The 144,179-nt window shown below is 38.7% G+C and overlaps 1 protein-coding gene, 1 long non-coding RNA gene and 1 other non-coding gene across 4 annotated transcripts; 1 reads left to right on the forward strand and 2 right to left on the reverse strand.

Annotated features, from left to right (window-relative positions):
- Nucleotides 1–23,942: 23,942 nt before the first annotated feature.
- TMEM170B (transmembrane protein 170B) lies at nt 23,943–66,574 on the reverse strand. 2 transcript variants are annotated; one of them, XM_058555262.1, is made up of 3 exons: nt 66,440–66,574; nt 43,009–43,179; nt 23,943–27,811 (listed from the first exon to the last, which is right to left on the reverse strand). In XM_058555262.1, the coding sequence occupies exons 1-3, from the start codon at nt 66,534–66,536 to the stop codon at nt 27,663–27,665; spliced, it is 417 nt and encodes a 138-aa protein (XP_058411245.1). In that variant the 5' UTR covers nt 66,537–66,574; the 3' UTR covers nt 23,943–27,662. The 2 variants fall into 2 exon arrangements, with proteins under 2 accessions (XP_058411245.1, XP_058411246.1); XM_058555263.1 differs by having other exon boundaries at nt 23,943–27,923.
- A 33,067-nt stretch (nt 66,575–99,641) lies between these two features.
- LOC131414143 (uncharacterized) lies at nt 99,642–115,106 on the reverse strand. Its single transcript, XR_009222134.1, has 3 exons — nt 114,999–115,106; nt 112,671–112,823; nt 99,642–103,242 (listed from the first exon to the last, which is right to left on the reverse strand). It is a non-coding gene; the product is annotated as an uncharacterized LOC131414143 (long non-coding RNA).
- Nucleotides 112,663–112,826, forward strand: LOC131414279 (U1 spliceosomal RNA). The gene has a single exon (XR_009222170.1). It is a non-coding gene; the product is annotated as a U1 spliceosomal RNA (small nuclear RNA).
- Nucleotides 115,107–144,179: the final 29,073 nt, after the last annotated feature.

Below are 144,179 nucleotides of genomic sequence, written 5' to 3' on the forward strand. Positions count from 1 at the left end.
CTCCATTGAGGTTATGGATATGGACTGTTTTGTGTTACAGTGATGCAAAGGAGGGCCTCCTTTGACATTGTTGGGTGAGGTGGAACATGCTATATATTTCATGTCTTTAAGATAGTAATCTTGTTAAGAATGAGGACCACTCTTAATTGAATCATAAATCACTATCCTTGCCAACTGCAACAAAAGTCAATACAAATATATTCATAGGCAGAGACAGCTTGGAATTAAATTTGGAATTGAATTTGAGGAGGAGGGTTATTTCTGGCTTTCCAAGGCCAACTCTGAATGAGGCAACCCCACTTCCTGTTGGGGGCACTTTCCACCTTGAAAATGAACATTAAGCAGAGGCGGGGAAATGACAGGTGTTTAAATTTCAACCTTTTTTGCCCAGGGTAGGCACCGATCCTGGCATTCACCCCTGGCACGCTGATGATGAGGTACTGGGCTTGAATCTCTAGCTGAGGGCTTTTGTTTGGAAAAGTCAGCAGACAAGCCCAAAGACCCTCCTAATAGGCGTGATGGCTTAATTATTACTTTAATCAGAAGGTCGAGGTTTCTTGAAGGGCAGCTTCTTTTCCTTAATTTTTTTTCACCCAACTCGCTGTACCCACAGCTGACTGTGCATAGCACAGTTCAGTAGGCTGTCTCTGTTATGAGAGGGCAAGTGGCCAACTGGATCTTAAACCAGCTTGTGGCCTGCAAACAAGATGTACTCTAATTAAAGGAGGCTAGATGGAAGCGCCAGCGAGGAGGAGGAAGCTGAACACGGGTACAGAGTTGGTTGACTCAAAGGTTAACTACCCATTGAAATGGATTCTAAAACCAGAAATGACCTTTCTTCAGCCTGCTTTTCATTAGCTGCTTGAGCTACAAAGGAATAGAGATACTGCTCAAGATAAGGGCTAGTGACAGCCTTGCCTCGGTTCACTGGATTCTAGCAAGCTTGCCAAAAGACTGAAGGGGGTGGGGGAGAGCATCTGCTTTTAAAAAAGAGTCTTAAATGCAAAATTAACCTACCGTATCTTGTTTTAGAAACATGCACTCTGCAGCAGCTCCACTGCCGTCTTTGTGTTTGAATGGTCAGCGTGGCTCATTTCAAAGCCCTACCCCAATCTGCCACCAACCCCAGCTACACTGCGTTAAATGGGGGCAGCTTCTAAATCAGTCCTTTGCCCAAGGCGAGGGTGCCTTGCTCAGAGCAAAAGCTTGAAGGCAGTGGCTCCTCTCCCCTCCGTCTAATGGCCTTACTCTACGTGGATTTTCAGGTTTCGCTTGTACCCAACTCCACCCAGGGCTTGTTTTCCTGGAAGGTTCAGGATTTCTTTGCAGATTGTTCCCCTGGAGGACTCAACTGTTTCCCCCATCCTGATAGCTCTATATTCTATTTTCAGCCTCTGCGCACCATAACCCTTTTGTTCTTTTCGGAGCCCTCATGCTGACACGGCGTCCTCCTCCTCTATAATCTGTCTGTCTTTCTGTATATTTATCTCTGCAGGAATGGAGCTCCGAAGAAAGAAAAGTCAGCTACAGGTTGATTGCCTACAGACTAGTTGGCTCTTTATGTCTACACAGAGCATTCACCCCAGAAAAGAATGTGTACAGCTCCAGGCATCCCAGAAAACAAACTATCCCAACATCAGGTAGCCCAGTCAGGCACACAGGGAACTCTCAACAGATCTATTTTTCCCTTTGTATGAGAACATACGGTACCCGTATGTGCCCAGACTCGAGTCAGGGAAAAGGAGGGTATTAGGAGAAACAAAACAAGTGGTGTTGCAATCTGGTTTTTTTCCTTTCCCAGGGCTCCTGCACCCCGCCCTCAGCACAGCCAGGCCAAGAACAGGAGTTGATTCTTGACTGGAAAGTTCCACATGAGACCACTGAAGGTTCTGCTTCCGGGTTCCTGGGAGGCGAGAGGGGGTTGTGTGTATCTTCCCTATTGATCACGGAGTTCTATCTGTGGCTTCTGATGAGTCCTTTGTAGTTGTGTTACCCATTCCAAGTTCCTAAAATAAAGGTGATTAACAGATTATTCAAAAAGGAAGCTTCTGGAAGCTGATAAAAATTGACTGCTTTGGGCTCAGAGGCAGAATGGGTTTTTATGCTATTCTTTCACAGAGCCTTTTAAATAGAAGTGATGAAATTTTAAAAGGCAAGGCAAGGCAAGGTGTAGGGAGTGTAATAGTGAAAGACGCTGGGGCTCTCCTGCTTTGAACCGTTCTCTAACCACAACAAAAATCAAATGAAGCCCCAAAGCACAGACTCTGAGCCATCCATCCTCTCCCTTCTTACATCTCCTTTCCCTCTATTTTCGACTTTCCCAGCTAACTTAAGTCATCCTGATGTTTCCTTGCTTTTAACCCCTTGCTTTTCCCAGGGGTTAAATTTCTCACTGCAAATAAAAGTTTTCTATCTTGTGGCTACCCTGTGAGAAAGTACCCATCTCAACCATATGACCAGTCCCCTACTACCTGGGTGACGTCCTGAAGCTGAGCCATCAATTATCTTGTACACACAGCATCCCCATGTTTACGTAGACAATCTGCCCAACCCCAGATGAGTGTCCTATGCATTCCGTTCTACCATGATACCTTACAGGTCATTTGTCTGGCCATGCCTCCATTTAAATGGCAAATTCTTGATTATTCTGTTACTTTTCTCTGTCACTTCATGCTCCGCAATCTTGATTAGCTGATATGTGCTCTGGCCCAGCTCTCAGGGTAAAATCCTGGAGTGTCCCTTATCTATATGTCTCTTAGATACCTCCCTGCCTGGATGGGGCAGCCCAAGAGCTAGGGAAATCAAGCCCTGGCCACTAACAACCCACATGTTACTGTGAGTGAGCAGTCATGTGCCGGAACCTTGAGGCTTTGAATTCCAACCGGGATGCTTGGGCCTCAGCCTGAGTGAGGTCTTTAAGATGAGGGTTGATGACAATGATCCCAGAAGAGAAACCAGATTTCCTCATCACCATCGTCTTTCCTGACATAAGAGCTCCTCCCCCACCCCCACACCCCAAGCTCCCTCTGCAGAAAGGTTCAGTCCCGCAATGATTTGGTGGCAGAGAGACCCCAAGAAACAGCCCTCGGTGTCATCTCTAAACCACAGTCCAGATTCAGGGTCCCATTCAGCCTCTTCTGGCACTGGAAAAGACATCATTAGGGCTGTTGCTGCTGGAACTCACACAGGCATCCGTGGAGTAGCGCAGCACTGCACATGTGTTCAAATGAGTGCAGCGATGAACTCCCCCACGCCTCCCATAGCAACAGTCCTGATGCAGTTGGATTTGGTAACACTTCTCTTATGCCTGTTACATACCAGAGAGTTTGACCATCACTAATGGGAGTGAAAAACCAACAGTTGCAGTGATGAAGATAGATATACATGAACACCTATAGTAAAGGGCAGTGTTTATTAATAATACTGTGTAATTACAGACCCAAATAAAGTGCTGTGGGAGCACAAAGAGGAAGAAGTGACTTCTATGCGGAGGGGGAAGTAGCAAGAGGGTGGGGAGCAAGGCTTCTTATACCTGGGCCTTGAGGGCAGGGTCTTGAAGGGATTCTTACCGCACGAGCCAAAGGAAGTCCTTCAGGGTAGCTGTTTCCCCTGGCTCACGGCTGCTGCCCCAGAACCTCTCCTCTCTTGTACGATTGTGAGCTTGAGGTGTCCAGGAGAAAGGACTCCCAGGCAGGACTGATATGCTAAAGGTAAATAACCAGTAAGGCACAGGCAATAACCAATGGGAATGGACATACTGTAAACAACCGGGCTGGTGCACATCCACTAACATCGTCCCCACTTCCAGGGTGCAGCTGGTGGGGATGAGAGCAAGAGGTCAAAGTCTGGGAGTAGGAAAAGTTTTGGGGGAGGGGACCGTGGTAATGTTACAACCACACTAGTGCCTGGTTGTTTTCTCTCTCTCTCTTTTTTTAAAGGGATCCTCTGAATTTGATCTAATAGGTATGTCTTGTTTTTATCCTTAAGTAATAAAGATATGAAAATTATCTACTAATTTTAAAAATAAAAACGTTTCAAAAGGAGACTATGGAACTACCTCACACTCGTTAGGATAGCTAGTATTAAAAAAAGAAAAAGAAAGAAAATAACAAGTGTTGGCAAGGATGTGGAGAAATTGAAACCCTTGTGCACTGTTCTTGGGAATGTAAAACGGTATAGTTACTGTGGAAAACAATATGGCAGTTGTTCCAAAAATTAAAAATAGAATTACCATATGATCTAGCAATTCCACTTCTGGATAATATACCCAAAAGAATTTAAAGCAGGGACTGCAATAGATATTTGTATACCCATGTTCATAGCTGCATTATTCACAATAGCCAAAAGGTGGAAACAACCCAAGTGTCCATCAAGGGATGAATGGGTCAACAAAATGTGGTACACACATAGAATGGAATATTATTCAGCCTTAAAAAGGAAGGACATTCTGACACATGCTACAACATGAATGAACCTTAAGGCTATTATGCTAAGTGAAATAAGCCAGTCACAAAATGACAAATACTGTATGATTACACTTATATGAAATATTTAGAGTAGACAACTTTATAGAGACGGAAAGTAGAAGGGTGGTTGCCAGGGACTGGGGAGGGACGAATGGGGAGTTCCAATTGTGGAAGATGAAAAGAGTTCTGTTTATGGATGATGGCGATGATTGCACAATAATGTAAATGTACTCACTGCCACTGAACTGTACATTTTAAAATAGTTGAGAGAGTAAGTTTTATGTTATATGTATTTTGCCACAATATTCTTTTTAAAAGAACATGGAAGAGAAGGGTATCCCAGAAGAGGGGATTGTTTGTACAAATCCTGGAGGAGGAGGAGCAGAGTGTATGCCTGATCCCATCACAGCAGCCGCGTGGCATTGCCCGAACCACACATCGGAAATGAATCGTTTCATCAAAAACGAACTATTTGGTTGAGTCAAATGGTAGAGGTGCATGACGTCAGAGTTAGATATGTTATTTTATAATGATTTGATAGTTTTTGAGGAAGAGAGTGATATGATTCAAAATGTATTTCAGGGAAATATCTGTAAGCAGAAGTATGTGGGTCCATTGAATGAGGAAGAGACTGGGGCTCTCAGCTAAGAAAGAAAGGCTAGCAGAACAGGGACTTTTTAATGAGAATGGCAGAGGAGAAGGATGCGACAGACGTTGCAAAGGTGGAACCAATGCGAGGGGCGAGAAAATGGGAGGAGTTGGATATGACGTGGAAACCCTGGGAAAAGATGCTGATATGACTTTTCCCGAAATGGCAGCATGGAAGGAGTGGGAAGAGATAATGAATTCAGTTTGAAGGCTGTGCACTTTGAAGTGTCTGTCACTAGGGGATCCCTAGTGAGGTGGAGATCTGATTACAAGGACGAATGAGAGGTGAGGAGACGGCAGAAATGCCCCAGGCTCCATTGCCTGGGTCCTCCAGATCTGCCCAGAACACATTCCCCATCCTTCAGTTCTCTCACCCCTCCTTCTCCTTCTCCTCAGACGTCCTCCTAAATGTCACTTCCTTAGGGAAAGCCTTTCCTCCTCTTCCGCATCCCCATTCTGATTTAGGTGTCCCTGCTAGGTGCTCCCATGACACCCTGTGCCTCCCATATCACAGCACTTTCCATGCTGTATTGTAATTGTTATCTTCATTTTATCGTACGGTAGCTGGCCCACAGAAGATGCTCAATAAATACCTAACGAAGAGATGAGAGGAAGGAGGGTGGAGGAAGAAGGAAGAAACAGGAAGGAAGGGAGGGAGGGAGAGAAGGAAAATCTGAAGTTCAGAAAAGAGGTAAGGCCTAAAAGTGCCAATTCAGATGTCATTCACAGATAAAGTCAGAAGAAAAAAAAACACAAAAGAGTATATATAGAGAAAATGGAATATAGGCCAAGACAGAAACTGCACATTTGGAAAGTGGGGGGGTGGGGGGAGAAGGGAGAAAAGGACAGAGTAAAGAAAAAAGAATAATTTCAATGGTAGGAGAAAAATCAAGACAGAGAAGTGCCACCGACATGAGGAAACAGGAAGTTTCGAGAAGCAGATCTTACAGTGGAGCAGGGAGGATGAGGATAGTGATGGAGAGTGTTTGGACTCGGCATCCAGGAAGCCTGTGATGGTGGAAGTCAGAATGAGGATGAGACCTCTACGCAAGTGTGAGCTGTGAGTGGAGGAGACTCCACTTCTAGGAAGTGTGGCACTGGAAGGACAGAGGAAGATGAGATGGCAGCTCAAAGGAAGAATGGGCCTTCGATATTTTTTTTCCCTCAAGGATACTAAAGAGATGTGAGACCATTCAAAAACCTATGAGAAGAGAGTCGCAATACGAGAAACAGAAGACACAAGAGCTGGAACGAGGTCAATGGAGTTTGGAGGAGGAGTCAAAGTCAAGGTCAGAGACAAAGGGCATTAGCCTGCAAGAGGAAGAGGAATACATGGTTCCTTAAAAGAGAAGGAAGAAGGAAAGGCCAGGGAAAGATAGCAAGCAGGTGAGAGAAGTTGAGGGGTCCCCTTAGATGAGCCGGGGTCATTTGCTGAGTGAGGGGGTCAGGTAGGAAGGGTAGTAAAGGTGGGACTGGGTCTTGGCAGGAGTGAAAAAGGTTTGGAAGTCCTTCTCTGGTTAAATAGGAAAGCATGCTAATATATGCAGGAGGTCTGGACTCCACAGAACCCTTAAAATAACAGCACGAGGGCCCTGGAGTCTCGCTCCTTTCTAACAGCCCAACCTTGAGCGTCCAGGGGAGAGTGAGTTCAATAAGACTTTCTGAGAAAAGGAAAAGACTTTGTATCCATTGCAAGTATTGTTCCAAGCAGCAAGGTCGAGCTAATAGAATAGCCAGGACAGCTAGAGTGCTGCCTGCAGGGATGGCCAGCCGGCTCTCCCACCTCTGCTTTGTGACCGGTCTAGCTTTCAACCCTGCAGCCTGCTACAAGCTGCAGGAGTTGAGCTCTCTCCCATAGGAGAGCTATGAGTCTCTTGGGAGTCATGACCCTGGTCATGGCTGGAGCCAGCCTAACTGCAAGGGAGAGCAGACAATTCCCTACATGATGGGTACAATTAGAGGTGTGCGGGACATCCGTTACTCCTTTGGAACTGCTGCCTATTTTACTATTAGAGATGTACCTTTGAAATCAAATTGAGACGGGAAGCACAGTAAAGAGGGAGGCCATTCATCGTGGTCACGTGTGGATTGGCTTAGCCCTATGCTCATTCCTAAAAATTAGCCGATATCCGTTATCCCAGGAAATGAGAGTGGTGGAAGGTCACTGGGACAGGCCATTTGGGAAAACAAGGAAGAGGGTGGAACTGGACAGACTGCTGCAGTAAGGACTCCTAGACAACAAGACTCCTGGGTACTTGAGATTTTAGGGGTGCGGGGGGGAGTGGAGATGAGAAGCCAACAGAAAGAGGAGGTAGAGAGGAACAAAAAACAAAAACAAAATACCAAAACAAAATTCCGTATGCTCCATAATTTTACTTGGAATTGACTTTATTTAAGGGGCAGTGGAGTGTTTTGAAAAAGAACCTACTATCAGAGAATTTCGCAGAACACAGAGTGGGATTAGCTCAGAGTTTATTCTGTCAAAGCCATCCACCCAGGTACAACAGAATAAAGTCAGGGAGTGTTGGCACGAACACAGAAAGGATGAAAAGCAAATGAGGTCTGGATTGGGCGTCCTCACCGGTGGCTTATCCTGCGCACGTGTCTCCTTGGGCAGACAGTCAGCAGGATTCTCCTGAGCTCCCCTCTTTCTCCTGAGAATTCAGGTTATTGAGCACCTTTTCTGTGTTCTCTCGTTTGCTCATCCCAACCACTCATATAGTGAGTAGCAGAGTCCAGCTCAGATTCAGGCCAACGTGACTCTGAACTCTGTGCTTTTACCCAGAAGCCTCACCACCTCCCTGGCGCTGTTGTTTCCTGGATGCAGTGAGGAAAATGAGAAGGAAGAGTGGAGGGACAGAGGAAGGGAGGGCAGGAGCTGTATGGGAAAATTTTGAGAATTGAGAAATGGTTCTGCAGACACATTCCAACAGGCAAGAGATGCAGTTATATCAGATGCAAGAGTGAAGTTCTGGTACCATCCAGTTCAGAGAGGTGAGCTGCAGGGACCCAGGCCCTGAAATGTATACCGTGAGCTTAGATATTTTGACTCCTGGCTTATCCTTCCTCCTGCCTCTCTTCCAAGTATTAGTAACATAACATTCTTTTGATAATTTTTCCTTTTAAAGGAGATACTACTCTTACTAAAAGGTCAACCATCTAAAAATATTTTGCTTGTATTTTCCATGCACTTTTCTGCATGACTTCTTTGCTTCAAGTCCTGCCTTGCCTAGGAGAAACGGCTGAGACATTTCCACCCACAGGGAGTCGTTTTCCAGGCGCGGATGCCAACGTTTCCCTTCTCCTTCCTCCCCTGCTTCACCCCCTTTGGTCTTAGTAACTTTCAGAAGAACCCAAAGAAAGATCTTCTTTTGTAAAAAAAGAAACATTTCTTTGACATTTAAAGCCAAAAAGGATCGAAGTTCCTCTAGTAAATCCCGTTACGACAGCAAAGGCAAGGCACTGTCACATGCAAGTTACTGAAATGAGAGTTTTCCTTGGGGCAGGGCCTCCAGGTGCCGTGGGCCACCTGATTGCCATGGGTAGGCACAGTGAAGTGATTTGAGGGGTACCCTGAAACAGGACCTGGATTCCTACTAGCAGAATCAGGTGTTTGGGCCAAAATATGGAAGATCCCTATTCCAAATTATCTTCTTGGAATGCTCTTTCCTCTATTTCTCTACCTGGCAAAATTCTACTCATTCTTTAATACATGCCTCAAAGTTTACCTGCTCAGGTCGGTTGTTCTGTCTCCTAGATTCTCATAGCCACTGACTCCTACAACTGTTACAGTACTTGTCACTTATTTGTTTGCATGTGTGTCTTTCCATAGCACACTCCCTCTCTCAAGCACTTCCAGGCCAGGACCAGTCTTATTATCTCCATAAAACTAAAGCCTGGGACCCAATGGGTAGTGTCAAGGAAAAAATTATTCTGACCCTTGTTAAAGTGTTAAGGAAAACTTTATTCAAGATTATGGCAATAGGGGAGAGAGACTGAGTTCAACTCTGAATACAAAGGACAAGTGGGCATTTATAGCCAAGCAGTGGGGTGAGGGGAGGTCAGTGGATGGAATATTACTCATAAGAGACATCAAGAATAGGAAGATTCTTGCTAAACTGACTTGGCAGGATTCTTTGCTAAGATTGGGCTCTGCAGGTCAAAAGATAGGATGAGGGCCAATTTTAAGGCCTAGTAGAAAAGAGGGCTCAGAGGGGCCTGACTATAGTTTGGTCGAGGAGAGAATCTTTGTCGGTATCAAAGAGTTTATAGAATGAAAGTTTCTAATTGTAAGAAGTAACTCATTCTTTTCATTCAACCCTATTCACATTATTCTCCTTATAAACAATTACTGGCCATTTGACAAATATTCTCTCTTTGACCAAATTTTAGTCAGGTTCCTCTGAACTCTCTTCTCAACTAGGCCTTGACTTTTGGGCTTCCATGTTCCTCTCTGCATTGTCCAACTTTAGCAAGATCCTGCTAAGTCATTTTAGCCAGCCTTCCCCATCTTCCACATCTGATCACCCCCAATATCTGATTGGGTTCTTCATCCTCCGCCATCCCCCCCGGGTGGTGCCTGATCACCCTGGCCTGCCTTCAGCAAGGATCCTATTAGGTTGGTTTAGCCAGATCCCCCTCACCCCTGCTATTTCCCGTTAGTAATTTTCCATCCACCAACCCCCGACCCTGCTCCTTGGCTATAAATTCCCTCTTGTCCTTATATATTATATAGAGCTGAGCCCTATCTCTCTCCCCTACTGCAAAACCCCATTGCAGTGGTCCCTATACACATCCTGATAGGTCCCCCTCAGCCTTACTGTTCTTTAACCAGCATCATGAACATTCTTTCACCAACCTGGTTAGAGAGCTGGCTGTATCCCAGGGCATTGACAGGGGACTGGGGGAGGGGGATGGACCTGGATGGGGGTGCTCTGGCCAGGCAGCCTGAGGCCATGGGCCCCTGTGGATCAGGGCACTGAGAGGAGATAGGTGCGGTGCTCCTAAAGATCATCTCACCTATGTCTCAATTGTGCCTGCAGCTAACTCTTGCCCTCAAGATGTCAAATTCTTCTCATATCCAACTAAACTTTCTGCCTGTTACAACTTCCTAGTCAAAGAGGCCTTTTTTTTTTTTTTGCCATGTAAAAAATTTCGATTTAAATATGAAAAGCAGCCTGCCTTTTTTGTTTCAAGGTCTTTGATGTTTTGAGACTATCTTTCAGCCCCAAGGCAGTCCTCCTGGGAATTTCTTTTAAGACTAGGAAACTTGAGAGACCAGGAGGGAGTGGTGGAAAGTGGAGGTGCCCCCGGGAGGGTGAAAGTAAAAGATGAGTCCTGTTTGTTTTTAGTCTATTTCCCTCGGGATCATCTCTTCCCCTAAGGAGCTTCCTGTTGCCCCATACTCTCTTCAGAGTTGTTAGAACTGGGCAAAGATCATCTAACCTATCTCTGACAGGTCAAAGCTTTACAAGAAAAAAGGCCACCACTGAGGCTGAGATAGAGGTGAAGGTATTTGCTGAAGGTCCCAACCCTTTGGAGGAACAGGATCCAGACAAGAATCTCCAGGGCTTACTCTCTACCCTCCGCAGAGCAGAGCTCGGCCTTAACAGGAGCTATTAACTTGTCAAGGACTTTTACATCAGTTCACTCATTTGAATCCCAAGGATCTGAAGACTGGTTTACACAGGAATTCTTCTGTAGAAATAATCTAGTGGCTGTCTTGGGCACTTTGCAAACAAGCTACTTAGCTTGCATTTTGTAGCGCCTGGAGAAGGAGCCCTGGCTTGTTCTCTCTCCATGGTAATTAGGTGGCTCAGTGAGCAACAGAAACCAAGCTTCAGCTCACAATGGAAAATCAGGGAGTCGCTCTCACAGTTCCTGCATTTATTGGCAGGCCTAGTATGGAGGCAGTCCCCCAGTACAGACTGCAGATTGCAAGTTCACCCTAAACTAGAACGCCTGACTCACTCAGCCTTTTTAATCACACTATCAGCTGGAGCTGTCTCAATCTAAAGGTTAAAATCAAAACATGTTGTATTATATATATATAATATATGCATATATTATGTATATGTATATATTATGTGGATATCATACATATATAATATATATAACATATTATATATGTGCTTATAAATAATATACACATACAATATATGGCCATAGTATATATGTATATTTATAATATACATACAAATATATTTTTAATGTTTCATTTAAAATAATTTCCAAGTTACAGAAAAGTTCATAAAATGATACAAAGAACTCTCATATATTCTTTGCCCCCAAAATCAAATTTTAACACTGGTCTACATGTGCTTTATCATTCTTTCTCTCTCTCTATCTCTCACTGTCTCTCTTCATATATATATGTATATATTTCCCCCTAAACTATTGGAGAGTAAGCTACATACTTTATTCCCTTTTACCTCTGAATACATCAGTGTTTGCCTGAGAACAGATTCCCTCTAATAACCACAGTATAGTTATCAAATTCAGGAAATCTACCATTGATATGATACTATAATCTACAGTTGACAAAATATAGCCTATAATTTATCCCAAAAATCTTAGTGCAACTTTAAGCTATTTAAAGTTTTTAATAAAACAAAGAATATGTTTTACTCACTGCAGAGATAATTCAAGAGAACCTTCTCACCAATTTATACTAGGAGCAAATTATTTGCTCCATAAATTACTTATTGACTTAGATATTTTTAGTTTGCTTAATGCCTAGCACTGAAAGCCTCTAACTACCTATTTGTAAATCCAGGAAGATATTCTGGCAGTTCTGCTGGTATCAGGTTGATTTGAAAGATCTGATATTTCATTATAAATGCAATTAATCAATAGGGAAGTTGAAGAGGTAAAATACAGCTTTTAAAATATTAGCAGTATTTGGGCTTCTGGGGCATACAAGAATTAAAATGTGGACAAGAAATGTTCTTTATGAAAATTACCCGTCCCCGTAAGACCAGGAAATGCACAATCAACAGTCACACCAGGAGCCAACAGCAAGAGTCACTAAACCAAGCGCAGAACCATCATGGCTCCAAAGCTCTTCCTTCTGAAAGGGAAGAGGGGAGAGCTTTCTCTACTGGGAGTGTGTGTGGTAATTTCATAATAATGTAATACAGATATTGCATCAGTACCACCTACTTTCCCTCAGCCACACTCTATCGTACCTCCGTTTCTTTCCTATCATTGGAAGAGATGTCCTATCAGGTCAAGACTTCCCCTCGCCCACCATGTGGGATGCTCTTGAGGCTGTTTCCTCTCCTCTCTTCTCCTCTCCTTTGAGACTTTGCCCCAAACAATCTCTTTCTCAATCAATCTCTCTCTCTCACTTTTCCCTCCCTCTCCATTGGCTTTTTCCTTCCTACTCAAGTCTTTCCCCAGGAACCAAGTCCAGGTCCAGCCTCACCTGGAGTAGGCTGCAAGGGTGGGTGTCATGCCTGAGGGGAGGTGGAATGTGCAGGAGCAGGGGCAGAGACAAGGGACCAAATGGACACGTGGAGGAGCTACCACAGGAGGAGAAAGTGAGAAGAGGACTTCAGTCCAGAAAGAGTTTGAGCTGAGGGAAGGAGGTTAAAATTAGATTTATAAAATCTCAACATATAGAGATAAGGATAGAAACAATAAATCAAAAGACATAAATAAATTTTTGGCTAGTAATAACTATCTGCTAAGTGTCTTATAGTTTAAAATAAACTCTCACATGTAGGAGTTTACTTTTACTTATTTGCCACACCTTGGGCCCCAAATAGAGTCCAGATAAGAGACATTACAGAGAATTCCCATCAGGCATTCCCTCCCCTAATTAACTAACTTTAAAAAGATGAAGGGAAAAGATACAAAGGGAATTTTAGTTCTCCAGCTCTAGGCAAAACTTCCGATTTGGGGTCAATTGGTATCACCTCCCTCTGACAGTCTTCTTTGTGGGAGTAATTGGGCAGATTGGGTTTCAAGAAGCCATACTCCCAGAGCCAGCCCAGGTGGCTGCTTCTGACTGTTGACAACAGCTGACGCTAATGCTAATGAAGAAAATAAAGAGATAACGGGCTCAATCATAACCAAAATAACGCAGCAACTCCAGTGAAGGAGAAATACATCAGCCTCATGATTCTCTCCGTTGTGGGCAATGAGGGCCATGTGGGCTCAGGGACCCTGAGAGGGGCAGGCAGATGACCAGACAGCATGCCTATCAATGTCACTGGAAAATGGAGCTGCTCATATTGCAGATCAGAATGATTCCCCCCATACACAGCTTTATTAAGTATGTCTGTAGCCATGTTTTATTCCAACTGCATGTCACTTTCTGAGTGTTGTATGGTTTAAGCCTTATAACAACCTGGTGAGGTAGATTTGAAATTAATACATGAGGAAACAGGTTCTAAGAGATTAAACAGCTTCCTTAAGGTCGTAGGATGACTGGCAATACTAAGTGGCAAAGGTGGGATTAGATCGAGGATTCTGACTGAAAAGCTCTTGTTCTATCCCACTAATACCTAGGAAGCAGACACTAAGGTGATGTGAAAGCAGGCAACAGCACCCTATCACTCGCCTTGTCTCTAATTTCAGATGGAGGTTTACTTTTCTTTCTCAAAAAGTTGCAATGGTTTTCCTCTGCCTATAAGATAAAATTCAAGTGCACATGCCCGGTTCAGGACTCTTACATCTGGTGTCTGTTGACCTTTCAGTCCTCCCTTCCGCCATGTCCCACCTCAGCCTCACCCTCACCCTCTGCAACTTACTCATGTATCCTGTCCCTGACCTGGGTTCTTTTGTTCTCCCCCTTGAAGTATCCATGTCATCCTTTTCCTCTTCAATATAGGCCACCACTGCTGCCTTTAGCAACATCCTTCAAGGCCTGTCCTATTGCCAAGTCATCTGTGAAGCTGTCCCTGGCCTTCCTAGGGGCCTCTCGCTTCACGGAAATGCTGTGACATGTAGTCTGCATCTCCCATTTGACATCTGCCAGATGCAACCTTGAATGTTATATGAGGGTCCCATTGAATATGACGCTCTTGAGCCTGGGCCATGGATAGCAAATGCCAGGCAGAGAGCTTGGGCCTGGGAAGCCGCAGAAGGACATGGAAGTTAGGAAGCACCTGGCATGGATATGCTACACACGACATCACAGGGCTGGGAATGTACCAGAGGCCAGGGGTCAGCCAGAGGATGTGAAACCAGAGGGTCAGCATACACTGGAGGCCAGGGAGGAGCAATGCTGGGCAGTGGGGATTAAAAATTTAAAGCTTGGATATCAAAACCCTGCTTCATATTTAGTGTGATTGAACCAGAGATCTTTGGGATGGGGACACCGGGTAGAACTTTAAAAATAAGCTTGGAAATGCTTTCCAGAGGACCACAGAATCAGCTAGCAAGATTTCTGTCATTGCTATAGATAATTTTCAGAGAATTCATGGCAATTAAAGCCAAATAGGGTTCTTAACTCAAACCTCCTCAAAAGTTTGCTTGTGTGAATTTGCTATGCTTGTGTGAATTGTGAATCTCTAAGACAGGAATATAGAAGGCGAGTTTTATCCAACTTATTTGTCTGGGGAATTCTTTTTCTCAAAAGCCTCTCCCAATTAGTGCTCTTTGGAATACACTTAATAAACGCTATTTACATTTAGTCTGATCCATGTTTCATGATGGCTTAAAAAGTGGTAAGACCGGGAAATTTTAGAGAGATTGGGTCTTTTTTTGCTGAATTTATCACTGTATTAAAAGCTAGAGTTATTGGTAGCTTTGGACAAAAGAATGAGACCAGACTGGATTAGATAACAGTCAAGATAACCACAGAATTCTTTGAGGGGTACATCATAAAACTGGACCCCTACCAAATGATTTGATACATTTCTCAGGTTGACATCTGATATTTTCCAATATTAAAGATACTGAATAGATATTTAAAATAAACACAATTTTTAGTCCTTTTTGGCTCGATTGTCCTCATTTTAGCTTATGGAAAAAGCCCTGCTTTAGTGACAGAACCTATTCCAAGGGATTATTTTGTTAACTTCGGGACTGTTCTTTTGAAAAAAATCTTATCTACTTGATCCATCTTAATTCTCTATCTATTTTGCATGTAAAGAAATCCTTTGATGCTTAACCACCTCTATCCCCCTCCAGAGATGGTGAGTGAAGACAAAGTTTATATACCTTTGAGAAAGAAATGCTTTAACATATAAAGCGATAGTTGTAAAGTACACATTTCAATGTCAGGCAACAATTCCTTTGGGGTTATTCGCCAATTTATTATCTCTGCCTCTTTTCTCTTCCATCGTGGAGGGGTTGACATAATGTTGAACTGGTCTTTACAAGCTCTATTGTAATATAAATTTCAGTTCAAGCTTTTAGTAGTTTCCCCAATACAGTTTCAAATACCACAAGCGGATTCCTGATGTCCTGGGTGGATGTGTTTTTACTTGATCACAATTCTGAGGTTAATCAGCATGCTGTTCATTTTTTCCATCATCGCCAGCAAACCTGCTGCTGACATACTGCAGGCTCTAGTCTACAGCTGTCCAAAAACACTGCTTCCCATTTCTACAATACTAAAATTACACTTTTTTCTTTTGTCCGTTTTGGAATCAAAATGTTCAGGAAGACTTAAATGTTTTGCTTTGACTTGGCAACTTTTCCTGTCCAGATAATTGGTGATGTGCATCGAACCAGTTAGTGTGAAACAAGAGTCTTTGAAAACCATGCTGTTTTATTTATGAAATAAATAATCTGCTTAGTTAAGCTAAATCTTGGAAAATCTTAAATATGGTGGCACTTGTAGTGATCTGAGCATTCTACTGACACTGGCATGTAATTCTCATGACTGAAGATGTCCATCTCAAGTTAGATATTCCTGACAGCAGCAAACAGGTTAAGTCCCAATAAGATCTCAGGTGAACACAATTGGGCCTTTCTGTATCCTTTCTTAAAAGTCTTAAGCCAAAGCATTGTGGCAGGAGAAGGAGCTAGTCATGGGTCCTAGGAAGTGATCAGTTTCCAAGGGGGGGGACCTCTTTAGGCCTCTGAGGATTACCTGAGTCCAGGCAACTAGGCCGCTGTGGTCATTTCAGGTCTGCTGTTATTATTTACATTTGTCCAAACAGCTGCCCAGGTCTCTTAAAAGACCTGTGTTTAACCAGGTAAATGGCTTTGATTAAAAAAACAATGCGGGGCCGACCCTGTGGCCTAGCGGTTAAGTGCGCGCGCTCCGCTACTGGCCGCCCGGGTTAGGATCCTGGGCACGCACCGACGCATCGCTTCTCCGGCCATGCTGAGGCCGCATCCCACATACAGCAACTAGAAGGATGTGCAACTATGACATACAACTATCTACTGGGGCTTTGGGGAAAAAAAAAGGAGGAGGATTGGCAATAGATTTTAGCTCAGAGCCAGTCTTCCTCAGCAAAAAAAGAGGAGGATTAGCACAGATGTTAGCTCAGGGCTGATCTTCCTCACAAAAAAATAAATACATAAATAAAAATGCATTTTACCTTTCCCTCAAATAAGAACAAATTGTGAAGATAAAATGAGATTATAGATGTGAAAATAGTTTGAGAGTAAAAATGGAATACCAACATTATTACAAGGATTACCTTAACAATAATATAGGCTTTACATATTTCCTTCAGATACTTGGAAAAAAACCCAGAAATTAAACTTTGGATTTGAAATTTTCACCCCTTCTCATTCACCTTGCAAAAAATCTCCAAGTTACACAAGCTTCAAATAAGAAATCTAAAGACGGACTAAAGCTTAGAACTGTAATGGATATGGCGAATGTCAAGTTCATGATGCCAAACTGGTCCAGGCCTAGGAAAATCCAAGAATAACAGACTTATACTGATGTTGTCCCACTGAAAGTTCCAACCTGCATTTAAGAGAAAACAAAAGAAGCTAATCTATTTCCATGTTTATTGCAGAAGAAATTGGCATAGAGAGATTAAGCCTAATATGAGGTGTTATGTACACGAGGGGTCAGAACCAGGGAGGAGACCCAGGTCTGACACCTTCCCACTCAAGTCAACATGAACAAGGCTTTCAAAAGTCCTAAGTCTCAAACTTGTTGTTCCCTCAGCCCTATAATGCCTCCCATCCATCTCTGCACCTTCTCCAATTTTCCACATCAAAGACAACACAAGTGTCTTGTATCACATCTTGGAGTCATCCACTGACACCAATTCCCACAAAAAACAAGCAAAAGGGACAGGAGAGCTGTTGTTTTATGAAAATCTGTTTGGTCCTTTCTCTGGTCTCTTAAGTTCAGTCCTAATTTCTTTAAGACCCTGAATGCACTAGCACGTTTATCCACGGCTGCTACAAACCGCGGTGTTTAATGAGACTTGTGCTTCTAAGGTCAGAAACTCGGGAGCTGAAAAGACCGACAGTTCTCTGAGTGTGAGTTGAGACTGTTTCTGCAGAGCAACAAACAAAGCCAAGCAGATCACTTGCAACAGGATCTGAGGTGGTTGATGACTATGTGCACAGCTGACAGGCGAGTCACGACCATCTTTCAGGGGATTTACGTTGGAGACTTTGGCTTCCTCCTCTTGTACATATTTGGTTTAAAGAATGCAAGGAATTTGCTAGCTGAGCAAGTTTATCCATTCTGTTTTCTAACCAGGATCTTTTCCACTGAGGTATGTTTCTGAAAAATTCTCGCAGCAGATTCTGCTGCCAAAGCAGCACACAGTTCAATGGGACAGTTTAAACCTGAGATAAATCCTAAAAATGCACTGTGTGCTGTACAGAAACAGAATCCGGCTCTGACTTTGAAATAGAGGTATCTGAACTTACTACCAAAAGTTATGCCAAAGTCTAGAACTACCTCATCCTTCTATGTGCACACATGAAGAAAGAAGCCAATGGGATAGACAATAGTCTAGCTGAGCAATCACTACATGCAACATGAGATTTTATCCCCATTTACTTATGAGAAAACTGAAGATCACAGAAGTAAAATAACATGGCCAAGTTCAAATACTAAATGGCACAGCAGGAATTTAAAACCAAGTCTCATGATACAAGTCCGACTATGTTATGTGGGTGTGTTCCCTTTTATCCCAACAAGTTGACCAATTACGTAACTAAATGGCATTGAAGTAGAGACTGTTAAATAACTTAAAAACCATTATGCATTAAGAGTTGGAATGACAAATTTAATGAAAATACATAAATTAAGTTCCAGATGAATGACTTACCAAAATCACACAATTAATGTGATTTTCTGATTTGCAAATAACCCCTGAACACTGTATCCTAACATTCTTTGGAAAGTTAAATTCATCAATGACAACATATAGAAACTCTTGATTTTTTTCGTATTTCTTCACATGTATTTTTATCAGAAAAAATTAACATTAGATGTATCTTATGAAAACGAGTCCAAAAGTACAGACTGAGTTAATCAGGGTTCATAGATAAGAATGGCCAAGACCACAAACGCAGGGGAAATAACAGAACCACTGCACCATCTAGTGACAAGACTCTTGCTTTGCAAGAAAACCACCTGATGCAATTCCATTTTGCAAATCAGTCCCCAGAACTTAGTCTGAAGAATATTCATAAAATTGGCCAAAAGAAAAATGTCTCTTGACAGGGAATAATAGAAAATTAAGGGCATATAAACAGGAACAGTGGAAAGAGATAGATTTTTCCCTTAAGATTCCATTAGAAGCTGGAGGTGAACCCAAATACTCCTCCACAAAGATCTGCCATAGGTCTGTTTTTCTCTCTGTATCCTAAAACTTTGGGTACTATTTTATCAATTTACAAGGGTTCAACTTCAAAACACAGAGGACATAAGTACCTATTCAGTGAGTCTGAGATATTCTTCCTCCACAAGCCTGACTAGGACTAATTCTCCATCATAAAGGTCAGTGTAAGGCCTGAGCATCTTTCTTCTAGATTACTTTTCCCTTTGGCCTTGTACTACATAAGCGGCAATAAACCTGAAATTCAATGCTTTCTTTCAATGCTCAGTAAATATCAAAATGCCCAGATAGTGTACCTATTACAAAGACATTATAAAAATACTACTTTAAAAGCCAAAGATAATAGAATCAAAACAGAAAATTTTTTTAATCTCAAGATTTATATTTTCTTCAAGAACATTTTAAGACTCATGATCAGGAAGGAAATATATTTAATAAATTTATAATTCTTATGATTGAATGAAATTATCTAGAAAAAAGAAAATACATTTCAATTTAGTAATTACACAAAATAATGTCAGCATATGTGAAAAAATGTTTACTTACATTTTTCTTGCACAATTTTTAAAGTTAAGCTAGTTTTTATTCCAGCAGAGTTTGTAAATATTACAGTGACTAGCTCTGTCAGGCCCAATCTCTTCTCAAGCAGAAGAGTTGAGCCTGTTGGGTATCTAGTACCACCCCTTAGAAATCCCTAACAAAAATTCAAAATATGCATAAATTTGACAATACAAATCCTGAGTTGATAATTTTTCAAATCCCCATGATGCCATCTGGTCTTTGTCAATAAGGCGTTATCTCATTACAGGTAAGAGCTTCCAGAATACTCTGTAGAAACATAGCATAGTGGGGGAAAAAACACAGGTAATAGAGTAAGAAAACCCCCACTCAGCATTATTAGCTGTGTGACTTGGAGAAGTTTCCCACCTTTGCTGAACCTCAAATGCTTCATCTATAAAGTGAAGGATTCCTTTAGTAATCCTTAGTAATCCACTTAACTTGAAGGATTTACCATAAATGTTAAAGATTACATATGAAATGTCTAACAGATCATAAGCACTCAGTAAATGGTAGTCATCTATTAATAAAAGTGGTAGTATGCTTTTTAAAACAATAACTCGTAGAAGTAGATGCTTATGTGGCCTAGAATTGGCCTTATGTAAACCATAAACTAGGCCAAGTTTGTTCTTTAGACTTCTTGCTTACTTTTTCAGCACTACCTCCAAAATCCACATGTAAAACTGGCCCAAGAAAACTGACAAAAGGGTGAGAGAAAATATTTGAGCCATGGTGAATAAGTTGAAAAGATATGTCATCAAGAGTCAAAACACCCCATAAAGCTTTTAAAGACAGGTTTATTTATATATAAGTGCATGAAACTGAATACAGAAACTTTATTAAAATACTGTATATTACAAATTTTTAATCCAATAAATTCTGTGTAATGATGTTTAAGTGCTGGATTTACTTTTAACAGCTGTTTTGTGTGTATCAGTAAAGAGTTCACCCTGTATATTACAAAGAGGAGAGACACATACGGACCTCAGAAACGGTCCTGTGATTAGACAGTGGATGATATTAATTGTGCATCTTTTCTTGAAAGCAATGAATTGGAACCTAGATCTTGTCTTTGCAGACCAACTTTCTATAACCAAAAATAACTTGCATATGTTTATTGCTGCCCTTTGAAGAAAATGAGTGGTGAAAAATAATTTAAAATAAAGATCAACATCTCTAAGGCTAACCTGATGCTTATCACAATTAAAATAATTAAAATTCACTGCAAAATTTGTGTTCTCCAGGAAATTATGCTATATACACAATGAGATTTGTACATGAATTGGGAAATAAAAAAATTGCTTATATAAAATTAAAAATCAATAGTATACAATATTTACAGCTTGTTAGGTATTATACATAAACATAGTTTTTTAAATAATCCTTCAAAATTAAACTGTATTATGTAAACATGCAGTACACATACCCATACAGTGTAGTTTATAGTCTTAACAGAAGGGGTGAGTTGTGTTTACATAGCTCAGGGTACTTCATCACAGACGCCTTTGTTGTGCGCTGTCACTCCATGTTTATTCTTCCTGTCTTTAAACTTCACAGTACATTAAGTATTTCTATAGTAAAAATAAATCCCTGATGGTAAACATATTCCTAAAGGTTACATAAAGTGTCTGCCCTTGGACTACAATATAAAACTAACACTGTTTACACCACAATCTTTAGTTTACAACAAAACTAAATTTTAAAATCCCACATTTACTTATCTTGACTACATTTTTCCCCATTTCAAACTTACTTCGAAAAAGAAAAAAACAGAGACAAATACCACATCATGAAAATGCAATGCAAGTAGTTATCATCTGTCATAGTTAATGACGAAATAACTGATATTTATTATTAAACCATAAGGAGTTAATTCAATTACACCGATCCTAATTCTGAATCCCAGTAACAGGTGAACCAATCCTGCATCTCAGTAAACTCACTTTGCAAAAGTATCTTAACTTCCAAGGCACTAAGGCATCATTTAGCTTTCGAAAACTGTACTGTGGTTCACTAAATGATTCATCAGTTGTCTAAGAGTTGACACAGCTTGAAAGTGAGTTTTAATACCTATCAGGTAAACTATATTTTTGCTATTTAAATAAAGACATTGTAGTTGGTTAACTTTAAGATAAAGTTGATCCTCTCATCCTAGAATGACTAGTCAGGGGTCAATACTTTATGGTAGAATCATATGAATTTTACCAAGTCATATGACTAAAATGAAAAATACTGTGTGATTTTATATTGTTCATCTAAATCGATAGGGCTCGTGTGTGTGTGTTTGTGTGTTTATGTTGGGGAGAGGGCCAGAATTTTCAAAAATTCCTCCATTGTAAATGCATCCTATATCACAAATACTAAAAAAGTGTCAACAGACTATCAACGCACCCAGTATTGAAAGTAAATCATTTTTACTTTTCAAACAAGTGCCTCCATTTTGGTTTCTATGGAGAAAACTTTAAAATGTTCCTTCCCAAAGATAGTGATGATGTACAAACACTTTAACTTAAAAACAAAGGAAACATTTCATCATCAGTAGTACTATCGAGTTAACGTTCATTTATACAGGGCTCTAAGGAAAGTGATGGTTTTTAGAAATTAGCAATACATAATAGAGTTAGGAGAAAAAGTGTTGCAATTATGCTGATTATGCATTATAGTTCCTCTTTCTATAACTTTATGTTACACTGCTTTCCAGTTTCAGTTACATACCTAAATACAGCCCCCAAAAGGGGGCAGTCACATTACCATTGAGGGGAGATATACATTATACGGGTGCAGTATATAATCTAAAAAAAATATGCAAGTGGTTCATACTCTCTTGACTTGCCTATAGTATTTATTTTTCAATAAGATTATAGCTGCATAACCATAAGGTGTTAAGAACATTCTCTTCTAAACCAGCACTTCTGATTTCTATCAACTGCACATATGTTTAAACTATAACATATGACATCTGTGCGGAAGGGGAGGGAGATTAAGAAATTTATACAATGTTATAAACCAATGTTACCACAATAAACAAAAAATAAAAAAAAAAGAAACTGCTAAATTAGTTCTCAAAATCAAGAAAGGGTTATTATGGAAGTTCAACACATGTGCAAAGAATATGAAAATGAGTCCCCTAAACCCAGGGGAGGAGACAGTTATAGTTCATAGCTCAGTTCACTCAGAAATTTGGGTATTTCCACTAATTTAATAAAGTAGTAACTGGTACATCTCCACATTTACTGAAAACATCACTTCTCTCAAACAAATTCACAACTACATTTTTAGATAACTACTTCAGCAGCCTCCTCAAAAACATGGTATTGCCTACACTGAATAGAGATCCTTAAGTTAGCAGGGCAAACCTACCACCACACACGCACAAATGTAATATCATTTCAAAATGCTCCATGTAAGTTAAGTCTCACACATAAAGAAACACAGCATTTTGTAAACACGCAGTCCACATCCTCATACAGTGCAGTCTACAGTCCTAACAGAACGGGGAAGTTGTGTTCACATAACACGGGGTACTTCATCACGTAAGCCTTTGTTTTTGTGCATTAGCCCCCGGTGTTTATTCTTCTTGTCTTTAAATTTCCCTCTGCTACAAAATGCTACCAAACGTTTGAAAAATTTTATCATCATTAATCAAATAATGTCCTTTTTATCCCGGAGAATCTACCTCTAAAATGTTATAAAAAGGACTGGAATTTCAGGGAAATTATGAGACCGTTCAATTACTAGCCAACTTTAACCATTGAGATTCTCACCCTTGATTATTACAAGAAACAGCAGTTCACACAATCCCCAGCAAGTGTTGCCAAACTTCTCTGCAATCTGGGTCTACTAGAATTTCTTCAGTAACTTTCCACATTCTTCACATCTTACAAACAAGTAACGACTCTTTGAAGAGATTATGATTAAGATTTTCTGGGAGAAACATTCGTAACAGCAAGAGTGAAGTAGTTTGAGACTATTTCAGAAAGTACTCAGCATCTTGTTACTTCTTGAGTTATAAAATGGACATAAATTAAAATCAACAGTATTTCCTTCTAAGTTAACAAACAAACAAGTAAAACTAGGGCTCAAGCACCTTTGGTCCATGGAAGGAAGGACTTCGTAGACACTGAAGCCCAGTTCTGTTTCCCTACAGAATTGGCAGTACACTGCACAACCAAGTTCCCAGGGCGGAGGAAGAAAGGTGGACGTATAGAGGAGACACTCTTCCATCCCTAAAACAAGGACAGTAAGTTGCACGTAGCAGAGATTCAATGAATGTTGGCTGAATGAATCCAAGGCAAGTAGCAGGATCAGGTAAAGGGTTAATGCTGGCTACCTATACCCTTTCCTATTTTAGTTAGTGGTAAACACACTCGTAATTTAATCCTGCTTGCCCAGGCCATTTCCACCAACTCCCAAAAGTGCTCTTAGATAAATATCTGCTATCTTAAAAATAAAGAGGTGGAGGTAAAGAAAATAAGATTATAAGAGAAATTTTTTAGTTTCCTTCTTAAAATATATGAAGGGAAAATGTGGAAATGGAAGAAAACGATATGTTCAATTTGTATTGCAAAATGTGATTAAAAATTCTAATGACTATCTATTGATTATTTACTGTCAAATATATGTACTGCTTTGCCATTCATAAACAAAAAGTCGACAAGTGACAGGGCCTGGATTCAAATCTATGTCACTGGCTTAGATTCTCTTCAGTATTCTCTTCAGTATGTCACAGCAATGACATCTGTTACTGATATTCCATTGGGTGGATAAATTGGGAAAATCAGAATTTGGGGGAAAAAAACCAGGACTTAAACTCTCAACTAGAATCAGCAAGCAAAATGTTGTCCCAACCTTTTTTAGGATTTAAATCATCTGGCTAGCTCCTGGTGGACTCAAGGGCAGGAATCCCATCATGGTCAACCTTGTCCTTACTATAGAAAAGACTCAGTACAGGACTTTGTATATAGTAGATCCACCAAAAATGTTTCCAAAACTGCACTAGTTGGTGTGTAAGTGTCAGCTTGGGCATAATAAGAATGGCAGCCCCACTCTCCTCATCTTAATTAGAGATTCTCTAAAGACTTTGTCCAACGACATTCTTTGATTTTAAATTATCCCTGTTCCTTACATCACAAATACACGATAGACAGGGCAGCTTACTTCTTTATTTCTCACTTAAAGCACAAATAAAACCCTTACACTTTTTTGGGCAGTGGAAATATATGCTGTAAATACTAAGACAGTACACTGGGTAACCAACTTTAACACTGCTCAGTAAACATTGAGATCTACGGGAGGATAATTACGCTGCAAATCCTGATACAGCCACCATCTAGGACTTCCCTTACTCTAGGCAACTAACAGACTTGTCTCTGGGGGCTGTTTGCTTGCATCTCCTTCATTTACAGGTTTTAAGCATTATCTGCAGCTTACATGAGGCCCCCTGACTAACTCTGACCTATGGACATTTCTAACCAGTATGTTAAATAACCATTAGTTAGGGCATATAGGAGTCTCTTCTTTGGGGAATTGATGTCACTGTCAGCAATATTTCATTAAACATTTTTTTAAATAAAGGAGTGTAAACTGCAGAGGATTTCCTCCTTCTTTCCTGCATTTATCATGAAGAAAATCTACTGCTGACTCACACACACATTTTAAGAAGCTGTAACCCAAATACCTCAATAAGGGCTCTTGTCATATCACAAACAAGGGTCTCCAGCACTATTAAACCAAGACAAATTTCCCAAAATTCAAAAATCTCAAACATCCTCAAACCTACTTAAAAGGTCATTCAACTGAACAAATATATCAAATTATCCACTAGAACTTGAAAGTGTTCATTGAACAAAAGATTTCCAATTAGACTATTCACATATAGCAGCTTTATATATATGTATATAATGATATATATGTGTCTGTGTCTGTAGATATATATCATTAACCATTTCTTGTCTCTATAGGAAAACCATCAACTTTTTAAAAACCTCAGCATAGAAATAGCTATTAAGACAATTTCATCAATTCACACTATTCAACTGCATTTCAAAACATCAGAAGAGTGACAGTTGCACAAAATCCCAATGGAAATAACTAGAAACAAACCAAAAATTCCCCCACAATTTAAAAGCACACACACACATACACATATACACATACACACAATTCGTAACGTAAAGCAACTTGATAATGAGATAATTGTAGGACACTCTACAAACTAGCTATTAACCATCCAATTATACTTCCATTCTAGAGTAAAAACAGGAGTTGAAATCTCTTTGGTCCACACATTGATACATATAATGGGTCTAAGTTATTTTTTGGTTAATTTTGGATTCTGAACCATGTGCTCCATATTACCTTACCATGACAACTTCCTTAAATCATAAAATAACAATATGTTAAAATCAATATCATTTTGTGGATCTGATACAATTTCAACATGTTATTGGTAATCCCTCTCAAAGAGTATGAACACTTTAAACTATTGATAGAATAGCCAAAGTAAAGAAAGAACACAATTCAAGTCTAACAGAAAAGGAGAAATCAAACTGACTTGGAAAACTGATGCCTAAATTTAATTTGAGAAAACATTAGGAATATAGAGAACTCATGAAAATAATTTCAGGCTTGTACATAATAAAAGGAATCAATTTTAAGGTTTACTTCAAAGATCTCTAAGAATGCATAGCTACTTATTGGTTTTTTTTTTTAAAACAAATTTCCAAGCCACAGTGTTAGCAAACTCCCAAAATTGGCTTCCTACTGGTAAAAGTATCCCCCCAACTCCTCATTGTTAAGTTGTTGATATATTTGCTTTCTGGCAGAGAAAAATGGTGTGGGTAACGAAGGTCTTAAATTTGAATGGGACCTAATAAAACCTACTTTTTACCAAATCAGGATATAAAACAGCGAGGCTAGAGTGTGCCGATTATTTTTTGAGTTGTCCTTAGCTTCACACTCTCTGCAGGGGCTCTTCCTTTGAGTTATTGGCACATTTATAATTGTACCTGGTGTTAAAAAATCTCAGTAGAAGACAAATTCAACCAGGTTCTGTTTCCCTTACTTCCCGTACTCTTAAAAACAATTATATATTGCCAAAACCTCTTAAAATGTTTTACACTACAGACTTTTTCATTTCTAATAAATGTCATCACTGATTCTAGTAAACTTAAATAAAAACATAAATCAAGAACTGAACAACGGAAATGAACCACTCAAATATATGTTCAGTACTGTATTGATATGCTGAGATGAACTGACAAATTTTAAAATTATTTACTAAATTCCCCCATTTTTACTTAGTGAAATTACATTACCAGATATCCTAAGTAAGACTGTTTATTACTCTTCCTATAGAACTTACTTGTTACTTATCTACAAACGAGGCTTTTTGTTTTCACAGCCTAATTTAGGCCACTCTTTAAATATAGTTAATACTCCATAATGAAAGACTGTTTACATTTTGTCAAAAATCAAGACATATGTAACAAGTAATATAATCCCACTGAGATACTCTTTATAAAGATGTTTTCTCCATGAAATACATAGCCAGAACTTTCTTTAGAAGGATCAAAGAATGCAACATGCATTTCAGACTTCTCACAAAATTTATAGTAAAATTTTCAAATTATATTTTTGACACACAAACTACAACCAATACGTGTGACTCACAAAGTTGTTGAATTCTTATCAACAGAACATTGATGTATAAGGGAAACTATTAAAAGACCGTTAATTAAGGGACTGAAAAGGATGCACCCTATAGATCTACTTGGAGTCCTTAAAAGAGTTTAGCTAGTTTTCCATTAAGTATTATTTTCCACATAAATTAAACAACAATAATGCCTAAACACATTAAAGCCCTAAATCCCAGAAACATTCAACATTAAAAATCAAATAATTTATCTCATATTAAATGTATTCAGCACTCATACGGGATTTAGTGTTACAAATCTCTCTACATTACCTGAATTCATGTCAAATATGTTCACAGCACTCATCTACATCTATACTTGCAAGTTGTCACATGATCAATGTTAAAAAAAGAAAAGTTTGGCACATATATCAATTCCTCAAAACGTCCCTGTAACTTAACACTGTTAAGAACGATGATTCCACACCAATGTTAACCTGATTGGCAGCTAAACAAGGTGCTTTTTCTTGTAGCTTCACATAGTGTAATGCGCCTTGCCTGGGACGGAGGCACGTAAGGTGCAGTGCGGTAGTGCAATCTCTTGAACACCAGAGGGCAATCTTTCCACACAGCTCAACGCCTTATGTTTGACCTGCTCCTTCCACGTTCTTGTACAGCTTCATTCCCACTTGTTAACAACGCCATTTTCAGAGAATCTGTACATCTGTTTCCTTTTGTGAAGTAAGACGTTCCCACAGAAACGTCAAAGTGTAGCGAGGATCCTTGAAAAGGAGATGATTAATGTCAGTACAGTCTGTCCGACGCCCCATACCAGCGCTTCCAAAGGGGCCATGTTCTTCCCTGCCACCCTGTAAATACCCGCCACCGCTGCACCTGGATGAGAAACGAGGGAGAAACAAAACATCACGTTCCTTCATTTCATAACACACTGCGTGACTGTAACTTAAGATCTCTTCCCATTTTATCAAAACAGAATAAGTCATCTATCATTCTTATTTCATAAATTGTTAATAAAAGTGTTTCCATGTGATTGGTAAAAGTTACAGTGACCCATACCACACTTACCCACTTAATTGAAAAACAGACTTTCCTATTCAACTGCAAAATACATATTTATAGCACATGTTGCTTACTTGACACCAAATATGTTCATAAAAATTAATAATTTATTATTGTAATCTCTCACGTGGGCATTGGTCAGACGTCGTCAGCATTTTTATAAATTTACAACACAATATATTGATAGTTATAAATGATAATACAGAAAACTACTCAATTTAATGTAATTTCTAAATTATTCAAGAAAATTTTAATATTAAAGGAACATTTTTCTTTCAGTAAAACGAATTAATTCTTAAATGTCATATAAAATATCAGAATATTTGACTAATTCATTTCACAACCTACCATATAAAATAGTTCATTAAGCTTTTTAATAAAGCATACAACTGCAAAGTTATTTGGAGACTAGTGTCTTGACATCTAATAAAAACGAAAGATGAACTTGACATCTGTTTTAGGAAATTTTTTTTTTCTTGCTGAGGAAGATTAGCCCTGAGCTAACATCTGTTGTCAATCTTCCTCTTTTTCTGCTTGAGGAAGATCAGCCCTGAGCTAACATCTGTGCCACTCTTCCTCTGTTTTATATGTGGGTCACTGCCACAGCATGGCTGATGAGTGGTGTAGGTCTGCGCCTGGGACCTGAACCTGCAAACCCAGGCCCCTAAAGCAGAGCAAGCCAAACTTCACCACTAGGCCACGGGGCTGGCCCCAGGAAAAATTTTTTAGATAATGCACACTTACAAGAATGAGAGCATCTCAGAGTTACAAGGAGCCTCAGAGCCTACCTGATTCAACAATTCATCCTATTAATAATTGTATATATAATGACGTGGTATCTAAGTGGCTGATTTTAAAAGAACGTTCAGAAATATTAAAGGAGAAAATATTTAAATTGTAGTATGCCATCTCACAGACTGAGATGGTCTTAAAACCATTTTTTTGGAAAAAACTGTCTACATATCCTAGAATGGTCAAACAAAAAGAAATAACAGAAATAAATTATTTGAAAACACTGAATTGACAATTATTTGAGACAGAAATCTATTCATAAAAATTAGTTAAGAATTAACTCACTTATTTAAGTAGTTCACTTAAAATCTCCCAAATAAAAATTACTGTATTCCTCTATAAGAGATATATGTGGGAAAAGTAAATTATTAACCTAAGCCAAGGGCTTTCATACACATATTTTTTTAAGAAGGAAATTAAAATGTATAGTATATTTACTGCATACTATGTATCTTGCTAGGAATTTTACAAATATTATCTTATTTAAATATCATACCACTCCTAAGTATAAATACCTAATTTAAAGAGGAAAAAACAGAGGTTCAATTACTAGCCCAAGGAAAAACAGTAAGTACAAGAGCTGGAATTTCATTCCAGGTTAGTCTAGCTATAAATCACAAAATCATTCTATCATTGCATATTTATACTAAGTGACTAAGAGAACGAGGAATCCAGAAAATAATAAAGTAACTGGTAACTATCTCAATATTAAATAAAACCCCTAGTGGCACCAACATTTACTTTACTAAGTAATAAAATTCACTCAGTATAATTGGTCATATCCTCAAATGGATGACATTCTTAAAAAATTTTAAAGATTCTATGCCATCTTTGTTATCAGAATTGTATTAAAATAAATCTGAGGAAATACTCTGTTTTTATTTGCATTTACCCTAAATTTCCATGATTACATTCAATTTTAAAAACCACAAGTTGGGCTCCATCTCTCCAGGGCTAAGTTTGCAAAAATGATCCCAGAAGTGGAAAATCTAAGCAATTATTAGCTCAGGCTGCCTGGGAAATGGCAACCAAATCTGTCAATTCAAACATCTCATGCTTATATATGGTTAAGAGCATGGGTTCTGGAGTTAGACTTGTGGATTAAAATCCCAGCTCCACTACTTAGCAGCTGTGTTACACTGAGCAATCACTTAATCTCTCCGTGACTTATTCCTCAACTGTAAAATGAGTGGGTGTGAATATTAAAAGATAATACTTGGAAAGTGCTTAGAATACTGTCTGGTCCTAGTATGTACTGTAAATTTTGGTTAGTAGTGGTCATAGTAGTAAAAGATACAGGTATTTTCAATCAGTGATTCGCCATTCAATAAGTGGGGCTGGAACAACTGCTAGCCATTTGGAAGAAATAAATTTAGGTCCCTACTTCACACCATTCCCCCAAATAAATTTCAAATGGATTAAAGAACTAAATGTTAAAAAAAAATCTATAAATGTAAACATTAAAATATTAGAAAATATGTCTATAATCTTAGGAAAAGAGATTTGCTTAAGACCACACAAAAAAAAGAACAAAACCCATAAAGGCTTGACTAAAAATATTTGCTCTATGTCTAACAAACTGATGATTAGCATCCAGAATACAAACACATATATACATGCACAAAAATACATATAATAACCAATGTGGCATTTTTTGCAATAGCAAAAAACCCAATGTCCATCAGCAGGGAATGGCTAAACTATAGCAAGTCCATAACACGGAACCTGTACAATTTCAAAAGAAAAATACAGATCTACACGAGCTGATGAAGCAAGAACCTAAGACATATCATTTACGCAACAAAGAAAAAGAAAATAAAACATAAAAGAATACATACTCTCTACTAGTATATACATCCATATGTATGTGTGTAAGTGTGTAAGCATGTATATGTGTACGTATGAATGAATGTAATGCACAAACAAAAATCTGGGGGATACATACCAAATAGAAATAGGGATTACCTTTGAGAAGGGCACTAGTTTGGGAGTGCTAGTCAAAAGAGATTTTGTCTTATTCATAATGTTTTTTGCTTGTTTTTATTGAAGTATAATTGATGTACAATATCCTATTAGTTCCAGGTGTACATCATAGTGATTCTGTATTTATATACACTACAAAATGATTACCACAGTAAGTCTAGTTACCATGTCACCATACAAAGTTATTATGATATTATTGACTATTTCCCTATGCTGTGCATTACATCCCCATGACATTTATTTTATAGTTTGTACCCCTTAATCCTCTCGCCTATTTCACCTGTGCCCACAACCCCTCCCCACCCCAGTAACCACCAGTTTCCTGTATCTATGATGCTGTTTCCGTTTGGTTCTGTTCATTTGTTTTGTTTTTAGATTCCACATATAAGTGAAATCATATGGCATTTACCTTTATCTATCTGACTTATTTTATTTAGCCTAATACCCACTAGTTCCCTCCATGTTGTTACAAATGGCAAGATTTCATTCTTTTTTATGGTTGAGGAAATAGTCCATTGTACATATATTCCACATCTTCTTTATCCATTCATCTATATCTTGGCCATTGTAAACAATTCTGCAGTGAACATAGGGGTGGATATATCTCGTTGAATTAGTGTTTTCATTTTCTTTGAATAAATACCCGGAAGTGGAATTGCTGGATCATATAGTAGGTTCTATTGTTAACTTTTTGAGGAACCTCCATACTGTTTTCCATAGTGGCTGCACCAATTTTCATTCCCACCAGCAGTGCACAAGGGTTCCCTTTTCTCCACATCCTTGCCAACAGTTGTTATTTTTTGTTTTTCTGATAGCCATTCTGACAGGTGTGAGGTAATATCTCATTGTGGTTTTGATTTGCATTTCTCTAATGATTAGTGATGTTGAGCACCTTTTCATGTACCTGTTGGCCATCTCTACGTCTTCTTTGGAAAAATGTCTATTCAGATCTTCTGTCCATTTTTTAACTGGGTTGGTTGTTTTTTTGATATTAAGTTGTGTAAGTTCTTTGTATTTTTTGGATATTAACCCCTTATAGAATGTATGATTTACAAATATCTTCTCCCATTCAGTAAGTTGCCTTTTTGTTTTGTTGATGGTTTCCTTCACTGTTCAGAGGCTTTTTAATCTGATGTAATCCCTTTTGTTTATTTTTGCTTTTGTTGCCCTTGCTTGAGGAAACCGGTCCAAAGAAATATTGCTGAGACCAATATCAAAGAGCTGACTGCCTATGTTTTCTCCTAGGAGTTTTATGGTTCCAGGTCTTACATTCAAGTTTTTAATCCATTTTGAATTTATTTTTGTATATGGTGTAAGATAATGGTCCAGTTTCATTCTTTTGCATGTAGCTGTCCAGTTTTCCCAACACCATTCATTGAAGAGACTGTCTTTTCTCCATTGTATATTCTTGCCTCTTTTGTTATATATTAATTGACCATATACATGTAGGTTTATTTCTGGACTCTCTATTCTATTCCATTGATCTATGTGTCTATTTTCATGCCAGTACCATACTGTTTTGATTACTATAGATTTGTAGTATAGTTTGTAATCAGGGAGCATGATGTCGCTAGTTTTGTTCTTCTTTCTCAAGACTGCTCTGGCTATTCGAGGTCTTTTGTGGTTCCACACAAATTTTAGGAGCCAGCCCTGGTGATCTAGTGGTTAGGATTCGGCTCTCTCACCGCTGTGGCCTGTATTCATTTGCCCGTCAGAGAATCAACTATCTGTCACTTGTTATATTGTGGCAGCTGCATGTTGCTGTGATGCTGAAAGGTATGACACCAGTATTTCAAATACTAGCAGGGTCACTCATGGCGGACAGGTTTCAGCAGAGCTTCCAGACTACGACAGACTACGAAGAAAGACTTGGCCACCCACTTCTGAAAAAGTCAGCCATGACCTGGAGCGTATTATGTTAAGTGAAATAAGCCAGAAAGAGAAAGACAAACACTGTATGATCTCACTCATATGTGGAATATAAACCAACACATGGACAGAGAAAACTGTACTGTGGTTACCAGGGGCAGTGGGGGTGGGGGGTGAGCACAAGGGGTGAAGGGAGTCATATATATGGTGATGGACAAACAAAAATGTACAACCCAAAATTCCACAATGTTAAAGTCCATGAAAACATCAAAAAACAAAAAGTCAGCCATGAAAACCCTATGAATAGCAGCAGAGCACTGTCTGATATAGCACCAGAAGGTGACAGAATGGTGCAAAAGGATCAGGTGGGGTTCTGCTCTGCTGTACGCAGGGTGCAAGGAGTCGGAACTGACTTGATGCACTAACAACAAATTTTAGGATTCTTTGTTCTAGTTTGATGAAAAATGCCATTGGTATTTTGATGGGGATTGTATTGAATATATATAATGTGTTAAGTTTAACATGGGGAATATATACAATCATATATTACTTATGTTAATTAAAATTAACTTTAAAAATCTAACAATTTCCACACACACTTGCCTAAACTTTCCTACAATTCCAAGAAATTTCATTTTAAAGGCCAGAATATCTTTCCATCCTATTCTCCAAACAAAAATATTTTATGTAATGACAAAGTTCACTAAACTCTTGATTTAAAATAGCAGGGAATAAATATACTTTAAGCCAGCTAGCAAATGTTTGTGGAAAAAGAAAAACTGTGTACATGTTAAATGTCAAATGTCTTCTATGTGACTAAAAGACAAGGTGGTATATTTATTATTTTTGTTCCTTTGAAGTTTCAGGGTTGAGAGGCTTAAATACTTTTGGTTCAAGGTAGAGAACCCAGGGAATCAGTGTTTGGGACATCTCCCATGTGGGTTAGAGTTTAACTGGAGGTCAGGAGCCATGGGAAAGCACCCGAAGAGACAAAGTGAGAAGGGAATAAAAGAAGAGTTTTAAGGAACAGAAGAGTGAGCACTGAAAACGTTCCTACTTCACTGTCATCTTCTTTCCCAAACAAGCTGACTTCTTTATTTAGTATTTAGCTGCTCTGATGAGGATAAAATGGATTTCACTTTGGAAGGCCCCACGTTTGAGGAAAAACAAATAAACAAAACTACTAAATAACCCACTTTTCTTTATAATCTTTCAAGGAACAGAGGACAAGACCTTCAACTGTAGCCTATAATGATGAGGAGAGAAAAACTAATAAAAAGAAAAAGAAAACACTGTAGGACTCCAGAGTTTCCACAATCAAGGGAGACGCTTAACAGTGTTACACAGAAAATAAAACCAATTGTCATTTTCCTCCCAGTCTGTTAGGATTCAATTTGTAATTTACAACTTCCTTCCAAAAGAAGTAGATTTATAAAAGTTCCCACTGCACTGTATCATTTCACAATCCAGAAGCACTAGTCAGAAAAGACTGTTCCAGTGTAACTTAATCTAAAAGATCTGAAAGAAAAAAATTTTGTGTGTCTATTAAATGATTTTGGAAACACTGCTATTAAATATTAAAAGAGTATTTATAAAAATATATGCAGATTATAAAAATAACAAATTCCCAAGTACTCATCATCCAAATGAAGAAAAGAACATTATTATTTCCTTGGAAGTTCCCACGGACTCTCTTCAATTGCGTCCCATTCCCTCACTGAATCTGGTTTCTATCATTCCTTTGCTTTTCTTCAGCTTTATCACCTGCTTATACTCCTAAAAATATATATTACTTAGTTTTTTAAATAAACTTTATATAAATTGATACTGTAAGTATTCTAGAATTTTTGGCTCAATATTATGTCTGAAAGTTATTCATCTTGCTGTATGTAGTTACAATTCATGCATTTTCCCTGCTGTACAGAGTTCCAAGCATGAATAACCACAACTTATTTTTCCATTCTGCGGATGACATTTGCTTCCAATCCCTAACAATGACAAACACTGCTTCTGTGAACAGTGTTGTGCATGATCCCTGGCGCACACAGGCAGTCAAGTATCTCTACAATACATGGGTAAAAGTAAAATTGCTCAGCCCTATGTTATGGGCATTTTCAACTCTACTAGGTAATGGCAAGTTGTTTTCCAAAGCAGTTGTACCAATTTATAGTCCACTTACTCCATATCCCCAGAAGCAGTTGATATCTTCTGTTTTTCAAAATTTTTGTCAATCTGGGGGGTGAGAAATTTTATCTCTGTGATTAATATGCATTTCCCTGAGAATTAATGTGACTGAGCTTTTCCTCATATACTAACGGCCCTTAGGGTTTCTACTTCTACGAAATGTTTATCGAGTCTTTTGTCCATTTTTATATTGGACTGTCTTTTTCTTATTTGATACACAGGGTTTCTTTTTAATATAGTATGGATACAGGGATACCTCAGAGATATTGTGAGTTTGGTTCCACATTATCACAACAAAGCAAGTCACATGAATTTTTTGGTTTCCCAGTGCATATAAAAGTTATGTTAACACTATACTGTAGTCTATTAACTGTGCAATAGCATTATGTCTAAAAAAACAATGTATATACATTAAAGTAAAAAACATATTATTGTTAAAAAATGCTAACCATCATCTTCAGTGACTCGTAATCTTTTGCTTGAGGTCTTGCCTCAATGTTGAACACTGCTGCCTGATCAGAGTGGTGGTTGCTGAAGGTTGGGGTGGCTGTGGCAATTTCTTACAATAAGACTATAATGAAGTGTGCCTCACTGGCTGACTCTTCCTTTCATGATCAATTTCTCTGTAGCATGCAATGCTATTTGATAGTATTTTACTCATAGTAGAAGTTCTTTCAAAATTGGAGTCAATCCTCTCAAACCCTGCTGCTGCTGTATCAACTAAGTTTATGTAATATTCCCAATGCTTTGTTGTCATTTCAACAATCTTCACAGCATCTTCACCAAGAGTAGATTCTATCTCAAGAAACTACTTTCTTTGCTCATCCATAAGAAGCAACTCCTCATCTGTTAAAGTTTTACCACGAGATTGCAGCAATTCAGTCACATCTTCAGGCTTCACTTCTAATTCTAGTTCTCTAGTTGCTTCCACCACATTTGCAGTTACTTTCTCCACTGAAGTCTTGAACCAAAGTCATCCACGAGGGTTGGAATCAACTTCTTCAAAACTCCTGTTAATGCTGATATTTTGACCTCTTCCCATGAATCAAGGTGTTCTTAACGGCATCTAGAATGGCGAATCCTTTCCAGAGGGTTTTCAATTTACTTTGCCCAGATCCATCAGAGGAATCACTATAGCCTTATATAAGGCTACATAGCTATAGCCTTATTAAATGTATTTCTTAAATAATAAGACTTGAAAGTCAAAATGACTCCTTGATCCATGAGCTGCAGAATGGATGTGGTGTTAGCAGGAATGAAAACAACATTGATCTTGTGGTACATCTCCGCCAGAGCTCTTGGGTGACCAGATGCTTTGTCAATGAGCAGTAATATTTTGAAAGGAATCTTTTTTTCTGAGCAATAGCTCTCAACAGTGGGTTTAAAATATTCAGTCAACTATATTGTAAACAGATGATGCGTTGTCATCCAGGCTTTGTTGTTCCATTTATAGAGCACAGGCAGAGTATATTTAGCATAATTCTTAAGGGCCCTAGGATTTTCAAAATGGTAAGTGAGCATTGGCTTCAACTTAAAGTCACCAGCTGCATTAGCCCCTAACAAGAGAGTCAGCCTGTCCTTTGAAGCTTTGAAGCCGGGCATTGACTTCTCTAGCTGTGAAAGTCCTAGATGGCATCTTCTTCCAATATAAGGCTGTTTTGTTTTCATTGAAAATCTGTTGTTTAGTGTAGCCACCTTCATTAACTACCTTAGCTAGATCTTCCGGATAACTCGCTGCTCCTTCTGCATCGGCACTGGCTTCACTTTGCACTTTTATGTTATAGAGAAGGCTTCTTTCCTCAAACCTCATAAATCAATGTCTGGAAGCCTCAAACTTTTCTTCTGCAGCTTCCTCACCTCTCTCAGCTTTCACAGAATTGAAGAGAGTTAGGGCCTTGCTCTGGATAAGGCTTTGACTTAGGGAATGTTGTGGCTGGTCTGATCTTCCATCCAGACCACGAAAACTTTCTCCATATCAGCAATAATGCCGTTTTGCTTTCTTACCATTCATGTGTTCACTGGAGTAGCACTTTAATTTCCTTCAAGAATTTTTCCTTTGCAATTACAACTTGGCTAACTGTCTGGCACAAGAGGCCTAGCTTTTGGCCTATCTTGGCTTTCCACATGCCTTTCTCACTAAGTTTTATTATTACAAGCTTTTAATTTAAAGTGAGAGATGTGCAACTCTTCCTTTCACTTGAACATTTACAGGCCATTGTAGGGTTATTAAATTGCCCTAATTTCAATATTGTGTCTCAAGGAATAGGGAGGCCTGAGGAGAGGGAGAGAGACAGGGGACTGGCTGGTCAGCAGAGCAGTCAGAACATACACAACATTTATTGATTAAGTTTACCGTCTTATACAGGCATGGTTTGCAGTGCCCCAAAACAATTACAATAGTAGCATCAAAGATCACTGATCACAGATCATCATAACAAATATAATAATAATGATAATGTTTGAAATATTGTGAGACTCACCAAAATGTGACACAGAGAGATGAAGTAAGCAAATGCTGTTGGAAAAATGATGCCAAAAGACTTGCTCAATGCAAACCTTCAATTTTTTTTTTTTTTGTGAGGAAGACCGGCTCTGAGCTAACATCTGCCCATCCTCTTCTTTTTGCTGAGGAAGACTGGCCCTGGGCTAACAACCATGCCCATCTTCCTTCACTTTATATGGGACGCCACCACAGCATGGCCTTACAAAGGGTGCGTTGGTGCACGCCCAGGATCCGAACTGGCGAACCCCAGACCACCGCAGCGGAGTGCAAACACTTAACCGCTTGTGCCACCGGGCCGGCCCCCAAACCTTCAATTTTAAAAAAAAACACAATATCTTCAAAGCACAACAAAGTGAAGTGCAATAAAATGAGGTATGCCTGTATTAATCTTTTTTATATTTATATATGTTAAAAAATATCTTTCCCCAATTTGTGCTTTAGTTTTCACTCTCTTTAAGGTCTCTTAAAGGTGTCTTTTACTGAAAAATAGCCAGTTGAAAGAGTACAAACATTATGGGATTTATTTCCTTGGTGAAATATGAGGCTAAGATATGCAAGAATGAAAAGGACAGAAGTAGAATAGGGTGCTTGAAATCAATGATACATGTTTGGAACTGCCCCTATGAACAATGGCAGAAGAATCAATCAGAAATAAGGAAAGATCTCAAAAATATTGAGAGGCTAGAGAAGACTGGCATAGTGAAGATCAAGTGAAAAAGCAATACTGCTGAGTTGATCTGAAGGTGAGTAAAAGATATCAACCTACGAGGACAAGGGGGACTAGGCGAAGAGTCGCCAGCAGACAGAAGACGTCAGTACACAGCAACATAAGGTAACTGCAGAGGGTGCACCAATGAACAGAGATTTGATTAGCTCTCCATATTTCCTGAGAAAAAGCAAATATAAAGGTAAAGGCAGACTGAGCTTCAATAGTGTATTGATTCTATTAGTTTGTGTGGTTAGATTGGGGTCGCCAAACCACAATCCACAGGTCAAATGTGGCACCATCTGTTTTGGTACAACTTGCAAGCTAAGAATGATTGTTACATTTTTAAATGGTTGAAAAAAAAAATCAAAAGAAGAATATTTCATAACACATGAAAATTATATGAAATTCAAATTTTAGTGTCTATAAATAATGTTTTACTGGCATACAGCCATACTCATATCTGATATTGAACTATCTTTGCATTCCCAGGATAACATTCATAAAGTAAACGAGCCTATACTTTTCCATTCTTGTGTAGTCTTTATCGTGTTTGGCAACAAGATTATTTTGGCCTCAGTAAATAAGCCATGCACAGTTTTCACTCTTTCCATTTTCTGCAATAATTTGGATAAAATAGGAACTAACCGTTTCTTGAAAATTTGGTACAAGTCGTCCCTAGACCCGATTTGGGCCTGAAGTTCTTTTGGGAGAAGGGGGTCTTTAACATTTCAATTGTTTAAAAATCTTACTGTTCTATTCATATTTTCTATTTCTTCTTATGCCAATTTTGACATTTTATATTTAGGAATATATAGCTATTCAAAAAACCATCATTTTTATAATTCTTTATTCTATCTTTATTATTGGGCCTATAGTTATTTCTTCTATTTTGTTCTACATTTTATTTTTCTGCCTTAACTCTTTTTTTAAATTAGTTTGCTAGCAATCTATTATTCTTATTATCTTTCCAAAGAGCAAGTTTTTTGCTTTGTTAATATTTCATAAACTCGACTTACAAAACTTAACATCATTTCTCTATACCAATAAAACTAAACAACGTGATAAAGAAGACACCATGCATGACAACTATAACATAATAAGAGTTTAAGAATTAACCAAAAATATATAACATGCCTCTTGAGAAAACATTTTTAAACTCTAACAAGACATAGAAGATGATCTGGATAAATGGAGATATATTACATGTTCTTGAGTGGGATAATTTAACATGCCAAGTCTTCCCAAATTAACCTCTACATTTAATTAAATCCCAATAAAAATCATAGTCACACTTTTTGAGGCACTCAGTAGACATATTCTAAAATTTATATGAAAGAATAAAGGTCCATGAATAGCTGTTAACTTTGAGAAAGAAAAGAAACAAGAGGGAGCTAGCCCTACCAGATATTAAGAAATACTGTAAAACCACAGGGATAAAAAGATGTGGCCTTGCTGCAAGAATAGATAAAAAGACTAATGAATTAGAACAGAGTTCAGAGACAGATCCGTGTACCTTGAGAACATAAACAAAATAGGTAGCACTACAAATCAGTAAGGAAATGATGCATTTTTTAGTGGATGGTGTGAGAAAAATTGACTTGCTATATAAGAGGAAGAAAAAATACACCTAGAATCCTGCCTAATACCAAATACAAAGATAAACTCTAGACCAGGGGGCAGATTATGACCTGAATACCAGACACCCGTTTTTGTAAATAAAGTTTTATTGGGAAAAGCCATGCCTATTCATTTACATACGCCCATGGCTGCTTTTATGCTCCAACGGCAGCGTTGAATAGTTGTGATAGAGACCATCCGCCCTGCAAAGTTTAAAATATTTACTATCTGTCCCTTTAAGAAAATGTTTGCTGACTCCTGCTCTAGATGAATTAAAGACCTTAATATAAAAGGTAAAACTACAAAATTAACAGAAGAAAATATATCAGAATCTCTTTTGACCTTGGTATGAGGGAGAACTTCTTAAATAAAACTCTAAATTATAAACCATAAGGCAAAAAAACTCTTTAAGCTTATTACATAGAAATTAAGGATTTCTGCTAAATAAATAATATCATGGATGAAGGTAACTGACAAAAGACTGAGAAGTTATTTGCAAAGTCCAAAACCAAAAAGAGACCAATATCTCTAATATATAAGAATCACCTATAATTTAATAAGGAAACAAGAAGCTCAAAAGAAAACTAAGCACAGAATTTAAAGAAGCAATTTGCACGGAAAAAAATCTAAATATATAAACATAGGAAGAGATGCTCAAACTCATTAGTAATCAGAGAAATGCAGATTAAACTAACATAGAGATGTCACTTTATACCTTCAGACTTGCTAAAATTAGACAGCTATATAATGCCATTCCTTGATATCATATAGAAAGCTAGTTTCTCCCAATCCTGGTATTAATTATCAATACTAACTAAAATGAAAAATCACTCCTTTCTGGAAACAAAATTTAAGAAGTAGCAAAATATAATAGATACGTATCTATATTCAGTTAGTATCTTATTCAACATAGATATTCAGTAATTGTTTGCTGAATTGAATATTCAGCTATGAATGTGCTGGCACTCACAAACTGCATTAAGAAAACAAAGATAGGTAAATATTCACATTGGCTAGTTTTCTTAATTCAAGTGTTTGCAGGTCAGAAAACCAGCCAGAAGAAAATTAAATGTTTTATTGCTAACCTGGATACGAAGTTTCACTTGAAATTATGTCAGACTTATATTTTTAAGGATTTTAAAATATAACATTGCAGTTTCTAACCACTGGCTCTTTACTGAATTGAAAGTAGGTAGTATACACATACACATCACTAGAGGCAAATGGAAGCAGAACGACATTTCTCATGCTCTCTTTAAAGTCTGACAATAATCACGGCAATAACTACACATACACACATACTACTTACAACTTCTGAACAAGCTGTTCCTGTTTCCTTCCTCCTCTCTTCATGGTTCCACAATTACAACAGCAGCCCACATCAAAAACACTGGCAGTCCTTTCACATCTCTTTGTGTGCCATGACAGTAAACAGTAACTAATTTGGATTTTTTCCCTTTGCCATAGTCCTTACATCAGCTCCTTCTTTCCAACTCACCGCCACTACTGCAGTTCAGAGCCCAGCCTCAAGTTCAGATTACAGTTAACGCCTCTTAATTACTCTTCTTTCCCCTTTTTTCTCCCTTATTCCCTCTCCCCTTTCTTCCTTCTTTTCCTCTGCTCTTCCTCACTACATCCATCCATCCAAGCGGTATTTTTTGAATATCTATTATGTTTCAGGTCCTGTTTCTTTGTTGGGGATACAGCAATGATGAAGACAGATAAGGCCCCTGCTCTTGCAGAATTTTTTTCTCGGTTCTTCAAATATATATTCTATATTCAGCTATTAAAACAAATTTTCCCTTCGAACTGCTTTGCCCTTTGCCAACCTCATTCAAAAATATCTAGTTGTTTTCCATGGCCTGCAGAATAAAAGTCCAAACTTTCCAGCTGACCTCCCAAGATCCTCTAGGGTCTGGCTCCATTCTGTCTTTCCAGCTGAATCTCCTACTACTTCACTATGTGTACCCCGTGCTTCAGCTAAACTTGAGTACTTGTTTTAAACCCTATCTATGGCAAAACAGATGAGGTACCATAAGATAAAGTTACAGGTTGAATGCAGCAACAACAAAAACCTAATACAAGATAACACAGAAAAACTAAAGAGTAAACGAAGAAAGGATGCAAAAATGGACTACCCACTACTTCCCACAACTATTCTTTGATTGTCTTATTAGTGCCACAGGACATACCCAGAGACGTGGGAGCAGGGCTTTCCTCTAAAGGTAAGGTGTATCAGTCACTCTGGGAAAAGGTGACTGTGGAATACAAAAGGAGGGAGGCCTTTGAACTACAGACAAAAAGGACTTCCTCTGATCTCTAGGGCTAAGAACAAACTAGAAGGGAAGAAGTCCTTCTTGGAGAGTCCCAAAAGAGATCCAGTGGTAACAGTGAGCTGCCCCAGACCTATGGAAGTAGGCCAAAAGTGAACAGCAATATAAGCCTCTATTATTCATTGGCAGTAACAGAATCAATAGCAGCACAGAGAAGCAGCCAGTTTCTGGGAGAATCATATTAAGGAAGCAGCTGTGGCACCCTCCAGTCTCAACAGGATGCATCTAAGTTCTGGCTCAACTAGCAGAGCAGAATCCAGAACTAACTCTTTGAACCCAAGGCTGGAGGTGAGACCCAGGTGTAGTGTTAAGAGGAGAACACCAGAGGGAATGAACCTGAGGACTTGCATGAAATGCACATGAGGCAGCACAGTAGAAAACTTGCAAATAGCTAGAGGACTCTCTGAAATGGCTAATTTCTAGTAGGCCAGGGGAGACTTGTGTCACAATAATTTGTGTATAAGTAAGTGTGATTTTATTTTGCAGTCACATGCAGATGACATAGAGGACCTAAGGGCTATATTTTCACTTTTTTTCAATGATAATTATTGCTGTCATATTTGTGTGCCTCCCTCCCTCCTTTTCTAGATAGTGAGCTCCTTTAAAAGCAGAACTACACCCATTATAAGATAAATTTTCCCATGAATTGCTTTGTCCCTTGTCAATTTTTATAAGGTTTTTCTATTTCCCACAAAACCTTGCATGATGAGTCTTCACATAGAAGTACAAAAACTATCTGTTTAATGAATAAATGAACTCACCTTTACCTTCTAGGTGAAGTGTGATTAGTGCTGAAAAACATTCTACATGAAAGATTACACGAATGTTACATTCACAGTAAGAAAAAAGTTACCAAAATCGTTAAGTGCATATAAAATTATATCCCTAAACAAAACAAAATCAACTTACTAGTAATCATTGCTCCAGTGATAGAAGCCAGAAATCCGATGCTGACTGCAATGATAGAGATGACTCTCCCCTGCCTATGCCTCTGCAGCATCACAAACATCAACACTCCTGCAGCACCATGGACAAACAGAGAGGAGAAGAGAGCCCAGAGAAAGATCCAGTACCACATCTCTGAAAGGAAAAGCAAAGTGTTAATAATCCTGTCGACAACATCTTAGAAAATTCAGTTTAACAAATAGTGAGCATCTAGGGTTTAGGAGAAGGCTAAATGAGATAACAGATACAGAAATGCTAGTATAGCACCTAACACATAGTAGTACTAAATAAATTTTAATGATTATCGTCATCACTAAAGCTCAATGGGGAAAATAATCTCATGACTTCAGAAGGTTAAGGCCATACTCTAATTTCTAATTTTCTAAATGTCTCTGTCATAGAGCTATAATCCATCAAATTGCCTAATAAACCCCTAATATATTTGCAAACTTCTTAAATTATATGTTGTTATTTGATATATAATTTCCTATTTTCCACACTAAATAACAGTGTTAAGACATTTTTAAAAACTACCCCTTAATTCAAATCATTCCAAAAATCAGTCAATGATTTTATCTTTTATGATTTTAAGAATTTCAGGCAACTCCTCTCTTGGCTCTCAACTTTATATACTAAAGAATCAGTTACAATTTTTTTAATTCGTTGCCTCAGGTCTTTTTAATAGTCCTTACCCAGAATTTTTCAAGCTCCATTATTCTCCCTTCAATGCATCCTCAATTACCGTTCACTGAAGTTTAGTTTACAGACAGTTGACGAGCACACCTTTCATTCTGTCTCTCTAGCATTCATTCCCTTTCTGTCTGGCTGCCGCTGCCTCCTGGTCAATCCACACAGCTCCAGTGGATACCGCCAGGTCCTTGCAGTGACTCCAGCTCCCTGACCTCGCTTGTGGTGAGGCCCATCTGGGCAGGCAATTGATCCAAGCTGGGCCAACCATTCCCTTCCCTGAGAGTTCTGGATTGGGATCAACTGAACACCTCAGTCTTTGGGGAGCTGAAGCCGAAAGGCTCAGGATTTGTGAACAGCTACTTCATCATCCCATGACAAAAGCCACAATAGAGGATGAAAGAAAAATAGACCCATCAAAGGCAAGAGACAACCGAGTCCCTTATTCCAGTGATTTCTAAGACCCAACACGTTTCTACCCTCAGATTCAATGTAACTTCCCAGTTTCCTCGTAATAAAAATCCCTCTTTTTATTTAAACTAGTTCAAGTAAGGTTTCTGTTACTTATAGCTGAAAGAGCTGACTCCAAAATGGTTAGATGTCACCTTGAGGATCACCCTTGGTATGCAAAAATTCTATAATGCAAAATATCTCATCTGATATTTGTGCTAATATTCAATATCAAGTGTAAAAGGAAGGTCAATAAAATAGTCATGACATAAAGAGAATAAAAATGGATGAATTAAAACTTAGTTATCAAAACATCACTAAAGTACAGATATACACTGTTGATGGGCATGTAAAATGGTACAGCTGCTATGGAAAACAGTATGGCAACTCCTCAAAAAATTAAAAAAAGAATTACCACATGACTCAGCAATTTCACTTCTGGGTACATATCCAAAAGAATTAAAAGCAGGATCACGGACAGATATTTGCACACCCATGTTCATAGCAGCATTATTCACAATAGCCAACAGGTAGAAGCAATTCAAGTGGCCATCAACGGATGAATGAATAAACAAAATATGGTATATACATACAACGGAATATTATCCAGCTTTAAAAAGGAAGGAAATTCTGACACATGCTACAACATGGATGAACCTTGAGGACATTATGCTAAGTGAAATAAGCCAGTCACAAAAGAACAAATACTGTATGATTCCACTTCTATGAGGTACCCAGAGCAGTCAAATTCATAGAAACAAAAAATAGAATGGTGGTTGCCAGGGGGTTGGAGGAGAGGGAAATGAGGAGTTGTTTAATGGGTACAGAGCTTCAGTTTTGCAAGAGGAAAAAGATGTGGAGATCAGTTGCACAATAATGTGAATACACTTAACACTACTGAACTGTACACTGAAAAAAATGGTTAAGGTGGTAAATGTTATGTTACGTGTTTTTTCACATTAAAAAAAATTAAATAAAATGTTTGAAAAGTATAGATATAAATTTAAAAGATAATTATTTTAAGTCAAGACCATAAATGACCAGGCATTTAAAAACAAAACAAAAAGCTCCCTTACGAAAGGAAGGAAAGTGTGGTTATAAAAGGGTAACACTAAGATCTTTGTGGCAACAGAACGGCTCTGTATTTTGACCGTGGTGTTGGACACGTATACAAGTGATAAAATTGTATAGAACTAAACACACACACACACACACAGGAATAAGCACAACTACACAAGTAATACCAGTAAAATCTGAATATGCTTGGTAGATCGTATCAATGTCAATATCCTGGTTTTGATATTATACTGTAGCTTTCCAAGATGTTCCCACTGGGTAAACTGGGTAAGGGGTACATGGGCTCTCTCTGCATTATTTCTTACAACTGCATGTGAATCCACAATTCTCTTAAAATAAAAAGTTTAATTAAAAAAAAAAAAGGAAGTGGGGAAATACACAAAAAGAGTTTTTAAAAAATCAGTTTCGGGGCCGGCCCGGTGGCGCAAGCGGTTAAGTGCGCGCGCTCCGCTGCGGCGGCCTGGGGTTCGCTGGTTCGGATCCCGGGCGCGCACCGACGCACTGCTTGGTAAGCCATGCTGTGGCGGCGTCCCATATAAAGTGGAGGAAGATAGGCACAGATGTTAGCCCAGGGCCGTCTTCCTCAGCAAAAAAGGAGGAGGATTGGCGGGTGTTAGCTCAGGGCTGATCTCCTCACAAAAAAAAAAAAAAAAAAAAAAAAAAAATCAGTTTCACCCTGCCAAATTCTTAAGAATTGACACTCAGAATGGACTCAGATAATTTGAAATCATGTCAAGGAAGAGATATCTGACATATTTTCCATCATGTGTTGAAGTGCCATGCATGCTTCTCAATGGCATAAGAGAAAGATGCTGGTGATTAAGAAAACACAGACAAAGCTTGCCTTTTAGAGGTTTTTCTCTTCCAGCTTTCAGGGAAATAGTGCTTTCCTGCTGTCACTCCCAAACAAATGGCTTCAATTTATAATAAATGCATTAAAGACAAAAAGGCTTAACTTGCTCAGAAGATATTTATATTTTGAAAGACAGAATTTTCCAAAGTGAACCTAATACTGAGAACAGAAGGCAGTAATAACATACGGGGGGACATTTTCATGAAGGGAGCTCTGAGACAAGGAAAAGCCCTGCAACAAAGACATACTCCTAATGAGAAAAGTCAATAATGTGCTTTGTATCCCAAGCCCACTTCTGATAGCTTATCAGATCTACCCCCAGAAAGCACTTTTCTTTGTCGTCCTTGGAACGCAAGAAGAGTGAAAAGTTTCTCTACTATACTTAACACTATGAAGGAAGGATTGACATTATAAGTAATGTTTGCCTACTGACTGTATAGCTATTGACCTCAACAATAAATTTATCTAATAAACAGGAAAAGTAAATTTTAAGTTTAATGTTTTATAAAGCTCACAATATCAAAGAATTATACAACTAAAATAGAATCTCAAATAGTCTTCTAATGACCAATCCAGGATTATCCCTTAAGCAGACTGAGCACAGAGAAACTACCTAAACTCAAATTTGTTTTTATGTTTCTTTCTCTTTTTTAAAATCATACTACTTACCATGGAAAAAACTGAACTCTGCTGAGAATATCTACAATTCATGTAGGTTTCACGTTATCACTATTATTTCGAATTACCTGATGGATCAACACAAGCCTGTTGGTGAACAGGGCCTCTAAAAATCTTGATCTACTCTGGACAAACAAGCCTGTCTGAGGTCCTGCTCACTGGCGAACACAGGACACCTACTGGCTCAGTTCAGGTGAAGACAACAGCAGGATCCTAAGAGAAGAGCAAGAACTTATGCCCAAGAGCCCTAGAGAAAAAACAGGTACCAAGAGGACAGGAGGGGAACATCACCACCTTTTCTTAAACACTCTAGGCCGTACAACTAACATGACCACCCAGAGGCGTACAGTTTTTTCTTTCCATCATACCTCATCTAATCCAAGCTTCTAACAATTGAGCAACAACGAAAGGAGGAAGCCAGAGGGAGACTTTGCTAGTGCAAAATACAAAACAAAATTTTAAAAATACAAGGCACAAAACAGAAACTCTGAAGCATGCCCTCCAGGCAATCACCTTAATTCACTGGAAGGAGAGATCCCTTCTTCCTCGGGACATCTCCTAAAGCCCTTCTGTTAATTTTCCCTATTCAAGGCTGCCCATAATCTTCATCTTATACCGGTTTTGCCTGGATTTTTGCAGTGTGTCTGTTTACCTTTTAGTGGGATAAGAGGCAGGAGAGTTGTGATTTGTTCCAGCCTCCAAACAATACTAGAAATAGCCCTGCTCCCAATCTGTATCTCTCATCAGCACCGGTTGCCAAGTCACTCAAAAATTATCTTCTGTGCTTTTGTTTTTAATCCTTGGACAAAATTATTTATGAAAAATGAATTTTTCTAGATGTCTAGAATATATAACTGAGTAAAAACAAGTGAAAGAATGGTATATTATTGTTTGATCTTATTTGTTTAAAAAATTATATGTTACATATGTACAGAAATACATAAACAGAAGAACTTAACAATGGCTGTCTTTTAAAGCTAAGATAGAAGATGCCTGATTTTACATATTCTTTACATAGTTTGCTTATTTTTTAACAACCCGCCTGAAATACTTTTTAGAAATTTTTACTACAAATATACTGTCTTTAAAAATAGTTTTTCATTCTACAATTCATCAAAGCCAATGGTTCTCAACTGAGGCTGCTGACGAGAATTACCCATAGAGCAACTAAAACAATCTCTGCAGGTGGGACCTAAACAACTACTTTTTTAATCAAGTCTACCAAATAATCATGGCATGCAATAGAGACAAAAATCACTATTCTAGGCTAAAGTTAAATAAGAGGTATTTATTAAAAAATCCAAGTCATAAAAACAAGGAACCTATCTCATTAGACAAATGCTATAGTCTTTGATCCTCTATAGTGTATCTAACCCTTCTAATAAAATCATTAGCAAGTAGATACCAAACACTCACTATGTACTCATCCTCTAAGCCTCAAGCTGAAAATGCCAGACCAGTAAGACTATGTTTTGGGGCTGTTCATAATTTTTTACCTTCTTTACAGAAATGGTCCATATTATATGTTTAAATAATCTGTGTTCAAATTAGGTTATCTCAATATTTAAGCTTTTATTCATTCCAGCAAATCCAAGGTATGGAACTAGCTCTTAGTTTCCAACATCTGTGACTTCTCAGTTTGGGGATATGTCTCACATATGGGGCTTATTAGACTCTCAGGGAGATGACATATCTACAATTTGAAAAAGTCCCCTAGATCAAGGGTTAGCAAAGTATGGCCCATGAGCCATATTTAACCCACCACCTGTTTCTGTACAGTCTGTAAGCTAAAAATTGTTTTTACATTTTGAAATGACTTAAAAAAAAACCAAAAGAACAATATTTCATGACACATAGAAATTACACAAAATTCAAATTTCAGTGTCCATAAAGTTTTATTGGAACAGATGTGCTCATTCATATTGTCTATGGCTAATTCCGTGCTACAACAGCAGAGCTGAGTAGTCGTGATAGAGACCATATGACCTGCAAAGCCAAAAATATTTACTGTAGTTACTATATGTTGAGTATGCTGAGTACTGGCCCTTTACTGAAAAAGTTGCTGACTCCTGGTCTAGATGCTTTTGACATAATGTCCCAGGGGCTGGGCTGTCCCACACCCCCCTGAAAATTACAGTCACAGTACTTTCATATATATCAAGAGCTGACACTTTGGGTGTTTAATTAGTGATAACTCAATGTCATATATTCTAATACCCCAAGTCCTTCAGAGCACAGTACACAGCTGATGCTGTGGGGGAGGAATGTCAAGAAAGATCTCAATAGTATTCAGCAACACTTGAATTTTAAAAAATAAAGAGGAGTTAACTTTAATCTCCAAAATATATAAAGAACTCATGCATCTCAACAACAAAAAAACTAACCACCCAATTAAAAAATGGGCAAAAGACCTGAACAGACATTACTCCAAAGAAGATATACAGGTGGCCAACAGACACATGAAAAGATGTTCAAAATCATTAACTATCAGGGAAATGAAAATCAAAACTACAATGAGATATCGCTTCTCGCCCATCAGAATGGCTATAATTAACAAGACAGGAAACAACGTGTTGGAGAGGATGTGGAGAGAAGGGAACTCTCATACACTGCTGGTGGGAGTGCAAATTGGTACAGCCACTATGGAAAACAGTATGGAGATTCCTCAAAAAATCAAGGATAGAACTACCATATGATCCAGCTATTCCACTGTTGGGTATTTATCCAAAGAAATTGAAAACGCCAATGCATAAAGATACATGCACCCCTGTGTTCATTGCAGCGTTATTCACAATAGCCAAGACTTGGAAGCAACCTAAGTGCCCATCAAGGGATGAATGGATAAAGAAGATGTGGTATATACACACAATGGACTACTACTCAGCCATAAGAAACGATGAAATCCAGGCATTTGTGACAACATGGATGGACATTGAGGGTATTATGCAAAGTGAAATAAGCCAGAGGGAGAAGGTCAAATACTGTATGATTTCCTTCATTAAGTAGTAGATAAAAACAACAATAAAAAAACACACAGAGACACAGAATGGATTGGTGGTTACCAGAGGGGAAGGGGGGAGGGAGGAGGGTGAAAGGGATAATTCGGCACATGTGTGTGGTGATGGGTTGTAATTAGTATTTGGGTGGTGAACATGATGTAATCTATGCAGAAATAGAAGTATAATGATGTACACCTGAAATTTTTACAATGTTATAAACCAATGTTACTGCAATAAACAAAAAATTTAAAAAAAATAAAAAATAAAAATAAAAGTATTGCTAAAATCTTAAAAAAAAAAAAAAACCATTAGATTGAAACAAAAAAAAAGAGTTAGGGGAAAAAAAAAAAAAACTTCCAAAAAAAAAAAAGAGAAGTTAACCAAACAATAAACATATCAGAGATGGAATGAGGGTGAGAAATGGGGAGTGGGACACTCTAAGGCAACGGTTCTCAGCTGTGGCTGTATGTTGGCGTCACTTGGGACAGCCTAAAGAAAACACCACCCCCAGAAATTCTGATTTAATTGGGCATCAGAATTTTTTAAAGTTCCCCAGGTGATTCTCATGCACAGCTAAGAATAAGAAACAACTGCTCTAAAACGTAATGATCAAATCATGGAATTATGTACAACGGAGAATATGACATTGAAAAAACTCTGGTTTGGCTAAAACCAAGAAATATGGAAAGATGAGGATGTAGATTACAGAGGTGTACTGGAGCCAGAGTAGTGCTGGTGGGGAGGAGGGGGTGGGAGCTGGGGAGGGTGTTGCTTAGAGACCCTAAAGACTTGATAGTGAAGACTGAAGGTTATGGGGAGCCAATGAAAGACTGTAAATAAGGAAGCGATACAATCAGATCTACCTTTTTAAAAGATTAATTACCCTAGCAGATATGGGAAAGTAGGAGTGGAAGGAGATGAGAGACTATCACAATATTTCAAAAGTCCAATGAGAAATTAAGGCCCAAGCCCCCTCCAAGGAGAGAGGGGACATACAAACTGTGTCACCTGTGGCAAAGCACAGGAGCAAGAAGTGGGCACCATACAAGTGAGTAAGAAGAAATCAGCTACAATTTTAACACACTGTTAAAGGCCAAGTGTGGGTTAATGTGTCAGCCTGAAGTAACCGACACAAGGAAAATGCACACTCACTTCCAAGCTCTTTTCCACAGATCTCTACTGGGTGCTCCCAAGAAAGACGGGGTCCTAGATGGGATACTAGAGACAGCCATCACTGGTGATGTATGTAGGGCTCTAGGAAGTGATCAACAGCTGCTAGGAGAAACAAAGATAACCTTGCCTGTTCCTTGGAATACTTCTGCTATTCAAAGCAAAAGCCTTAAGCCATTGGGGGAGGGCAAAAAGTCCTGTCACCCTCAGGGACAGGCAAAGACCCACTGCAGCTCTAGCTTAGGGAAGGGTAGAAGAAAAAAAACCTCTCCTGGAGGAGGGGCAGAAAACCATCCAGGACCTATGATCCTATTCTAAGCAGAGTCAGTTACTGCCGAGGGAAGGATAGGAAACTCCTACTCGAGACCAATCACAGATACTAGGGTGAGTGTGGCGACCACAAAGGCAAGAATGCTGACAGCCCCACCCCTGAGACCCTAGGACACAGAGCTTGACTAAGACTAAAACTGGACCAGGACAGCAGAGAAATCTCCCTGCCCCCACATGAGCCTAACACCAAGTAAAATAGCTATAAATAACATGTTAAAGGCCCTCATGGAAAGGGTGGACAATTCACATGAAGAGATGAGGAATTTCAGCAGAGAGATGGTAACGCCAAGAAAAAGTCAAATGGAAATGCTAGAAATTAAAAAAACAAAAATCAAGAACAACAAAAAAAGCATATCAGAGATGAAGAATTCCTTCAATGGGCTCACCAGTAGACTTGACACATTTAAGCAAAGAATCAGTAAACTTTAAATATGGACCAATAGAGATTATTTGAACTGAAAAATAAGAGGAAAAAAGAGTAGAAAAAAAGGAGGATGTAGAAGAGGAGGAAAAAGAGAAACCATCCAAGAGCAATATTTGAAGAGATAGTGGCTGAAAATCTTCTAAAAATAATTAAAGATGTCAAACCACAAATCTAAGACTCTCAGAGAATCCCAAGCAAGACCTCCCAGAAGGACCAAAAACAACAATAAAACCAAAATAAACCACACACACATACCTAGATACATCGTAGTGAAATGACTGAAAATCAAAGATAAAGGGAAAATATTGAAAGTAGCCAGGGGAGAAAAAGACATACTACATACAGAAGAACAAAGAAAAAAAGTACAGCAAATTTCTCATCAGAAACTATCAAACCAGAAGACAACAGAGTGACATTTTTAAAGGACTGAAAGGCAAAAAAACCGTAAACCCAGAAATCTATATTCAGGAGAAGCATCTTTCAAAACTGAAGGTGAAATGAAGATTTTTTTCAGAGAGAAAAAAGCCAGGAGAATTAACTGCCAGCAGACGTGTGCTACAAGACATATGAAAGGAAGCTCTTCAGACAGGAGTATCATACTAGATGGAAACTAACTCTCAAAAAAGAAATGAGCAACAAAAGAGACTAAAATAAAGATAAACATGAAAGACATTTTTTTCTTATTTTTAATCACTCTAACATTTAACAAGATTTAAAAATAAGTTGCTGTATTTGTCTACTTGTCAAATAAATGACAAATACTCATTTAACATAGAAGTTAAAGCTATTGTAGATATTTAATAGTTGTCTGCTTCTGCTTCTTAAAAGAAAGCAAAATCACTATTTTTTAAATTTAATTATGACACCTTCAATGGCTGCTTTATATATTGCTTCTCTTAAAGCTTACGGCAATACTGTTTATTACCCACTTAAACTAAATTACTCTTTTACTAGCTAATTATATAATTTCAAATTGTAAATTACAGTACTCATCATTGAATAGAGAAAGAAATTCTTAGAAAGCAGATTTCTAATTTAAAACAATCAGAATATCATTTGCTTTAAAGAAATCAGGTTAAGGCTATTTAAAATAGTTCAACAATTGCTCTATTTTTAAGCCATAACACTATCCTCCTAAAAGATGCCATTCAATTAGTTCTTCCTCATAATTGATTACTCCATTATAAAAGTATAGGATTAAATCTCAAAATCTGAATCTATTATGAAATTATAACAGAGCTTTATACACAGTTTCATTTGTTATTACTTGTATGCCCTCAAGCATCTTATATTATAGTCATACAAAAAAAAATAAATTAGTAACAATATGTTCATTTGAATAGTCACTTACCTAAAAAATCTTCTGAGACTGATAAAATGTTTTACAATCTCATGATATAATATTTCCAAGGGATATTTACACTGAATACTAAAAACTGAGCATTTTACATCAATGAGCATAACTTATAATGAAACTCCCAATATAACAGATTCCTAAAATTAAATCTAAGTAAGATACCAAATGACAGACCAGCAAATAAAAGCACAACCAGGAAGGGGCCAGCCTGGTGGCATAGTGGCACATCTAGTGGTTAAGTTCGAGCGTTCCACTTCAGTGGCCCAGGGTTCACAGGTTTGGATCGCAGGTACAGACCTACGAACCGCTCATCAAGCTATGCTGTGGTGGTGTCCCACATATAAAATAGAGGAGGATTAACACAGATGCTAGCTCAGGGCCAATCTTCCTCACCAAAAAAACCCAAAAAACAAAAAACCAAGAAAACTTAGCAAGTAATGCACAAGCATGGTCAGAAGAGTCACACCACCGTATTGTTGACAGTTATCCTTAGGAAGCAGTTATGCCACACTAGGATAGACATAAATAAAAAATAAAACAGATAATTTCAGAACTGGAAGGGTTCTCCAGGTACTGAATCCAGAGTTTCCTAAACCAAGTGTTAAGGAGGCCTGATTCTAAGGGCTATTAAATGGTGTCGGGAGAACAAGGATTTTCTATGTCCTAAACCTCACCCTACAAATTGGCATATTCAAGTTCTGAAGCAGCCCCACTTAAAAAAGAAAGAGTCTCAATTTTAAGGATTAAAGAAATCAGTTTATATGCAAATAGGTGGATGTTTTGTTAACTCATAGTAAAATCTCTAAACTTTTTTTTAACTTGTTAAAATTTCTAGAACAGCTTTCCCTTAACATCAATATGAAAATTATGGGCATTAGACTGTACTAGGATGAGAAAACTGAGGCCTGGAAAATATGTGGCTTGTCTAAAGTACAAAAGCTAATTAGTAGCATTCAAGGATAAAACTCAGTTTTTTGACTCATAAATTCAAGGATCCTATTGCTTCTTTAGACTCTTTTATTTGCATACAGAAATCTAGCAGAACCCAAATTACCCTAGGGGAAAAATACCAATAACTGCTCATTATGTAAGTATGTACAAAAACACTGTTAATGTTTAATTCTTCCATATACTTCAGATTTAATATAACTGAACTGTCTAGAATTTTTAAAATACTACCATTTAATAGGAACTATTCTCTATAGCTAAGAGCTCATATCAATAAAGAAAACATTTTTAAAAGATGAGTTCTAATATGATCCTCTAATGTTAAAAAACAGTCAAGGGGCCAGCCCAATGGCATAGTGGTTAAGTTCGTGCACTCCACTTTGGCGGCCTGAGGTTCTCGGGGTCAGATGACCTACACACCGCTCATCAAGCCACGCTGTGGCGGTGTCCCACATACAAAATAGAGGAAGATGGGCAAAGATGTTAGCTCAGGGACAGTCTTCTTCATCAAAAAAAAAAAAGAAAAAAAAACTGGGTTATAGCATCCTCTTGGAAATAAATGAGTCATTTATATTGAAATTTTAACAAGTCTTTAGCTATACTAAATATTCTATATTAATTTGCATTATATATCACAACATATAAACTGATCAAAAAACCTTTTTAAAATCAGGTGTTCCCAATCCTTGAGCTCTCAATCACCTGAAGAGCTAGTTAAAAATGTAGCTTCCTAGGCTCTGCTCTCAAAAATCCTAACTCCATAGACATGGACCGGGGCCCTGGATCTGTACCCGTAACCAGCACCAGGTGATTCTGATATGTAGTAAGGTTTAGAAACTATATCAGAGTAAAGTAATTCATGGTAGGGGGTGGGAGGGGGGAGAATTTAATAATGAAAATTTGTTTTCACATTACTGATGAAAACATCTCAGCTGGACATAGCTATTCAAGAACAGTGTAATACTTTTAAACTTGATCAAGTCCTGGTGGTATTCCTGGACCATCCTACAAGCAGTTAACTTCTCCTCTTTCCATCATCCCATAAACAGGTTCTTTCTCCACTCTCTACCTCTCCTGTTGTCTTCAAAATCTCATTACCTGGTTCTCCCTGAACTCAACAAGCCACAAAACTACTACTTAACCCGAAGGTTAATTAGCATCTCGAGACCATGAGCTCCTTATAGACAATGACTGACATTTTCATCTTTGTTTATCAGTGTTTCCCACAGAGACTGGCACATGACTCATCATTAAGAAATATCCAACAAGATTTGAAAATGCTAGACACTACTTTTCAGTATAATTCTATGTATCAAGACTTTTTTGCTTTTTCTAGTCAACTGTTTCTTACAGATACTTCATCCCTCATCCACTATGTTGCCTCTATTCTTCCCTTTAAGGGCCTCATTCCCCTCTCCCCATACCTACCTTCAAGATTGTGGTAGCCAGCCTCTAGAAGGCCCCCAGTGATCCCCACTTGGTACTCACATCCTAGTACAGTCCTCTCCGACAACATACCAGAGTTGGTCTGTGTGACCAATAGAGTACAGCAGAAGTGATGGTTTATCACGTCCAAGATTAGATCATAAAAGACCCTATGGCTTCTGTCTTAGTTTCTCTCTCTCTGACCACTCGCTATGGGGAAAGCTATGTTGTGAGCAGCCCCATGGAGAGGCCCACGTGGAGGGGACTCAAAGCTGTCACATGAATGTACCTGGAAGCAGCTGACCCTCCAGCACCAGTCAAGTCTGCAGAGACTGCAGCCCCAGCTGACGGCTCGACTGTTGACACTGTAAGACTCTGAGCCAGAACCAGCAAAACCATTCCCAGATTCCTGACCATCAGAAACCATGTGAGAAAATGTGTCCTGTTTTAAGCTGCTAAATTTGGGGGTAATTTGTTACTCACCAATAAAACTAATACAAAGATTTGTAAATTCATACTCACTAGAACATAAATTACTTGAAAACAGTCATCATGTGTTATCTCTATATCTCGGACAGCAACATGTCCATTGTAGTTACTCAAATGTTTGCCAAATTGAATTGACTGATAATTTTTCAAGTCCTGGCTAACAAGCTCTGTAAGCAGGGGCAAGATATTGTCTATGCCTGTTTCTTCACTTTTAAAAATGAAGTTAAGGGGGCCGGTCCCATGGCATAGTGGTTAAGTTCAGTGTGCTCCATTTCAGTGGCCCAGGTTTGCAGGTTTGGATCCTGGGCACGGAGCTACGCCACTCATCAGCCATGCTGTGGTGGCAACCCACATGCAAAATAGAGGAAGATTAGCACAGAAGTTACCTCAGGGCGAATCTTCCTCAAGCAAAAAAAAAAACAGGAAACAGATGTTAGCTCAGGGCGAATCTTCTTCAGCAAAAAAAAAAAAAAAAGAGAGAAAGAAAAGGAGCTAATAATGGTCCCTACCTCATGGTATTATTGTGAGGATCAAATAAAATAATACATGTAACGTTCTTAGAACAATGCCCAGCATACTAAAACGTGCTAAATGTTGTTAACTACCAAAAGTAAAATTTCTAAACAAGGAAACGTAACCCTCTCTTTCCTTAGTATCAAAATCCTGGATATGAATTTTTTTAGCAGAAGAATTATTTACAGGCATATCTCATTTTAGTGCATTTTGTAGACAGTACATTTTTTACAAATCGAAGGTTTATGGCGACCCTGCACTGAACAAGTTTATCAGTGCCATTTTTCCAACAGCATTTGCTCACTTCGGGTCTCTGTGTCACATTTTGGTAATTCTCGCAATATTTCAGACTTTTTCATTATTACTGTATTTGTAATGCTGATCCATGATCAGTGATCTTTGATGTTACTATTGTAATTGTTTTTGGGTACCACAAACCATGCCCATATAAGACAGCCCACTTAATTGTAAATAAATGTGTTCTGCCTGCTCCATGACCAGCCACTCCCCCGTCTCTCTCCCTCTCCTCAGGCTTCTCTATTCCCTGAGACACAACAATATTAAAATTCCACCAACTAATAACCCTACAATGGCTTCTAAGTGTTCAAGTGAAAAGGAAGAGTCCTATGTCTCTCACTTTAAATTGAAAGCTAGAAATAAGTCAGAGGGAGAAGGTCAAATACCATATGATTTCCTTCATTAAGTAGTAGATAATAACAACAATAAACAAACACATAGGGACAGAGAGTGGATTGGTGGTTACCAGAGGGGAAGGGGGGAGGGAGGAGGGTGAAAGGGATAATTCGGCACATGTGTGTGGTGATGGGTTGTAATTAGTATTTTGGTGGTGAACATGATGTAGTCCATGCAGAAATAGAAGTACAATGATGTACACCTGAAATTTTTACAATGTTATAAACCAATGTTACTGCAATAAACAAAAAATTAAAAAAAAAAAAATTGAAAGCTAGAAATAAGCTTAGTGAGAAAGGCATGTTGAAAGCCAAGAGGCCGAAAGCTAGCCCTCTTGTGCTGAACAGTTAGCCAAGTTGCAAACATAAAGGAAGAGTTCTTAAAGGAAATTAAAAGTGCTACTCAAGCGAAAATATGAATAATAAGAAAGCAAAACAGCCTTACTGTTGATATGGAGAAAGTTTTAGAGGTCTGGATAGAAGATCAAACCAGTCACAACATTCCCCTAAGCCAAAGCCTAATCCAGAGCAAGGCCCTAACTCCCTTCAATTCTATGAAGGCTGAGAGAGGTGAGGAAGCTGCAGAAGAAAAGTTTGAAGCTAGCAGAGGTTGGTTCACTAAGTTTAAGGAGAGAAGCCATCTTCATAACAAATGCAAGGTGAAGCAGCAAGTGCTGATGTAGAAGCTGCAGCAAGTTATCCAGATCTAGCCAAGATAATTCATGAAGGTGGCTACACTAAACAACAGATTTTTCAATGCAGACAACAGCCTTCTATTGGAAGAAGATGTCATCTAAGACTTCCATAGCTAGAGAGGAGAAGCCAATGCCTGGCTACAAAGCTTTAAAGGTCAGGCTGACTCTCTTGTTAGGGGCTAATGCAGCTGGTGACTTCAGGTTGAAGCCAATGCTCACTTACCATTCTGAAAATCCTAGGGCCCTTAAGAATTATGCTAACTCTACTCTGCCTGTGCTCTATAAATGGAACAACAAAGCCTGACAACAGCACATCTGTTTACAACATGGTTTACTGAATATTTAGTATTGAGACCTACCGCTCAGAAAAAAAGATTCCTTTCAAAATATTACTGCTCATTGACAATGCGCCTGGTCACCAAAGAGCTCTGATGGAGCTGTACAACAAGATCAATGTTGTTTTCATGCCTGCTAACGCAACCCCCATTCTGCAGCCCATGGATCAAGGAGTCATTTCGACCTGCAAGTCTTATTATTTAAGAAATACATTTCAAGGTCACTCCCGGTGGCCTGGTGGTGAAGTATGGCGCGATCCACTTCAGCAGCCTGGGTTGAGTTACTGCGTGCAGACCTACAACACTCGTCTGTCAGTGGCCATGCTGTGGTGGCAGCTCACATACAAAAAGAGGAAGACTGGTAGTGGATGTTACCTCAGGGTGAATCTTCCTCAGCAAAAAAAAAAAAAAAAAGAAGAAGAAAGAAAGAAATACATTTCATACGGCTATAGCTGCCATAGATAGTCATTCCTCTGATGGGTCTGGACAAAGTAAATTAAAAACCTTCTGGAAAGGATTCAACATTCTAGATGCCATTAAGAACATTCGTGATTCATGGGAAGAGGTCAAAATATCAACATTGAGTTTGGAAGAAGCTGATTCTAATCCTCATGGATGACGACTTTGACAGGTTCAAGACTTCAATGGACAAAATAAGTGCAGATGTGATGGAAAGAGCAAGATAACTAGAATTAGAAATGGAGCCTAAAGATGTGACTGAATTGCTGCCATCTCATGATAAAACTTTAACGGACTGCTTCTTATGGTTGAGCAAAGAAAGCGGTTTCTTTTTGTTTTTCCCTGAGGAAGATTTGCCTCGAGCTAACATCAGCCGCCAATCTTCCTCCTTTTTTCTCCTTGAGGAAGATTAGCCCTGAGCTAACATCTGTCCCAATCTTCCTCTATTTTATATGTGGGTCACTGCCACAGCATGGCTGACGAGTGGTGTAGGTCTGTGCCCGGGATCGGAACCCGTGAACCCGGGCCGCCGAAGTGGAGCACACTGAACTTAACCACTACATCATGGGCCCAGCCTGAAAGTGGTTTCTTGAGATGGAATCTACTGCTGGTGAAGATGCTGTGCAGACTGCTGAAATGACAAAGGATTTAGAATATTACATAAACTTATTTGATAAAGCAGCAGCAGGGTTTGAGAAGACTGACTCCAAATTTGAAAGAAGTTCTACTGTGGAAAAAAGGCTATCAAACAGCATCACATGCTACAGAGAAATCATTCATGAAAGGACCAATCAATATGGCAAACTCCACTGTTGTCTTACTTAAGAAATTGCCACAGCCACCCCAACCTTCAGCAACCACCACCCTGATCCATCAGCAGCCATCAACATCAAGGCAAGACTCTCCAGCAGCAACAAGACTGCGACTCGCTGAAGGCTCAGGTGACAGTTAGCATTTTTTTAGCAATAAAGTATTTTTAATTAAGGCATGTAGGTTGTTCTTTTTAGACATAATGCTATTGCACATTTAATAGACTACAGTACAGTATAAACATAACTTTTATACGCACTGGAAAACCAAAAAGTCCATATGATTTGCTTTATTGTGATATTCACTTTATTGCAACAGTCTGGAACCAAATTCACAATATTTCCAAGGTATGCCTATACAAGCCATGTCAGGATTATGAAATAAACTTAGCAAACTGATTCACATTCAAAGACTTAGATAGCATATCAAATGAAGGGCGATAATGGATATGTTAATAAGCTAATGTTAATTGATCTAGTAATCTATATCCCTCAAAACTATTTTCATTTTTTCAAGTCCTACTATAATAAGCATATAACATACTCCTAGACTATATTCCAAGATATATGTTACTAAGAACACAAGCAATTGGACCCAAGTAAAAGTTTGGTTCTTCTCACTTACATGAAGTTTGGTGAAAAATTTCTTTTTGTTTCAAAGCTTAATCTACTTAGCTAAGGTCACTGGAATTTGATAGTCTAATGAGACCTCTTTCAAATGTGCTCGCTACTGCCACTGTTCACTCTATGATTGATTAATTTTTATTGCTAAACTACTTAGCCATTAAAAATACATAATTAGGGGCCGGCCCCGTGGCTTAGCGGTTAAGCGCGCACGCTCTGCTACTGGCGGCCTAGGGTTCGGATCCAGGCGCGCACTGACGCACCCCTTCTCCAGTCATGCTGAGGCCACGTCCCACATACAGCAACTGGAAGGATGTGCAATTATGACATGCAACTATCTACTGGGGCTTTGGGGGAGGGGGGAAAAAAAAACGGAGGAGGATTGGCAATAGATGTTAGCTCAGAGCCGGCCTTCCTCAGCAAAAAAGAGGAGGATTCAGCAGGATGTTAGCTCAGGGCTGATCTTCCTCACAAAAAAAAAAAAAAAATAGTCTATCACACCTGATGTAATCATATACATTTAATAAAAAAAAAATTACATGGCCACTTCAATTACAGGAAGTGAGATGTATGCAAAATGCTTTGCAGTATCTGACATGCAGTGAGTGTTCAATAACTATAGCTGTTACTAGAATTATCCATCTGACACTAGGGGAAATTCAATGTGCTGTACTCTCCAGGCTCTCCTCTCACATCTGACCATTCTTAATTCCAGTTCCCTTCCCTAGTTCCAATTCCTCCTCCTCGTCCCTGCCTCGTCCTTCCTCTTCTGTATAGGCTTCATTACTATAGGAAAAATACACCTAGTTATTCTAACTCCTCTTCACAAATTATCATACTTTTCTGGTCCTGCCTTTCAATCACTAAACAAAGCAAAAATACATAAATTTATATTCTGATAGTTAACTATTTAAGAGTCAAAATCACAGCTTAGGCAGTCTCAAGACTTTTCCAAAAATTGCTTTAGGTTTAAGAAATGTCATCTGGACCTTGGACTTGGTATTGCCAGAGGATGCAGATATATATCTTCAAAGATAATGAGATGGGAATTAAGAAATTAAAAACCTGAAGACAACAGTTTCAATTTTTTAAAAATTACAGTGGCTTCATTCTCAATAAGATATACAGGTAAGTCTTCCAATAAGCAAACTTCTATGAAGTACAAATCATACTAGCACTTATTAATTGGCTCTGTGCCACAAAAAAGTAAGGGATTTTTCATACATATTTCAGAAATAGTAAATTTTGGGGTACAGCACAAATACCAAAAAGTAGCACATTGTCTTTAGGGTGACATTCACAAAACATAAATATCTGTAAGTGGATATTTGAAATAATCCTATCTAAAATATCTTAGAGCATTTAGGAAGAGAAACTTAACCTAATGGGCAACTGGAATACAGGACAACATGGATAGAAGCATGCCTGTTTGGGAGCACTACCAAAGGAAGGTGCTGGCTATACCAGTATGAGGTGTGAACAATTCCAAATAGATATAGTAGATACCAACTTTTTTTTCCACTTGCTCTTTTTTGCTGACTATCAGTAGTAACACTAAAGTGGCTTAGTAACTGTAAAGTCCAAAAGGGAACTATAATAGTGTGTGTATGTATAATGGAAAAACAAATAAGTACCTATATATTTTATACAGACACACACATAGAGGTTTGACTTTCATTCCAGTGTGAATTCCCAGCCTCCCAATGTTTATGGCAGTAGAAAGAGAGGAGTACCTGCTGCCACCTTTGAGGCTGACACCGAGACAGGAGACAAGCCCGAAGCCAGCCTTTGCCTTTCTTCCCAGGGACCAATTATCCCTTTCCCAACACCAGCCCGGCTCTGTGTTTATCCAGGAGTTTAAGGATCCTGCCTTTTTCTAAGCAAAAAATTCTTCTCTAAACCCTTAGCAACCAAATTTGGGTCAAAACACAAAGTTGGGAACTAAAGTAGTTGAAGAAAATAAAAGTAAAGCAAAAGAATACATTTCATTGTAATTTTTTTTTAAGAAGTCAAGTTACCCATAAAACTGAAAGAGTATATCCATACTGACTCTAATTGTAGATTGCGGGGGTGGGGGTATTTAGAACATATTCAAAGAAAGAAAAACTATTTGAGAAAGAAAGGAAGCCAGTTCTCTCAGTGAGCTGAAGAAGCACATAACCTATACATAGTCAGACAATTGAGGAATTCTGTGAATCACACAGTCGGGAAGTGACAGATACCGAAGTGAACTTGGGCAATGATTATCAAGTGACAAGATGGGGTCCTCAGGTATTAATCTGCTCTATATGGAATCCCCATCCTAGTGTCTTCCAGAAGGAGAAAAAATAAACAGCAGACTGAACATGGCAGGATTTCTAAAACTGAATATATAATAAATATGGATCATTAACTTTTACATAGGCAATGGCAACTTAAAATTTTAGAAAGCGTTATTAATTCAATAATATCTTGTATTTTCCGTTATCATTTATTTGCTGGACAAAAATTAGTTGCATTCACACATGCATGGGCTCACTGGGACAAATGCTTACCAAGCTATTCTTAAATATGTTAAGATTTATCATCCGTCAGACCCGCCTGAGTTAGGAAGCCGGGTGGAACGGAAGGGAAAGGAACAGAACTGAGAGTTAGGGGAGGTTAGTTCCAGTCCCGCCTCCATCATAAACACCTGTTTGATCCCTGCCACGTCACTTCAGTGATGTGACATTTCAGTATTTCTAAAATGAAGCAGTCGAACTACATACCTTATAGCTCTAAAATGTTAAGCCAGTTTTAATTTCTAGTTCTCATTATCACTCTGTAGAAGTTTATTTCTATTAAAGTAGTACATACACAAGACTACTTCCTAAAGGTCAGTCTCTAAGATAAAAAGGTCAATACAAAAGTTTTCCCACTTCACCTTTGGGATAAGATACAAAGAGAAGAATAAATCACATCTGTTAGTTTGCATAAAGAAAAAAGTAGAGTTGAGAGAGCATTCTCTTTTTATTTGGTTTTTAGTTAACCAGAATTCTTATTAACCATAGTTCTGCAAATTCTTCACACAATCATCCCTTAAACCTTAATCAGTCTGGTTCTACACTATGCTCCTTTATATTACCTGTTTCACTTCCAGGTTTAGTATGATGACAAAAATGTCTTCTGACTTAATAATGTATGTTATCATAATTTGAAAAAAGGTAAGGATTTTTCACTTACTACTATCAGATTAAGTTACTCTTTGCTTCAATGTCTGTATCTGTAAAATAACGATAAACAATAATCTCTCTAAAGATTGTTGAAAAGATTAAATAAAATGCACAAAAGCATAGTAACTAGCACAAAAAAGTGCATTCAATAAACATTTGTATGTTTTAAAGGTATGATAATTACCTACAAAAGTTACTTAAATACCTCATTCCCTAGTTAATAGCATATTCACTCCAACAGATGTAGCTGAATAACACAATTAGAATGTTTAAATCATGCAACTGTTAAGTATTGTTTCAAAAATTCAACTCAATAAACATATATTGAGCATTTACTATGTGCCAGGTACTATGATGCTAGGGTTCCAGAATTCAGTGAATAAGAAATGACCCCACTCTCAAAAAGCTCACAGTCTAGAAGAGATAGATAACAATTATAATGTAACTGAAAAATAGAATAATAAAGCATTACAAGGAGCAGAAGTAGCAGGATGAAGCAAGTAATTCACTCTGTCTGAAGGAGTAAAGAGAAAGTAACTAAGGTGGCATGGAAAAGGGGAAAAAGAAGTAGTTGTGCCAAAAAAGACGGGGGTGTAGAGCTTAGCTCAGACATTTACCAGCTATCTGATTTGGGGGCAACTTAACGGACCTCTCTGAGCTTCTTCATAAATCTACTTTGGAGAGTTATCCTGAAGATTAGAAAGAATATATGTAAAATGCCTGATGGTAGGAGTTCAATAAATGGGAGTTGTCTTGTTTTAGGAGTTGTTTTTTCAATAGACCAAGTTCTAAATGGTACTGTAGGTAGCATCTCTTGACTAATGATTAAGCTACATACGGGATCATTAGGGTCACTAGCATGGAGAAGGCCATAATGAACATCATCAGAATGTTACCATTACAGAGTTCACTTTTTTTTTTTTTTTTGGTGAGGAAGACCAGCTCTGAGCTAACATCTATCGCCAATCCTCCTCCTTTTTATTTTTCCCCCAAAGCCCCAGTAGATAGTCGTATGTCATAGCTGCACATCCTTCTAGTTGCTGTATGTGGGATGCGGCCTCGGCATGGTTGGAGAAGGGGTGCGTCAGTGCGCGCCCGGGATCCGAACCCGGGTCGCCAGTAGCAGAGCGCACGCACTTAACCGCTAAGCCACGGGCCGGCCCCAGAGTTCACTTTTTAGAAGTGATGTGATTCCTAACACGTAGTACACTCACCTGCTGGTGAAGCATATTTCTCATCTACTTCTTTCTCCCTTTTACCCTGACAAACAGAATTTTGCATACTCAGACTCTATTTATTTCCTAGAAGAGGTTCCCATGGTCCTCAATCCCTCCTCAATCCTAGTTTGGGATGTTCAGCATATCCTTGATGCAATGGCAAAGCCCAATGAGCAACTGATGATTATTAAAATTCTATTAGGAGATAATTAGAGATAACTCTGGGTTGAAACTACTATTGTTAACCTAATGGTTGACTTATGGAACTGGAAGCCAGTATAATGATTAGAATCAAAGTAAATATTTTAAAATATTATTAAATCTGGCCAAGAAGTAAGTTACATTTACATTACTCTTTGGCTCCCAAAGCGAATTTTCTCTAAATACCCATTGATGAGCTAAGCCAGTTATTAACATATACAAATATATACATTCTTAAGTCCTTATTTTTCATTTCACTCTAAGAAACATAACTGATACAACATCTGAAATATTAACAGTGGATAAATACAAGCAAAGCCATAAGTAAGATAAAAGCAGTCTATCGCTAACTTCAATGGAATCATGAAATGGTCTTTATGTCAGCGTAGTTTTTGAGAACTAAAAACATGTTCTTGACCCAAAACCATCATGTAAGGTCAGTTTGCTCCAAGTTAAATAAGTACATATTAAAAGTGAGGACACCATGAGACAATCCACAATCCACATTAATTTTCTAGTTTCCGCATTCAAGGAAACCACTGTCTTTAAATTCATCCTTGCGGTATATAATTCCAAAAATTTTTTCTCTATGAATATCTTAATTCCATATCATGCCAGACTTTAAAATATATCTATATTGTATACACACACACACTTATGTGTATGTAGTCTCTCAAGACAAGCTATATTTGTAAAATACTCTTAAGCAGGTTGACATAATGCATTTTGAAATACTAATGTTCTATCAAAATTAGCTGCCTTATACATTTTGAAGAATTAAATCCTGAGTATGTTTTTAAGTTTTTTCTCTGAAGAGCAGGCACTGAGGAGTCACCAAACTGCAAATGAATCTCTTTCTTGTAAACACTAATCTTTAGAGGGTATTTTTTTAAATTCAGAACTCAGAGAATATAAGCATTTCCACAGCAACAAAACCTTCGCAAAGTTTCTTCACAGAGCAAACCTACAAATTCGATAAAAATACGTGAATATTATTGCTCACTTTTACAATTACAAGTTGATGTTAATTATTATAATGTAGTTAAGTCCCATTCCTTCCTGATAGCCTTGACATGAAAGGAAATACACACAATTATCAAATGTCACAGAAGCGGCAGCCTGAAGCCAGAGGGAAACAGACAAAAGGAAATAAGAGAGGGAGGAGAAATATGGTTAAAGCTAAAATGCTTAGAATGCACTAGACCTTGGCCCAGCCCCTGACTCACTATAATCTACTCAATTAGTCAGCTATATCACCAAAAAAATGAACAGTTGGAGCAAACTGATCATTGTGAGTAGGGAATTTAAGTCCTACATTCCGTTTGAGATTTGCCAGAAAAAGAGTTAAACAGAAAAAGATCTAAACAGCAAGATGCGGGGTGTGTGCGCGTGTGCGTGCGCGCACGGGGGTAGGGGATGAATAAAAGCTAACAGAGCTCAAGTCTCCTCACTAATGCTATTCCGCGCACACTACACAGGCAGGGCCATCGGGAGCCCTCCCGGCGCAGGGCAGGAGGCGGGGGTCGTGGATTCTCCCCCAGCGATTCGGGAGTCTCCGAGCGCCAGGGGGCACGGGTGGCGGGAGTTGGCACCCCCAAAACAGGCGCGGAGTGGATCCGATTAACGCCTTCCTCTTCAGGACCTGGGACCGCGAGCGCCCGAGCGGGGCGCGCACGGGGGTGGGGCGGCGAGGAGCTTCCTCTCCTCGGGAGGGAGAAAGGCGGCAAGGGGCGGCACCGCATCCCGGTCCCCACCCCGGGCGCACCAATTACCAGTGAGGTTCCTCAGCACCGTCCCGTGGGCCCAGAGGCTCAGGACCTGCTGCACCGAGAGGTTGATCATGGAGTGGTCGCCCCCCTCCGCCTTCATCTTCCCCGGGGGGCGCCCGCCGCCCTCTCCTCGGGCGCCGGGCGGCGGCTGCGAGGCTCCGGGGGCGGCGGCGGGTACGCGGCTCCTCCAGGCCGCCGCCGCCGGGGGAGGCTGCGGGGCACCGGGCTGGGCGCTGCTGCTGCCGCCGACGGGCCTCCGGGGGGGGCCGCTCAGCGCGTCTCCCAGGCAGCCCCCTCCCCGCCGGGGAGACATTGAGGAAGGCGGACGGGGGAGTGGAGGGGGCCCGGCGCTCTGTCCGCGCGGCCCCCGAGCGAGGACTCGGGGTGGAGGAGGCCGCTGCTGCTCCCTGTCAGGGGCAGCACCGCGCCGCGGGGGCCGGACACGCGAGGAGGCCGAGGTCACGCCGGGAGGCCCGGGGTGATGGGCAGCCGGCAGGTGCAGCCCCCGACGGGGCCCAGCTCATCACCGCGAGAGGACGAGAAGACCCCGAGGAGGCTGCGGCGGCGGCCGCAGCGGCACCTGCCGCCAGCCTTTCCACCCTCCCGCCGGCGACACTCGAGGAACCACCCCCTCCACCCGCGGCCACCGCCGGGCCGCTCGTGCGCGCGCGCACGGGTCCGCACCTCCCCCGCCCACCCCGGAGCCGCTGCGCATGCTCACTGTCTCCCTTCCCGCGACCCGCCGCCCTCCGACAGCCTGCCGGCCCCAAAGCCCTCCTTCTCCCCGTCCCCGTGCGCGCGAGCTCGCGTGGCTGACAGCGCCGAGTGTGTCGGCCCGCAGTGGGGCGGAGAGAAGCGCGTCCTACGTCACTAGCGCCACCGCCGGGCCTCGCCGCTGATTGGATGCTCCAAGGGTACCACCTCCACGCCCTCCCGGCCCCCAGACCCCGGGCGCGCGCCCTGAGACAGCTGGAGCCTTTGGCCAGAGGCTGAGTCGCAGCCCGACCCGGGGGGGCGGGCTAGACCCACCGCGGAGGGACCGCGGGGTGCTAAACTCAGTGAGATGGATCTTGTGACAATTTAGATCTTTGGCTTCGAAGGAAATACTTTTGATAAAGATGTTTGCAAGTACACCTTTGTTTTAAGGCGTAAATATCTCAACATTTTAGATTTATTAATTTGCGGAGTTTTTTTTTCTGGTTGAGTCAGATGACCTGAATAGGTCACTACTTGCAGAATATATTTGAAAGCCACTAAAACAGAAATAGGCCCGCTTTATCATTTATCCGGTCCTTCTTCCCACAGCAAGAACTCGGGCCCCCCGTGGTTCCATCGTCTGAAGTCACCTGCAGACATAGGGCTCGCAGGTGTCCTACTCCTCAACGCCATGCTGGTCTAGCTCTTTTTTCATTGCAGTATTCTTTTTCTCTAAATTGTAAAAGTCTGTTATTTTTTCCCCTAGGACTGAAACTAGATCTCTCTTCTCTTGGTTTGCTGCCTTTCTTCATGTCCATCGTTAGGCGGAGGAGCTATCTAAAACCCAACTACAACGAACTAAGCTCCTCCTTGAAGTTTGAAACTTTTTAACTTGAAAAATAAAAATTAAGTTTTGGCGATAATAAAATATGCAATAGCCAGCACCCCCCGGAACACACACACTCCATCCTTTTCCAACCCTCCTGCTATCTGAAAAGAAAATCTACAAAGGAAAGCAAAGAAGTTCATGCTGTAGCTAAGTCATCAAATATATTTAGCAAAGAGTAGAAAGAGTTGAATCACCCGTAAAATGGTGCTCTTGGTGACTACTTTAAAGATAATTATATATGTGTATATATATGTATATAGTCTATTGTTCGTTTGATGCCACAATACAGAAAAGGGAAACTTTTGCATCATTAATAGGAATTAAGCCAAAACTCACAGAGTTTACCTTCCTCCTACAGTTTAGAATTAATTAGATCTTAACTTAAGATTATAGAACATTAGACTTAAAAGAAGCTTTAACATTTTTAAAGTTCACTTAATTTTACCAATTTGTTCTTAATGCTGTTGAATCAATTCTGACTCCTAGTGACTCTGTACAGAAGAACAGAACCCTACTTTTTGCGCCATCCTACCACCTTTCAGCATATCAGACAATTCTCCACTTCCATTCACAGGGTTTTCATGGCCGACTTTTTCGGAAGTGGGTGGCCAGGGCCTTCTTCCTAGTCTATCTTAGTCTGGAAGTTCTGCTGAAACCCATCCACCGTGGGTGACCATGCTGGTATTTGAAAAACCGGTGACATAGCTTTCAGCGTCACAGCAACAGCAGCTGCCACAGTATGACAACCGACAGATGGGTGGTGTGGTTTCCTGGCTGGGGAAAACACCCTGGCTTCAGCGGTAAAAGCGCCGAATCTTAAACATCTAGACCACGAGGGCTGACTATTTTGCAGAAAGGGAAACAGATTCTGCAGAATTAAGTGACTTGACAGAGGTGACACCACTTCAGAGCCCAGTTTCTGAATTCCTAGACTATTAATTGTAGCAACCACACTATCTTTCTTAACTCACTATTAACTTCATAACTTTAAGGTTCTGGATGGGGAGGTGCAGGTTACCTGATGGTGGTGTTAAAAGATTTGACATTATATGATTAGTGGTATTAGAGAACGTGACTACATTCAATAAAGGATTCATAGCCAACTCTCTGAGCAGCAGCTCATTAAACTCTCACATCAGGAACTTTTGGTTAGTTTACGTGGAATCAATTGGGGTTCTTATTATTGCACACTATTATTTAAAACAGTAGCACATATTTAAAATATTCAGAACCTGGGACAGTGCCTAGCACATAGCGTTCAATAAATATCTGTTGAATAAATAATTTGAATGAACTTTTTAGAAAAGTCAGCGTTTTTCTTGTTGCACATAAATTTTTTTAAACGGAACCTAAGTGTTAATTTCAGGAAATGAGAAAGTAAGACACAGCAATAAAGCCCCAATTCAATAATGTGCTTTGAAAACCTGACAACTTTTCTCCTGCTTTTCAGTTCAATTCAATTTAATAAGCATTTATTTGGCATCCGTTATCTGTAATGTTCTATGCTAGGCATTATCTGTAGGATTTGAAGATTAGTAAGGTCTCTACTCTCCAGGCTAATTCATTGCATTTAACTTGTGTTTGCCTTGATAAAGCTGATGATACCCACTGTGTTGGAAACCTATATTGAACATGTCCTCCAATAGCCAGGGTTATTAAACCCAAAACTGAATTAACACAAATGGAAGCTGTGTAATTTCTTTCCTTGCAGATTTGATATTGAGTTAACACACCAATCAAGGAATGGTTTAGTCACATTCCTACCAGAAATCAGGGAACACCTCCAAATGAATCCTAGAGGTCTCTTTCAATCTTGTACCCTTCACTGCGAAGTAAAAAACAATTCGCAAACAGTCCCTGGTATTTCTTACACACAAGTGAGAGAACACCCATAAGTCTTAGGCATCCTATTAATTGTCCAGAGAGGGCTCAGAAGAAAGCTCTTAAAATAAAGTAGAATATAAAATGATATTGATCCTTTGAGAAAAACATTAACTATCTAGGACATTATTTTCTCCACTTTATTATCTCCCTTTCTTGCTGTACAGTACTATTTCATAGCGTTACATTACGTACACAACCTAATTTCATCTTATTACATATTTCAGCAGTTCCAACCCCTGAGTTGTGTGGTGGTTAAATAGATCCATTATCTGGAAAATATGGTTTGAATAGTGGCTCCAACACTTACTAGCTTTAAAATGGGAATAATAATAGTATTTCTCTCTTCAGATTTTTGGTGTCTTTTAAATAGTAGTAGTAATCAACACAGAGCTCCTTCCTCGTGCCAGGCCTTGTGCCAAGTGTTAAATATTAGCTCCTTTAATTTTCACAAGGATGAGTTGAAATTTCACAACACTATTAGACTGATTTTTTTCAAAATCCATACACAAAACCACACTTTACCCAAATCTTGTCTGTTACCACACACACACACACACACACACACACACACACACACACACAGGGAAATGGGAGCACTGCTGGTGGTTTTTTTTTTTTTTTTTTTTTTTTTTTTGTGAGGAGATCAGCCCTGAGCTAACATCCGCCAATCCTCCTCTTTTTTTTTTTTGCTGAGGAAGACGGCCCTGGGCTAACATCGGTGCCTATCTTCCTCCACTTCACATGGGACGCCGCCACAGCATGGCTTACCAAGCAGTACTTCGGTGCGCGCCCGGGATCCGAACCAGCGAACCCCGGGCCGCCGCAGCGGAGCGCGCGCACTTAACCGCTTGCGCCACCAGGCCGGCCCCATGCTGGTGGTTTTTTGAAGAAGAAAATTAAGTTGGAAGAAATGACAGAAATAAGAGGAAGAAAGAATCATACATATTATTCTAAAATATGTACTGTACTGAAATTTACATGTTGAAATGTTTCTCAGAAACACCTGTTAGAGTCGAGACTTTTCCATCGCAGTAAATCAGAGAAACAAGGTAGAGTATTTTCCTTCTCTGAAAGCTCTGATTCTAAAAATGATGTTGCAAAATGACATTGTGGAAATTCACATTCTAAATGTATTTACTCTACCTACCAAAATTAGAATCATTCCAAATGGCTCACCTAGGGAATTTAAAAAGGCGAAATTTCTGGGACCAGGAAATACAAAGGTATGTCCTGTTTTGTCTCTCCATTAAGATATGGCACACCTAGGGTGCCAGGCTACCATTATGGGACTGCTGAGGAATCCAGCCCTGCCCAAAAAAGGGAGGAGAGCTGCTCCATATTGGCAGTGGGATATGACCTCCACCCACAGTCACGGAGGGTCAGGGGCGTGTTTGAGACGGAAGGACAAGAGAGAGAACTGCCAGTGCCTCTAGCTCCATTTTCCACCTCACTTTTGTGCCCTCCCTCAAACCACCTACCTTCCAGTTTCTGCCAGCTACCACCTCCCCAACCAACGTAGCTCCTTGTTTATTATGCCAAGTCTTAAAAAGAAAGAATACCTAAAGACATTTGAACTCTAAGAATTTATACTTTGAAGTCTGAATGTGAGTGTAAGAAGAAAAAGACTCTGCTAAAAACACACATACACAAAATCCTGCATTTGGCATCATACGAGACTCAGTTTTCTCCCTAAAAACTAGTGTCTAAAAATTACCCTGCATCCAACCTGGTCATATTATGGATGGAAGGCCAAATATAAGACATGTAAAACAGTGTGTTGATTTAAATGTCACCTGTAGAGTCATGATACATAATCCATACTAGATTCTGTTCTTAAATTATTTAATTGTTGAGCTAAACATAAGAAAACATTGTATGCCAAGAACAAAATGATGACAATCGTATTTCACTTTATTTTAATTAGCATTTTTCTGATTTTGCGTGAGGTTACGCATTCTTTTTCATGTGTGTAGGAACGTTTGGATTAGCTTTTCTGGTGACTTTTGCCCATTTTTCTTTTAGGTAATATCTTTTAAAAATTATATGTAGGATCTTTTATATATTTAACAAATTAACTATTTGTGATGTGTTGCATATATCTTTTCCAGTTTATCCATTGCCTTTTAATTTAAAAAATTTGTTTTGTCGTGCAGAAATTTCTGATATTTATGTTGTCAGTCTTTTATGATAGCTGAGTCTTCTACCGTGCTCTGAAAAGTCTTCTCCACTCTCAGATTTGATTTTTAAAGTCTTGTATCATTTCTAAAAATTTTATGGGTGTTTTTGTTCACACTCTTGGTCCACTTGGAAGTTTTTTAATGTAAGGAGTTTGGTAGAGACCCAATTTTTTTTCCAGAGGGCTACCCAGTTGTCCCCAAACATTTATTGAATAATCCGTCATTTTCCCACTGACCTAAAATACCAACTATATATATCATGTACAAAATTCCTATATATACTTGGGTTTATTCCTAGACTTGCATTTCTGTTCCATCTACGTCTGTTCATGTGTCAGCACACTATTTTTATTTTCTTTGACTGTATAATATGCTTCAGTATCTGCTAAAATAGTTCCTCTTTTTTATTCTTCATTTTCAAATTTTTTCCTGATTAATCTTGAATGTATATTATTCCAGACAAACTTTAAAATCAGCTTCCTAATTCTAAAAATATTACTAGTTATACTTTCATTGAAATCATGTTAAATTTATAGATAAATTTAGGGAAAACTGATAAAATTTAATTTCTTATTTTATTAAAAATCTTGATTTTGAAATTTTGTTGAATATGTCTTCTTAGCATCTATGGATATGACCATGTGATTCTTCCTTTAGTTCTATATACATGGTGAATTATATTAATTTGTTTCCTAATTTGTTTTCTTTGAATTCTTGAATTAATGCCACTTGGTTATGATCTCTCATTCTTTTAATATGCTACTCAATTCTGCATCTTAATCTTTTATTAGAATTGTGTCATCAATATTATAAGTGAGATTGATCTGTAGTTTTCTCTTTAGAGTCATAATTAATTTAATTGTTTTTCTAATTAATGTTGTATTGGCTTTATACAAAATAATTAGAATTTATTTACATTTATCTTTTCCTTAAATGTTTGGAGGAATTCAACTGTGAAACTACTGTCAGTGCTTTGAGAAGCAGCTCTTTGTCAACTTTTTCTATTCAGTATTTTTTTTCCTATAGCAATTGGTGCATTTATATTTTTTCTCTTCCTGGTTCCTTTTATAATTTTTTCACTTTGACCTATTTTTATTTATCTGATACAATTTTTTAAAATAATTTGCAGCGTTAAACAATGCCTCTTGTAATTCTTTTGACTTCTCCAACACATTGCTTATTTTGTGAATTTATACTTCCTCTCATTTTATCTTAATTATGTTTGCTAATCATTTTATATTTTTCTCAATCAACTAGGTTTTAGATACATTTATCAGTTCTCTATGTTTCTGTAAATTAATCCACTTTTTTTTTCCTTTTATCATTATCAGTTTCTTCTGCTTTCTTTTGGATTGTTTTGTTATTTTCTGTAGATTTTATGTTAGCGGCTTGATTCATTTATTTTTATTCTTTCTTATTTCTTAATAAGTATTTAAGTTTAAATTTGCACTGAGCACTGCTTTAGTTGTATCCTATAGCTTTCGATACATAGTGCTCTGCTAACATTTTATATTGTTATCTTCTAGAAATTTTGCCATTGTAGTTTTGATTTCTACTTTGAAGAAATTCTTTTTAAATTTTCAGCTTTTGGGGGGAGGAGGTTTTATATTTGCTAGCAGTTTGTAGTTTAATTACAGAATGTTAATTACAAAGTGTTTTCTATACTATTTCTAGTTTGGGGTATTTATTAACGTTCTCTTTGTGGCCCCATATATGAGTAGTTTTGGTAAGTAAGTACACGAAGTAGAAGGTATATTCTCTGTTTTTAGGAAATAGTGTGGAAGATATGAATAAGATCTGCCATATTTATTATGTTACTAAAGGTCTTCTAAATCTTACTTATTTTTGTCCACTAAATCTGCCGTAGGCTGCACCTTAGGTTTCATTAAACCATGCTGCTTAACTAAGAAACTCAAAATTTCATTGGCTTCAACAACAAATCTTATTCTTGCTCGTGTTGCATGAGAACTGCAGATCTGTTGCTGTTGACCTGGGATCTGCTTGAATGGGTTCAGTCCAGCTCCACAGGCCTTCTCATTTCAGATGCGGTACTGAAGGAGTAGCCACTCTCTGGATTCATGCTATTCTCATGCTGTAGGGCAGGAAGCAGGGTAAGTGGGGCACTTGCATGCAAAATTTAAGAGGATTCCAAAAAACTCAGTGATCAAGATAAATAATATTCTCATGCAATATTTTTAAAAACCAAAAGTAATACAAAAATCCATGATGAACAAAATATCAAAATTTTTAGATAAAAACAGAATCTGCCCTGCACTTGCATGAGCCTGCCTCACCCAACTCCTCCTGATCCCAGTCCTGACAGGAACAAGAGAGTCAGGGCCAAACCATGCAAGTGCATCTAAAGTTTATGCTCAAATATGGTCCATGTCACATATACTTACATTCCTTTGGCCAAAGAAGGTTGCGTGGTCAAACCCAAAGGGAATAAGATAAAGAAGTATATTCTCCCTACAGGGAAGGATGGCAAGGGTGGATGGGTGCAGGCAACAAATAATTTGAACAAATAATGCCGTCTAACACAGGCTGAGTGAAGTCAGTCTCCAACAAATAATGTATTTCTGCCTATTTCTCCATTTTTTTATAGTTTGGGCTTTATGAATTTTGATTCTATATTTTTTGGTGAACAAATGCTCAAATATGTTAGATTTTCATTATGATTTTACTTTTTTAATTAAAAATATCTTAATTTGTGTTACAGAATGCTTTTGAATTTTAATTTAATCTTTTCCAATGCTAAGATCATAACTTTAGAAGAGACATTAATTTTCTTTTTGTTTGCATTTGCCAAGTATATCTTTGTCCATTTATTTTCAACCATTCTGAATCACTTTGTTTTAGGGGTTTTCCTGTTGAGTTTGACTTTGTGATACAACGTGAGATTCCTATTTTAATAGAAGAATTTAAACCATTTCTATTCCTATAATAGGTCTGTGGTATTAGTTGTATCATAGTTACATTATTCTTTCTATTTTTGTTGCTTCTTTTAAGAAAGTGTTTAATTGGTATGGTTTGTGTTCCCTTTGCTTAGCTTACGTGTTCTTTGTAATTTGAAAGGGTTGCTTCTGTTTTTGTTTTTTATGGTAATCTCTATCACCATAACTGATACACAGCTCGTCCTCAGTTTAGAGCGTATCTATTGACCCACTCTAAGCAATCCTAAAATTATATACCTCTATGACCTCACGCTGTTCTTCTTCTTCTTCCACATCGGATTTTAGTAGATTGTCTATTTTTTCTAGCCTTTACCTCTACTGCTAAACTGCCTAGTCTAATCCTAGTTTGACTGCTTTACCAGATGTGAATATTTCACATTAGGCAATTTATTTAGCCTCTCTAATCTTCAGCTTCCTCATTTGTAAATAGGAAATATATATATTTCATATATATTATTTACTTATATACTATATATTTCATTATATTTCCTTGGGTTAATGTGAGGATCAGATAAGTACTTAGAATGGAGTCTGGAGCTATAAATACTCAATAAGTGCCAGCATTTGTTATTGTTTCATTTAAATATTAATAGATTTTTAAAACTATATGGGAATGCCAACCTTCTAAAGAATATTTCTCCTAAAGAACAAGCAAACAGGACTTGTGGAGGATCCTCTTGATGGGCAAGCATCTATCTTTATTTTCCCACTATTTTTTTTTAACATAATATATTCACATGGCTGAAAAATCTCATCATGAGAAGTGTGTCCAGTGAAAAGTCCCCCTCCACCGCTGTCCCCCAGCCACTTAGTGCTCCTCAGGAAACCATCGTTCTTAGCTTTTCTGTGGGGTATTCCTGAATTTTAGCCACTTTAAATATCTTTTTAACCCTAGCTATGAAAGGTGAGGAAATCAGCATTTTAAACTTCCTCCCCTTCCCCTTTTCCCTCCCAACTGCTGTTAGTTTCGCAATATTATTTCATCATCGATGTTAAGAATGCATAGAGAAACCATAGTATAATCCTTGACGTCTCTTGTTGTTGCCTTTGCTTTACACTTGAATGAAAATTTGAGCAAGTATAAAATTGATAAGTGAGGGTCCACTTCAGGATAAGATGGAGTAAACATCCTCCGCCCGGTATGTCCTACAGAAGGTAGCTGCTAAACTCAGAGAGAGTGCAGCAAGGACTTTGAAAAGTAAAGAGTAGTGGGTGGATTGGAGAAGATGATGAGAATTTGAAATGCCATGAAACAGACCGTGAGTTCCCCATGCTTTTTTCTCTGGTGTCCCCTGGCCTGGACTTAGGACAGCACAGAACCTAGACATGGACATAGGTGTCAACAGAGATTACTCCAAGAGAAGTCCTCTTATTTTGGCTTGAAGAGCAGGAAAAGGGTTCCCAGCACCCAGAGAGAGTGGGGGAAATCCCTTGCTTTTTTTCCCTTTCTTCATGCTCTCGGCCCCAGCCCCTAAGGAATCCTGTAGCTGTGGCAGCAGCAATAGCAGTCCACAGGGGACTGCAGGAGGCTAAAACTCTGAGGGAGTGTCTTCTCTGGTTGAAGGAGCTGTGGTCCCAAGAGGATGGGACAAATCCTGTTGCTTTTTGTCTTTCTCTTTGTCCTGCCGTGTGGCAGGTGCAGTCACAGGTAGTGTGCTACAATGCAGGATAAATATAGCTCCATGCTTTGGCCAGAGGCCTGAAGAGGGAAGACCCAGGGAACCAGAAATTATTAGGAAGATCACGAAGAAGGAGGAGCCCCTGAAAGCAACCCCATAAAGTTGTTAATGAACTTCTGGACTTAACTACTGAGTTGTGCATGCATGGATCTGGCCCTAAGTAGCATGTAAGTCTCAGACTTGGAGAACTGAACTGTGGGGTAGACCATGTTATGGTCTATGTTTCTGTCCCTCCAAAATTCATATGTTGAAGTCCTAATCCCCAATGTGATGGTATTTGGAGATGGGGCCTTTGAGAGGTGATTAGGTCATGAGGGTAGAACACTCATGAATGGGATTAGCGCCCTTATAAGAAGAGACAAGAGAGAAATGATCTCTCCTTCTTAGCCATGAGAGGATACAGAAAGAAGGTGGTCGTCTGCAAACCAGGAAGAGGCCCCTCCCCAGACATTGAATCTGCTGGCACCTTGACTTCCCAGCCTCCAGAACAGTGACAAATAAGTGGTTTTTGTTTATACTACGCAGTCCATGGTATTTGTTAAAGCAGCCCAAGCTAAGATATACCACCACCCAGGTGCCAGACTAGCTACTGGGTGGTATCTACGTATGAAAGGTCCAAATGGCATTGCAAAGGCTTTGAAAACACAACACAGAGAAGGCTGGTCTGAACTTGTGACCTGAACCCAACCACACTGATTGCTTGCTTTAAAAAAAAGTTAATATTCTTCATAAAATTTAAACAAGATGCAGAGTCTTATAATATTCAGAATTGCCAGGAAATAACCCAAAATTACTGGACATATGAAAAGCTAGGAAAATTTCAATTCTCATGGGAAAAGATAATCAATAGGTGTCAACTCCCAGATGACACAGATGTTGGAATTATCTGACCAAGACTCTAAAGCAGCTCTTATGAAAATGCTCAAGCAAGCAATTGCAGACAATCTCAACAAAGAGGCGGAAGATATAAAAAAGAACTAAGTGGAAATTTTAGAACTGAAAAATACAACAACATTCATCTATTGTAATAAATGTACCACTCTTGAATGGGATGTTGATAGTGGGGAAGGCTGTGGTGTCTGGGGACAGGGAATGTATGGGAACTCTACATTTTCGCTCTAATTTTCTATGAACCTAAAACTGATTTAAAAAATAAAGTCTATTAAAAATACATATTCAAAAAAATACAATAACTAAATTAAAAACTCACTGGTGGGTTCAATAGGAGAAAGTTATAGCAGATTTATTCATAAGCACCCAAAACTGGAAACAACACAAATGTCCTTCAGTGGGTGAATGGATGAACAAATGGTACCATACAACACATACAAACCATTACAATCAGTAATAAAAAGTAATTAAAAACTATTAGCACACTCAATAACTTGGATGAAGCTTAAGGGCATTATGCTGAGTGAAAAAAAGCCAGTCTCAAAAGGTTACATATTGTATGGTTCCATTGCTATGACATTCTTTCAAAGACAAAACTACAGTGACTGAAACTGGTCTGTTCTCAGAGGTTAGGGTGAAGGGAGGGCGTGAGTGGAAAGAGAAAGCACAGGAGAGTTTTTTGGGGTGATGGAATTGTTCTGTATTTTCATTGTGGCAGTGCTCACACGAATCTATACAAGCATTAAAATTCATAAAACTCTACATCAGAAAAGTTCCATTTTAACATATCATAGTTTAAAATATAAAATTTAAAAAAAATTAATGAGCCACGTTTTCTTTAATGAGGAATTTCAGATATTTCTCCATTGTTCTGGAATTAAGTGTGGCTAAGAGTGGCCTATCTTTCTTGTCTTTATAGGTTCTTGATATTTTTGCCTGGGTACCCAAAGAATTATTTTCTTGCCTTTGAAATCCAGTGATTTTACCAGGATACATCTCAGAGTTGATCATTTTGAATCAGTATTTTCCCAAAACGTGTTATAGGTTTAAGTCTTCTTTTATTCCTCTGAAGTATGTTTTTCAAATTACCTTTTTGAGCTTTTTTCCCATTCCATTTGTTTTGATCTCTTCTTCAGAGACACTAAGTAGATACATATTGGATCTTATTTGTCTATCTTCTTTAGCTATCATTTCTTTTTGCTCCTTTTAGACTGTTCATTTCAGCTTCAGTTTACTTACTAATTACTTACTTAAAGGACGTTAATCCTGTCCTTCACGCCCTTCACTATGTTTGCAGAAGAGCCCATTGTCCATTATGCTGCCTCCATTGGACCTTCACTGTGGATTTCTCTTCTTTTCCAAGTTCTGCCAGTTCGTGTGTCCTCTCCTTCTGTTGTCTCGACAAAGAGTCTCCAAGCTCTTATATCTCTTCTTTAAGCTCTATGTTGCATCCATTTTTTAGAGTTCAGGTTTATATTACCATGGCCTGGAAGACCCTATATAATCTGGTCACCCTCTCACTCCCTAAACTCACCCCCTTTCTCTCTTCATCTACTGCATTCCAGCAACCCTGCCCCTCTTGCTCTTCCTTAAACTCTCCAAACATGCTCCATCTCAGCATCCTTGGAATCACTGACCTCTCTAGCTGGAACACCCCACTCCCGGATGTCCACAAGGCTTGCCTCCTCACTTCACTCTCCTTAAAGAAATTTACCTGATGCCGACCTAGAACATAAGTCTTCCATTTATATCTCCTCAGTCAAAATGCTGTCACATGGCTACTCCTAGACGCAAAAGGAACTAGGAAATGTAGTTTAAAAAAAAAAAAACATCAGCATATTGGCATTCCAAACAAAATAAGTGTTCTTTCAGTAAGGATGAAGGGTGAATGGTGATGGGGTAGGCAGACAGCAGTGTCTGCCACAAAGAAGCAGGGACTGTGCTTGGTTTGTTCACTCATTTACTCCCAGCACATACAGTTACACCTGGCACATAGTATATTTTAATAAATATTTGTTATATTAATTACTAACATCATCTCCTTGGTGGAAACAAAAATTTTAGTGTGAGTTTTTCATCAGCCTCTTGTTTTATCTGTTCCTTTTCTTCTTTTTTCTTATAATGTCTTTGTATATATCCTAAGAGTTCTTCTTTTTTTCCCCCAATATTTTATTATGAAAATTTTCAAATGTAGAGAGAAATTGAAAGAATTGTACAGACAAGTTCTTTTATGATAATTGCTTATATTTGAATGAAGTGAGTTCTTTCCAGACCAGCCATGTACAAGAGATCTGTGGAGGAAGGCACAAGGGCACTGTTTTGGGTTAGCAGGAATTATTCCTGGTTTACAGTAAGTGCCTCAGTCACAGAGTTTTGTGTTTGAGAGCAGTTTTAATCTTTACTTCTCCCAGGCAAAAGTGAGCAGCAGTAGCAGATTTATATTCTTTCTCCTCTACCCTGCCTCACCAGTGCCTCAGCTTCTGGAAAAGGAGGCCTGGCTCTGCTATGTCTCCTTATTCCTTGGACCACCCCATTCACAATGTTCCTGTCAACTTTAAAATAAAATAGCCAATGATTTTACCCACAAAACGAGTTTATTTGGGAATAGCAAAGGAATTGCAATTTGAGACATGCAAACTATGGTCAACCACAGCCAAGTCCAGAGAACAAAGGAGGGAAGCTTTCTTTTATAGAGGAAAAGGGGGAGTTGGGGGGGGAGGCGCGGTTCTAAATGAATGTTCATTGAAGGAGAGTAAGAGTTCAGGGTGGTGACGGCTCCTCGTTGGCTGAGCTATGACATTTTCCATTGGCTGGGCTTGTTGCTGGGCTTGGAGAAAATCTTCCTTCCACCTACTGGGGTAGTAATGTAGTAGGCAACTTCCTGCAGGAAATGCCAGTTATGTCTCTTCCTATTTGGGGTCATTACAATGAGTGGTAGGACATGAGGACTCCCTCTACAGGCCTTCCTAACTCCAATTTTAGCTGAAGTTTCCTTTATTAATTTTCACATTCCAAACAAGAGATTGTTTGACTCGTCCTTCAGTGTGCCACCAGTTTGCAGAACTGAGCCCTGCTAGCTACTTCTGAGATCTGCATCCTCAGACATCATTTTCTAGAGTCTTCCTGTAACCCTGCTGAAAGGGGGTTTGGCTGCTCTGTTTGGCTGCTCTGACTTGTACATTATTTTGCAGAGCTATAGAGGTCTCCATTTCATCAACCATAAAGTTTGCATTTCTATTTATCATCCTCCTTGCTTTGGGAGAAATTTTAATAATATGGAAGGCAGAGTCATTGTTACTTTACCATCTTAAAATAAAAGTAACTGCAAGTTAATTTTTAAATCAAGCAGCAATCTTCCCCCAACTACCCTCTCCCCAGCCCCACACATTGAAAAACTGCATTTTGAAAAACTTTTGCTGGTTCTTTTAGTTGCTAAGCATGTGGGCCTGAGTTTGATTGGTTCTTTTGCCTAACTCATTAATGTCCATCTTTTTATTATTAATTAGGCTGATACCTTCAGACCATATGGCAGAGATTTGGTCAAAAAAGCTAAATTTCTTTGCACGCTAATGTAACAGATATGAGAATTTTTCAGATGATATGGCCAGTAAAGGTGGGGCTGGGACAGTGGGGCTTGTATAAGAGTAAAGAAAACAGAAACAAGCTTTGAAAATTGAGGGACACCCAGCAAGACGGTCATGCTCGAGCCCAAGGAGAGGCGTGGCCAGTGAGAAAGTCCCTGTGATGGGAAGGCAGATGGTTTCCTAAAATCTGTGCTGCCTGGGAGTTACCTGCTCTTCTTTTGCCATAAGCCCCTTCTGTTTACTTTGGTAAAAGTGTGAAAAGAATGTTTGGGCATGACGGAAGAGTTTAACATACAGCAGAACCAATGTAGTTTCAGGAAGGAGATTTGAGAGGAAATTGAGAATTCAGGAGAAATATGAGTTGCGTAAGAAATGACTGTTAAAAACATAGCCCCACTCTGTTCCCCAACGTGGAACATTTACAGAAATATTGGTAAGAAAAGGCACTTCATGGGTTCCCAATTGTACATAGCATTTTAGTTAAAAATGAAAGAGAAGATGTATTAGTCAGGGTCTCCAGAGAAACAAAACGACCAGGTTGTGTGTGTATATATATAGAAATAAAGTTATTATAAGGAATTGACTCACATAATTATGGAGGCTGACAAGTCCCAAGGTCTGTAGGGTGAGTCAGCAAGCTGGAACCCAGGAGAGCCGATGGTGTGGTGCCAGTCATAGTCTGAAACCCTGAGAATCAAGAAAGGTAATGGTGTAGTTCCAGTCCAAAGGCCAACAGTCTTGAGACACAAGAAGAGCTGATGTTTTAGTTCAAAGGCAGTCAGCCAGGAAGAATTCTCCCTTACTCAGGGGAGCTTTTTTGTTCTATTCAGGCCTTCAACTGACGAGATGATTAGGGAGGGCAAACTGCTTTACTCAGTCTACTCATCAAATCTTAATCTCATCCAGCAACACCCTCATAGAAATACCCAGAATAATGTTTAACCGAATATCTAGGCACCTCATGGCCTAGTCAAGTTGACACATAAAATTAGCCATCACAGAAGGAACCCAAGAAACTCAGGAGATTTGAAGACGTCTAGGTTATACAATATATTCAGCAGAAGGCACCTCCCTCATATTATTGAAAGAAGCTATGAAATGAAAAGTGGGATTGTTATCCACAGCTTAAAAGCTATCAATTATTTAACACTTTCTATCTCCATGTACTGGACTATAACCCTCACAACACACTTTTAAGATTCTGCTGTTATTGTACTTTTCAAATGAGGAAATTGTGGCTCTAAGCAACCTTTAACTTGCCAAGGTCACCTAGCCTAGTGCCATCTGAGTCCACATCCCCAAAATCTACCTGCTACTCCCCCAAACTGCCCCCTTGTTTTAGTAAGACTTCTGAGGCTTGAAATTTACAAAGGCTATAGAAGAGACCTGCTCATTGAATGACTTTTGCAGCAGAGAAGTTGGCTGTTCACCAAAATCTTTTCTTCCCTTCCTCCCGGGCACGAAGCCAGATACATTTCCCAGCCTCTCTTGTAGTTAGGTATGGCCATGGAATGTGCTCAGATGTTATGTGGGCCACTTCCATGCCTGATTATAAAAACCTCCCATAACTGTTCCTTCACACTCTTTCACTTTTCTGACTCCTTGGGACGGTGATACCCAAGTATCCGTGAAAGCCATGTGTTGAAGATGTCAAAGCTGCCATCAGCTCAGGTTCTTGAGAGTGTTCATGGAACTGAGCACCGAGCACCCTTGCTGATGTAGAAACCACTTTGAACTTTCTCAGTGTTGAGCATTTGTATTTTGGGACTTTTGTTTCAGCAGTTTAACTTACCTAATTAATATTCCAATAGTGCTCTGACGAAAGGAATGCACTCTTTTGTATTTGATGTTTCCAGTGATCTTATTTCTTGGGAGTCTACTGGTGAAGTCAGTTTAATAATAAAATCTAGGTGATCCACATTTTCTCATAGCCAAACAATTTGAGTGAATCTTGTTTACCCACAAAATTCTGCTACCCAAGCAAAAATCTTGCAGCTGGAGAAGCCCATTTCCTGGAGAATTCATCCAGATCACCTTCCTTCACCCATTCTGATTGTCTAAGTGTTTATGTCACATACAGAATGAATTTTACCCTACCACTATACTCCATTTTAAATTTCTGTCCCATTAAGTTATATAACCCAATCTATCATAGATTGAATTCAACTGAAAATATTTTATTGCATTAAAAAAATAAAACTCTGAGGGCCGGCCCCGTGGCTTAACGGTTAAGTGTGTGCATTCTGCTACTGGCAGCCCGGGTTCAGATCCTGGGTGCGCACCAATGCACTGCTTGTCCAACCATGCTGAGGCGGCGTCCCACATACAGCAACTAGAAGGATGTGCAACTATGACATACAACTATCTACTGGGGCTTTGGGGAGAAAAGGGAAAAAAAGGAGGAGGATTGGCAATAGATATTAGCTCAGGGCCGGTCTTTCTCAGCAAAAAGAGGAGGATTGGCATGGATGTTAGCTCAGGGCTGATCTTCCTCACAAAAAACAAATAAAAAAACAAAACTCTGAACACAAATTTTCCCAATAGCCATTTTTATGCCATCTTAGATAATATAACTTTTCAAGCTCATATAGTAAATATTTGTGGTAACTGGTAATATAATGAGACCATCTGGCCCAGTGTAGAAGTACAAGATTAAACCCAAGTTTAGAATTTTCATCATTTTTCTTTCATTATACTAATCATATGTGTTAAACAATAGAAGACACTGTTCCTACCTTTGAAGACCTCAGCATTGGTTTAAGGGAGAATAAAACATACATTCTAAACAATAAGAAAACAGGTAAGGACCTATAACTAAGTGTACACTAACATTATATAAATTATATTTACATATGTAATATATGCATATTATATATACATGTATAATATGTTATTATATGTGAATATATAATAATATTATACATTACACATTATAATATGTATTCTATGTAGTAAGTATGGTAATATATATAATAATATACATATATGTATTTTATATTTTATGCATTATATGTTTTATATATATTACATAATATACATGTGTGCTCAGTAAATATATTACATATATATACAATGTAAGTGTGTACTCAGTTACATATATGTATATATATTCCATAAATGCTGAAGGAATTATAAAACTAGGATAGGATGAACCAGTCTTCCTTATAGCTAAGGTCATGTGATCCAATTGCAAGTTTGAGAAAGGTTGTGTCAACTAGGGCACTCAGCTCCCTCTCTTAGTTTCTCCATCTTTCCTGTTGACAGAAGAAATGGAAGACAGTGTCTTAAAGTCAAATTAACAGATATTGATGGAGCAAGGCACTGAGTTGGGCAATGGTTGAACAGGTGTCACCTCTCAAAATTAGGCCAAGAGTTCTGCGTAACCAATAAGTTGCACAACAAAATGCAACTTCCTCTCTGCAGCCAGGGAGCATTTTCTGCTTCTCAGAGTCTGGCATCCAAAGGAGCCTCCTCTTTTATTTCAACCTCCTTATATTTGCCCTGGATTTCCAAGCTCAAATAAAGTACAGTTTAGTATTTTACTGTGAAATATGATGCACAAAGTGCAGTAGAAGAATGAATAAAGAATTTAATTTAATCCAGAGTGAAGATTAGGTAGTGAAAAATTCATAGTCCATGCGTACTAAGATCCTATTTAAAAAGATCTCATTTTAAACAAAATGACTTTTTGTTAATGACTCTTTTTTCTGTCTGGAAACTCTGGGAAAGTTACTCAAAGTGGGGACAAATTAAATAAGACTCTTTTGCCCTTTGCTTGTCCTTCTTCCTTTCTGATGGATTCACATGATGTGAATAGATTATTAAGCATTTTAAAATGATTGTTTATTCTTTTCTATTCTTTGTAAGCCTTTCCTGCAAGGAAAACAAGGTCTTTTCCTTTTCATGCATTCTGAGGTCTAAGATATTAGCAAGGAAATATAAATCCATGTATTTAAATTGGTCTCTAATTTTGAAATTACTAAGTGGATTTTAATTGGAAATACACCTCTGAAAATTTCATCATTGCTTCAGTAAGAGTAGCGAGTTAGGGCTAACTGTGTGAGTATCTGGGAAAAAATTGATGTATAATATATACTTTTAAAAAGTTACATTAAAAAGTTTGCCTGGTTTGAAGTCATCAAGCATTTAGGCCAGCAAGGATGGTTTTCTATTTGAAGTCAGAAAATTTTCTTCCACATTTCGGTATTTAAGACTAACTTTGATAAATATTTGGCACACTTTTTAAAAATGGCCTCAGTGGTGCTAATGTTTATAATTGAGGGTGAATTTGGTATTTGGAAATAGTTAGAAGTTGTTTGGTGTCATGTCATTTGAATGATCAGCCTGGGAAAATATTTCTTTAGATCAAAAATGAAGTGTATCATAAGTGGTGAAACCTGTGTCTGCATAGTTCATTCTCTGGTTTGGAAGAAAATTAAAAAGTATTTGAAGTAATGACAACATCATTAGAATAAGAATCTAACCTTCCAGAGTGTCTTCTCTGAAGGATAATGTCAATTTGGAATCATAAATGATAGTATGAGGGAGGAAGTCAAGATGGCAGCATAGGCAGGCTGAACTCGCCTCCTCCCGCGGACACAGCCAATTTACAACTACTCATGGAAAAATTACCCCTGAGACAGAACTGAAAACTGGATAAGAGGAACTCCTGCAACAACGGACAATCCTAACTGAGGTGGAAGAGGCAGAGACTCCCTTCTGGAGAGGAAAAATGCCGCCTTCACAAGCCGCCAGCTTCACGGCCGCCGGGAGCTGCTCATAGGTACGCAGCCTCCCTGGAGGCGCGGGGCCGTGAGCCGGGGAGCGGCCCCGCTGTGGGCATTTTGTGGACCCAGCACAATCCAGACGAGTGGCATAATATCTGACTTTGCCTACTACTAAAACATTGGGGAGTAGCCCCAGAAAAGCTGGTTCACAAAGAAACTAAAACCGGCTCTTAAAGGGCCTGTGCGCAAACTCACCCGTTTCAGAAAGCAACCTAAAATCACCAGAAAGAAAGGTGCACAGTGCTGTGGTGAAAAGAGACTCACCTAATAGGCCCTGAGTGCATCTCAGTGAGAAGTGAGACCTCTCCAGGGACTGGGACATTGGCAGCGGCCATTGTTGTGGCCTGGTGTGGGCGTGCTGACACAGACGCCATTGGAGGTCTCCCTGAGGCCTGCTAGCCCAGGGTCTGCCCCACCCACTAGAGCACTGATTTAACCCAGCTCAGCCAGGGCAGGCAGCCCACCCTAGAGACTGGCCCCACCCAACAACAAGCCCTCAGGCAACTTGTGGGCCTGCATAGATTGCTGACTGGATTCTCTGCAGCCTGGCAACTGAGCCAACTTCAGTGGGGCAGGGCTTGCACAAGGAGCAGGTGGAGAGTGTGGGGAGATGGTGGAGTGTGTGGGGCTCCCGCCATGGAGAGACTGGGTCCACTTCGGGAGGTCGGGGCGCACACACGGGGCAGGACTGTGTTGACTGTGTGTGTGGGCCTGTGGGTGGCAGGGCTTGTCAGCTGCAGAAGACTTGTGATTCTCAAAGACCCACATAGGGGGTTTGCCCCACCTTCCAAAGCCTGAAACAATTGGGTGCTCCCATGCCTGAGGCCAGCCCCACCCAGCTGCAATCCTCAGAGAGCTGATGAGAGACCTAAAGGCTTATAGCAATTGTAAGCCCCTGAGCCTAACAACCTGCCACGCTGGGGGTCTACTCACTTAAAAGAAATACTACAACACAAATGTGGTATTAGAACTTGCAGCCAACTGTGCTGGGGCCCCCCACACCTGATAAAGAGACTGAAGGGCCCACAACAACTACAAGCAGCTGAGCATTACAACAGCTGGCCAGGAGCATAACTTGGCCTCCCTGGGCACCTACAGGGAAAGCAAACAGGCCACAACAGAGGGACACACGTAGCCCACATAGGAGTCACCCCTGGAACATTGAGAACTGAGGGAAGCACACTGCAGGCCTCCTAAGCCATCACTTACATAAGGTCAACTATCCAAGAGCAGGAGACGTAGCTGTCCTACCTAATACGTAGACGCAAGCACAGGGAAAGAGGCCAAATGAGGAGGCAAAGTAATACATTCCAAGTAAGGGAACAGGACAAAACCCCAGGAAAGGAACTAAGTGAAACAGAAATGAGCAACCTACCCGACAGAATTCAAACTAAAAGTGTTAAGGATGCTCACTGATCTGGGGAGAAGAATAGATGAACTCAGTGAGAATGTCAACAAAGAAATGGAAGATATAAAAAAGAACCAATCAGAAATGAAGAATACTATACTGGAAATGACAAATTCACTAGAGCTACTCAAAAGCAGAGTAGAGGATACAGAAGAACAGATCTGTGAGCTGGACGAAAGACTAGAAGAAATTACCCAAGCTGAACAGGTAAAAGAGAAAAGAATTAAAAAGACTGAGGACAGTCTAAGGGACCTCTGGGACAACTTCAAGTGCACTAACATCCGTGTTATAGGTGTCCCGGAAGGAGAAGAGTGAGACAAAGGGGCAGAGAATCTATTTCAAGAAATAATAGATGAAAACTTCCCTAACCTAAGGAAGGAAATGGACATCCAGGTACAGGAAACACAGAGAGCCCAACAAGATAAACCCAAAGAGGCCCACACCAAGACATATCATAATCAAAATGTCCAGAATTAAAGATAAAGAGAGAATCCTAAAAGCCACAGGAGAAAGTCAAGTTACATACAAAGGAAACCCCATAAGGCTATCAGCTGACTTCTCAGCAGAAACCTTACAGGCTAGAAGAGAATGGCATGATATATTTAAAGTGCTAAAAGGAAAAAACTTACAGCCAAGAATACTCTACCCAGCAAGGTTATCATTCAAAATGGAAGGAGAGATCAAAAATTACCCAGACAAGCAAAAATTAAAGGAGTTTGTCACCAAGAAACCAGTGTTACAAGAAATGTTAAAGGGACTGATTTAAGGGGAAAAGAGAAGACCACAAATAGGAAAAATTATCTATTTCGATATTAAGAGGGTAATGGATACAAATGCACAAAAAAGAGGTTAGATATGATATCAAAACCATAAAAGGAGGGAGGAGGGGAGTTAAAGAGTAGAGCTTTCACACAGGGGTCAAACTAAAGAGACCATCAATTCTGATTAGAAGAAGAAAGGAACAGAGAAGGACTACTAAAACACTGAGAAAAAAAAGTTAAAAAATGGCAGTAAGTACATACTTATCAATAGCTACTTTAAACGTCAATGGACTAAATGCTCCAAGTAAAAGGCATAGGGTGGCTGATTGGATAAAATAACAAGACCCATATATGTGCCGCATATAAGAGACACAATTCAGACCTAAAGACACTCACAAACTGAAAGTGAAGGGATGGAAAAAGATACTCCATGCAAATGGCAATGAAAAGAAAGCTGGGGTAGCAGTACTCATATCAGACAAAATAGACTTTAAAACAAAAGCTGTAAAAAGAGACCAAGAAGGGCATTACATAATGATCAAGGGAACAATCCAACAAGAGGATATAACACTTGTAAATATCTACGCACTCAATGTAGGTGCACCTAAATATATAAAGCAATTATTAGCAGACATAAAAACAGAAATAGACAGTAACACAATAATAGTAGGGGACTTTAACACTCCACTTACACCAATTGATAGATCATCCAAACAGAAGATCAATAAGGAAACATTGGCCTTAAATGATACACGAGAACAGGTGGACCTAGTAGATATATACAGAGCATTCCATCCAAAAACCGAAGAATACACGTTCTTTTCAAATGCACGTGGAACATTCTCCAGGATTGACCACATATTAGGCCACAAAACAAGTCTCCATAAATTTAAGAAGATTGAAATAATACCAAGCATCTTTTCTGACCACAATGGTATGAAACTAGAAATCAACTATAGGAAGAAAATCAGAAAAACCACAAATACATGGAGATTAAACAAAATGCTACTGAACAACGACTGGGTTAACGAAGAAATCAAAGAAGAAATCAAAAAATACCTGGAGACAAATGAAAATGAAAATATGACATGCCAGAATTTATGGGATACAGCAAAAGCGGTTCTAAGAGGGAAGTTTATAGCAATACAGGCCTATCTCAACAAATAAGAAAAATCTCAAATAAACAATCTAACAATGCACCTAAAGGAACTGGAAAAAGAAGAACAAACAAAGCCCAAAATCAGTAGAAGAAGGGAAATAATAAAAATCAGAGCAGAAATAAATGAAATAGAGACCAAAAAAACAATAGAAAAAATTAATAAAACCAAAAGCTGGTTCTTTGAAAAGATAAACAAAATTGACAAACCTTTAGCTAGACTCACCAAGAAAAAAAGAGAGAAGGCACAAATAAGTAAAATCAGAAATGAAAGAGGAGAAATTACAACAGACACCTCAGAAATACAAAAGATTATAAGAAAATACTATGAAAAGCTATATGCCAATCAATTCGACAATCTGGAAGAATTGAATAAATTCTTAGAATCATACAACCTTCCAAAACTGGATCAAGGAGAAGTAAAGAATTTGAATAGACCAGTCACCAGTAAGGAGATTGAAACAGTAATCAAAAACCTTCCCAAAAATAAAAGTCCAGGACCAGACGGCTTCCCTGGGGAATTCTACCAAACATTCAAGAAAGAGTTAATACCTATCCTTCTCAAACTCTTCCAAAAATTGAGGAGGGGGGGAAGCTTCCTAACTCATTCTACGAAGCTGACATTACCCTGATACCAAAACCAGACAAGGACAACACAAAAAAAAGAAAATTACAGGCCAATATCACTGATGAACATCGATGCAAAAATCCTCAACAAAATTCTAGCAAATAGCATACAACAATATGTTAAAAAGATTATACACCATGATCAAGTGGGATTTATTCCAGGTATGCAGGGACGGTTTAACATTCACAAATCAATCAACGTGATACACCACATTAATAAAATGAAGAATAAAAATCACATGATCATCTCAGTAGATGCAGAGAAAGCATTTGACAAGATACAGCATCCATTTATGATAAAAACTCTGAATAAAATGAGTATAGAAGGAAAGTACCTCAACATAATAAAGACCATATATGACAAACCCACAGCTAATATCATCCTCAATGGTGAAAAACTGAAAGCCATCCCTCTAAGAACAGGAACCAGACAAGGATGCCCACTGTCACCACTCCTATTTAACATAGTACTGGAAGTCCTAGCCAGAGCAATCAGGCAAGAGAAAGAAATAAAAGGGATCCAAATTGGAAAGGAAGAAGTGAAACTGTCACTATTTGCAGATGACATGATTTTATATATAGAAAACCCTAAAGAATCCACCAGAAAACTTTTAGAAGTAATAAACGAATATGGTAAAATTGCAGGATACAAAATCAGTCTACAAAAATCAGTTGCATTTCTATACACTAACAACAAAGTAGCAGAAAGAGAAATTAAGAATACCATCCCATTTACAATTGCAACAAAAAGAATAAAATACCTAGGAAAAAAGTTAACCAAAGAGGTGAAAGAGCTGTACACCGAAAACTATAAAACATTTCTGAAAGAAATTGAAGAAGACACAAAGAAATGGAAAGATATTCCGTGCTCTTGGATTGGAAGAATTAACATAGTTAAGATGTCCATACTTCCTAAAGCCATCTATAGATTCAATGCAGTCCCTATCAAAGTTCCAACAACATTTTTCACAGAAATAGAACAAAGAATCCTAAAATTTATATGGAACAACAAAAGACCGTGAATAGCTAAAGGAATCCTGAGAAAAAAGAACAAAGCTGGAGGTATCACACTCCCTGATTTCAAAATATACTACAAAACTATAGTAACCAAAACAGCATGGTACTGGCACAAAAACAGACACACAGATCAATGGAATAGAATCGAAAGCCCAGAAATAAACCCACACATTTATGGACAGCTAATCTTTGAAAAAGGAGCCAAGAACATGCAATGGAGAAAAGAAAGTCTCTTCAACAAATGGTGCCGGGAAAACTGGATAGCCATATGCAAAAAAATGAAAGTAGACCCTTACCTTACACCATACACAAAAATTAATTCCAAATGGATTAAATACTTGAATGTAAGACCTGAAACTATGAAACTTCTAGAAGAAAATATAAGCAGTACACTCTTCGACATCGGTCTTAGCAACATATTTTCAAGCACCATGTCTGACCGGGCAAGAGAGACAATAGAAAAAATAAACAAATGGGACTACATCAAACTAAAAAGATTCTGCACAGCACAGGAAACCATGAACAAAACGAAAAGACAACCTAACAATTGGGAGAAGATATTTGCAAACCATACATCTGATAAGGGCTTAATCTCCAAAATATATAAGGAATTCATGCATCTCAATAACAAAAAAACTACCAACCCAATTAAAAAATGGGCAAAAGACCAGAACAGATATTTCTCCAAAGAAGATATACAGATGGCCAACAGACACATGAAAAGATGTTCAAAATCACTAACTATCAGGGAAATGCAAATCAAAACTACAATGAGATATCACCTCATGCCCGTCAGAATGGCTATAATTAACAAGACAGGAAACAACATGGGTTGGAGAGGATGTGGAGAGAAGGGAACTCTCATACACTGCTGGTGGGAGTGCAAACTGGTGCAGCCACTATGGAAAACAGTATGGAAATTCCTCAAAAAAATCAAGGATAGAACTACCGTATGATCCAGCTATTCCACTGTTGGGTATTTATCCAAAGAACTTGAAAACACCAATGCATAAAGATACACGCACCCCTGTGTTCATTGCAGCGTTATTCACAATAGCCAAGACTTGGAAGCAACCTAAGTGCCCATCAAGGGATGAATGGATAAAGAAGATGTGGTATATACACACAATGGAATACTACTCAGCCATAAGAAATGATGAAATCCAGCCATTTGTGACAACATGGATGGACATTGAGGATATTATGCAAAGTGAAATAAGTCAGAGGGAGAAGGTCAAATACCATATGATTTCCTTCATTAAGTAGTAGATAATAGCAATAATAAACAAACACATAGAGACAGAGATTGGATTGGTGGTTACCAGAGGGGAAGGGGGGAGGGAGGAGGGTGAAAGGGATAATTTGGCACATGTGTGTGGTGATGGGTTGTAGTTAGTATTTGGGTGGTGAACATGATGTAATCTGTGCAGAAATAGAAGTATAATGATGTACACCTGAAACTTATACAATGTTATAAACCAATGTTACTGCAATAAACAAAAAATTTAAAAAAAAAGTTGCATCTTAAAAAAAAAAAAAGTATGTATTAAAGCATGTAGTCTATAAGACCCTAATGAAAGAAATTGAAGACACAAATCAATGGAAAGATACTCCATGCTTATGGATTGGAAAAATTAATATTGTTAAAATGTCCATACTACCCAAAAGCAATCTATCCCTATCAAAACACAATCCCTATCAAAATTCCAATGGCAATTTTTACAGAAATAAAACAAACAATCCTAAAATTTGTATGGAATCACAAAAGACCTTGAATAGCTAAGCAATTTTTAAAAAGAACAAAGCTGAAGGCATCATGGTTCCTGATTTCAAACTATATTACAAAGTTTAGCAATCAAAACAGTGTGGTATTGGCATAAAAACAGACATAAGCCAATGGAACAGAACAGAGAGCCCAGAAATAAACCTATGCATATATGGGTCAATTAATTTATGGCAAAGGAGCCAACAATATACAATGAGGAAAGGACAGGCTCTTCAATAAATGGTGTTGGGAAAACTGGACAGCCACATGCAAAAGAATGAAACTGGACCACTGTCTCACACCATACACAAAAATCAACTCAAAATGGATTAAGGACTTAAACATATGACGTGAAACCATGAAACTCCCAGAAGAAAACATAGGCAGTAAGCTCCTTGACAACAGCCTTGGAGATGATATTTTGGATTTGACACCAAAAGCAAAGGCAACAAAAGCAAAAATAAGCAAATGGGGCTACATCAAACTAAAAAGCTTCTGCACAGCAAAGGAAACCATCAACAAAATGAAAAGGTAATCTATGGAATGGGAGAAAATATTTGCAAGTCATATATCTGATAAGAGGTTAATATCCAAAACATATAAAGAACTCATACAACTCAATAGCAAAAAAAAAAACACAACAATTTGATTAAAAAATGGGCAGAGGGGGGCCGCCCCGTGGCTTAGTGGTTAAGTGCGCGCACTCCGCTACTGGCGGCCTGGGTTCGGATCCCAGCGCGCACTGACGCACTGCGTCTCCGGCCATGCTGAGGCCGCATCCCACATACAACAACTAGAAGGATATGCAACTATGACATACAACTATCTACTGGGGCTTTGGGGGAAAAAAAAAGGAGGAGGATTGGCAATAGATGTTAGCTCTGAGCTGATCTTCCCCAGCAAAAAGAGGAGGATTAGCACGGATGTTAGCTCAGGGCTGATCTTCCTCACAAAAAAAAAAAAAAAAAATGGGCAGAGGATCTGAACAGACAATTTTCCAAAGGATATACAGATGGCCAACAAGTGCATGAAAAGTTGCTCAACATCACTAATTATCAGAGAAATGCAAATCAAAACCACAACAAGATGTCATCTCACACCTGTTAGAATAGCTAGTGTCAAAAAGACAAATAACAAGGGGACGGCCTAGTGGCGCAAGAAGTTAAGTGCGTGCGCTCCACTGCGGTGGCCCGGGGTTTGCCGGTTCAGATCCCTGGCGCACACCGACACACCGCTTGTCAGGCCATGCTGTGGTAGCGTCCCATATAAAGTAGAGGATGATGGGCATGGATGTTAGTCCAGGGCCAGTCTTCCTCAGCAAAAAGAGGAGGATTGGCAGATGTTAGCTCAGGGCCAATCTTCCTCACAGAAAAAAAAGACAAATAACAGGTGTTGGCGAGGATGTAGAGAAAAGGAAATCCTTGTGCACTGTTGGTGGGAATGTAAATTGATGCGGCCACTATGGAAAAGAGTATGAAGTTTCCTCAAAAAATTAAAAATAGACTACCATATGATCCAGCGATACCACTTCTGGGTGTTTATATAAAGAAAACAAACACACTAACTTGAAAAGATATCTGCACCCCATGTTTGAAACATTATTTACAATAGCCAAGACATGGAAACAACCTAAGTGTTCATCGATATATGAATCATTAAAGAAAATGTGATATATATATTCAACCGTAAAAAAGAAGGAAATCCTGCCATTTGCAACAACATGGATGGACCTTGAGGGCAACAAGCTAAATAAAATAACTTAGACAGAGAAAGACAAATACTGTTTGATCTCACTAATATGTGGGATCTAAAAAACAAAAAAACAAACTCATAGACACAGAGAACAGATTGGTGGTTGCCAGAGGTGGCAACCTCTGGGATGGGGACTGGGCAAAATGGGTGAAGGGGGTCAAAAGGTACAAACTTCCAGTTATAAAATAAATGAGTCTTGGGGATGTAATATACAGCATGGTGACTATAGTTAAAAATAATGTATTGCATATTTGAAGGTTGCTAAGAGAGTAAATCTTAAAATTTCTCATCACAAGAAAAAAGAATTTTGTAACTATGCATGGTAAGAGATGTTAACTAGACTTATTGTGCTGATCATTTTGCAGTATATACAAATATCGAATCATTATGTTGTATACCTGAAACTAATATGCTAATGTTATATGTCGATTATACCTCAATAAAAAAAGTTCATGGTCTATTACTTTATAGTCACATCCCTTGAAATCTTTCATTTGCACTGGCTTTTGTCTTTAATGAATATCTATATTATCTCCAAATTCTTCAGTCAACCCCTCTTACTAGAGATCTTATTTTCTGTGTTTAAATATGCACAAATAACTCCTATTTAGAAAGAAACGCAACAACATTTACTTCATCTTCTGCATGGTTTATCTAAGATCACTTTCTTCTTTCTTCCATACCAAATTGTTCAAAGAATAACATAATATATGGCAACATCTAACTGAGCGCTTTCTATGGGGCAGACACTGTGCTAAGTATTTTTCATGTCTTATTGCTAACCCTTCCTATGAGGAAAGTGTTAGTACCCTCACTTTAAGGATAAGGTAACCAAGTGTATTAGATTGCTAAGGCTGCCTTAACAAAGTACCACAATCTGGGTGGTTTAAAACAACAGAAATGTATTTTCTCACAGTCATGGAGGCTAGAAGTCCAAAATCAAGATGTCAGTACGGCCATACTCTCTCTAAAAGCTCTAAGGAAAAATCTGTTCCATGCCTTTCTCTTAGCTTCTGGTGTTGCCAGTAATCCTTGGCATTCCTTGGTTTGCAGCTGCATAACTCCAATCTCTGCCTCCATCTTCACATGGCCATCTTCCCTGTAAGTGTCTTTCTCTGTGTCCTTTCCTCTTCTTATAAGGATATCAGTTATATTGGATTAAAGTCTCACCTTACTACAGTATAACCTCATCTTTACTAGTTACATCTGTAGTGACCCTATTTCCAAATAAGGTCACATTCTGAGGTTCTGGGTAGGATGTGAATTTGGGGGGACACTGTTCAACCCAGTGCATAAAGACTTAGGTGAACTTCTGCATGTTAAGTTGCCCAGTTTGGGTAGAGACAGGATTTAGGTACAGTGGCCATCAGAGCCTGTCCTCCTAAATTCTTCATTATTCTGCCCATGTCCACTGGCCCATCACCTTACCACCTCCTTCCTAGTGACCTAGTTTCCAGTCCCAGATCACTATTGAAAGTCTTCTCCTAAAGGTCCTCATCTTCTTGATCATTCAGCTTCTTCCGGCATGGGTAACAACATCCTCCTTCTAACCACTCTGCTCCCTTAATTCTCTGGCAACACTGTCCAAGTCTCACTTACATCTCATGCCACAGATTGCCTCTTACAATGGCACCCTAAATATGGGTGCTTCCCAACTTGAATTTCTCTGTTCTTCCCTTCACATTCCTTCTTTCAGAAATCTCCCTCATTCTCTTGGCTTCAGCTGTAACTTCTATGCCGTTGACTACTAAATCTATGTCAGTATATTTCTCCATGCTGTCTTCTTTTCTAAGATCCAGCCCTATACCTCCCAACTCATTTTAGACGAGAAGTTCTACCAAAATCTCTAAATCAGCTTGCTCAAAATTAGATATTTTTCTTTCTTAAAAAGCTCTTATTGGTCCTCCCCCTTTGCAATGACATTGCCCCAGTCCATGCCCTCATAGCCTCATGGATGGATTACTACAGCAATGCCCCAGTTAGCTTGCCAGGTTCCTGTCTCCACCCTTCCAACGCATCTTTCATAACCTCGCCCAACTAATCTCCTCAAACCCAGTTTTCATCCGATTATTTATATCCAATTTCAACCCGATTCCCTATGTTCTTCACATTTAAATTCCTCTGACTTCTTTTCATCCACTATGCTCACTCAGTATTATTTCCCATGGCTACTAACGTGCACTTATACTCTAGTAAGATTAATTGCTTCTCTACAAAACTGAGTGTATTCTCATCTCCATACTTTGGTTTGTGTTATCTACTTAGCCATTTGTCCTTTCAAATCCTCTCTCTTCCTTCAGGCCCCAAATCACATCCCACCCCTCTAGGAAGTTCTCTCTCACCATTTCAGCTTCAGTTCATTTCAGTGAAGCCCCAAGAAGAGAATGACAAAAAAGTTGTCAGAAATGCAAGACGTACTCTCTCTCTGTGTCCTCTGTTCTTAGCTTCTGTGTTTACTTTTTTTCCATTTCTCTCTGCCCCATCTCAGAACTTCTAAAAATCAGCATACACATCACTCTACACTCTCTTATTTTATTACTGTTGCTTTATATCTCTTCCCAACTACTTTACAAGGCCAAGGAGGTCAAAAGTGACATTTCATTTTTTTCTATAAAACTTCTATTACCTAGCACAATGTTGAATATTTATTGAATAATTTTTGCCTGATTCACTTAATTTAAGAAAGTTTCACAATAGTTTGATAGTGCAGGAAAACCAAGTTTCTAAAACAGAGCCTGCAATATGAATTGTAAAGATAATTTTCTAAATCATGTGAGGAAAAATTAATTATTAGGACATTTTAGAGGTGTGCTAATTCTCTGCCATCTTTGGTTTTCTAGACATAACCTTAGAGCTACACTAACCAATAAAAATTATATTTGTAATACTGGAAAATTTTTATTTAGCAATGTGAGTGAATGTCATTCTTTTTGCCTAAAAATATGTCATGTAAATTTATGCTTCACTCAAGGCAAATTTCTAAAAACAGAACTCATTGACATTCAGAAGCCAAAAAAACTCAAGCGCTTCTCACAGTCTTAAAATTATTGACCACATTGGAAATAATAATAAAGCAAATAAAACTTGATTGTCTTTCTAAGAACAACACAAAGGGATTATAATTAAAAACTAGTCTGAAGGAGTCACTGAATATGAAATTCTATGAATATTCTGACAACGTACTCTCTCAATTCAGGAAAATATACATACAAGTTTGACATTGAATCTTCAAAAGAGTGGAAATGATCTGGGTAACTTTACATTCAGCTCCTTAGTGAGTGAGCAGGGAGCACTATGAGTTTAAAGCTAACATGGACCCTTAGATTGAGGGAATAGATTAGAGAATGGCCCTCTTCCATGGGTGAAGCCAAATGATATACTGATCATGAATAGGGTTGGCTGTTTATGGGCGAAAACCTTCCACACGCCATATTCATTTTTGTATTATTTGGGCCTCTTGAACAGAAACTCAATTTGACAGAAAAAAAAAACATTGGGAATTACAGTGAATGAGGGGTTTCACAGAACCAAAGCCAGGAATGCAACTGGAGTTCTGGAAGGAAGTGAAACCAGCAACTAACAGCTGACAGAATCCAGGAAGTGCTCTTGGTCCATACCTGTTTCTCCTTTTCGCATTTCCTCCCGGCATCCTCCTCTCTGGAGACTGCCTTTTTCTGGTCTTCAGGCCACAAAGTAGGCTATGATTACAGGCCACGTGAAGAGGCAAGCTTCACACTGGACTTAATTTTGAAATTCCTGGGTGTGAGCATAACTGGCCCATTTGGTTCAGGTTGCCAAGACGTCAACAGTCGATTGTGGTCTTGCAACAGATTATCTCTGTAAATTTGGCTGCCTAGAGACTGTTTGTTTGGTTTCTCTTGTAACTAGATACTTAAATATAATTTTGAAATGCTCAGTTTTGTGACCTTCCCTAAATTTCATCAGGGGCAAGAGAGGAAGTAAACATACAAAGTAAATTTGAACTAACAATTTAAATTTAAAATAAAATTTGTTCCATGATTACTTTCCTGAGTCATGTTTATTCAACCATAAAGTTACATTTTGGATAAGGAATTGCAAAATGGGAAATTACCATAGAAGAAGAGTCATTATGAGTTTGGCAGATACTTCAGAAATAGATGTCTATTGGAAGTGCAATTTGGATATAACTTGCAGTTAAAATTTATGTCTTCAGGAAATGAAATTACAATTTCATGAAAATATGTTGAAATGAAAGCTAATATTGTCACATTACATGCAAACAAAAATAAAATCTCAAGGAGTCTTGAAAAAAGAAAATTACATGTAAAATATTAGGTTAAAAATTGCATTATATAACTTTTATGACATCATACATAGAAGATTAGAAAGAACCCCCCCCAAAAAAACATCAATTTTGGTGATTTCTGGGTTGTGTGATTATGGGTAATTTTTTTTTACTTTATTCTTTAACATTGGAGCTGCCTTTAAGAAAAATTGTTGCTTTTATAACTTAAAAAGTTTATTTTTATAAAAAGAAAAAAAATACCCCTGCAGTAGGAATATTACCGTAATAGTGGAAATAGTGATTTGATTAGCTGATACTATATTACTAATGTGTAGATAGAAAAGGACTACACATCAGATTAGTGTATTGGACAAAAGCAATGCTGAAGAACACCAGGTTCCTTTGGATAAACATTTCTCGGTTGAATATCCAATTATTCCAGTACCCTTGGTTTAAAAGATTTTCCTTGCCCCCAATGTATTGCTTTGGTGCCTTTGTTGAAAATTAATTGATTTTCTGAATGTGAGTCTACATCTAGGCACTCTATTCAGTTCCATTCATGTTTGTCAGTCCTTATGCCTGTATCACCTGTCTTAATTAACGTAGCTTTAGTAAATTTTGTATGCAGGTAGTGTAAATCCTCCAACTTTGTTCTTCTTTTTCAAATTTACTTGAGTCTTCTAATCCATGAACATGATATACACGTCTATGTATTTAGGTTTTCCTTAATTTCTCTCAGCAATGTTTTGTAATTTTTAGTGGAGAGATCTTGCATGTTTTTACCTAATTTATTTCTAAGTATTTTATGTTTTCTAATTGCTATTATAAATGGAATTTTTAAATTTTATTAGCAGCAAGCGAATAAAATATAAACGAGCAATCGATTTTATAATATTGACTATGTATCTTGCAACATTTTAAAATTTGTTTGTTTGTTCCAGTAGTTGCTTATAGGTTCCCTAGAATTTTCTACACAAACACACATTATGCTCTTTATTTCATTTTTTTTTTTCCCTATTCCACTGGCTAGGTCTTCCATTACAACATTAAGAGGGAAAATCTTTGCCCTGTGTGCAATTTTAGAAGGAAAATTATCTCTCACCATTGAACATTATATTAACTGTAGGATTTTCATCAATACCCTTTATCAGGTGGAGGAAGTTCCCTTCTATTTCTAGCCTACTTAGATATTTTTTTAATATCATGAATGAGTTTTTAAATTTGTCAATGCTTTTTATGCATCTACTGAGAAGATTTTGTGGTTTCATTCCTTTAATCTGTCAATATGATGAGTAATATTGATTGACTTTTGAATGTGAAACTAACCTTGTATTCCTGGGATAAACTCTATTTTGTCATAATGTATCATTCTTTTAATATATTGCTGGATTTAATTTGCAGATATTTTGTTAAGGAGTTTTGCATCTATGGTTATAAAGGATGTTTTTTGTAATTTCTTTTAAAAATAATTAAGTTCACATTTTATTTAGATTAAAATACATTGTACAAAATTTACTTTTCTCACCAAAAATAACAGCAGTAAGTTCTGTATTATTCCTATATAAACAACAAAATTTATATTTTTCCCAAGTAATTCTTATAAATCAAGACATGGCAGTGGATATGGTCATGGAGAGAAAACAATCAAATAGATGGTCAGCATCCTTGGCCTTTGCTTCTGTGTCGATCATGAAACAGAAGTGTTCAATATACACTTGCTAGAAAGCTTATGACTCAGTTAAGGTATAAATTCAACAAATGGATGTAAACAACAACCAGATGAACAACAGTGGATTGCTCTCCATTCAAACTTCAATTTCCTCTTTACACTCACTTAATGGAGACAAAATCTACACTGAAATCTCTGCTTGGTGGGCTCAGTTTCTTTTACTTGTTGGTAATTTCCTTAACTGCCCATTAGATATTTTTAACAACTTATTAAAACACCTACTAGTCACTGGTCAGTCCTGAGCTTTATTGTAATATTTTACAAAATATAGTCCTTCTCCCCATGCCTCCCCAACATTTACTTCTTCAAAGAACTGGAAACTAATACCTGGTAATTAGATTCATAGTAATAATAATGTTAAGTTCAAAATTACTTAACTAAAATACCCCCAGAGTGCCACAAACAGAAATCACACACAAATGAAATATTTTTTCAACACTGTCTTCTGGAAAAAGAGGTCTTCAAAGAATGAAAGTTCAAACATTGGCCATTTAACAGGTAGTTTATCAATGTTTAGTGCTTTCAATGGAAGGTCCATAAGCAAATATTCAGTGATTAAGTGGCCTATATATACCTTACAACTTTTCCTCCAAATATCAAATGTAGGGATAAAACCTATTTTCAAACTTCTCTTAGGTATTTTCAGTGGCATTTTTAAGTACTTGAAGGAAGCTCGGCTTAAATATATAGTTTGATATATGTGTCTACCATTAAATTAAGATCGTAGTTTATATCAAGATTTATGTTAAGCGAAGTTAAGTTATTTGACCTCTGGTCTGTTGAAGTATTTCTTAGTTTTGCTTAAGACGTTTTCATCTAATTTCATTGCTCTCATTCTCAAACTTCATCAAGGAAGAATATACAGGACTTTCAGCAATGCACACACATTAAGAAAAAACTTGAAGTGAGACAGATGCGGGCTTTGTACATGGTGGATGGAAGCTCTATGTCTTTTCCTGTGTGTTTTGGCTTGATCCTTCAACAACGAAGGTTGGCAGAGAGTGTATCAAGATTGGATAAGTCACTTTGGTACATGTTGGCATGGTGTTGAGTGTGAGCTATTCTATGACTGAGGCTACCAGAGACAAATATTTAAGAACTGTGAGGTGCTATTCTAAGATAATATCCCTAAAATCCTAAAAAATGGGCCCCATTGTTGGAACACTAAGTATTTCTCTATAGTAATGCTCAAAGGTTAGTTGAGATTCTAGATTATGTTGCTGAGCCCCGAGGAATTTCTCAGGAAATTTTATTTAAATATCAAGTTTGGTGCCAAATTCATGGCTTTCTCCAATCAAAATTTATGATAAACATAAATATTTTCCATCTCTTCACATAATGCAACTTTGCAGTCAAGCTGTAGGCCAAAAAGAAGACTTCAGAGGTGTGGCCCTGGAGACTTTTTCCAAAGGCTCTTTTTAAAAATAGGACATTTTTATGAACAACAATGATACTAATTACAACAAAATGCACTACAGAGAACAAAAATTCAATCAGCTATAAAGTTATTCTATCTAACATTTGTATCAATATTTATACCACCTAAACATAAAACATTTGTAGGAGTTCCACAAAAATTTCAAAAGCATCATACCTGTCTGTACATTGAGAATGGTAAATTGCCTTCAGTTCATTTGCCTTTTTTTCCTTCATTATTCTGAAAGAGGACAGAAATTATATTGTTGAGTTCTAAAGCAGTTGTGATTGACAGAAAAAAGAACAAACATCGTTAATTATCTTTAATTGCTCCCAAAGCAACAGATACTCCCACAATAGACACTGCTTTTGACTACATATTTAAGGCAGAGGAAAAATACAGTGTGTAGATATCTTGGAGTTATCTCCCTAAAAGTCTAGTTACCATGACTTGCACTGGGGGAGAAAGTGCACTAGACATGATCTAAGCCAGACCACAACAGTGCTCCATGTTCCTTCCTCACTTCGCAGTAGTGTGAAATTTCACAGCCAAAATTTCTGCATCAGCTTCAGAAGGTAGAAAGCCCATATTCCTCCTTCTGGTCTTGAGATCTATCAGTGAACCTCGCCAGTACTGGTGATTACTCTTCTCCTGCTGTGTCCGCCATATTATCAGTGATAATGGAGAAGAGATGAGTCCCTCACTTCCCTGTTCCTTCCCAATGGAGCTCTTGCAGGTTTCTAGCACCTATTTCTGCTGTGTTTTCAAACGGATTGATGTGTTGACTGCTATTATCTCAAAACACTTTCTTAAAACAGCCGCACCAGAATATACTCTGCACTCCAGCAATGCTTGAAGATTATCAGGGGAAAAGAGATCTTTTGAGATTTTGTCAGCTTCATGTTAATCCAGATGTGTGCTTTGTAAGAATCAAACCACAAATAAAGATCAGGTAATCTTCGTTTTCACTCTTCAAAGTTTAAGCATAAAAAGTCTTCATCTTGTTCTTTGCCTTCTTTCTCTGCACTGGAGTTCCGAGTGTTGCTGTTGTTTCTTTATGTGTTTGTTTCTGTTCAGAAGTTTCATCATTTTTTTTCTGTTTGTGTTCTGATTTCATCATCACTCAACCATTTTGTTCATTTTCAATGTCTACCATGTGGATTGTTCAGATGACTGATAAAATCAACTATTGCTGGCATAGCATAATCTCACAGAATCCTCTTATAAGTATTAGTTCTACAAATCATAGAGTTCTCAAGGTGTTTGGCAATAATGTTTACTTAGCTGATCAGGTGTTTTATCTTCTAAGTCAGCTGTCCTACATTTCTTCACCCACTTCTTCCTTCTGTCCAGATCGTGCAGAAACCTGAAGAAAGTCAGATTGGATTGCATTATCTTCCATGTTAAGTTGGGGCTTGTGCAAAAGTTTGATATTGTAGCCCACCAGCCAGCCAGCCTGTTCCCCCTTCTCTCCTACAAATTCAGGGCAGGTAGTAGGAAAAGGAGACCAAACTAGGTAGCCAATTTGACATGACTAATGTTTTAATTTTCTTTCTTTGAAATATCTCTGTCAGATTTAGTATCAGAGTCATGCTGGCCTCATAAAACATGTTGTGAAGTGTTTCCTCCTCCACTGTTTTGGAAAGCATTTGTGTAAAATTGATATCTTTTCTTACCTAAATGTTTAACAGAGTTCACCAGTGAAACCACCTACCCCTGGTGCTGTGTTTGAGCGAAGATTTCAATAACAAATTCAATTTCTTTAATAGATATAGGGCTAGTCAAATTTACTATTTCGTCTTGTGTCTGTTTTGGTAAATTGTATTGTTCAGGAAATGTATCCATTCATCTAAGTTGTTGAATTTATTAACATAAAGTTTTTCATAATATCTATAGCATCTATAGTATATTCACACATTTATTCCTGATATTGGTAATTTGTCTCAGTCTATCTAGGGCTTATCAACTTTGTTATCCTTTCAAAGAAAAAACTTTTATATGTTAATTTTCTCTATCATTTATCTGTTTTATATTTCATTTATTTATTCACTTTATTATTTCTTTCTTTCTACTTGCTTTGGATTTACTTTGCTCCTCTTTATTTAGGTCTTACTGTAGAACCTTAGGTCATTGGTTTTATACCTTTATCCTTTCCTTTTCTAGGCATATAAAAGGTATAAGTTTCCCTCTAAGCACTGCTTTAGCTGTATCCCACCAATTTTGATATGCCAGATTTTCATTGCAATTCAGTTTGAAATATTTTCTAACGTATCTTGTGATTTTTTTCTTTAACCCATGAATTATTGACAAATGTGTTGTTTAACTTCCAAATATTTGAGTTTTATCCCTCCTATATACCTTACTGTTATTGGTTTCTATTATTGTGGTCAGAAAACACAGTCTGTATTATTTCAATCCTTTTAAATATATTAAGACTTGTTTTATGGCCCGACGTGTGGTTTATCTTGGGTGACATGCCACGTGCACTTGAAAAGAATGTTTATTCTGCACTTGTTAGGTGCAGTGATCTATAAATGTCAGCTGGGTAAAGAAGGTTGATAGTGTTATTCAGATCTTTTGTCTATTTGTTCTATCAATTGCTGAGAGAAAACTCCAACTATCACTGTGGATTTGTCTCTTTCTCTTTTTAATTATGTTATTTTTTCATCTAATGTATTTTGAATCTCTTTTTTTAGGCACATACATGTATGATTCTTGTGTATTTTTGTAAATTTATCTTTTTATTGTTCTTATATGTCTCTATATCTGGTAATAACTCTGTCTTGGTATCTATTATATCTCATGTTAATTTAGCTACTCCACCCTTCTTAGATTTACTGTTTGCATGATTTATCTTTTACTACAATTTACTTTCAATGTATCTGTATTTTTATATTTAAAGTTCATCTCTTGTAGAGAGACTATGTTGGGTCTTGCTCTTTTGTCTATTCTGAGAATTTCTGACTTGTAGCTGGAGGGTTTAGTTCATTTACATTTAATCCAGTTATTGATATGGTTGAGATATTGAGACCAATAATTTTACTAGTTGTTTTCTATTGGTCTCATCTGTTTTTTGTGTTTGTTTTTTGATTCTCTGTTTCTACTTTCTTAATTTCTTTTAATTTAATTGAGAATTCCCTTTTAAAGGGTTTTGGCTTTTTAGTTATATCATTTTGCATTGTTTCAAATGGTTGCTCTAGGGATCACAATATACATCCTGAATTTTTCACAGTCTACTTAAATTTAATATTGGACCACTTCATATAAAGTATAATAACCTTTCAAAAAATATAAATTTTTAAACTCCTTCCTTTATTTTTTAGTTGCCATATGTATTTTATCTATAAATTTTATAAATCCCACCATAAAATATTATAATTTTAGCTTTAAACAGGCGTGCATATTTCTGAAACATTAGGAGGAAGAAAACAATCTTTTATAATAGCCACATATTTATCATTTTTGATACTTCATTCTGTTCTGAAGATTTGAATGTCCCTTTAGCACCAGTTCGTCTTATCCGAAGAACTTCTTTTGCATTTTTTTATACTACAAGTTTACTGATAAAAATTCTCTTAGTTTTTATCTATCTGAAAATATCTTTAGTTTGCTTTCTTTCTTGAAGGTCATTTTCACTACACTGAGTTGACTTTTTTCTTCCTTCAGCATTTTAGAGATGTCATTTTACTGTCTTCTTGTGTCCACTGTTTCTGACAAGAAATCATTGTTAATTCATATCATTCCACTGCATGTGATAAATTAACTTGTAGCTGCTTTCAAGAGTTTTTTTAACTCTAGTTTTCAGGAGTTTGACTCTGATGTGGCTAGTGGTGGTTTTCTTTGTATTTTTCCCACTTGGGGTTCACTGGATTTGTTACATGTGTAAATTTATGCCTTTCACCAAATTTGGGGAAGTTATCACCACATTTCCTCAAACATTTTTTTCTCTCTTGTTTTATTCTGAGACGACAAGTACCCATATGTTAGACCTTTCCACAGTGCCCTTATAGCTTGCTGAAACTCTTCATTTTTTCCAATCCTATCTTTTCTTTTGATTTTTCAACTTAGATATTTTCTATTGATCTATCTTCAAATTGACTGACTCTTTTCATTTAAATCTGCTATTCAAGTCACTCTGTGAATTTTTAATTCAAACACTTTATTTTCCATTTTTAAAACTTTCATTTGGTTCTCTTCTGTGATTTCAATTTCCCTGCTAGGATTTTCTATTTGTTCATTCATTATTACACATTTTCCTTTAAATCCTTAAGATGCTTATAATAGCTGTTTTAGCTTCCTTATCTGCTAATTCTAACATCTGGGTCATCTCAAGTTCAGTCTCCACTTATTATCTTTTGTCTTGAGTTTAGATCACATTTTTTTGCTTCTTCATAGGTCTAGTAATTTTGAATGACTTGGACATTGTGAATGATAAACGGTAGAGACATTAGATTGTTATGTCTCTCTGAAGAGTATGTTTTCATTGCTTGTTTGTTTGTATTTTTAAGCAGGCAGGTAATTTGACTTCAACTCAAACTCCAACTCTATTTTCCCTGCAGTGGAGCAGCTGAAAATTCAGCTCAGTTCTTTTAGACTTAATTGGCCTATTTGGAGTTTACCCCATGCATATCTAGTTCAGAGGTCAACTAGAGATTTTGGTCAACTTCATATACAGAATCCCCCTCTCCCCACCCTGCCTATGGCTTTCACTTTTCCAGGATTTCCCTCCTTACTTTCCAGCTGCATAATCTCTACAAACTCTGTCCTATGGCTCTCCAAGCCAATAAGACTATGAGTTTCTATTGGAATTTTAGCCACCCAGCATACTGCAATAGAGTCTAGCCTCAAACAAAAAGTTGTATCAAGACAGGAAAATTACCTTGTGCCATTTACTTCTTTCAAATGTAGATTTACTTCCAGTTTCTTTTAGTTCCTCTGGAGTGCCTTCAGATTATCGTATTTTATATTTTAGATAGAGTTTATAATTGTTATCTGAGAGTGGATTGACCTGATAGAAGCTCCTTCTCCATTACTGGAAACCTATTTGCATCAACTTTTTATTCGCTGAGAAATCAGAGTTTATTAATTAGTTTCCCCAGTACCTCCATGTTGCAGTTGCCTGGTGTTTGTGGTAAGTAGATTTTCCCCTACTCTACCATGGTAAAATATTTTATTTATTCATTGATTTATTTATTTGTTTATTCTCCACATATTTATTGAAGATCTGCTATATTCCAGATATTGCATATTATAAATGAATATGATATAGTCTTTGCCCTCACAGAGCTCAGAGTCTAGTGCTACAGTGTCCATTACAGTAGTTACTAGAACCAATATAGAATATTTCCATTATCTAAAAATTTCTAATGGACTGTGTTGGTGTAGTAGAAAAGAAAAACATAAAAATTTATCACTAAAATATAGTATGATAAAGTGTAAGAATAGAGTTATATACATGGTATGGCAGCTGAACAGCTGTGATGCTACTTAGTTGATATTACAAAGATCCAATAGGGAGATGATTTTTTTTGTTGTTTGTTTGTTTTGTTGTTGTTTATTGCAGTAACATTGGTTTATAACATTGTATAAATTTCAGGTGTACATCATTATACTTTTATTTCTGCATGGATTACATCACGATCTCATGTTCACCACCCAAATACTAATTACAATCCATCACCACACACACGTACCTAATTATCCCTTTCACCCTCCTCTCTCCTCTCTTCCCCTCTGGTAACCACCAGTCCAATCCGTCTCTATGTGTTTTTTTGTTGTTGTTATTATCTACCACTTAATGAGTGAGATCATACGGTATTTGACCTTCTCCAAAGGGGACATGATTTTTAAGCTGAGTTTTTAATGATTAGAAAGATTTTATCAGTCATCCTAGGGAGTATAAATAGCATATCATTAAGCCATGAAGACTCGAAACAGATAAGGGAACTACAAGAAAACTCCTGACTCTCATATATCTATTTTAGATGTCTGGATGAATGGCAGTGCCATTCGCTGATATAAGGACCATAGATAGAACACATTTAACATGATAATAATGTTTGGTTAAGGCCTTATTGAAGTTGAGATGCCTATCAGACACTCAGGAAGTTGGATGTATAGTTCTTGAGCTTAGAGAAGGGAGGTTTGAATTGGAAACATAGATTTGATGATGTAATACACTTTAGGTGGTTGTTAAATTTGTTAGTATATTTGAGATGCCCTAGAGAGTGTAGAGGAAGAAGTGAAAGGAACTAGCACATGTTGATGATTTAACATGCTTCAGACATTCTGTTAGGCACTTTACATATGTTTGGGAAGAAGTACAATTACAATCATACTTTAGTATTAGAGAGATCTGGATTTGAATCCTTGCTCTACCAGTTTACTAAATGTGTGACCTTGAGCAAGTTACTTAACTTCTGTAAACTCCAGTTTTTCATCTTTCAAAAAGTATAGTGATAAACTTCAGGGGGTTTTGTGAGAATTAAATAAATAAATAGGACTGCCTTGCACATGGTAAGCTCCTAATAAATATAATCTATCATTATTATTGTCTTATTTAGGCTTTATAATAACCATATGAAGAAGCTTTATTGCCATCATATATCTGAAAGTATTAAGAATTACCTAAGGTTTCAAGTAGACGAGTGGATGATCCATAGCCAGAATCCAGGTGTTGTGATTTCTTTCCAGGGTCCCTTTCACAAACTATTCTGTAGTAGTTTCTCACAGGAATTAGAAACATTTACTTAGTTAATCATATTCAAAAGGGTATATATATTTTCTTTATTTTTTTTTAAGAAAAAGAAGAGCAACTTCAGACATGACTCCAAAGCAACTGCATAATGAAATTGAGATTCATGTAGCCTTTGCCTTTGCCAAGATAGTTAGTGGTATTGAAGTAATAGCTGTCTGTCAACAGACTTGATTATGCTCTACTTTTAGACAACTGAAAATAATAAATCTCAGGTGTCAGAATATCAACTAGGAACTACAAAAATGTCCTTATCCATTAAGTTTTGGATGGGTAACCTATATTTACTTTTACATTTGTTGCTAAAACTGAAGGTCTTAATACATAAACATAGTGGTAGTAATTCATACCACCCACCAACTTCAAAGGCTACATGAATGATTAAAAGAGTTTCACGTCTTTGTAAAGAGTTATAAGAACATAATGATTTATTAGCATTCCAACCACTGCCTTCTTTTTCCTTTCATGTCTTGACAATTCTTAGCTGGTGATTTAGTAGCAGTATTTAGCAGATCTTAGCTTTAAAATTATACAGCTTCCCTTTTTAAAGCTGTAGATTTGTTCCAATGGCATTTTACTTATTTAGCAAACATTTATTGGTAACTTGTTATATATCAGATATTGTGTGAAACTGGAGACCCAAAAATGAAGAGGCATAGTCTCTTTCTTTAATGAGTTCATAGTCTAGTGAACATAGTCTACAGAGAAATAATTGCAGTGAGTTTTGTAATAGAGAGAGGTTCAGGTTGCATGTGGAGGCTAGCCAAGGCAGTCTTCAACAAGGATAAATATAAGTGTGATGTTAGGAGTATGTAAAATTTTAAAGCTCATTAAATTGAACACTTATGATTTATACATTTCAATGTACGTAAATTTTACCTAAAAACTATAAAGGGATATTGAGCTCTAGTTAATAGGATTATTTTTCACAAGACTATGAGTTGGCAATTCTGAGAAGTCTTTCTATGTACTCATATATATATATATACACACACACACACACACACACACACACACAATAATTAAAGAATGAGAGTCAGGTTTCTCACTGTTAAGAAGGGAGTTCCATATGGAAATGGTAAAATGGGAATCTACCTTATGGTGTTTGACTGCAATAGAAAAATATCAGTATCAAATCATTTTTAATAGATATTAATAACTATATAAATATATTATACTATATTAATAAATTAATATATTAATTAATTAATATATTATACTATATTAATAATGAAATAAAAATAACTATTGACATGTGTCTATATATATGCATGTGTGTATATATCTCTCTGCGTAATTATACATATACGTATTACATATAAATAAATACATGGATGTCTATGTATACACATAGACACATGTTTTCCAACACTGTCCACTAAGAGGGCCTAGCAATAACACACTAGTAGCAATAAGCACATGTAGCACCAAGATCTTAGTTTCTAAATATCATTCCCCATTAAAAGAAACAAGAACTTCTGGGAAAATGGCTGATTGTAGAGCTGCAGCAGAGAAAATCAAGGATAAGCCTGGAGCATTATCTTATTCTGGAAAGTAAGAAAATATTCAAACAATGAGGGGACATGTAAAAAGGACACAGAAGCCAGCTTAAAAGGGCTCCTGCTGGCCAAATATGTAATCTGAGCATCAAAAAATATAATGACAGTAATGAATTATAACCCACTGAAGAAAACAATATCCATGAATCAATACTGATATAAATAAATACATTAATTAATTAAAGAATTGAGAGAGATGAGAACGCTCCTCCTTAAAATAGCATGTCAATAAATAAAGGTAGAATGAATGATGGATTTAGAAAATCATCAATGGATGCTAAAAGTGTAAGTGAAAAAAATTGATGAGGAACAGGATATTTGCATACCCTCCAAAAATCCTCCCACAAATAATTTATTAATTACAAAGAGGAAATAGAGGAACTTTACAATGCAGAAACCTGGTAAACACCACCTTAACTAAGTGATTATGCTAACGTCACCATTATTGGGACAAACTGTCATCATGTGCCTTCTAACAGGACACACTGAGAATGACACAACACCATTTCTGTGATATCCCTGCCAAAATCCCATAACCTGAATCCAGTCATGAGACAAACCTACACTGAAAGAAATTCTATACAAAAACTGAACTTTATTCTTCAAATATGTCAAGATCAAGAAAGACTAGGTAACTGTTCCAGATTAAATGAAACTAAAGTGATATGACAACCAAGTGCATGATTACACCCTGGACCAAAAAATAAAGAGCTAAAAAGAACATTATTGAGGAATTTGAAAAAATTTGGATATAGACTGTGGTTGAAATATATTCTTAATGTTAAGCTTGCTAATATTGATAAATATGCTATTGTTTATAAGGAAAAGTCCCCACAAAATAATCATTAAAGTATTTAGGCTAAAAGATACAATGACTTCAACCAATTCTGAAATAATTCATAAGATACATAAATATGGATATAGATATATAAAGAAAGAGAGAGAATAACAAAGCAAATGAGGCAAATATAAATAATTGCTGAATCTGGGTAAAGGTTATATGGGAGTTTCTCTTACTATTTGTGCAACTTTTATCTAAATTTTAAATTATAGAAAAATAAAAAATTATGGTAAGTTTCATTTATCCTTAAGATAGAGAAAACTGAAAAGGAAACATCACTTCTACCATAATAACAAGAAAATGACAGATAAACTGTAAAATTATAAGTCTTTTTGAACCCATCAGAGAACTAAGGTTGTAGGACAGCTTAGAAGTCTGAAATTTAAAGAAAGACAGGCCCTTCCGAGGATGCAAGCGCTGTCACAGCCGGGTCAGAGCACGAGAGGAAGAGAAGTTAGATGCCATATACGTAAAAGGAAGAAGAAAGAATGGGGCAGACAAAATATTTGAAGAGCTAACAAAAATAATGAAAGACTTCAAAATGCATATTCAAGAAGTACAGGGAATCCCAAGATGCATAAATGTGGAAAAAAGAAATCCATCTAGACAAATAATATTCAAACTGCTGGAAAATAAAGATAAAGAGAAAATCTTAAAGGTGGTCCATATAAATTACAGCAGATTTCTCATTAAAATCTATACAACTCAGAAGACAATAGAGTTACATTTTTAAAGTAGTAAAAGAAAAAAGACCTATGAACCCAGAATTCTATATCTTTCAAAAATTAAGTCAAATATTGTTTTGAACAAACAAAAGCTGAGAGAATTCATTACTGGCAGGCCTGTGCTAAAAAGAAAAGTTAAGGAAGTACTTTTTATCAGAAGGACTATGATACTAGAAACTTAGTTGTACACAAAGAAATAAAGATGATAGAAATACTAAAAAGTAAGGTGTGATGGTTAATTTTATATGTTAACTTGACTGAGCCAAATGGTGCCAGATTAAACAATATTTATATAAATATATATATGGAGAAAGAGAGAGAGATAGAAGTGTTATATTATTTGACGGCAGACTGTGAATAATTAAAGATATATATTATCAAATCTAGAGTAACCATTAAAAAGTTATAAAAGAGATATAAAAAATAAGCAATAACGGAGGTAAAATGGAATCATAAAAATACTCTGTTAATGCAAAAACAGAAGAAAAAAGAAGGAAAAAGGGAACAAAGACCATACAGAATGAATATAAAACGAATAGTAAGATGGTAGATTTAAATTCAACATTATCAATAATTCATTAATGGTCTAAATATTCCAATTAAAATGCAGAGATTGTCAGACTGTTTTGTGTGTGTGTGTGTGTGTGTGTGAGGAGATCAGCCCTGTGCTAACATCTGCCAATCCTCCCCTTTTTTTGCTGAGGAAGACTGGCCCTGGGCTAACATCCATGCCCATCTTCCTCTACTTTTTATATGGGACGCCACCACAACACGGCTTACCAAGCAGTGCGTCTGTGTGCCCGGGATCCAAACCAGTGAACCCCAGGCCGCTGCAGCTGAGCATGCGCACTTAACCACTTGTGCCACTGGGCCGGCCCCCAGACTGGTTTTTTTAAGAGCAAGACTAAGACTTACCTGGCAGGAGAGACACCTTGATCAAAAAGGTGGTTTTCCCAGGGTGAGGCTTGTCCATTGCACTCCGGATGTGCTGACGCCTGCAATATTCCCACATGTGGGAACCTTGACTGTGTAATTGATGCTAGAGGGGGTCTGCATTCATGCTCTCCCCTGAGATAAAAAATTGATAGAATGAATAAAGCAAGACCTGACTATATGCTATCTACAAAATAAACCAACTATAAATATAAAAGCAAAAATATGTTAAAAGCAAAAGGATGGATGGGGCCAGCCCCATGGCATAGGGCTAAAGTTCAGCATGCTCCACTTTGGCAGCCCAGGTTCATGGGTTTGGATCCCAGTGCAGACCTACACCACTCCTCAGCCATGCTGTGGTCACGACGCACATACAAAATAGAGGAAGATTGGCAATGGGTGTTAGCTCAAGGCGAATCTTCCTCAGCAAAAAAAAAGGATGGAAAAGATAAATACAAACAATAATTGAAAAAATCCAGAATGCTATATTAATGTCAGACAAGGAGACTTAAGAACAAAACACATTACCAAGGGTAAAGGATGGACATTACATAAGGCTAAAGGGGTAAATTCATAAGAAAATGTGAGACATAAAAAGCATAAATGTGTTTGCAACTAACAGAACTTCAAAATACACAAAGCAAAAACTGCTAGATAACATAGCTTTAAATAACAAGTAGATCAAAGAAAAAGTCAAAATATAAATTGGAAAATGTTTTAAAGTAAAATGAAAAACAACATATCAACACTTGTGGGATGCAGCTAAAAAGGTGCTTAGGAGGAAATTTTTATAGCACTGGACAACTACATTAGAAAAGAAGAAAGGTCTCACTTCAATGACCTCAATTTCCACCCTAAATTATACCCATAGTAAGTAAAATAAAGGAAATAATAAACAGGAGAGCAAGAATAAATAAAATAGAAAACAGGAAAACAATAGAGAAAATCAATGAAAGCAAAAGCTGGCTTTTTGAGAAGATCAATAAAAAAGTTAAAACTTTAGCCAGACTGATTAGAACAAAAAGAGAGAAAACACAAATTTCCAGTATCAGAAATAAATGAGGGACAACAGTACAGATCCCATAGACATTTTACAAAGGATAATAAGGGGATACTATGAATAACTTTGTGCAAATACATTTGATAACTTAGATGAAATAGACAAATTTCTTAAAAGACTCAAACTACCAAGGTTCCTCCAAGAAGAAATATGTAACCTAAAGGATATATTAGTACTTGTAAACAAACAAAAAAGAAATATGTAACCTAATCCTATATCTGTTAAATAAATTGAATTTGTAATACAATTTTTCCCACAAAGAAAATTCCAGGTCCAAATGGATCATTGGCAAATTCTACCCAATTAAGGAAGAAATAACACAAATTCTATACAAACTCTTCCAGAAAATAGAAGACAAGGAAACACTTCTCATCTCTTTAATCAGGCCAGCTTTACCCTGATACCAAAATCAGACAAACATATTACAAGAAGAAAAAAAAAAAAACAAAACTACAGACCAATATCCCTCATGAATATAGCTTCAAAATTCTAAAAAATACGTATTTAAAAATCAACTCCTCCAATAAATGAAAAGGATAATACATGGCAGCCAAGTGGGGTTTATCTTGGGAATACAAGATTGGTTCAACATTAGAAAATCAATCAATGTAATTCAATATATCAACAGACTAAAGAGGAAAAAAATATATATGATCTCAATAGATACAGAAAAATTATCTGACAAAATTTAACATCCATGCATGATTTAAAAAAGATAAAATGTTCACCAATCTATGAATAGGAAAAAATTCCCCAATTAGTTATCGTGCATCTACAACAAACCTAAAGCTCTTATATTTTGTAGTCAAGTATTGAAAACTTTCTTTCTAACATTGGAAAAATGCAAGATATTTGCTCTCACCACTCCTAATCATCATCATACTAGAGGTCTTAGTTACTGTAATAAAGAAAGAAGAATAAATAAGTGATACAGAGACTGGGAAGAAAGAAATAAAATTGCCTCTACTTGCAAATGACAGGTTGTCTATGTAGAAAATCACAGAGAATCTATTTAAAAAATCATATAAAATACTAATTTAGTTTAGCAAGTTTGCAAGATACAAAGTCAATATACAAAAATCAATTGTATTTCTACTTGCTAGCAATGAACAACTGCAAAATAGAATTATAAAACCAGTGTCTTTACAATAGCATCCAAAATGAAATATTTAGCTATCAATGTAATAAAACATGTGCAAAATCTCTATGTTGAAAACCAAAAAACATTGATGTAATAAATGAGCAGACACCTGCAGCTGTGGATTCGGTTAGATCTAGTTCAAGTTCCATCTCTTCCACTTTCTTGCTTTGTGAATTTCAGCAGTTTCCTTAGCCGTGTTGCACTCCATTTGCTCGTCTATAAAAGGCTGATAATAATAATAACTACATAATGAGATCATGTAACACCATGTGCTTATTACAGTGCCTAGCATATAGTAAGTAAGCATATAGTAAACAATAAATGTTAGCACTTATTTTATTAAAATGACAGTACTAGAAATTCAGCATTTTATGGATTTTTCCCAATGTTGTTCCCAGAAGGGTTATTCTTCTACAATAAGTCATGCATATCGTGCTTTTACACATGCGGAGGTCATGACAATGTGCCACTAGGGCCTACTGCTCACAGTTCATCTGCAAGTTCATTCTTTTTTTCCTTTTTTTAATCGAGGTATAATTGACATATCACATTGCATTAGTTTCAGGTATATAACATAATGATTCGATATTTGTATATATTGCAAAATGATCAGCATGATAAGTCTAGTTAACATCCATCACCACAGATAGTTACAAAGTTTTTTTTCTTGTGATGAGATCTTTTAAGATTTATTCTCTTAGCAACTCTCAAATATGCAATACAGTATTATTAACTATATTCACCATGCTGTACATTACACCCACATCACTCATTTATTTTATAACTGAAAGTTTGTACCTTTTGACCCTCTTCACCTGTTTTGCACCCCGATCCCCACCTCTGGCAACCATCAATCTGTTCTCTGTATGTATGAGCTCGGGTTTTTGTTTTTATTTTAATTTTTTTATACTACACATATAAGTGAAATTGTAAATTATTCGTCTATCTGACTTATTTCACTTAGCGTAATGCCCTCAATGTCCATCCATGTTGTAGCAAATGACAGGATTTTCTTTTTTATGGCTGAATAATATTCCACTGTATATATGTACCACATTTTCTTTATCCATTCCTCCATTGATGGGCACTCAGGTTGTTTCCATATCTTGGCTATTGTAAATAATGCTTCAGTGAACATGGGGGTGCATACATCTTTTCAAGTTAGTGTTTTCATTTTCTTTGGATAAACACTCAAAAGTAGAATTGCTAGATTATATGGTAGTTCTTTTTTTTTTTTTTTTTGGAAGGAAAGGAAGATTAGCCCTGAACTAACATCCGTTGCCAATCCTCCTCTTTTTGCTGAGGAAGATTGGTCCTGGGCTAACATCTGCGCCCATCTTCCTTTACTTTATATGGGACGCCACCACAGTATGGCTTGACAAGTAGTGCATTGGTCTGCGCCTGGGATCTGAACCTGTGAACCCTGTGCCACCGAAGCAGAGTGTGTGAACTTAACTGCTATGCCAACGGGCCGGCCCCTGGTAGTTCTATTTTTAATTTTTTGAGGAACCTCCATGCTGTTTTCCACAGTTGCTGCATCAATTTACATTCCCACCAAAAGTGCACAGGAGATCCCTTTTCTCCACATCCTCGCCAATGCTTGTTATTTCTTGTCTTTTTGATAATAGCCATTCTAACAGGTATCAGGTGATATCTCATCGTGGTTTTTAATTTGCATTTCCCTGATGATTAGTGACGTTGAGCACCTTTTCATGTACCTGTTGGCCATCTGTACGTCTTCTTTGGAAAAATGTCTATTCAGCTTCTCTGCCCATTTTTTAAATTAGATTGTCTGGTTTTTTGCTATTGAGTTGTATGAGTTCTTTATATATTTTGGATATTAACCCCTTATCAAATATATGATTTGCAAGTATTTTCTCCCATTTTCTAGATTGCCTTTTCATTCTGTTGGTGGTTTCCTTTGCTGTGCAGAAGCTTTTTAGTTTGATGTGGTCCCACTTGCTTAGTTTTGCTTTGGTTACCTTTGCTTTTGGTGTCAAATCCATAAAATCATCTTCAAGATTGAAGTCAAGGAGCTTACTGCCTATGTTTTCTTCTAGGAGTTTTATGAGGTCTTATGTTCAAGTCTTTAATCCATTTTGAATTGATTTTTGTGTATGGTGTGAGATGGTCCACTTTCATTCTTTTGCATGTGGCTGTCCAGTTTTCTCAACATCATTTATTGAAGAGACTGTCCTTTCCTCATTGTACATTCTTGGCTCCTTTGTTGTAAGTTAAGTGATCACATATGCATGGGTTTATTTCTGGGCTCTCTATTCTGACCCATTGATCTATGTGTCTGTTTTTATGCCTATATCATACTGTTCTGATTACCATAGCTTTGTAATAGAGTTTGAAATCAGGGAGTATGATGCCTCCAGCTTTGTTCTTCTTTCTCAGCATTCCTTTGGCTATTGCAAGGTCTTTCTTGTAGGGAGATCTGAGTAGCACTTCTCCATGCCTACCATACCTACCTTTTGAAAAGAATTCACTCTCTGCTTTCTACCAAGAAGCTGATGTATGTGTGCATGTGGCAAAGATTTACTTAACTAATTACTGAGGAAACCAGCATGATGACAATGATAGTTCAAAGAAGGAGAGGAAAACTATTATATCTAGTTAGTGGATAAAAAGAATCTAGATTGCAAGTTAGATTGAAAGTGACCAATGCCCTGTAAAACAATACAACTGTAATCTATAGGATTTTTGTTTTCTACCAGATAGAAATAAATGACAACATATAGATCTTCTACAAGTTAACATTAACTTTATGGAGTCCGGCCTTAATCAATAGTAAATAATCAGTCACCTTCCCCTAAAACAGTGGTTCTCAACTGGGGGCAAATTTGCCCCCTCCTCCCCCCGAGATATTTGACTATGTCTGGAGACATTTTCAGTTATCACAACTGAAGGAAGGTAGGGATGCTAGTGGCATCTGATGGGTAGAGGCCAGAGATGCTGCACAGAATACATCTGACAACAAATAATTACCTGGCCCAAAATGTCAATAGTGCTGAAACTGGAAACCATGTACAGATAACACTTCACATGACTTATTAGACACTGTTCTAGTATGATATTGAAAGGACATATGAAGCAAATTTTTAATGTCTCTTGACCTCATTCCCTTAACTGTAAAATTGGAATAATCATAGTAGCAACCTCATATAGCTTTGGGGAGAATGAAATAAAACAATTGTGATTGATTGTATTTTTACAGAGATAGCCACACAAATATATATTCCATCCCAGGCGGGGGTTATGTTCCCTGTCTTTGAACCTGGGGGGACCTCTGTATCTGACTCTCTCGATAACACAGCAGAAGTGACACTGCATGACTTCTGAAGCTAGGTCCTAAATAGCAGGACAGCTTCCTCCTGGCTCTCTTTTATGGGACACCACCTTGGAAGCCCTGAGCCAACATGAAAGAAGTCTGGCTATACTGGAGTATACCACAGGAGGACCACACAGAAACAGGGAGAGGTACCGCATGTTCCTACCCCTGCTCTTCCAGTATTTCCTGCTCAGCCACCAGACATGTGAGCTAACAAGGCTTTGAGATGCCCCAGCTACTGTCTGACTGCAACCTCCAGTCAGAACCATCCACCTGAGCTGCCCCTGAATTCCTGGCTCACAGAAGCTGTGGGAGATAATACACGATTTTTGTTTTATGCCATTATGTTTGGGGACAATTTGTTCTACAGCTCAGACAACTAAAACAACAGTACTCACATAGTCCTTAGCACAATGATTGGCTCACAGTAAGGACATTAATTTTTTTCTGTAGTTTTAGTATTTTGTGGTTTTAATATTTTTAATAAGTATTTAATTAGTAATTGGTATTTAACTCGTAGTTTTACTCTCTCTGTGCACCAGAGGGCACTCTCTCCGTGGACGGAGGGCCCTCTTACATGCAGGTGCAGTTTTCTAATCACGCCACCAGGGAGAGCCAGCCCCTAATTTTTCACTCTCCCTTTCAGAAGGTGAATTTAACAAAATGGAAATAGGCTTAAGAATCCATACTCTCGCACGCGTAAGAAAGATGTGTTAAGAGAACCTCCATAAACACATTCTAAAAAACAAGAAAGCTTATTTTGATGAATAACGCTGCCCCCGACTGGATGTGCAGACAGAAGACAAGAAAACCCTTCCTCCCCCCTTTTATTCCGTTTTAACTGCGACAGAGCAGGGTATATTTTCTCTAATCCCTGAAAAGGAGAAGGGAGCTGCAAGCATATGATTTTTAAACAATGTTGCACCTAATATTTTCCATATCTAGAAACATGGTGAAAGCAGTCTTGACGTTACAGGTCGCTTCTGGTGGCCAGAGGATCATTCTGAATATGATTTTACCGTGTCCCAAATAACATTTGTGCCACCACTTTAACTTACAAATTTTAAAGTTTCCTTTTTTTCCAGTTCTTTATTTTGTATACACAGAATTTGATAGCCTAGAGACTGTGAAAATGGGCTGTGATTATGATTGCAGGAAATTTGGTGGACAAATCCCTTAAAATGAATTGCCTGAACCAAACACATTGTAAGTCTCCCCTCTTTCCAACAGATTCAAAGCAGACTTTACCCATAATCATTCATAGTAGCCTGAGAAGGTTGGCAACCTGCACTTGAGATGACAGTCTGCCGGTCTCAATGTATCTCGTGCAGGCTGGCCGTACCCTGAGATGGCTGGAGTGTAGCTGGGGCTTCAATGGAGCAGTGGTCTTGAGAATAAAGAAGGTTTTGTGTCAGCTTATCTGATTAGAGCATTACACTCTGAGGTCAGGACTCTGCAGCCCAGTAGAGCATAAATCAACAGAGGACTGGGATGGGGGAGAATTGAACTCTGAGGAGCTGATTCTTGAGAGTGTCCTGTGACTTTGACTCAACCCTAACTCTAGCTGACCTACCATCTTGCTGATCAACCACAAGGAGAGCTGAGGGACAAAGTAAATTTGATCAACTCAAATCCCAATTCATGCTGGGGATTAAAACAAAACTAAACTAAACACAAATGTATAGTCAAGTCAGCAGAATGATCTTCCTACCTAACAGGTATCTATAAATGATGAGATTGATTGTCCAATCTAATTCATGGCAATATCTCATCATTTTGTGCTCACAGGATGTATATGTAACATACTTTTCTATGGGAACACACCAGTAATAGCAAATCCTGTCCTCTTTGGCTGAACCACAAATTATGGACTATGACAGCCGCAGAGCATCTCCAATCCCTCCCAGCTAGTTCTGGAAATTCCCGGGGAGTTTCCTGCACACGCTCCTAAGAAGCCCTCTTGGCGCCCAACACTGCCTTGTAGATCTGAAGTAGCAGTGGTGACACCCACTGCACTCTTTAGAGGCTGCTCGGCTGGGTCCTCAGGTCACTGATACTGACAGTGGGGAGGCAGATCACCCTTACCACTTCCCACCGGTGGCTGCTACTCCATTCCGTGCCCTCAGTAGCCTGTCAGTACAGTGACTGGACTATGCTGACGTAGGAGAAACAGCCTGTGCCCCTATAGCTGTTATCCTCCATTCCTAGGCCGCCTTCTCGAGCTCGTCTTCAAGGGCTCTTTCTCAAGTCTTTGAGGGGCTGGTCAGGCATCCGGTGGTATGAGCAGCCACTCACACCTCCCAGCCTCTCCAAAAATGATGAAAGACCATATTCTGTGGCCTGAATCTATACACTTCTACCTGGGATGACTTCCTTCTCATAAGCCTTTCCCTCCTCAGGCAAATAAAACCCCACCATGAGCACACCCTCTTGATATGCCTGGACACATGGGACTTTACAATGGGTAAGAACGCTTTGTCACCTTGGCTTCACAGGTTAAGGACTGCAAATAGTTGCCTTTTTTTTGCAATGGTTTAATCTGAAATGGACTAAGGCAGGATTTCGTATTTTTCAGCAGGGCAGAACTTTTGCAAATGGGCTTGTTTCCAATGGATGGAGTCACTGGATGGAGTTTTCCAGTATGATGGCCCTCTGGGGTGGAGACAGCTGGCTGAGATTGGGAAGGGGCGGGCAAAGCAGAAGCCCAGCTACAAGGCCGGTGAATTCAGGTCTCTGCCCGCCTCTATAACAAAGTAGCATATTTCACAGCCCTCTCCCTCCACCCGCAAATTAGAATGTCCTCCAGGGCAGGCCAGTCTCATCTCTTGCTGCACATCTTGACTTTCACTCTGCTCCCTAAACTATGCCCTTCTCCTGTAGTTTTGCAAAAAGGGGCCTTGCAAAATCATTCCTTCAGATGTGTAATTTTTTGACACAGCAGAGAGTGCTAATGAACTGGATGGAACATTGACCGCCTGGAGGTAGATAGTTTCCCCAAGGGCACTGCAATCATCCTTTCCTTGCCTGACCCCCTTTCTTACATTCTTTCCCTTTTCCCTTTAAAACCCTAATCAGGCCGGCCCAGTGGCGCAAGTGGTTCAGTGCATGTGCTCTGCTGCAGTGGCCCGGAGTTCGACGGTTCGGAACCCTGGGCGCGCACCAATGCACCGCTTCTCAAGCCATGCTGTGGGGGTGTGCCATATAAAGTGGAGGAAGATGGGCACGGATGTTAGCCCAGGGCCAGTCTTCCCCAGCAAAAAGAGGAGGATTGGCAGATGTTCGCTCAGGGCTGATCTCCCTCACAAAAAAAAAAAAAAAAAAAAAAACCCTAACCAAACTTTGCTTCACTGTGGCTTGGGTTTATCACTTTTTGTTAGACCTGCCCAAATAGCCCTTTCCAATTCTAATGGTGTGAGAAGATTGGATCTGCTGGAGGAGGATACGTTTGGTATTTCCCCCCTGCTCTTGAAAGTTCAGATGCTGACAGCAGCAGGAGGAGGAAAAACCAAACATGGTGGCATTTCCTAAAAGAATCTATCATCAGTGCTTGTAATTATGAGGAGATACAGGGGGAGGTTTGCTAGACCACACGTGAATGCTGACCGAGTACTAAAGCCATTCTATCCTAAACAGGAAAATTCAAGCGATTTTATTTAAAAGCAGGAAGCCAGTCTATTTCACGTGCTGTCTCAGCAGGAACCGTCTCCATGTCTTTATAGACCAATATGGCCATAAAGGGATAGAGCAGAGTGAAGTATCCTACCCACTCCAGCACCCCTGAATCCCTCTGCCTCCTGGTAGCAGGTGCATTTTGTGTGTGTGTGTGTGAGGAAGATCAGCCCTGAGCTAACATCTGATGCCAATCCTCCTCTATTTGCTGAGGAAGCCTGGCCCTGAGCCAACATCCATGCCCATCTTCCTCTACTTTATATGGGATGCTGCCACAGCATGGCCTGACAAATGGTGCGTTTGTGCGCTCCCAGGATCCGAACCTGCGAACCCTGGGCTGCAGAAGCGGAGCGCATGCACTTAACCGCTTGTGCCACCGGGCTGAGCAGGTGCATTTTAGTAGCCATCGTCCAGAGAGAAAGTTCCTTTCTTGGTTGCCTAATCAAGAGATCCAGCAGTTGGGATCCCAGGCAGGAACTCTGCGAGGTGGGGTGGCAGGGGTATTTGGAAATGGTGTGGTTGCAGTGTCTCAAGTTATTCTGAGCAGGCCACTTTCATGTTTCCTATACTTCGTGCTGCCCTATTTCCCATTTTACTTCACAACTTGGGAGGAAAAGTCTATGAGGCCCCAATCCCATACGCAGACGGTCTCTCCCCATACTGCCTTTCCCTCCCCATGCCCGGGGCCCACGGGCGTCCACACCAGCAAGCCCAGCCTGTGCTAGATCCCAGACCACCCCTGGGTTGTTTAAGCAACTGCAAACCTCAAACCCACAAATCCAGTGTGTAACTCAGGATTCGGTGAGTGAGCAATGACCCTGATTCTTGGCTGCTTTGTTACGTCCTTACACGCCCTTACTGCAAATTTGGCCTGAGATGAAGTATCCCTGAGGTATCTTCTGAGATCCTGCATCCATGTAATAGCTATCCTCCTCTGGGACTTGCTGATCTGGGCACCCCATTCATCCTCACCTCAGCCCTTGAGATGGGCACTTGCACCGTCTTCATCTTAGAGATGAGGATCCTGGGGCCCGGGCGTGGTTACATCACTTCTGCAAGTGAGTGTCAAACTGGGACTGGAGAATGAGCATTCTGGAAAGTACAGTCTACAGGCTATGATGCCACCTCGGGACTTACACGCGGAGTCACAGTCTGGGCTTCCCTCAGCTTTGACACTTGCCTGAGCTTCCACCTGGTCATCTGTCTGGTCCCACCTCTCACCAGGCTCCTCCTTGGACACTGAATTGGCCCGGTGGCTGCGACCCAGTACACTAGGTTCACCTTGCCTGGCATTCTATACACAGTTCGCTGGAATTTCCTATTGCAATTTTCCCCTCCTCTCAGGACACCTGACTGCTTAACGTGGGCCCCCAATGTCATCAGTGAGCCTTTCATCACTGGAAGATGCCCTTGGACACAGAAGAGAGCAGTCTCATAGTGTTTCTTGTTTTCTTCCTGAAACTTCCACTGTGAGCGGCCCTGCCTTTGTTGTGTCCCACTCCCCTGGGCAAGGCTGGGCTAGTTCCTGACTCTAATCTCCATTTTCCATCATCTTTCTGAGAAATCACAGCCATGCCTCATGAATCCAAAGATCTGGTCATGGGCACGAGTTGTCCTGAAAGCTATTTTTCCCATTAAAATATGACAGAATTGGTACGAGTTAAACTGTAATAAACGAAGAGGGAGACTGAACCTTCATTCTTGTTTAAATATGCAATTTGCAGAAATGGCAAATGACAGCATGAGGTCAGAGCCATATAACATGTTTGCTTTAAGGGCACTATTCTGGCTACTAACAGTGTGCTTAAAGGAGGCTCCATGAGCATTGCTGACATGGAAGCTCTGTACTCTGCATGGTTCTTCATTGGAGAGAGTGAGCAGCAAAGTAGACCGTGGGCATGAGGGAGCCTGCGTTGTAGCAGCTCTGCTATGGGGCTCAGTGTGGTGCAGGGGGGCAGCCTGCCCTCAGCCATGCTGGAGGCTGCAATATGTGCCCTTAATGACTCTCAGTGCACACACACCCCACACATATATGTACACATATCACACACAGCACACATACACACACACACAACACTTACACCACACACATACATACACACATGATACACCACACACATACATACACACACCCACACTTTGCTCCTAGATTCCCAACTCGTATGTTGCTCCCTTCCCTCTCCTGACTGATACAGAGGACAAACCCTGCCCAGTCGTTGCTGAAATGGAGAAGTCTGGCTCCTCTGACAGCTGTGACAAAGCATCATCAGCGTTAAAGGCAAGTGCTACAGTAGATGCTCCACTGAGTTTTCCTCTGTAGACTCAACCTCCTTTGCCCAGGGAAGCTTCTGAAGCATTCCCAGAGCTCCTTTAGAGGTTGGCTGAGCAAATTCTCACTCTACAATGTTTGGTTCATAAGCACTGAATTTAATTTAAATTAAATTAATTTAAATAGTCATATATGGCTAACGGCTACCATATCTAGCAGAGCATTTCCAGGCAATGGAAAATGGCATGATCAGAAGTGTGCTTCACTTTAAATGATCTGAAAGCTGGCTATAAAGCTGGAGAGACTGTCTGAGTATGGCATTGGGGCCTCATAGACTTTTCCTCCCAAATTGTGAAGTAAAATGGGGAATAGGGCAGCACAAAGCACAGGAAATGATCTGAAAGCTAGCTATAAAGTGAATTATAAGGGAGGTGCTCTGAAGAGAGAGAGACTAATTATGAGACAGAATCAATACATGGCCATTTAAAAAAAATAGAAAATATTTTCTTCAAATAGAAAAAACACATAAAACAGATAAAAGTCGAACTGATCTTGTTATAATGAGGAGGCAGGAATGGACCCTGTGAGGGGACATATCACCTTCTTGCCTTCCTACCTACAGAAGTCCCTGAAGAATCTCCCTGGGATTTCCAAGAGCTGCTCAGAACTCAATTTGTTAACCACTAAGCCAGGTCAAAGGTGGGGAGTTCTACCAGGATAATAGAAATGAAGAGGAATAAACATGGGAGATATTATGGAGGTGGAATCAATAGATCTTGGCACGTAATTCGGTATAAGAGGTAAGGTTTGAGTATCTGCACATCTATTTTCTCACACATCTAAGTCCAAACGCTGGTGTTATCTGGATTTCTTCCCCATTACTCAATCATCACAAATATAATAGGTACACAAAAATGAATGTATTGAACTGAATAGAATTAACATGCACAATGCTACATAGATGTTGAGTAGTGGGAAGAATCAGGATTCATATTCAGGTCCACTGACTCCAAGGCTCTCCCTACAGCTTACTGTCCACTCCCCACCCCCTGGGTAATTCAGTCACAGGAGCCGCATCAAGGGGCTTTGCAAGTAGAGTGGTGAACCAGTGGTTTAAAATGCAGCAGAGAGTTTGAGCAGAAAATGACAAATGGATACTAAAGTTGGGAGGTAATTTCAGTCAGAGTTAAGAGAAAGAATGGGCTCAGAAGCCAGGCTGCAAGGATTTCAGGGATTAGGCTAATAAGAAATGAAGGTGAGAGAGTGAAGACGATGACTATAAACCACTCTTGAGTTTCTTGGTGAATGGAAGGAAAGAGGTGAGATATACTGGGAATACTTACCGAGGTGCCTGCTAGCTCTGTTTTCCACGTTTGTGAAATCTTAGAGTACCTAGAGCACCCCATATTCTTTCAAAGGAAGTCCTTGGCCATCAGTCACCTTACTTAGAACCGTGTGGTCTCATTGTCAGGTTGACAGGATCAGAGACCGTCAGCTGATGGGAGTCAGCCGTCACTAAGCTAACCAATGGCCAGTAGGTGGCCTGGTAGAAGAGCTTTGTCCAATAGAGCAGTGTGTACTGCTGCTGATTGGCTGAGCTACTCATCCTCTGGGTCAAGGAGGTAGAACTCAAAAACACCAGAGGGAGGCTCAGGTAGCAGTGGGAGCAGTAGAGGTAGAGATAGAAAGGGCATATCTCTTGTCACCTGAAGTCACTTAGAGCAGAGAACAATGAATATCTTCTCTAAAGAAACAAGGTGACTAGGACCTTGGAGCTTCATAGTGTCTTAATGTTTCATTCTCCACAAAGTCTTGCTGAGGGGAGAGAGGTGGCTGAAATCCTGTCTTCCTCACTTTCCCTTGTAGGCTTATGAAAAAATGAAACAAGTCAACAAATGATTTAAAAGAACCCAAGTACAATTCTGTTTCTTGCAATCTGAAATAACCAACACATGGTAAGTCTTGAAGGCTGAGTAAGGTGGAAGTGTTGGCATCCTTGAAAAAAGTAATTCTAGAAAATTCTCATGGTGCCAGGTCCTTAAAGAAGAGTCTCCAACGGCCACAGGCTCAATGGTCCCATCTTTAGAAAAGTACAGAAAATTCAGGCTTACTCATCTACTGCCTGGAATAGTGCCCCCTGCCCTATGGAGTAGCTTTAACTTAAAGGCTCTAAAACTACAGACAGCCTTTAAAATACAACCTCAGGTCCTTGCAGTCTTTTATAAAAACAGCAGGCTGAATCTCTCCACATTAGAATAGGGAAGATAACTTAATGAAAAGTCAGTAATAGAGAGAAAAGAAATCAGAAAACTCTGGAATTGAAAGTTACCTTGGAGACTGTTATAGGCTGAATTGTGTCCCTCTCACATTTGTATGTTGAAGTCAGAAGCACCCAGGACCTCAGAATGTGACTGCATTTGGGGATAGAACCTCTAAAGCGGTAATTAAGTAAAATGAAGTCATATGGGTCAGCCCTAGTCCAATCTGACTGGTGTCCTTATAAGTAGAGGAGATTAGGACATCAACACTCACAGAGGCATGACCATGTGAGGACACAGGGAGAAGATGGTCACATACAAGCCAAGGAGAGAGGCTTCAGAAGAAACCAACCCTGCCCACACCTTGATCTCAGACTTCTACCCTCCAGAACTGTGGAAGTATAAATTCCTATTGTTTCAGCCCCCTAGTCTGTGGTACTTTGTTACGGCAGCCCTAGCAAATTAATACAGAAACCATCTAGTCTAACTCTTTTACTTTGCTCCTGAAAATTCTGAGGTCCAGAGTCACGAAGCTTGTATGAGCGCTAGGTCCAGGCCCCAGGGATCCTCATTCTCAGCCCAGAGGCACTTCACACCTACCACACCCTTGACTTTGACTTGTGTGTGTTTCCAGAAAGGAGAGAGAAGGATGAGGGAAGAGCAATGACACAGAGTCGTTCACATTCCATCATATGAAAGGAATGGATGGGAAAATGATTCTCTGATTTAACAGCTTCTTATACAATCCTATGACTCTTGGGCTACCTTGTTGATGACTTTTTGTTGTTTTGCATTCTTATTCCCATTCCTACCTTGCTCCTAACTGGGAAAAATGATTGGTTGTAAACATTCCAAAATGACTTCGGCATGATTTTTAAATATGTGAAACCATGTTGAACTAATGGGCCTAAACTTAAGGAAATCTTATTCTTTCCTTGGTGTTTACATCTCTGATTTGTTGATTGTCTTCCAGAAACTCCCTTGATGAGAGAAGTCTGGGACAGCTGCGGGATTCATTGTGGGGGAGTTTAAGTGACTTGTAATTAAATTTTATTTTAATTTTAGTTTCTGTTGTTTTTTTCTGAGCATGTGTACCTTTAGTTTTTTCTTAACACCAGGGCCTCAGAAGGCCCAACTAATTTTCTCTCTCAATCCTCTGTTGGTTTCAGATGTCAGGCTTTTAAAAGCACAGCTCTGTTAAAAGAAAAGCTCCCAGTTTTAGGGAGATTTAAGACTCATTGTCGTGTAGCCTTCCTGTCCCCTGCTACACTCTTGTTGTTGTCATATCCCAGGGTGTTCGAAATCTCTGATTTCCCTCTTTGAGTGCCTGTCTCTCATTTATTTTATTTAGAGATAAGGCAAAGCTTTTGAATCTGAATGAAGCATGGCTAACTGAGCTTAGTCTGTTGGGAAGCATCCCTGGATAATCCTGATGTCAAAAAGAAAAGAGGGATGCCTGGAGCTATTTTGGCCTATCTCAGAAAACTCATCGTTTTCTCCACCATTCTGTAGGTGAAATTCAAGCTTCCCTACTTGTTTCTACTGATTGGCGTGATTGACACGCCAATGCCAAGCATTGTGCTGTGAACCTGGGGGCTTGTGACCTAGACTGCCTGTCACAAACACCAGCATACACAGCTGGGACTACCAATCCAGTCCACACGGACTATTTGTGATTGTTCTTCTTGTTCAGAACTCCGGTGGCTGAGGAAACCGTTACATTCACTTTCAGCAAATGGAGAAGAAATAAAAACAGGCCTGATTCATAAGGACCAGTAAGTAATACAAAAGGTAGTGCTCACTTAAAAACAGGATCCCAAACAAAACATTCTAATCAAGGCTTTTATGTTGGCACTATAAAATAGTTTAACTGCCAAAAAGGGTGCATTATGGAACAAAATACTAGTTTTAAGTAGTTTTGTGTTTTTTTTTAATAAACCTTTAGAGTACATTTTAATTTAAGTTCTGGCCCCTGAAAAAGTTTCTTAGTTATGTGGTTGCCAGCAAACGATATGTGAATTAATCAATATTAGGCCTTTCAAATTAGCTGTTTAACAATGATAAACAAATGCATTTTGTCCCAATTAAAAATAGAGACTCTATTAACTATATCCAGATGCAAAAACAGGTCCCTTCACTTAATTTCTTATTAATCTACTGCTTTCTCCCCAATAAAGTGAAGCTATAAATTAAAGGAAGAAACTATCTTCCTTGGATTTTGTTAATCACAGGCCTTTCGGGGAAGACAGGCAAAGTTCTTGTTGCTTCTATTTGCAATTACTTAAACTTCTTTGGAGAAGTTTCTTCAATGTGTGGCTCAACTGTTTGGAACTCTGGAGAACGTTCAGGGGAAGAGAGCACAAGTGATAAATAGTTTGGAAATGAAGATCAAAAAGAAAGCATTAGGAGCCCTGGGAATGTTTAGTCTGGAGAAAAAGAGAATGAGTGGAGACATATTTTTCCTAACTGTCATAAACAGGACAAGAGTAATTCTTCTTTTTCACCAAAGAGTAAGGAAGAACCAGTGGATATAGGAAGAAACAAAGGATATGACTTTAACATAATTTCTTTGAGTGGTTATTTTTTTTAATGATATTGGAATGCTTAGGAACTCAGGAAATTATCTGAGAATAGTTTCAGAATGCTGTTCCACAGGTCAGTCTGGAGACTAAGAATGTAGCAATACCAATCAAGGGGCGTGGAGATTAATGTTATTCACACAACACAGAGTCAGAAATACTTTCCATTGATAATTGAAATGGTAATAGTGTTTGCTTCTAACAGGGATTTACCATTCATCCAACGTTGATCAAATGCCTATTCAGCGTCAGGCACTGAGGAATTCACGACAGCTCACACTTACACAGTGTTTGCTGTATGGGTACTGTTCTAATTGCTTTACACAGAGGAATTAATTTAATCCTCACAATAGCCATACAAAATAGGTACTATGCTTTCCCTATTTTTGCAAATGATGCAACTGAAGCAAAAAAAAAAAAAAAAGAATTTAATTATTTACCCAAAGTCACACCTTGAGGTTATAAACAAAAGAGCAAGGATTTGAACTTCTATCCATTTGGATCCTCTGAGAAGCAAACACCAAGGTGAGATTAGATGTGCATGTGATTTATTGGGAGAAACATCTATGAAGGATAAAGGGGGGAGAAGCAGGAGAAGGGAGCAGGGAAAGGCTCCTAATTGAGATGTAGGTGTGATATCTGTGAAAGGAGAGAAGGAAGGAAGGACGGTGAAGGAGAAGCCTCAGACTACTGAGATCTGAGAAAGTCTCAACCAGGCCAATGGATGGGGAGTCCCTGGGTCAAAGTCAGAAGAACACTTCATGGGGCATAAATTGCCTCGTTTAGTACGCCCATGTTGCTCAGTCACTGGCTAGGAGGAGTCTAAGGGAAGTGTGGTCTGACAGGAATGCTCCGGGGGATCCAGAGCAGCTGCTGGGACCATGTGCCCTGTAGCAGGCTCTTTTGAAGGGAGAGCTGAGTGGAGCACTGTAGAACCCAGGGTGTCTGACACCAGAGTCCATGCTTTTAATCATTCGGTTATGCTACGCTCTTGGGCCTCATACTTTGAGAGTGTGTAGCGAAAGATATAACCCTGTCGCAATGAAAGCCCTGAGTAGGAAAAGGGGACGTGTCATTACAAAGGTCTAGAGGCTCCCCTCATATAGAGTGCAGTGTCGGCAGTGCCCAGAGTTCACATAAAGCAATGACTATGGTAGTAAAGAGCAGCATAGTACCTTCCAATCCAAACACACTTGTAAGTTTTTCTCTGGGCCAGACACCTTCAACTCATAAAATCTCATGAAACTTTTCAACCAATATTTAAATACCTATTCAACATTTACTAACTACAAGGCACTGTGTTAAGTGCAATGGGAAATACTAAGATCTAAAAGCCTTAACTCTTCCATCCAGTGTTTTACCTGATAGGGAAGATGTCACTACTATAAATAACCATATACACTTGAGGACAAGTAAAAAGTGCCACGTGAGGCACAGATAGGGCGCTATGGAAGTTCAGGGAAGAGAGGGACTACTTCCTGCTGGAAAGATTGCGGATGATTTCATGAAGGAAAAACCAATGGTATTGGTTCCCCTAATGCAAGGCAAATAAGGTGGCTGGGAGGACCTTAATATGCATTCCAATGGAAGAACGTACAAAGGCCGGCCCAGAAGTAGGAAGCCAAACGTTAAATGACAATATCATAACTCTCATAGATATAGGAAATATCTTTTAAAAGTCCAGACCCCAAGGGAGCTAGAAATATATTAATCTTTTTTATTGTAAGAAGAAACAGAGATTTAGTTTCTATCTGTATTAGTGTTCTAGGGCCATTGTAACAAAGTACACAAGCTGGGTGGCTTAAAACAGAATTTATTGTCCCATAGTTCTGGAGGCCGAAAGTCTAAGATCAAGGTGTTGGCAGGGCCATGCTTCCCCCAAAGCCTTTAGGGGAGGATCCTTCCTTGCCTCTTAGCTCTGATAGCCCCAGGTGTTTGTTGACTTGTACATGCGTCACTCCGATCTCTGCCTCTCTCTACACGTGACGTTCCCCCTGTGTCTGTATCTTCACATGGCCACATTCCTTTTGTGTCTTTATAAAGACACCAGTCATATTGGGCCCACCCTACTCCAGTATGACCTCATCTTAACTAATTATAACTGCAACACCTTTATTTCCAAATAAGGTCACATTCTGAGGTACCGGGGATAGGACTTCAAGTAACTTTTTGGGGGGACACAATTCAACCCATAACATTATCGCATTAATTAAACCTTGACACTATTCTTTGCTGTCTTCTGAAATTTAGTTTTGTTTGAGCAATAATTTGTCCCTCAGATTTCCAGGGTACTGAGAACTGTGCAAATATCCCAGAATAATAAAAATATTTTTTAAACATTTGACAAAAACATTCATCTCCATCATGGTTTCTTGGTCTTTCTGAATCAGTATAGCCTCATGGTCAAACAATCTGCTCAAGTTTACTACAATTTCAGGGCAGATTCTTCACATAGAAAATTCCAAGGTAAGAGGTGAAGTGCTAACTCGAGGCTCAGGCTCTGTCAGATCTCAAGAATCTGTCCCTTTGTCCCTGGGAAACAGAAAAAATGAGACATCTTTCACCACATGAGGCAGAAAAAAGAGTAAACCTATTTAGATGCACCTTGGAACGAGTCCATCAACTAGTTTAAATACAGTAGTTCCCCATTACCCTCGGTTTCGCTTTCCACGGTTTCAGTTACCTGCAGTTAACTACAGCCCAGAAGCCCATGATGCTTTCTCTGACTTAGCGTCAGAAGGTCAGTAGTAGCCTAACACTACGTCACAATGCCTACGTCATTCACCTCACTTCATCTCATCACGTAGGCATTGTATCATCTCACATCATCACAAGAAGGATGAGTACAGTACAATAAGACATTTTGAGAGAGAGAGAGATCACAATCACATAACTTTATTACAGTATAGTGTTATAATTGTTCTATTTTATTATTAGTTATTATTGTTCATCTCTTACTATGCCTAATTTATAAATTAAACTTCATCATAGGTATGTATGTATAGGAAAAAACATAGTATATATAGGGTTCCGTACTGTCTGAGGTTTTAGGCATCCACTGGGGGTCTTGGAACGTATTCCCCGTAGGTAAGGAGGCAGTACGGTATGGATTTACCCACATTTGGCAGATTGTATTTTCCAAAGATAGCCACAAAAATATATCCCATCCCACATGCTCTGCTTATAATGTTCATGCTGACACTTCTCCATTGAGAGGAGGGTCTATGTTCCCTTCCCTTGAATATGGACAAAGTTTAGTGACTGGCTACTAATGAAAAGAATGCCCTGGAAGCAAAGATGAGTGACTTCCAAGACAAGATCATAAAAGACATACAGCTTCTGCTGTGGTTTTCTCTCTCCTTCCCCTCCCTCACCCCACTCTCTTTCCCTCCCTCTCTCTCTCCCAGGACACTCACGTTTGGAACCTAGCCACCATGTTGTAAAACACATTTCAGGACTCAGGCCACAGGGAGAGGCCACACGTGGGTGTTTGAGCCAACAACTCCAGCTAAATTCACGGCCATCAGTCAGCATCAACCTCCAGATAAGGTGCATGAACAAGCCTTCAGGTTACTCCAACTGACGTCCAGACACCATGGAGCAGAGAGAAGCTATCCCCACGTTTTCTGGACACTTTCTTGTCCAACAGAATCCATGAGCATAACAACTGATTGCTTTATGCCACTAAGTTTTGGGGTAACTTATTACACAGCCGTAGTTACTGGAATACCATATATCCAGCAAAATAATAAGTTGTGAAGCTAGACTTTTAGGTGACATATTTGTTGATGTTGCTAGAACTTTATCCTGGCCTCTGAGAAAGATAATCTTTTAGAAGCAAAGAGGAAGGAGTACTGATTCTGAAACGCCCTTAAATCTAGGAAGTTTTCAGGTGCCAACATGCTAAGGTATTTAATACAGATGCCTCTCACTTCAGGGTCCCATGGCCTGGCTACTGCTTCTTACTCTGTGGTTGACCAGGCAAACTTTTAGTACCCTTGAAACTAAGATGACAATCAGTATCAGTTTCATCTCAGGTAACCACATGCAGAATATTGGTTAACAGTTTTTACAAAGAGAGCATCTTGCTAAAGGTGACTAAAATTTTTGGGATTTCAAACTTGCTGGGCGAACTAATATGTTTTGTGTTACTGTTGAGAAAAGGCTTCCTCCCTCCCTCTCTTTCTTCCCTCTCTCCCTCTCTTCTTTTTTCCTTCCTTCCTTCTCCATCCCTCCTTCCTTTTTTACTTCCTTTATTCCTTTTTTTTTCCCCAGGGGAATATTCGCCCTACACTAATCTTCCTCCTTTTTCTTCCCCCACCCAAAGCCCCAGTACATAGTTGTGTCTATAGTTGTAAGTTCTTCTAGTTCTTCTATGTGAACGGCTGCCACAGCACGGCTACTGACAGATGAGTGGTGTGGTTCTGCGCCTGGGAACCAAACCTGGGCCTCCAAAGCAGAGCGCGCCGGACTTTAACCACCAGGCCATCAGGGCTGGCTCCCTTTATTCCTTTTTAAGTGATGTCTATCTGTATATGAATGACAAAGATAGACAAAGAAAAAAAAAAGCTAAGAGAGAAGGAATAAACTCATTTTATATTAAAGTTGTGTTATCTAGTTTAAATGTGTTATCTAGTTTAAAAATCGATTATAGGTAGGTCTTAGAATTTGCCCCCTTTCCTACCTGAGTATTATTGAACTTTTCGGTTGAAACAACATATTCATCTTAAGCTCTCATTTGAAATGTGTAAAACTTCCTGATTAAATGCAATGATGCATTAACATGGAATTCAATAGTTCATTTTAAATCAATGAACTTGACATCTACAAGGTCACCACTGAAGAACCATAGGATGATAAATCTTAACAAATGGATAAGAAGCTTATCCATTTGGTTAACCAGAGGTTATCTAATTAACCGCTTTATTTTACTAGCCTCTAAACTGAAGTTACTTGCCCAAGATTAGAAATTTGAAGCTGTCTTTAAATTCTGATCTACCTAGCCTACCAACCTCACCCCATGCATTGGTCTTTGGGAACTTGGTGGTTAGAAAATGGGGTTCAGATCATAAGATTGAGAATAGAGGTATTCTGGTGGTGGTGGAAGGCTGGAGAGAGATCAGAAATGGAAATGGAAACTTAACAGTGTGACTATTTATCCACTTGTTTTTTTTGTAGCAGTGTCTAACCTTTGATCCATTTGAACTTCCTAATTATGCTTAGAGTGCCTATTTTCATATTCACCAGGTCCATACTGCAGCGTAAATGTACAATTTCCTATATGCCCTTTAGGCCCCGTGCAATACATTTCCTGTCATTGATTGTCCTGATGGCTCAGTGGGACCTTCCCAGATCCAAGTCTCGCTCTTATTTGTGGGGTGGAATATGGTTGTAAAATTACACTATTAATTTGTCAGAAATTTTTCAGTAATTGTTCTAAAAATTTATTCCTTCTACCTTGCATTTTATTGACTTTTTCTTTTGTGTGTGTCTCTCTGTTTCCTCAGCTAAGTTCATATTTAGTCATTCTCTAAACTTAGGGCCATTTCACGTGAAAGAATAAAATTCTTTTACTTTTAGACATTTCCCAAGGTGGGAGGAGATCTGAGGTCTGGGGAATGTGCTTCCACCTTTAAGGTGGATTAAGATTTGAAAACACTTTAGCACCTTTTAGATTCTTGTCTGATTAAGAGCTGCTACAAATAATAAGTAAGAGAAAGAGAAACTGAAGCTATGCGGTTGTGAATATGAGTGTTAAAGACCTTTCTTCATACCCCTGCTCTGTAATTTAAGGAATTATAGAAAACAAATTGTAGCCGTTTTAGTCAGATTTCATATTTTGGTTACAGAGTCAAAAGATGTGTCTTAGAATACAAGTGTCAAGCCTGGACGTTTCCTAGGTGTGATTGCGCCTGCGTTCACTTGGGGAGCAAATCAACTCCTTCACTGAGCAATGGCTTCACTTCCATAAGTACCCTCCTTCCTACATCGTCAGGCTTGCAGCCTACTAGATCATTCCCTTCAGCATACTAATCGCTGCACTGTCTTTCATCTTAAAACCAAACAAAAACTCTCCTTTGGCCCCCATCCCCTTCAACTGCTGCCTTATTTCTCTCCTTCCTTTTCTAGCAAAATTTTTAACAGGCATTTATGGTCCGCTTCTTCACTCCCTAGGATTCTTTCTAAGATATTCTTGTCTGCATCCCGAGTAACTTCCATGTTGCCAAATCCAAGACTCTTCTCAAGGTCCTCTTCTTCCTCAACCCTTCAGCATCTTTTAACACATCTGACCGCTTCCTTTATTAGAACTCCGACTTCTTTTAGTCTGTATTTACCTGGTTTTCCTCATACCTCTCTGGCAGTTCTTTATGTCTTCTCCTTTTCAGCTTAATCTCTAATACATTGGAGGGCCCCCAGGGCATAGTTCGAGGCTCTCTTCCCTACCTATGTTGTCTCCCTAGGGAAATAATCCTATGCTAAGGCTTGACACGTCATGACATGCCATGACTCCCAGATTCTCCTTTTCATTCCTGACCTCTCTCTGAGCTCCAGACTTGGATATTCAACTTTGCATTCATTATTTCCATGTGGATCACTAATAGGTATCTCGAATATGAAGTTAATTTTCTCCTACCCTCAAACCTGTTCCTCTCCCATTATCTAAGGGTTTCCAATCTTACATAATGGCATCAATACACATCCAGGAGCTCAAGCCTTGATTTCTCTTTTCTGATCCATCAGTGAGTCTGGTGGCTCTATCTTCAAAAAAAATCTGTCCACCTCGCCCCATCTTCATCACTATCATGCTAATCTAAACCACCCTCATCACCTACCTGGATGACTGCAATTGGCTCCGTATGTCTCCCTGCTTCCACTCCCCACTCCCCAATCCATACCCACACAGCAACCAGAGACATGTTTTAAAAATATACATCAGATCATGTCATTTCCATGCTTAAAATCATCCAGGTACTTCTTTTCCAAAAGCACTTAGAATAAAATGCACTGCTTTTTCCCAATTTACAAGAGTCCTGTTGACTTGGTCCCTATCTAACTCATTGTCACTTTAGACCATTTTCTCCTTCATTTCTTCTATCTCAGCTGTGTTGGCTGTCTTTTTGCTCCTCCAATATGTCATGATGCTTTCCACCTCAGGATTCCTGTATATGCTTTTCTCTTTATCCCTTTGCATAACTCGTTCCTTATTATTTGTCAGGTCTTAATTTATAGTTACTGTTAGTCTCTTAGCTCAAACCTCCCTAATGACTCTGTTCCAAGGAAGTCCTCCCTCTCATCACTATGCCAGTTCATTCCCATTAAAGTCCTTACTACAGGTTGTAATTACAGGCTTGTTTGTTTTCTCATTTGTTTTTCCTCTCCCACAGGAATGTGAGCTCCATGAGAGTGGAGACTTGCTCTGTCTTGTTAATAGCTGCATCACTGCTGTCTAGAATAATCCTGAACACAATAGATGTACAATAAGTATTTATTGAATGAATGAATCAGTTTTTAGATTATTTAAGCCATTTGTTTCTCCCTGATTGCCTGCCAATCTACTCCTTGTTAAAGTATCTGACCATTAGAGTAAGGAACATGTTTCATTTTCAACTTGCATTCAAAGAGGACATAGAACTTTTAGCAGATTAGAGAGATATCTTAGCTTCTAAGTCTTAGCCTTTAAGCAGTATATCCCTTAGTGATGGTGAATTATCAAAAATTAAGTTATAAGCACAATCAGACTTTCACTAGCAAAATTTAATCTTTTCTGGGGCCGGCCCCGTGATGTAGCGGTTAAGTGCGCATGTTCCATTCCTGGCAGCCCAGGTTCGGATCCTGGGCGCGCACCGATGCACCGCTTGTCAGGCCATGCTGTGGCGGCGTCCTATATAAAGTGGAGGAAGATGGGCACAGATGTTAGCCCAGGGCCAGTCTTCCTCAGTGAAAAAAGAGGAGGATTGACGTGGATGTCAGCTCAGGGCTGATCTTCCTCACACACACACACACAAAATGAATCTTTTCTATTTTCTGTCCCTTTTGTGAATTTTATTTTATCTGAATTTAGAATGTGGTCATAGCTTTGGAAGCTGTTGCTTGTATGAACTTTTCAATCATTGAAATTCCAGAAATGCTACAAAATTAACATTTTTGTTTATTTCAAATACATTGGTCCCAAGACTATGTGATGCTAACTCTTCTTTTCTCAAGAATTACTAAATAAAGATGCTGATATGGAATTTATTGCAACAATATCCTACAATGTGTAATTGTGTCTATAAAACACTGATGTAATGCTATGAGCTCATAATATAAATGGATACTAAACCATCTGTGTTTTGTGGCACACTGTACCATTTAAAATTTTTTGTGTGTAATTCTAAAGTAAAAAATAAAACAAAGTTGCAATGAACAGGTGTGCTGCCTCAAACATACAACTCAACAATCCTAAATCCTGACTTGAGGAAATGCCTGCAAAGCTGAAGGTCAGGTTAAGATATCACATTAACACTCTAGAAAGTACAAAAGAAGTACCTCTAGAATGTATTAGGAAAGACGATAAATTAAATATAAAACTTTACAGATCAAGATGAAAGATTCAATGTAAAATACTTTTTTATTGGAAGGAAAGAAGAAAAAGAGAGAGGAAGGAAGGGCAAGAGAAAGGAAGGCAGAGGTTGTTGAAGAGGTGCCATGCCTGAGTTAGTTTAATGGCTTGAACTCAGTCTCTTGGACTGTGCAATCATGAAAATAATGGTCAGTATTTATTTACCATTTACTCTGGGTTTCCATACTTTGCATTGTGCTTCAGTCATGAAAAGTACAAAACCATGACGAGACCTACAAGGGAAATCAGAGTTCAGTGAGAGGCTAAAGGTCAGCAGACTGGAGAAGTTGGGAATCACTTTATGGAAGGGGTTGGACTTCAGCTAAATCTTGTTGGTTGCATTGGATTTTGATAGAGAGAGAAAGACGCGAGCATTGAGGAAAGAATGTGAACAGACAGATGCACAAAAACAAAAAAAAGTTGGGAGAAATAGGTTAGACTTCCCTATCCCTATGAAAAAGTTTCAAAGAGTACCCTGACTGAAACAAGGGAACATTTAGTATAGTCATAAGAAATGAGTGGAATGAAGCTGCTGTTGGTTTTGAACTCCAGGCTGCAGTGCGAGTCAGCAGGAAGAAGCTACTGGAAACCACAAGCAAGGGTGACATGAAGGAAGTGATGTTTTAGGAAGGGAAACACTTGATGGCATCAGGCAAGGTGGGTTGCAAGGAGGTAAGCTTGGCATCACACCCTGATGCCATTTCTGCAATAAAGATGTAAAATGTAATAAATTAAAGATCTGCACTCTGATGGTGGTAATTGTAGTAGAGATAAAGAGCAATTCCAAGAGGCAGTTTGAAGGGAGCCGAAACAGACATTTATCAAGTGTTGTGTGCTCTATCCTTTACATACATGACTTTACTTAATTCTCATAACGACCCTTCCAAATAGGTATTACTATTCCAATTTAGAGAGAATCAAGTATCAGTGATTATTAAATAACTTACTCAAGGTCAGACCGTGGAACCAGGGTTAAGAACCAGCAGATTGGATGGGTGGTAGATTACGATGAATCAAGGTGGGTTCATTTGTTTGTTTTATAAAGCTATATTTCTACTTTTATTTTATTTTTCCCCCTAAGTCCCCCTAACATTGGTTTGTGCATGTCTGTATATCAAAGACAAGTGCTAAGTAGGGAACCCCAAAAGCAGAAAGTGATCGCCAGGTTTGTTTTAGTTTTGTTTTTTCATCCTTATATCTAAGAATTTGGTTTTAGATAAATGAATGATGAGTTCCTGATAATAAGCAACAGTCTAATAAAGACTTATAATGAGTGATTATCAGCTGGTGAAGGCAAGCACCCTTCACTAAGTTGGCTCTCCATGAGTTCCCTTGGGGAGCTGCGACCCTGGGCTGCAGAGGAATCACAGACCAGCATCTTAAGAGCAAAGAGAGGCAAGCAGGTGCGTGTTCCAAGCGAAATCCCGGTGCGGAGTGAAACCTGCATAACCCACTTGGGCAACTTAGAAGCAGCCTAAAATAAACTTGCAACATGAGGGATAAAGAATAAGATGGGCTGAGCGTCGACAATGCAGCTCAAGTTTTAGATTCAGATTTTAAAACCTGGAAAATGCTCTTTATAAAGAAAAACAGAAGCTCGCAGTCTCATTTCATTACCCACCAGTGCTTCTGAGTCATGAACTTTCCCCCACTTCAGAAACTTCTCTGGAAAATTCATTTCATGCTTGTCTACTCCAGTAAAACCCTTGACTGAACTGTTACAAAACAGGAGACTTGGCTGAGGGAATGTGAGAAATCACCCGATATGGTGAAGCCAGTTGGCATCCTTGAGAGCCCTAGGCCTCCGACCTTCAGTTTACCTGTAATCTTGGACCGTGACCTTCTCCTGGCAGAGGGAGAGTTCTGACTATTCCTGAGCCAGGTGACTGGGAAGCAGCCACAGCACATACATCACGTTCTTTGACACACTGAGGAATATCTCTTAGGCTGAGGGAGGGCTTGTAACTGTCACATCTCTTTGAAAGCCTCAACTTGGATGTTTTTCTATAGGGGTCTGCCTGTATCAATTACCTTATTGCTGCTAATGTTGCTCTTAAACTAATGTGACAGAACATCCCGGTCTCCTCTAGTGCAGATTTTTACTCCACTATCCTTATATGAATCCTTAGCCAGCCACCTTCCCATTCTCCACCACAGTTGTCTCAACACTTAAGTTATTTTCTCAAGCCTTACCCTTTCACTCTCAGAGGATGATCTAATTTCTTCTTTCTCCAAGAAAAGTCTGTATTTTCAACAAGAATTTATCGAGCACTTGCTATGAAGTGGGAATTGTGCTAAGTTTTTGGAATATAAAGACAAATAAGGCGTGACTTCTGCCCTGGATGGGCTCATAGCTGGGTAGAGGGAGGTCGACATGAAAACAAATAAGGGCAGTTGAACCATGTAGGTGAATTAAAGGACAGATGTACAGGGCCAAGAGAGCACAGGGGAGGAGTCATCAATTCCACTTAGAAAGGCAGGAAAAGCTTCACAAAGACCATCTGGAACAAGCTTCCTAAATTCCCTTCCCTCTGCTTCGAAAATCATCTATAGCTATAGACATTCTTCGCATCTTTCTTCCTATTTTAGAAGAGATGTCTACTCTTTTCTAAGACTAACCCTTCACATCGCTCTGAAAAATAAACTTCATCCTCCAATATAAAAGTGAGTAAAGGAATTACAAAAATATTGTAAAACAACAACATAGAAAAATTAAGAAAGAAAAAATATCTCCTATAACCCAGCAAACTTCTTAACATTGCCTCCATCCTCCTTATTTGTGTATTTTAATCCCTTTTCTTTTCCTACCCATGTTTAAATCGTTATAACCATAACCCCCGAGTTAATGTCCATCCTCCACCCTCTCCTGGGACCTGACTCCTCCCAATTCTTGACTGTCTTTCCCATTGGAAAGTCCCATTCACTTTCCTACACACTTAAATCTCACCCATCCCACAACACAGGAGGGCGAATCATTTCCTTAGCTGAGCTCGACATTTCTTATAGATTCTTCAGTGTCCCACTAAGGAAGCCAAGTCACCTTTCTTGTTGATTCCTTCCTTCCTTCTGCAACTTTCCTCCCTTGGCTCCCTTACTTGTGCATTTTTGAATTATTTTGTTTTTTTCCCTACTTCTCCAATAACTCTTTTCTCCTCCATCTCTTTCTTATAATTGTTCCTCTCCATCTGCCCATCCTTTAAAGGCTGGTGGTCCTCAGGGTCTCACCACTGCCAATATCTCTTCACTCACTCCAAAATCCCCTTGGGACCGTCCTATGGCTTCACATATTCACTCAGCACGTCCAGATCTGTGTCTTCCCCCTAGATTTCTCACTTGACCTTCAGCCCCATTTACACCTTCCTGCTGAGCATCTTTACCCTAGACACCCCCACTCCACATTTACAAACTGGATTCTTCTCCTTATTCCTTAGCTTGGTCAAAAGAATTACCACCCACTTAGTCCATCATGCTGGAAAAATGGACATCTTCGTTTCCTCCTTCCTCTTGCAAAATGTATCTCAAATCCATCACTCACTCTCACTGCCACTTGTTAAAATCAGACCCTGACTATTTCTTATCTAGTCTATTATTTAGCCTACTAATGACGGCAGTGCTTTCTATGTTTTTTTAACGACACTTTTTCTTCCATGCTGTTTCACAAATTGTATTTCTAGAATACAGATTCTTTAAAAAAAATCAGTTGCTTAACTAAAAATTGTTGATGATTTTCCACTGCCTGCACCAAAATTCACATTTCTTACATAGCACTCAAGGCAATGTGTCGTTTGTCCCTAGTCTACTTTTCCCACCCTCACTTCTTTCCTACCCATTCCCCGCATACCCTCTGATGTAGCCCCATGCAATTACTGCATGCTGCCCTGAACGTGCCGTGAATTCCTACACTTCCCAGGAGCTACTGCGGTTTTCCCTCTACCTAGAAATGGCTTGTGCATTTGTTGAAACCATATTCATGCTTCTAAGCCCAGCTTAAATGCCACCTTGTGAAGTCTTCCCAGACCTGTCTTCTCCTGCCCCCTGGGAAATCAGTGACTCTCTCCTCTGTGTTTTCATACCAGAGTGGTTCCCAAACCTGGCCGTGCACTAGAATCAACTGGAAAGCTTTTAAAGAAAGTGATGCCTGGGCCTTACCTCACCCAACTTACACCAGAATATTTGAGGGTAAGCTTTGTGCATTAGTAACTTTTAAAATCAGATCTCAGATGCTCAGAATTTGATGAATTCAAATCTTGATTCATGATTCATGGCACTCTATTGTCACTGTCCGTGCATGTCCCTCTTTTAATTGAATTTTAATAATATAACAAATACCCGTGAATCTACCACCTGATTTTAGAGCCAGAACATTACAAGTAGCTTGTCATCTTTGTATCTACTACACTACAAGTAGCTCCTCATCTATTCATCCATTTGCCTGCACCAGTGGTAACCCCTACCCTGAAATTTTTATGCCTTTGTTTTAGAATTGTTGTTATATATAAATAATAGGTATCATATATTATTTAGTTTTGCTTGTTTTGGACTTAATAAAAGGCATATCTCTCCAAGTGTTGGCATTTTTTCAAAGCTCTGGGTGATTCTCATGCACGCCAGGGGAGAGCCACTACTGGAGCACTTCTATGTGGCCTCTATTCCAGCCATCTCCCTGGGTTGCCTCTGTGAGCCATCTGACTGGGCTCCCTTTGCCCTGACTTTGGGAGTTCTGCCTCACTCTGGCCTTTCTGGAGGTCGTTCCCCGGTCCCTGGTCTCTGGTACGTTCACTTACAGCAGTCTGTTCTCATCTTTCTCTAGGTCTTAAATCATTCTAGTGAGCTCATTCCCTGACCCTGAGCTTTGGATCTGTCATCCTCTACCATGCCTCTGTCCCCTTGTCAGTTTCCTCTTTCATTCCTACCCCACCCCCACAGCATTTATCTTTAATAATAGCAAAGGGAAGCTAGGAAAGTTGCAAAGCCTCGTATATGAAAAACTGTGTAGAGAGAAGAACAACAAAAAATGGTTCCCTGTATCTTCAGCCTCTAATGAGTGGGAGGGCAGAACTGGGGTTTAGTGAAACCACAACTGTACAGAAATGGAAACTCAGTGGCTCTTTAACACGTGGACCAGGGGGATGTCTCATACTGGGAAGAAATCAACTCCGTCTCTGAACACATATCATTAGCCCCACCACCACCCTTATTACTTCATTTAATGATCACAAATAAACTATGTACTGTGGTGCAGATTACACGCCATTTATTGAAACAGGTTACGAATAGTCAACAGGGGGAACAAGATTCACTTTATTCTGGGTTAGCCTGGTCCCGGACAAGGAATAACCTTTTTGATTAGCTCGATTGTCTCTGGGGTCTCTGTCCATGTCCCAGGAAAGCTGAAGTTCTTCAAAAGACCAAGGAAGATGATGGATAAACTGATCTGCTGTATTCGTGTCTTGGGAAACTCACAAAAGTGCTTTGGAATAGAACTGGGACATCCCTCCCTGTTGTTCTTTAGTTGTAACATTAAAAATCTCCTCTTGCCCAGGCAGGTGTGTGTGTCAGGATCTTTCCAACTACCAACTTACACATAGACAAAACGAAATAAATTGAAAAGAAGTGTTCTCTGTACCACTAAATTGGGGTCTGAACATAAGTCTGCTGAATAAACAAAAAAGATAACGTAATATTTGTAAGTGACATATTCCCAGGATTCACAACAAAATTATTTTTTTGTAGTTCAAATGGAAAGTATTGTAACAGCTTACAGTTTGTCTCAGAAAACCAAAAATGTTCTCATTGGAGAACCATGTAATAATTTTGCTATTACTGGGGTGGAATAGAAATTAGCAAGTTAATAAAATTATTTTGTTGAAAGTTTAAATTAATTAAATAACATTTAAATATAATTTATAGGCATTTTTTATTCTAAGATTCTTACCTGTGTCACCAAGCCCATCTAGCAATCTGATTCTCAGGGATCATAAACAATAAAGCATTTTTTGTTTCATGAGTTGGGGGCACTGGAGCTCCCCACTCTTCCCTCGCACATATGCCCTTTGCAGGGATGTGCATACACCACCCAGCTGTGTACAGGCATGTACTATGGACACACCACCCAGCTGTGTACAGGGATATACATCCAAGCCCACCACAGCTGCCCTGTCCACAGCCTGGGTCTAAAAGAAACCCTGACTTTTAAGGTCACTGTTTTCTTTTTCTTTTAAATCATGATCTTACTGTTGAATCCAAAACTCAAACAAACATGATGTCAGGGCACAGCAGGGCAGTTTAGGAGATTAGATTTCTTTAAATTACAAAAACAGTAAGAGCAGGAGGCCTTTAAAATCAACATTTTATAATCTGAGTTATTCTCATGTTTTCGCTCCTTTGCTTAGAAAAACAATATCGTCAGAATTTTGACCTAAAACCTGCATAGCAGCGCACGACACAGTTGGAGAGACACATGCTAACACTAAATAGCACCTAACAGAGGGTCCTCCTGTCCTCCGGAGCCAGGCCAACGCTGACACTAAGCAGCACCTAACAGAGGGTCCTCCTGCCCTCTGGAGCCAGGCCAATGCT

The sequence above is a fragment of the Diceros bicornis genome, chromosome 14 (genome assembly GCF_020826845.1).
Source record: "Diceros bicornis minor isolate mBicDic1 chromosome 14, mDicBic1.mat.cur, whole genome shotgun sequence".
Taxonomy (NCBI): Eukaryota; Metazoa; Chordata; class Mammalia; order Perissodactyla; family Rhinocerotidae; genus Diceros; species Diceros bicornis.

Bases quoted from the DNA above. Each gene is read 5' to 3' on its own strand.
- TMEM170B (XM_058555262.1), bottom strand. From the start codon at position 66,536: ATGAAGGCGGAGGGGGGCGACCACTCCATGATCAACCTCTCGGTGCAG. The intron at 43,180-66,439 runs GTAATTGGTGCG...TTTTCCTTTCAG, and splicing joins GGTGCTGAGGAACCTCACTG to AGATGTGGTACTGGATCTTT. The intron at 27,812-43,008 runs GTAAGTTGATTT...CTCCTTTTCAAG, and splicing joins CACTGGAGCAATGATTACTA to GATCCTCGCTACACTTTGAC.